Here is a 115,589-nt window from a genome sequence, read left to right as displayed (position 1 = left end):
GGCAGATGGAACTACTGTTTAGTCATAATTTGTTATAATTATGTCAGAAGTGGTCACATAATATGAACCAAGGCAACTGAGGATAATAAAAATGTGAAATATAATTTCTGTTTTTAATTTATAAAATATCACAAGTTACTTTCTCTTTTTATCTGAGATTTATTATATGGTGATAAAGTTAGCTAAAGTGGTTAGTGTTGTATACTATTTTAAATATATAATTCTGCTTTGTGTGGGCATGTCCAGACTTAGGGATTGCTGGTATTACTTAGGAAAAATAATTTTTTGTTTATTTTAGCTCAGTAGAAGGAAGGAGATAAACAGGTAGGAAAGCTAGAAACCCTAGATATATATACATATTTTTTTCCTTTTCGGGCTGTGCCTGTGGCCTATGGAAGTTCCCAGGCTAGGGGCTGAATTGGAGCTGTCTATACCACAGAGAAAGTAACACCTGATCCAAGCCACATCTATGACCTAGGCTGAGATTTAGCAGCTTACGTCATCTATGTTGAGTTCTTAACCTACTGAGCCACAAGAGGAACTGTTCTTTTATTTTGGAAGACTTTTGTCCAACAAACAGATTGCATTTATTTCAAAAAATCTTCTGCAGTTTTTTGTGGGTAAATATACTCTTCTTACTAGTCTTTTTTGTCTATCTTTATGAGATATAATTAACACATAACATTGTGTAAATTTAAGATGTAGGACTTAATGACTAGATACATGTATGTATTGTGAAATGGTTACCACAATAAATTGTAAACACATCCATCACCTCACACGGTTATAGCTGTTTATGTTTATGGTGAGAACTTGAAAGACATAGTCTCCTAGCAACTTTCAGATATACAATAAAGTACTATTGGAGTTCCAGTTGTGGCTCAGTGGTAATAACCCAACTAGTATCTATAAGGATGTGGATTTGATCCATGGCCTCGCTCTGTGGGTAAGGGATCTGGTGTTGCCGTGAGCTGTGGTGTAGGTCTCAGATGCAGCTCAGATCCTGAGTTCCCATGGCTGTGGTGTAGGCTGGCTGCTGTAGTTCTGATTCGGACCCCTAGCCTGGGAACCTCCATATGTGGTAAGTGTAGCCCTAAATAAAAAGCACCCAAAAAACCCTCTAAAAATAAAAATAGAAGCTCCTGTTTTGGCTCAGTGGAAATGAATCTGACTGGCATCCATAAGGACACAGGTTTGATCCCTGGCCTCGCTCAGTGTTTTAAAGACCTGGCATTGCCATGAGCTGAGGTGTAGGTTGCAGACACGACTTGGATCTGACATTGCTATGACTGTGGTGGAGGCCGGTGGCTACAGCTCTGATTTGACCCCTAGCCTGGGAACCTCCATATGCCATAAGGTGTGGCCCTAAAAAGACAAAAATAAAAATAAATAGAATAAAATAAAAATAAAAAAATACTGTTAATGATTACCATGTTTTAAATTACATTTCTAGAACTTATTCATCTTATAACTGGAAGTTTGTACCCTTCTATCACTTTCATCGGTTTCCCTGTTTTCCTGCCACTACCCCTAGCTACTGCCACTTTGCTTCTATGAATCTAACTATTTTAGCTTCTACTTTGTATTAGCGAAGTTATACAGTGTTTGTCTTTCTATATCTCACTTGTTTCACTTGGTATATACTTCCCTCAAGATTCATCCATATCGTTACAAATGCACAAATGTCATGGTTTCCTTTTTTTGTAGTTGAATAATATTCTGATATATGTATAAATTAATATGTATAAGTATATATATAAAGTCATATATACATAATCATTTATATATGTGATATATATATATCACATTTCTTTATGCACTCATCTATTGATGTAAATTTAGGTTGGGTTGTTTCCATGTCTTGGCTATTATAAATGATAATGCAATGAAAATGGAAATGCAAACATCTCTTAGAGATAGTAAATTCATTTCCTTCAGATACATACTTAGAATTGCTGATCATACAGTAATTCTATTTTTAATTTTTTGAGGAACCTTTTTTTTTTCATAGTAGCTGCACTAATTTATATTCCACCCAAAAGTGGAAAAGTGTTTCCTTTTTTTCATATCCTCATAAACACTTGCTACTTCTTGTCTTTTTGATAATAGCCATTCTAACAGGTTTCAAGTAATAACACACTGTGGAGTTGATTTATATTTCCCTGATATTTAGTAATGTTGAAGACTTTTTGATGGACCTGTTGGCCTTTGAACATCTTTAGAAAAGTGTCTGTTCAGGTCCCTTGCCCATTTTTTAATTAGATTGTTAAATATTTTACACTTGAGTTATATTAGTTTCTTAAATATTTTGTATATTAACCTCTTAGCAGATATAAGGTTTGCATGCATTTTCTTCCTTTTCATAGGTTTTTCATTTTGTCGATTTCTTTTTTGGCTGTACAGAAACTTTTTAGTTTGATATAGTTGTACTTATTTATTTTTGCTTTTGTTGCTTTTGCTATTGATATCATAGCCATAAAAATCACTGCCAAGATCAATGTCAAGGAGATTTATGCCTATATTTTCTTCTAGGAGTTTTATGGTTTCAGGTTTTATATTTGCCTTTAATCCATTTTGAGTTAATCGTTGTAAGTGATGTAAGATGAGGGTCCAGTTACATTCTCTTATATGTCACTGTTAGTTTTACCAGCAGCATTTATTGAGGGGACTGTCTCTTCTCCACTGAGTATTCATGGCTCCTCTGTCAAATACTATTTGATCATATATGCATGGATTTATTTTGGGGTTCTTGATGCGGTTCCATGGTGTATGTATTTGTTTTTATGCCAGTATCATGCTACTGTGATTGCTATAGCTTTGTAATATAATATGAAATCAGAAAGTATGATGTCTTCAGATTAGCTTTTCTAAAAAAACTATAAATGGCTTTGTTTTCTCCATTATTGCCTATGAAAGTCCAAGGTGAGGCACTACTGACCTAAATAATTTCCTTTTCCCCCACCTTCTAAGTATATAAATGTGCCTTTTCTTATATACTTAAAAAGTATATCTCAGTATAAAGCATGGAGAACCCACATTGGAGCAGGGTTGATGGGAAGAATTGCTGCTCTTTCATGATAGTGAGTAAAGAGGGAAAAATATATATGGGTTTTTCTACTTTAGAAATTAGAATGTATTTCCTCTCAGAAAAAAAAATTATCCTTTAACTAGGCACAGCTGGAATCTGATTATTTCTCCTATAATTCAAATGGACTAAGAGTAAACATTTTTATTATACAGCCTAGGAATTTGGCCACCAACTAAATGTTCTTATCTATTCTTCTGAAATATTTTTGGATTTTCAAAAATAAGTGGAATCACTCAGAGTGCTTATAACTTTCTATTCTTTCATGGCCATCAGTATTAAAAACAAAAACAGCTAAAAAAACCCAAAAACCCAAAGACAATATCTGGGGATGCTGTAGTTAGATATCACAATAAACACTGACATTTACATTAGAACATTTTGAGGAGTTCCCATTGTGGCTCAGTAGTTAACGAACCCAACTAGTATCGATGAGGACTCAGGTTCAATCCCTGGCCTTGCTCAGTGGGTTAAAGATCCAGTTTTGCTGTGAACTGTGCTGTAGTTCGCAGATGCAGCTCTGATCTGGTGTTGCTGTGGCTGTGGGGTGGGGTGGCAGCTTCAGCTCTGATTGGATTCCTACTCTAGGAACCTCCGTATGCTGTGGGTGCAGCTCTAAAAAGGAAAAAAAAATTTTTTTACAGTGAGTTTGCATCAATTTTGGTGAGCATGTACCAGAGACCCTCCTCTAAGTCTCACTGTGTTTGGAGATTCATATTGTGAATATATGTCACCACTTCAGAGTTTGGACTGTTACCTCTGTTATAAAGCATGAGGTAGAAAATGTCAGATTTATAATTAATGTGTGTCATATATTGAGTTTTTTTAATTAGGAGAATGATAGGACTAGCTAAAAGTTTGTTGACTTACTTTACAATATGACATACCTGTTGACTGAAAGAAAAAAAAAAAAACAAAAGATAAGAATTAAGGAGTTCCTGTCGTGGTGCAGCAGAAACAAATCCAAGTAGGAACCTTTAGGTTTCTGGTTTGATCCCTGGCCTTTCTCAGTGGGTTGAGAACCCGGAGTTGCCGTGAGCTGTGGTGTAGGTTGCAGATGCTGATCTGCATTGCTGTGGCTCTGGCGTAGGCCCCTAGTCTGGGAAACTCCATATGCTGCGGATGCGGCCCTGAAAAGACAAAAAAGATATGAATTAAGTTTTATCCAGGGAGTTTACTGAGGACCATAATCAGGGAAAAAGCTGGAGAAAATGCTCCAAAGAGGTAAGGGATGATCAGGATATATATACATATTTTTTTTTTTTGCTAGAAAAATATGTTAACTTCAAAATATTACTGTGAATTGCAAAGAAGAGACATCTCAAGTTAATGGTTTTAGTGCTTGTCTAGGTATGAGAAGATGGAAGAATCTGGGGTCGTTGAAAGTTTTCCTTAGATTTGTATCTTAACTATCCAGGGGCCTTCATTTTCAAAGCACAGAATACCTCCTGTTTTTCTCCATCCTGAATTTCCCTCAGGGTGCACTATTGGTGAGGAACTGCAGTGGCTAATAGTGGTCCTTGTAGAACTGGAATAGCAGGCAACATTTTTTTTCTTATCTTTCACGTATTTGCCGTGAGAGTAACGTGATTAAAAATTTAAATTAAGGAGTCCCTACTGTGGTGCAACTGTGTTGGTGGCACCTCTGGAGTCCTGGGACACAGGTTTGATCCCCAACCCAGAACAGTGGCATTAAGGATCTATCGTGGGAACTCCATCTGCTGTGGGGTGACCAAAAAAAATTTTTTTTAATTAGTGATCTCCAGCAGTCAGTGATGTTTTTTTCTTCACAGAGGCTTTCCCATAGTGGCTCTTCGGGTGAGGAACCTGACATACTGTCTGTGAGGATGTGGGTTTGATCCCTGGCCTTGTTCAACGGCTTAAGCAGGCTGCTGCATAGATTGTGGATGTGGTTTAGATCTGGGCGTTGCTGTGGCTGTGGCATAGGCTGGCAGCTGCAGCTCAGATTCAACCCCTAGCATGGGAACTTCCATGTATCATAGATGTGGCCATGAAAAGAAAAAGAAAAATTTTTCTTAGGTGTGTTTCGGAGGCAATTAGAAAAATAATATACTGTGAATGTTTTTAGTTTAATAACATTACCTTATTTCTGGCCATAATGGAATGGCCTGGCAGGTGAGTCAGTGATTTCAGGGCTAATTCTTTGCATCCCTCCCCCCTGGCCTGTTGCTGCCATTGTTACAAATCTTTCATGATGTAGCAGTTACCATTGTCAAGACAAACTAGAGAGATGTGAGCATAATTTTATTTTCTCTAATTTGATTCCCTTAGGGGCTGTAAAATGTGGGGATTCAAAATACTTATTTGAAGCCCAAAGTTGCCTCTCCACTTCAAATTATTATTTTTGCCACGGATAGTTAGAAGCCCACGGTTGATCTTGATAATGACTGGCTCATTGCCAGTCAGGACTAAAGGCTGGGATTGAGATGTCTGCCTAGGCTAGGAATGTCCATGTTTACCTCCTCTCAGTGCTCCAGGAGGCTCTCAGCTTCCCAACATGCACAGTGCAGCCGTTCCCCTCAGAGGCGCGGTGGAATTTACCTGGCACTGCTAGGAGACATAACAGAGGATGGGCCCCTAATTTCCTACAGCCTGGCAGCCTCTATCCCCCTTCGCATTCTAAAATAACCTGCTCCTCCTCTCCCACCTCTTTGAGCTTGCTCATCCTTTAGGATAATTCCTCAAGGAGCAGAAGCTTTCTTGAACTTAAAAGCCAAGAAAGCAGGTTATTTACTACTATGTTTGGTTCTATAATACCAACTCTCTTTCAAGGAAGTAGATACAAAGATCATGGTTACTTTCTCAGAATAAGGAGAAAGGAAAAAACTATAGAACTGACAATCTCAAAACCAGTTTCATTTTCATTCTTCCTCAATACTATGGTAAATTAGGTTTGGGGTTGGTTACTATGGAGATACCTTGGACTTTCAGAAAATCCAAGTTCTTAAGCAATTTTAATGGAATAACTCCACAGAAAAACAGACCTAGCATGAATTCTGTATACACTCCAAAACTCCCAAATAGTTGCAATCCTAAATGAGACTCCACATACTTAGGAAACTAATGGGAGGGGAGGATTTTTTTCACCACTCATAATAAGCATTTATACTACTTAATAGCTTACAATAAAAAATATATTATTCATAAAACACCATTAATGGAGCACCTGCTGTGTATTGATGAAAGTTCAATTAATAGTTAAGAAGAAAAAAGAGGATTTTATTTTAGCTAAATTGAAGATTATTATATCCTATATGTTCTAATAATATGTAATGTAATTATGTAATAATTATATTATGCATTATTATATCCTGGGAGACAGAATCTCAGAGAGCTCTGAGAACTTTTCCTCCTGTTAGAAATCAAAGGCACAGTCATATACATTTTCCAAACAAAGGATGGTACATCAAAATGGCATACTGATATTTTACATAAAGTTCACCAAAGATACACAATCCAAGTAAGCATGTACAAAGCAAGCAGCAAGTCACCAGGACCCTCTACAGAGTTGGGAAAGAACACTATTCTTTTGAGAAGTTACATTGCTAGCATCAGAAGGGGGAAAATGTGATCTTTTTGTTTGACAGGCACTCCCATCTTTGAGAAGCTGTGGTTAATGGGTCATGCAGATGCACATTGCACTGGGAGGAATGGAGGAAGCCCAAATGGACACAGAATTTTATGTCTAAATTTTCTCATCCAGCCTTAAAAGATAAATTTTATTTCATCATATATGTCAAATATTGTTCCAAATAGGATATTTGAGTGAACAAAATAGATGAAAATCCCTGCCCTCATCATGCTCATGTTCTAGTGCATGATGATTTAAAAATTACATATTTAGTGGAGTAAAATTGAAAACACATGCCTATACTTAAGTTTAATTAACAAAATACCCCAATTTGTAGACAACCAACAGACTATTAATATATAAATATATTTTTCATAGGTACTATTTATTCCAGGACCATTTATTTTTGGTCTAGCAACAGACACTTCTTGTGTCCTGTGGCATACTGTGAGCTGTGGAACTAAAGAAAATTATTGGCTTTAATGACAGCACAAAAATCTCCTACATAATGACAGAAGTAAGTAATTTTGACTCTTTTCATAATTATAGATTAAACAACTTGCTTAAAAACCAAGTAGAAAATTAAAAAAAATTGTTATTTAGTAATTGAGAAAGGGTTCCATAGGGAAGGAAATATTTAAGAAAAATTTTAAACTACATTATATTGCTTCTTACATTGTATTCAGAAAATGTATGTTTTTAACTAATTATAAATAACAGCCTTTCCTCATTTAGAAGTATCCTGTCTGTAGGAATGTTTAATTTAACTAATATGTAGTAGAACAAATGAGTTCTATACGAATGTAATCTATGTGGCAATAAAGCACAAAAGAAGAAACACAGAGTGGAGATATACTGGAACAAAAAATGAAGACTATCAGAAATGGTATATGTTTTGGTTAATAAAAAAGAAAAGCTTTATAAATATATTTTTCTCCTTTGTTCTCCTTAATTTCTATAATATAAGATTTTATAAAGCAATGATTTTAATAGTATGTTACTGGGTTTATAACAAATATGTATAAGCCCAAATGAGGGGTGGAACAGATTTATACTGACACCAGGTTTCCATGTTTTCCTGGAATTAAATTAGTGTTGATCTAAAGTGGCACTTGAGCAGAGTTCTAAATAAAGTGAAATGTAAGAGACAGGACTATTTGAGGAGAATGTTTCAGACTATTTACACAAGACACAAGGCCTTTGTATTGGGTTTACTGAGGGAACAAAGAAGGCTAAAGTGAAGTTGACAGTTGGGAAATTCATTACTCAATCACTTTAACACATTCGGATTTTTAAAGACATCATGTGGTCCTTAGTAATTATGGTATTGTATTCAAGTTCATTATTTCTTATTTATGTTGAGGGATAAAGAAAATGTAACAACAACAACAACAAAAAGGCACAGGACATGTAATAATATGTCATTGAGGAGTCCAGCTCCACCCCAAAATCCAACCTGTGATCTTTAGTCCTAAACATTTGTAATTAAAAAAGCTTTACTGGAAGGTCACATGGGACAAATCTGCCCTCTCCACACCAACCTTGGTGAGTTGCTTTCAAGAATTCAGCCCCTCCTTTGGCTACCTGTACTTTCATGCCTATCTGCATTCCTAGTCCAAACAGCTCAATTTGGAGACCTGTTTAGGAGCCTTTGGGCAAGGTCTCTTGTGTGCCTCTGCTGAGAACCTCATTATTGGAGAGACTTAAAGATCTTTTTCTTCATTGTAACTCATATTCAGTACTTTTCTCTTCCCAGCCATCTCTCCCCCAACCCCACCCCAAACTCCTGTGTCTGAAAAATGGCAGGAGCCCTTTATCTGAGGTTTCCTCAGCAATGAGAAAATCAAGTCTTATCTGATCACATGGGAAGAACAGAACATTGGGGGAACCAGTGCTTTCTCATGTTTAGCCTCTTGCTTATACAATTACTGACTAGAATCTTTACTCTTACTTTTGTTTCGGCTTATTGTCTTAATAATCATCTTAACAATTGTTTTAACCTGGCAGGTTATCTCTCTCCAGTTCAGCTCAACTCTTGAGAGTAATGTCTTTCTCTTAAATTCATGTCACCTAGTCATGGTATCTGTTTAGATTTCCTTTTTTGTACACTAAGAATTACATATGCTTACATCTTTCCCCACAGGAAAGGCACAGAGGAATCTGAAATTCTATAAGCAGTGAGATCAGCTGTGTTATGCACTGTAAACAAAAGCTGCAGTAAGGCAGAGGCAAAATGGAGGTCAGAATTTGATGGCTTATTCAAGATAGCATTATGTTAATGCTATAGTCTGAGTGTTTGTCCTTCCTAAATATGTATGTTGATATGCTAATTCCCAAGAAGATGGTATCAGGAGGAAGAGCCTTTGGAGGTGATTAGGTTATTAGGGTAGAGCCCTCACGAATGGAATTCGTGTTCTTATAGAAGAACACAGAACTCCCTAGCCCATTCTACCATATGAGGAGACAAGAGAAGTCTAAAACCAAGAAGAGGGCCCTCACCTGAACACAGTTACCATCGTGGCTCAGCTGAGTTATTCATCAGTTAATGAATCTGACTAGAATCCATGAGGATGCAGGTTCGATCCTTGGCCTCGCTCAGTAGGTTAAGGACCCAGCATTGCCATGAGCTATGTTGTAGGTTGCAGATGCGACTCAGCTCCTGCACTGCTGTGACTGTGGTGTAGGCCAGCAGCTACAGCTCCGATTCGACCCCTAGCCTGGGAACCTCCATATGCCCCAGGTACAGCCCTAAAAAGCCAAAAAAAAAAAAAAAAAAAAAAAAAAAAGAAGAGGGTCCTTACCTGCCCATGCTGGCATGCCAATATTGAAGTTCAGAACTATGAGAAATAAATTTCCATTGTTATAAGCTATCCAGTCTGTGGTATTTGTTATAACACCCCCAATAAACTACGACAATTAACAACTCACTTTAATCCAGAGATCTGAATGAAGAAAGTTAGTTGAGCGTTTGGACAGGAAAAGAGTGACAGAAACAAGACAGCAGTCTAGTAGCAGGCTTCTAAAATCTTAAAGGGTAAGAATGTCCTTGCAGTACTAGTCTCAAACAAGGATTTGGGGACAGTGGCTACTTGACTGAGGACAACTGCTAAATAAATATGTGTAGGCTATTCTATGAACTAACTGAAAACTGAGAGCAAACTGAGAGCAAACTGGGGGCAAAGGCAGGAGCGCATTTCCTATAAGTGCAATTTGACTCAAGAGAACATAGGATATACATGATCATTAAATGAAAGAGTCATAAGCTATGATCTATAAAAAGAGCAGTCCAATTAGGGATGTACTTGTCTCACAAAATGGAAGTCTTCAGCAGTGCTTTTCAACATCATGCCAGAAATACTTGGTAATAGCAAAAGACAAGAAAACAAAATAGGAGTTCTCATTGTGGCGCGGTGGAAATGAATCTGACTAGTATCCATGAGGATGCGGGTTTGATCCTGGCCTTGATCAGTGGGTTGGGGATCCAGCATTGCCATGAGCTGTTATGTATGATGCAGACTCAGCTTGGATCTCACGTTGCTGTGGCTGTGGCATAGGCCGGCAGCTGTAGCTCCAATTCTGCCCCTAGCCTGGGAACTTCCATATGCCACCGTGCAGCCCTAAAAAGGAAAAAAATAAAAAACAAAAAAATACAAAATAAAAAGTATACAGACAGGGAAAGAAGAAATGAAGCTGTCTTTGTTCACAGATAACGTAATCATCTATGTAGAAATTTCAAAAGAGTTGACCAAAAAACTCCTGAAATTAATAAGCCATTATAGCAAGGTTACAGGGTATAAGGTTAGTATACAAAAGCAGTTGCTTTGCTGTATACAAAAAACGATCAAGTATAATTTGAAATAAAAACACAATACCATTTCCACTAGCACCCCAAAATGAAATTCTTTGGTACAGAGCTAACAAAATATGTACAATGTCTGTATGAGAAAACTACAAAACCTTGATGAAGTAATAATAAAAGAACTAAATAAATGGAGAGATATTCATGTTTGTGAATTACTAGACTCAATATTGTCAAGAAATCAGTTCTCCCCAACTTGATCCTTATATTCAATGAAATTCCAGTCAAAATCCCAAGAAGATATTTTATGGATATGATAAAATAATTCTAAAGTTTGTGTGGAGAGTCAAAAGACTCGGAATAGCCAATTAAATATTGAAGAATGTTGAAAGTTGGAGGACTGATATTACCAGACTTTAAGGCTTAATATACAGCTACATTAACCAAGGCATTGTGGTATTGGTGAAAGAACAGACAAATATCAATGGAACAGAACAGGGAGCCCAGAAATACAGCTACATGTTTATAGTCAACTGATCTTTGATGTAGGAGCAAATGCAATACTATTGAGCAAAGATCATCTCTTCAACTAATGGTGCTGGAACAGCTGGACATCCACATGTTAAAAAATGAATCTAGACACAGACTTTATACTTGTCACAAAATTTAACTCAAAGTATTTCACAAACCTACATGTAAAGTGCAAAGCTACAAAACTTGTAGAACATAATATAGGAGAAAATCTAGAAAACCTAGTATGGCGATGACTCTAGATTAATCATCGAAGGCATGATCCATGAAAAATCCAGTTTATAAGCTGGATTTAATTAAAATAAAAAACTTCTGCTCTGCAAAAGACAATGAAAATACAAACCACAGACTGGAAGAAAATATTTGAAAAAGTCAAATCTGATAAATGCTGTCCCAAATTTAAGAGAACTCTTAAAACTCAATAAGAAAACAATCTGATTTAAGAATGAGACAAAAACCTTAATAGATCCTAACCAAAGAATATATACAATTGGAAAATAAGTATATGAAAAGATGTCCAACATCATATGTTCCCAAGAAAATGCAAATTATAACAACGAGATATGACTACGCTGTATTAGGATGGCCAAAAGCTGGAATTCCAACACCACCAAGTGACAACACCAAGTCCTGGAGAGAATGTGGAGCACTAATAAGAATTCTTATTCATTTCTGATGAGAATGTTGAATGGTATAGCCACTTCGGAAGACAGTTCGGCAGTTTCTTTACAGAACTACTCATATTCTAACCATGAGGTCCAGTAACCATGCTCCTTGGTATTTACCCAAATGAGTTGAAAACTTATGTTCACACAAAAACCTGCACAGAGATATTTATAGCAGATTTCTTCATAATTGCTAAAACCTGGAACCAAAAAGATATTCCTCAGTAGATGAGTAGATAAATAAACTGTGGCAAATCCAGATAATGGGATATTATTCAGTGCTAAAAAGAGATGATCCATGAAGAGACTGAAGGAAACTTAACTTATATTACTAACTGAAAGAAGCCAATCTGAAAAAGCTACACATGATCTGATTCCGACTACATGACATTTTTGGAAAAGACAAAACTGTGAAGAGAGTAAGAAGATGAATAATTGCCATGGGCTAAGGAGGAAGGGAGGATGCGCAGGCAGAGCACAGGTAATTCTTAGGACAATGACACTACTCTGTATGATATTACAGTGGTGGATACCTGTCATTATAATTTTGTCCAAACTCATAGAATGTACCATATCAAGAGCGGGAGTTCCCTTCATGGCTCAGTGGTTAACGAACCCAACTAGGATCCTTGAGGATGTGGGTTCGATCCCTGGCATCACTCAGTGGGTTAAGGATCTGGCGTTGCCTTGAGCTGTGGTGTAGGTCTCAGACACGGCTCGGATCCCATGTTGCTGTGGCTGTGGTGTAGGCTGGTGGGTACATCTCTGATTTGACTCCTAGCTTGGGAACCTCCATATGCTGTGGGTTCAGCCCTAAAAAAAGCAAAAAAAGCAAAAAAAAAAAAAAAAAAAAGAATGTACAAGAGCAAAACTTAAAGTAAATTATGGACTTGAAGTGGTAGTGATTTGTCATTGTACTTTCATCAGTTGTAACGAGGCTACCACTCTGGTGGGGGATATTGATAATGGAGGAGGCTGTGCATGTGTAGGACAAAGGACAGGGTTTATACTGGAAATTTCTGTCCATCCTCTCATTTTTGCTATAAACAAAATACAGCACTAAAAAATAAAGTCTATGATTAAAAAACTTTCATCCCATTGGACGTTTTTTCCCACATAATTACTCATTTTCCCTACTTTTCTTTCTGATATAACTCTCATAGATGCTTTTTTGCTTATTTCATGCTAGGTATAGCTAGTTATATCTCTATGTGTATGATTTTATTACTCCAAATGAGTGTTATGCTCTTTGAAGGAAGGTATTTTATGTCATTGCTCTAAATATTCTCTCTTCTGAGTACACATATGCCTTACTCCATATATGGTTGAAAATAAAAGAACATGTTTATTCTTCAGAAAATGTTCAAAATTTATTTTTATTTTTATTTTCCTTCCAGTATTCTATAGTTTTTTCATTCAGCAATGCTTATATAATTGCTTATTTTTTTTAATTTTAAGGGCTGCACCTATGGCATATGGAAGTTTCCAGACTAGGAGTAGAATTGGCACTGCAGCTGTCTACCTAGGCCACAGCCACAGCAATGCAGTATCCAAGCTATGTCTGTGACCTAGACCACAGCTCACAGCAACAATGGATCCTTAACCCACTGAGCGAGCCCATGGATCAAACCCTCAACCTCATGGATAGTAGTTGGGTTCGTAACATGCTGAACTACAATGGAAACTCCAATTGCTGTATTTTTTAATGTACTTACTACTTTTTGCTTCTAAAAACATTGGAAGCAACAAGGACATTTATTTTAAGGAGAAATAAATTATAGGACTACATAAGCAAACAGGATTTACTTGTTTCCGAAAGTAATACTGAAGTGTACAGGGAAATGCATTCCTGAATTCATTTTTCTTCCTTGTCTCTAGGGCTTAAAGGAAAACAGATTATGTTACTTTGTACCTATGAACTGAGAGAAAAGAAGTTCTGATTTTTAAATGTGAGTTTTATGTAAAACTCATTGTTCAACATAGTAATCATTATCTTTAACAGAAGGTATGACAAAGCTACACATATGTTTTTCATATCCTACTGTGATAGGAAGAATTATGGCCCCTCAAAAATGTCCATGTTCTTATCTCTGGGGCCTGTCAGTGTGTTATGGTATGTGACAAAGTAGAATTATGGTTGCAGATGGAATTAAGGTCCTAATCAGATGGCCTTAAAATAGAGGGATTATCCTGGATTATCCAAGTTAAATGTAATCATGAGAATCCTGAAATGTGGAAGAGAGAAGCAGAAATATCAGTGTCAGAATGATGCAATGTGAGGAAGATGCAACGACCCATATCTTGCTTTGAGGACAGAGGAAGGAAGGGGACCATGAACCGAGGAAGGCCTACACCTTGATTTTAATCCAGTGAGAGCCATTTTGGATTTCTGAATTTAAAAGACTATAAGGTAATACATTTCTGTTGTTTTAAGTCACTGGTTTGGGCAGTTTGTTAAAACAGCAATAGCAAGCTAGTGTATCTAACATATTAGTCCTCAGAAATTTATAATTCCACAGAGATAATATTCATCAAACATTATATTCCTTCCCCTCACTTGAAGTTGGATGTTATTTGTTCTGGCCAATGAAATGTAAGCGGAAGTGGGATAGGTCACTTTCAGATCAGATTCTTTTTTAATGCTGTGTCTGTATGGTTTAGTTGGGACAACTCCAAGATGGTAGCTTCTCAGTCAACCTGGTCCATGCAGAGCATAGACAACAGTCTCAAGTACTCTATGAACATGTGGATCTAGAAATAATTAAATTTTTATTATTACCATTATAGTCCACTGGCAAGGTCTGGAACCTCAGGCGGAATTGAACTGGCACAGGATCGAACCCGCAACCTCATGGTTCTAGTCGATTCGTTAACCACTGCGCCACGACGGGAACTCCGGTAATTTTTTTTTAACTGCTGTTTGACATAGTTTATCCTAAAAAAATACAGATCCCAAATATAACTCAGTAAAAATATTTCTGTCAGGAACTAAGTTTCTCTAACTGGTAGAGTTCTGGCTTAAAGATAGAGTTTACAGATTTAGAAGACTTCATGGCTAATATTGCCCTTAGAATGTTACATCTCTCCTACATTTTTAGCACATGACATTTCTGACTCTAAATTGTGTTCTCTGGCAAGTGACCACAATGAGGACAACATATCTTATTGAAAAGAATGGTATGGATGATGGTCAGTAGCAGAGTAAGATGCAGTTACACAAATTAGAGAGGCTGTTTTATTTTTGCTTAGAGGTAATCCCACCTTATTACCAAAGTGTTTGGGACAGATTCTACAGTAATGCCTGAAGAGGAGCCAATATTTTTCTCAAATAAATTTGAGCCTCTCATATGCCTGAGTATTTCTGTGGCAATTTAGAGTTACTTGAGAACTAAAAGTTATGGTTTCATCTTAGCCTAGAAGGCTTTAAAAGCAAATCGGTACCTTTTGACGCAGTCAGTTACAGAAGAACTTTTGTGGAATCTGTTGTATAAATGAGCCAAAGATGTCCCCTACGTTGTTTATTTCTTCACAGCACACTGGGTCCTATTAGCTCAAAAGGTCGCTGGTGCCAAACTAAAATTTTTACACATCAATTGTTTTCAACATAGCCCAAAGAAACAGACCTTTAGCCATTCTGAGCCTGCCTGCTTTGTAGATCTTGGGAAGCTCTGCCCAACATCTGCTAGCTATGGATAAAATAAGCCCTGTAGCTACCAAAGACCCAGAGTTGCTGCTGTCTTTTAGAGCTCTCTGATTCAGACTCCCTGCTGGGCTCCAGAGTGACATCTAGTAGACCTATAAGCCTCTTCTGCTGGGAGTTCCCTTGTCCCACTCCCTCCCCTTCTAGACAGTCTCCTCTTCCCTTCCCTTGTGCTTTAGGCCCCAAATTACTATCCTGCTGTGAGGGACTTAGCCACATGCAAACCTATCAAAGTGTTGCTGAAATAAGACTCATGTGTCCCGCTGCTACCTCACGGTCATATCTTTTTCCTTGATCAGCTCTGAAAGCCCTCAAGCTCACTACAGAATCACAGAATGTCTGATTTTTGTCTGTCACTGCTGGGCCCACTAAACACTAATTGCCACAATTACCTCCAAGTAGCTGAGAGCATTCACTAGTAAAATGAAGTTACTTAATATTATTAACATTTGAGGAGTTGCCGTCATGGCTCAGGGGTTAACGAATCTGACTAGGAACCAGATAATTGGGTCAGGGTTGTATGCATCAGATTTCACTTCAATGAAGTTACTATTTTTTTAAATCAACCTACCCACATCCACCACCACTTTTGACATATTCTCTTTGTTAGAGACAAGTCACTAAGTCCAGCCAGTACATACAAGAGAAAGAGGTAGGTTTCATTGAGAATCATTTCAGAAGTTGCCTATCATGCTATGAAAGGTAAGTCAAGGATATAGTGGTAGGTAAGGTAAGGATATAATAGGTAAGGAGAGGATACAATAATGCGCATAAAGGGCTTACATGTTACTATCAAAATAAATGGTGGTTATCATAATGATAATTATAATGATAACTGTTTTGTGGCTCTCTTTCAAAATGAGTCATTTGGCAAATATTTATTGAACCCTTTCATGCTAGAACTGGAAATAAAAAACTATTCTGGGGAGTTCCCGTTGTGGCTCAGTGGTTAACAAATCCGACTAGGAACCATGACGTGGCGTGTTCGATCCCTGGCCTTGCTCAGTGGGTTAAGGATCCAGTGTTGCCGTGAGCTGTGGTATAGGTTGCAGATGCGGCTTGGATCCCGTGTTGCTGTGGCTCTGGCATAGGCTGGTGGCTACAGCTCTGATTCGACTCCTAGCCTGGGAACCTCCATATGCCTCAGGAGTGGCCCAAGAAATGGCAAAAAGACAAACAAAACAAAACAAAACTATTCTGGTTTAGAGGAGAGATTATTATTATTATCTTATTATTAACAGAGGAAATATTTGTGAATTTTGATGAATAATATAAGGAAAGCAATTGGGACAAGGTGATTGTGTGTGTGCATATGTATTTGTGTGATTCTTTCAATGAGGCCAGAGAAAGCCTACTTGAGGTGAAACTTACACTGAGATTGAATGTTGAGATATCAGTTTTACAAGATTCTGAAAAATAATACTCTCTTGCAGAGAGATTAGCAAGTTCAAGGACAATGAGACAGAGAAGAGTTTGTCATGTGAACGAAATAGGAGAACCTTATGACTAAAATATACTGAGCAAGGAATAAAGTGTTATAAGATAATGTTGGTGAGGTAAACGGGGTCTAAAGTATATAGAACCATGGGAAGGATGTTATTTTATTCTTAATATGATGGAAAGCGTTGGAGTATCTTATGAAAGGTAATGATCTTATTTCTACAAATTTTAGTCTAAATTTATATTTCTACAATTATAGAAAACTTGCAAGAATAGTACAAGAAAGTTCTGTATATTTGAAGTGAAAATTATAACAATGCCTGCTTTATATGGCCAAGTCTATTCAAAACATCCAACTGTATACTGGCCTTTATTTTTCTAGGATTCAAAGAAGGCAGTATTTCTATAACTACTATACAAGGACAATGAATAAAAATAATCAAGTTATTTTCTCTTTAAATATTCAGATAACAAGTGCAAAAATGTTTGGGGGCTATTGAAGTTATTTCTAGTGTTTAAGTTCTGAACAGCTAAAAAAAAAATGGCTCCTACTGACTAGTGGGAAACTACTTTTCAGATCAGTCTAGTGTCATTGAAAGTATCTCATGGGCAAATTTATTTTACTGCCTAAATCTCACCTTAGGATTTTTGCCTTCACTCTTGATATTTTTTTTCTTTCCTTTTCTTTTTTTTGGCAAGGAAATACAGGTATATGTTTCTGAACCATGGCTATTACAAAGGAATAAGTAATCAATTCAAAAGTTTGACACCAACAATGATGCTTGAATATTATGACACACACATGACAGAACCTAAATAACATTTGTGTCTACAGTATTCCCATGCTTATACATGCTATACTTACTGATATATCACACTTCCCTTAGAAGGTGTTGCATTGCATTCATTCAGTATAACTTTTATGTTCAGGTTCATTAGTTGTGAAAGTACTTGTTGGTGTATGACTGTACGTGCTTTGCATTTTATGATTCATCCCATTCCATGAATTACTTCAAAGTTAGGTAGTATTTTACCTGGCTTCTTTATTGTGTCCTTCCCACTCACATCTTGGAGCTGAGTCTTTCCTTGCTAACAAGTATACTGTGAATGCCTTAGACATACATAGAAAACAAGAGTCATGGTAAACAGTACCCCAGAAGTAAAAACAAATGCAACAACAAAAAAATTCATTGTCTATTCAGTCAAAGAGTGCTAAGAAAGGAAAGCGGTCTCAACCAACAAACATCTTAGCTGGTGAACTTATGAATGGTTCTAGTTAGAATAGAATGCAATCTTTTTATTTGCCTGGTCAAGGCCTGGAAGTAAATATAAGGTTGCTAGCTATGGGAACAGGATCAGGGGAAAGAGTAAAAGTGATCTAGTAGAAAGACAACAAACTTTTTTTTTTTTTTTTTGGTCTTTTTAGGGTCGCACCTGTGGCACGTGGAGGTTCCCAGGCTAGGGGTCGAAGTGGAGCTGTAGCCGCTGGCCTACACCACAGGCGCAGTAACTTGGGATCCGAGCCGCATCTGCAACCTATATCACAGCTCACGGCAATGCCAAATCCTTAACCCACTGAGTGAGGCCAGGGATCGAACCCACGTCCTCATGGATTCTAGTCGGGTTTGTTAACCACTGAGCCACGATGGGAACTCCAACAAACTTCTAATTATGGCTCTGACACTGAATAGATGTTAGGTGAAACAAATTTTAATTAAGTTTATATTCTTATCAATATTTTATGAAATTACTGGACTACTGAGCTTTAGCAACCTTAAATTTCAGATCTGCAAAGAAGCTTAGTAGTTGTCTAACCCATATCTCACACAATATCCTTAATAATTGACCAGATAGCTCCTTTAGTGAAAGAGAACTTATTACCTACTGAGGCGATCTATTCCATTTTGTATAGCTCTAATTCAATGGGTCTCATGATCCATTTATACTGTTAGAATTTATTGAACTTCACAAAGGGCTTTTGCTTATATGGGGTATATTTATTGATAGCTAGCATATTAGGAATTAAAATGAGGCATTTAATATTTGAAATTATTTTATTTGTTAGCAACAATAAGCCCATTAGATATTAACATAAATGTTTTAAAATTTTAATAATTATGAGCTAGACACAGAAAGAGAACTATTGCATAATCTCACTTATATGTGGAATTTTTTTAAAAGTTGAATTCACGGTGACAGGGAGAGAATGGCACCAGGGACTGGAGGAGCTGGGGGTAAAGAGGAGATGTTGGTCCAAAAGAACACATTTTCATTTATGTGATGAATAAATTATGGAGACCTAATGTAACAGCATGGTGACTATAGTTAATAATAATGCATCGTATACTTGAAATTTCCTTAAAGAATAGATCTAAAGTGTTCTAACCGCACACACACACACACACACAGGTAACTATATAAGGTGATGGGTATGTTAGCTTGATTTTGGTAATCATTTCACAGTGTATACATATATTAAATGTATTGTACACCTTAAATATATACATTTTTATTTATCAATCCTATCTCACTAAAGTTGAAAAGTAATTGTGTTTTCAAAAATTATGAGAATGAAATGGTTTTATCTTTTTTCAAATCTCTTTAATTCTAGCTTAAAATAGGTTCTTATGTCTTCTTTTTTGTGATACGACATGTCAGGTAAGCCTCTGGAAATCTTTACTGTTCACTTGTAAGAAAATGAGACTCTAAAAGGCAAATAACATCCTAGTATTATTTTAAATATAGTGTGAACTTGCAGATCCCTTGAAAAGGTCTCAGATTGTCCTGAGATTCCTGGATCACATTTTGAGAACCATTGTTCAAATTATTTGTAAAGGACTTTCTTTATTTTGAGCTCACATTTTCCTTTTACCTCGAAGGTCCTTGCACTAATCTCAAGAATCATAAAGAATAAGTGTGATCTCTGTTTCAAATGATCCCCTCCCTCAAATATCTTATGACAGCTATCTTACTATCCCTGTATCCCAAAGTTAAGAATAAACTTTTCATAGTTCTTTCAACTCATTATCATGTGAAAAATTTCAAATTTTCTCTACATTTTAGTTACATTATCCTTGAATCCATTTCTATTAGTCAGTGGTTCACTTGGTGCATCAATTAGAGTTGCGTAACGATATTTCAGGATAGTCTGAATGGTGCGGAGAGAAAAATCTTAATTGGGATTTCATACTTCAATTAGTGTCTCAAATTCATACTCATTTGATATATATTTTAACTACCTGATGTTTAGTCAAATCTTTATCTTGTAGTTTTAAGCTGATTTATAGTTTTTTTTAAACCTATGTCATCTTGTTAGATATGATCATGACTTCAGTTTGTGGATCCCAATGCTGTTGTACAAAGTACTCATAATATTTGTGGTGGATACAATGCTGTGTGTTCACCAAATTGTTTTATTTTCTTCCTGGGCATGCAGGACAACTGCATGCTGAACTTCCCCTGGATCTATGCATAGGACTGTGTTTTGGTCAGTGGGATACAGGCAGAGGTGTCCAGATCTGTTTCACTGCTGGCCTGAAATCTGCAGAGCAAAGATTTGCACTCTTTCCACACCTGACTTGCTGCAAGGAAAGACCTCAGGGAGAACCCGAAAGTGGGAGGAACTTGGATCCCTGGGTTCATCTTTTGAAGGAAAAGATTCCAGGAGAGCTTCCTGAAGAGGAAAACTCACATTATACCTTCCATGAGCCAGAAAGAAAACGTTATTTATTTCTTTAAGCTCATGGAATTATTTGATAGCCTATCCTAATACATGCTCTCAAGTTTCTATTAAAACTCTCTATATTGACATTAGTCTGTTTTTCAGTCACTGTTTTGGGAAGTCAGTCAAAAATGACTGTAGTACATTGACAATACAGAGTACACAAACTGTACTGTCATTTACCATACATTTATCTACCATACCCACATGAATATAAGATCATTTTTGGTAGATGCTCTGCTGAAATTTAGACAAATGATGAATAATGCTGGTATCACAGAAGAAACTGAGATGTATTCCCTGATCTTTGATTTTCTGAAAGAGTTTGTGTAGAATTCGTATTTGTTCTCCTTTTAATGCTCAGTAGGAGTCACTATCAAAGTCAATGGGCCTGAGGTTTAATTTGTGGAAAGATTTTTAAATGCAAATTCAATTTCTTTAATAGACCTAGGATTGTTTAGATTATCTATCACCTCTTAAGAGTTCTTTTGTAATTCATTTCATAGGGGTTTGTTCATTTATCCAAACTGTAAATCTATCAAATTTACTGGCATAAAGTTATTTATAACTATATCCTTTTAATATCTGTAGATTCTCTAATGATATCACCTCTCTTGTTCCAATATTGGTGATTTGGGCTTTTCTTTTGGCCAGACTGGCTAGAGATTTACCAATTTTTTTAATCTTCTAAAAGAAATGTTTTGGTGTTATTAATTTCTCTATTTTCCTGTTATCTGTTTTATTAATTTCCTCTCTGGTCTTTATTATTTCTTTGATTTTTTTACTTTGAGTTTAATTTGTTCTTTATTTTTCTGTTTCTTTTGGTAGAACTTGAAGTCACTGATTTGAGACTTTTCTTCTTTTTAAGGCAAGCCTATTATAAGCCCTGCTTTAGTAGCATCCTAAAAATCCTGATGTTTTTATTTTCATTCCATTCAAAATATTTTCTCTTTTTCCTTTTGATTTTGCTTTTGACTCATGAGTTATCGAGGTGTGTTATTTGTTCTTCATGCATTTGGATAATTTCCAGGTATCTCTGTTATTGATGTCTGATTTAATTCCATTGTGATCAGAGAACATACTTTGCATAACTTGAGTCCTTTAAAAATTATGGAGATTTTTTTCATGACTCAAGATCTAATCTACCTTGATAAATGTTCCACGTGCACTTCAAAAGAATGAGTAGCCTCCTATTATTGGCAAGAAGTTCTACAAATGTCAGGTTCAGTTCGTTGATAGTGTTTTTGGACTCTGCTATACTCTTGATTTTCTATTCGTTCTATTAACTTTTTAGAGCAGATATTAAAATCTCTGAGCATAATTGTGGATTTGTCCTTTTCCTTGCAGATCTGTCAGTTTTTGTTTCATGCATTTTGATACTATTTTTAAGTGAGCAGTTGAGATTCCTAAGTGTTCTTGATGAATTTGTCCCTTTGTCACTAAGAAATAACCTTTATCTCAGATAATACTCTTTGCTTTGAACTCTATTTAAATTGTTATTAATGTATCCATTCCAGGTTTCTTTTGATTAGTATAGGCATAATATATCATTTTCAATCTTCTATTTTTAGTCTATTAGCAGGTATATATTTGTGTGTGTATATGGCCACACAAGCAGCAAAGGGAACTTCCCAGGCTAGGTATCAAATCTGAGCCACAGCTGGGGCCACAGCGGATCCTTTAACCCTCTTTTCTGGGCTGGTTATCAACCCACACCTCCGCAGCCATCTGAGTTGCTACAATCAAATTCTTAACCCACTGTGCCACAGCAGAAAATCCTATTAGCATTTATGTTTAAAACGTTTCTTGTAGGCAATATTTAATTGGTTCTTGTTTTTCATATCAGACCCAATCATCCTTTTCTTTTAGTTGTGATGTTTACCTATATTTAGTGGGATTATTAAGATAGGTAAATCATCACCTTGTTGCTTGTTTTCTTTATGTCTTATCCATTTTTATTCTATTTGATGTCCTTTTCTGCCTTCTTTTGGGTTGAGTATTTTTTTATGATTCCACTTTATTTTGCTTTCTTGACTTTTTATTTTTGTTCCTATTTTAGAGGCTGCTCTAGGATTCATGGTATAAATCATTATCATACACCACCCTTGATATGGTATCACTTCACACATAAGACATTTACAACAGCATACTTTCATTTCTGTTTACCTAATCTTTGCAATGTTGTTGGCATACATTGTGCCTTTACGCACTTCTGTATTTTGGTTTAAACAGTGAATTATCATTTAAAGAGAATGAAAAATAATTTTAAAAATCACACATATTTCTTCATGGGTCTTGAGCTCCTTCTCCTCATTTCTAATGTTCTTTATTGCTTTAAGTCATTATTTCCACTTGGTATCATTTTCCTTTAGCCTGAAGCTCTTCTACATGCACCCAGGTACTATGGGTGATGAATTATTTCAGTTTTTTAATGTCTAAGAATTTCTTTATTCACCTTCATGTTGCTTTGTCTGAATACTGGCCACGGTCTCTCTAATCCCTTTAGATGGTTCTTTCCCTGAACTACAAGGGTTTCTTCACACACATGTGCTCTCTGTACCGTGCTGAATCTAAAGGGAACCCTCTGCACATCAATTCTGTCCAGCTTTCTCCTCTCCAGTACTCTGTCCTGCACATTCTAGCTGTTTTAGACCTTCAGCTTTGTCTCAACTCAGTTTGCCAGTTTTTCTATGGATCTTACATCCTGCCCCACCCCACCCATACCATCACTTGAAAACTTTTTCAAGGCAGTAAACTGCTCATCCAGTTTGCTTCCCATCTCATAGAGATAACTGTCCTTCATTACCTGATATCCAGTGTCTTGAAAACCTTTTTTGTTTTCATATATTTTTTCTTCTTCTTTTGGGTGTTTCAAGTTGAGGTTAAATCCAGTCTCTGCTACTGGGTGGAAGTGAAAGTCCCTTTACTGATTGTTCTTTAAATGCCAGTTTTTTTTTTTTTTTAATCCATTGTCATGGTTTTTTTGTTGTTGTTCTTTTTCTTTTTTTTCTTTTCTTTTTTTTGAAAAATATATCTTTGTTTCTCCACTGCCTCAGAAGATTTTACTTCTTATAGTTCTTCAGTATTATTTTCTTTTTCTGGTCTAGGAAATGTTCATTTCTCTTGATAAGCTGGAGTATGGAGATCTTTGTACTTCCTCTTTAATCAAAGAGTAAACAGTTGATTCTGTGACTTTTCTCTGATACTCACTTAAGCAATTCTCTATTTTTATATCTCTTTTTTTAGGATATAAAAATCTTTGACCTTGTCCTATAGGCACATGCTCTGAGAGCTTTCATAAGTTGTAAAGTAGAAATGTAAAGGTTTTTTGGTTTGCCTTGTTTTTGTTTTGGTTTACCTATTGCCTTGAACTCTGTCATTAAAACTCTTACTTATAAGTAAATTATTTTGCTAATTAATAGCTTGCCAGCTGCCTCAAACTCACAACAGACTTCTCCCTACTCCCAGTAACTTATGAAAAGATTATTATGAAAGAATATATGAAAATTCCTCACTGGCTGGTATTGCTTTATCTGCTTCTGATTACACTGAGTTTTGGGGTATATTTGACATTAGTCTTGCTAGAAGAAGGCTTTTGGAACAAATGAAATCTTTGATATCTAAATAATTTATAAATCTAAGTTTCACTAACCTTAATTATCTCCTTTCCTTTGTTAAGAGCAGATAGTGGTTAAATTGTGGGCGTGATGGGACTATCAAGAGTGGCAGTATGGCTGTTGCTCTGTTTAGTGAAGATAGCATTTATTATGATTATGACACTATGATTACATATATCCTAGAGAATCATAGCATGTTGAAGACTATTTCCAGGCCTCAAAATTAGATCTTGAGTAGAAAGAAATATGTTTTAAAATAATATCCTAATTACTAATTTAAAGTAGGATAATTTCTTCTAGTTTAAAGCATTTTTTAATATATAAATCCAATTATGCTTTCTTCACTGTATCTAATATTGTGATATTTAATTGTAAGTATGCTTTTATAGAGCTCATAGTATTTCTAATAAATTATAATGACAACTAGTTAGTGAAAAGCTTAATACTATATTATAAATTTTATACTAGCACATCATTTTCTACTTCCTACTGGGTTAGATATTTTTTTGGATTATTGTATTAAATGTTTATATGTTTTCTTTTAATATTATTATTAGTCATGTTTATGGATGAATCTCAATAATTTATGATTAATATTACTAAAAGAAAAATATAGCGGCATTTCTTCTCAATATAAATATATTTTTCTGTGTAACTGCGATTCAAATCTAGTTCAGCATTAAATTTTTTCTTAGGTATACTTTATTATTTTTAATTATACATTTTGTAGAGCATATAACATGTAAAAGGTAAGTGGAATATACTAGGATGGTCCCTTAGATTGCTTCATTGCTTTTATATGTTTATTTAGTTAATATAAGATCTAGTGGTGTTAATAAATCTTTAATGCTTGGATTTTAAATTACCTCAAAAATATCTGCATTTGACCATCTTCCTATTCAGGGTCCCTCAAGATGCCTCTAATTTTAGTATCTATGAGCCTCATAGTGTTATACTATTAGAGGTTTCACATCCAGTATGAAACTGGAGGGAAACTAATAAAGCATTAGAAGCAAACAGAAAGGAATATGACAAAGTATTCAAGATGGTCATATAAGTATAATTTCGTCCTATAGGCGTATCTACATGGAAGGCAAAAACATAATCAATAGGTGGTTTTTAAGCACAGAATCAGAGCAAGGGGAGTTGGTGGGATAATCTTGAATGCTTCTGTCATTAAGCTATTTATTTTACCTTGGTTACCCCAATGTCTGATAGGGAAGACCTACTGCACAGGCCAGAAATACTACTCATAGGCAGGGATATCTGCCTCTGTGTACATTGCTGGAATTTTACTTTAAAATGTGGATACTGTTCTTTCTCCCATTCTCCACCCTTTAAAAACATAGCAAATAAAACCTGCTAAAATAATAGCAATTTATTAATTACATTCTGAAACATAAAATAGTATTTTGACTATGTTCACTAGATTTACCCAAGATTGACCAAGGAATTTTAAAATGACAATTTTCCACATAATTATTGGACCAAACCTATGAAGTTGTTTTGTTTGTGTTTGTTGCAAACCTGAACCCCCTTCCTTTTAAAATTGCAGCATAAAGGATATAAGGGAACAGGAAAGTGTTAACACTTTCAGGAAGAGCAAGAAGTACTCAAGATGAAGCAATAGCACTTGTGTGAATCTTTTAACAAAATTCTACTTTATCACTGAAAGAGTAGAGATTTCTTCTTAGTATGGATTTAAGTTCATGATGATTATGCTCTTTCGATTTTGATAGTATAGTTTGAATCTGTTCATTCACAGATGCAAAATAGTCTGAAGCCATGATTGTATTTACATCTCATTGAAGCAAACTTTGCTCCTGCTTAAATTAACTCATGTTTCCTAAATAAAGTGGTGATCATATCAATTTACACTTTTAAACACCACTTTGAGTTTATTTTTATTGAAGCTTTTTTTTTTTTTTTTTGAAAGAAGGCCTAGGAGGATTATATACCAACCCCAATTCGAATATCTGCAAAATCTGGGGAATTCAGAGTGGCATTATTCTTCTAAACCTCATCAACCTGAGATAAATATGAGTTTTAATCTCTTAGAATTTGCTATGCAATAATTCTAACCACAAAGGCAGCCTGTAGCAATTAATAGAAAATCCAAGCCCAGGGAAGATATCTGAGAGAACTAAATTCAAGTCCTTAACAAGTGGTTAGTTATTTATTAGGCATAACACTTTGGAAGTGTTACTAATCCTCTCTGGACTATAGTTTCTTTAACATGTAAAATGTAGATAATGATAAATACTGCTCTTGTAAAGATTAATAATGAAATATATAGCAGATATTTTAAAAATGCTAGGTCCCGAGCTCCTGTCCTGGCACAGTGGAAACGAATTTGACTAGTATCTGTGAGGATGCAGATTTGATCCCTGGCCTCGCTCAGTGGATCAGCAATCTGGCATTGCTGTGAGGTGTGGCCTCATAGGTTGCAGATGCTGCTCAGATACCCCGTTGCCGTGGCTATGGTGTAGGCTGGCAGCTGTAGCTCTGATTTGAATTCTATATGTCGCGAATATGGGAACTTCTATGTGCCACAGGTGTGGCCCTAAAAAACAAAAAATATATAAATGAATTAAAAAAAATAAAAAAGTTGGTTCCTACTTCTGTTCTTTCTCTAGGTTCTAAGTCATTTTAGACTTTTGACTGTGAGGGAATAAAGAACAGGATTTATGTCTGTTCAAAGTAAGGTAAATATTTTATATCTCAACCCCCTCCACTCAGTAAATTAGTCATACATAACTGAAACAAAATTTTCGCAAAAATAGTACTCATGTGTCATGTACTATTATGTATTTCCTTTCTTCTGAATTCTAATTTATTTCATTAAGAAGTAACAGTGTTTGAAAGACATTCCCCTAAGCCAATTTAAGTGAGCCTACTGTCTGTGGTTCTAATAAATAAAAAAATCTTGTTTCAGGATGAGAGGTAAACTTTCCATCACCATATTCTCTTCTCTGGGTTTAAGGCTACTCAAGGATATGACCATCATATGCTATCAAATCATTGCTATTTGAGAAGTATTAGCACCAAATTTAGAATCTTGGGCAGGCAATCAGCCTGGGGTTAAATGAGGATAGGAAGACTTGAAAACTATCTCTAGAACTTGATAGCATGATTTATTAATATTTAGTGAAGTACTCTAACTTTCAGTGAAAGAACCCTTGTAAATGAATAATACTAATGTATTGAAAATGATGTACAGCACTGTAGTATCCAGTAACATCCGAGACCTCTAGTAACTTGGCTTAGGATAGTTCAGATATATTTTTTGAGATGTTTTATAACCAACAATTCAATTTGAGGAAGTAAGTTCCTTAGCAATCTGCAGTCTCATGAAGCATAATAGCTTTGGGTATGTAGCCCTGACTATGTAGCCAAAAGAAAATATTTGTGGTTTTTATTATGTTCCTTATTGGAATAAACAATTTGTTTAGAAAAAGAGCAACATTCCAAGATTGCGATATAGAGGATATACAGTTTTAAAAATGTTTTTGTTTAAAATACATTACTCTGGGATGTATTAGTATATCTTTGGGAGAGAATGGCTCCCTTACTTACCTCCTTCAGGTCTTTGCTTAGATGTCACCTTCTCAATGAGACCTTCCCTAACCACCCTATTTAGAATTGAATCAAATTATTTCCCTTCCCCCAACACACATTTTCCAGGCTGTCCCAGCTTTACTTTTCTCCATAGCATTTGTAGAGATGTGTTACATATTTATTACTAATTGTCTGTCTCGCATTAGAATGTAAGCACCACAGGGTAGGGGTGTTGTTGGTTTTTATGGCACTCTTGTACCCCAAAACAGAACATGTTTGGCACTCAAAAACTAAATGTTTTGATGAATAAATGAATTGTAACTACAGTTAGCATAATGGTGTTCATTAAAGTGTTTTTCTTATTCACAGGTAGAAATTATTTACATGAGTATCAGCATTCCTAATCTTAAGATATGCAGTGTACAATCGAAAAAGTATTGTATACATATGGTTTTAAAGTTTCTTAATTTCTACTCCTTCACTTTTGGGGAAGTGAAAGCTAAAAGGTGGTTATGTTGTGATGCTAATGACTGTTGTGATGAAGGGTGGGTGAGGATTTCCATTTCTAGGGAAAGTGACAGGTAAAAAGTGTTACCACCATGCTCATGGAATCCAAAGTATTGTACCTGTAACCACTTGACTCTTGGAGTCCAGACCTAGCCTGGTTTGGTAAGCAGTAAGTGAGAAAACCGCTGATTATTTTCTTGAAGATCTCCTGATGCAACTGTTTACAGCTTTGCTGGCAGCTCCCAGGGGGAGCTTTAGGGCCCCAAAACAATCTCTATTTGGTCCTTGGTCCTTGGGCTCTGGGAAGGAGGGCGGTGGACTGGGGGGCCTCTCCTCCTCCTCTGGCGGCTTCAGGGCCGCACGCCCACGCCGCTCTTTCCTGTTGGCCAGGGCAGCGACAGGTGAGGCGCGGCCTAGGGCCAATCACACAGCCAGAGGGGTCAGAAGCTCGCGCTCCGCGCAGCGGGCGGCCGCGAAATCGCGGAAGAGGGTCCCAGCAGCGGCTGCGGCCCCTGAAGAGGGACGACCCACAGGCGGGAAGTCTTCCCACAAGGGGGCGCTGCCACCTGCCCGGAGGAGGAGCCAAAGAGGGACCCGGGTTTTTGCCCCTCCGACGCACAAGAGTGGGGAAGACCCATCCTGATCATGAAGGGCTCCAAAGGCATCGACAACCCGGCTTTCGTTGCTTCCAGCCCAGACACCCCGCGCCGTTTGGTTCCATCGCCGTCTCATGTCGAGGTCTCTGTCTTGACCCGGAGAGAGGATTCGCAGCCTCAGGAGCCTCAGAAGTCCCCGGACCTACCTCTGTCTTCAGTAACTACCCCCGGCTCCCAGGAGGGGTCCGGGCCAGTCTCACAGTCCGAGTTTGAGGAGGGGCCCTGCGGGTGGGGCAACTTCCAACCCCAGTGTTTCCAGCGCTGCAACACACCCCGGGGCTTTCTGTTTCACTACTGCCTCTTGGCCCTCACGCAAGGTAAGGTCCCAGGCCGGCTCCAGGAGGCACAGGGGCGAGCTGAGGGCGAGGAAGCGCGCGGAAGCCGGCAGGGAGGAGAGGGCAGGTGCGCGGCGGGTCCGAGCCCCTGTGGTCGTCAGCCCCGCGATGTGGCCCCAGACTTGGGTTTTGCAAGCGCTCGCTCGCACCGACGTTGGCCATGCAGATTCAGGCTTATACATTTTGGCTTCTGTTTTATCGCAACAGTTAAAACTTGGCATACTAGCTCTTTATCTTTAGTGTTCTACTTCAGTCTTGGAGATTCGATTTCTGAAAAGAAGATGGAAAGTACTGGATGTTTCCTGGGGGAAACGTTTGGTCAGGGCGAGCTGCGCGGGGAGAGGGGAGGTGTCCACTGTACAAAACGCATACATTTTGCTAAAGCCTTTTATTAAAGGAATGTTTTTACATTATTTCTGAAACAGAAGAATTAATAAAATTGCAGTTGAGGGTAGCGTGGTTCTCAAAGGAAAAGTTGTTGAAAGTATACAGTAGAGGAGTTCCCGTCGTGGCTCAGTGGTTAACAAATCTAAGAACCATGAGGTTGCCGGTTCGATCCCTGGCCTTGCTCAGTGGGTTAAGGATCCGGCGTTGCCGAGAGCTGTGGTGTAGGTTAAAGATGCGGCTTGGATCCCGAGTTGCTGTGGCTCTGGCTTAGGCTGGTGGCTACAGCTCTGATGAAAAGACCAAAAAAAAAAAAAAAAAAAAAAGATACAGTAGAGTAGACCTACGAATTCATGTTTTGTGAGTATAGTTTTAGTGTTTTGGAGGCACAAATAGAGCCCAGAGAGTAAATCAGAAAAGGCTTTAGGCGTTAACTGGCAAGGCGTTTTAACCTCGTTTATCTGTCTCCCCCCGCCCCCCCCCCCCGGAGCATTAGATGCCCTGGGGAGTTACTGATAAAATCCAGGTTTATACCCACAGGAGTTTGCAATCTAAGCCTGATTTGGAGGCGTGAGTAGTAGGGTAGAACGACAATGGGTTTCAGGGAAGAAGACACGCAGAGAATGAAAGAAATGGGAAGTTACAGTAAGGTGACAAGGAGGGTGGCATTAAAGTTGAGCACCTTGAAGGACATGTTGAAAATTAGTTAGAATTTGATGGTATGTATATATTTTTTGGTCATTTGAGTCATAGTTTAAAGTTGTAAAGAGGCAGTGAAGGATTGATTGAAAGAAATGTAATCCCCCCCCCAAAAAAAAAAAATTGGGGAAGAGGAGGGCTGGAAATTTTTTTTTTTTAAGATTACCAGAAGACTAAATCTAAATATATTTTTCCTGTTCCTATTCCTGCTACACTGTCTCAAAGGAACTCAGTGTCCCTGCACAGGTTAGGTGCTGAGTAAATATTTGTTGATTGCTAGTCACCTGCAGCTCTTCTAGGGACAATTTTGTGCTCAGGTGTTACTTCCTTTTCCACCTTTCTGGTCCCCACCAAAGATGCTTTCTCTCAATATCTTGATTTTAGTTGTCCAAGATCAGTGATTATGAAGCATCTTAGTGTCAAAAGAATACAAAGTTCAAAGAAATTGAACACAAGTAAAAAATTTCTTGTTTCATCTTAAAATGTGTTCTGGAATTTCAGTATTATTCCAGAATATGTAATTTTGCATATTCATAGAAAAATGTCTCAAGGTTAGCCTGGAGCTACTCTAACTAGAACTCTCCAATTTAAGAAGTATAAAATGAGATTAGAATGACCCCATAAGTTAATTCTTATTTCAGTTTAAGTTTGAATGACTGAAAACATTATTATGCTGTTTCTCAAAAATGACCCTTGGGAAGGCCATTTCCATGATATGTTAATAGGTGATTAATTGATTAAAAAAAAAGACCCAGGGTGTTCCTGTCATGGCTCAATGGTTAACAAACCTGACTAGTATCCATGAGGACACAGGTTTGATCCCTGTCCTTGCTCTGTGGGTTAAGGATCTGGTATTGCCTGAGCTGTGGTGTAGACTGCAGACATGGCTTGGATACTGTGTTGCTTGGCTGTGTCATATAGGCTGGTGGGTACAGGTCTGATGATTTGACCCCAGCCTAGGAACCTCCATATGTCGCAGGTGCAGCCCTAAAAACAAACAAACAAACAAACCCTAAAACTTGTCAAGTGTGTTTACTTAACCCAGCACTTCTCAAAGATAAACAGGATTTCCTAATGTGCTTCCCCTCTTCATGCATTTACAATAGGAAACATAGCATGCAGTGTTTCATGAAATTTTTTTTTTTTTAAGCAGACTTCTTGGAACTTATGTAGTACAAATTTGCATTGGGATCGTAGGTTTAAAGTGCTATATTTGCACAAGAGTTTGCAAATTTACATTTTCAGAAAAGTTTTACCATAAAGGCAATCAATCCTAATGACTAACTTTTAATCAGTGTGGCAAGGGTGTTAGGGAGTTGATTTTTGGGTGAGAAGTTTTCAAAATCTAAAATAGTCTTATCTCCTTATAAATATATCACTCCTAGGTACTTCAGAAATTTTGTCTTAAAATATTAAGAATTATAAATTGGCTTATAGATTTATTAAATTGGCATAAAAGTAAAAATCATGTTAGGACTTTCAAAAGTTGTATAAATTTTCATGAAATACATTTCCTTTTTTTTTTGCTTTTTAGGGCCGCAGGTGCAGCATATGAAAGTTCCCAGGGTAGGGTTCAAGTTGGAGCTACAGCTGTTGGCCACAGCCACAACAATGCAGGATCCAACTTATACCACAGCTCACGGCAATGCTGGATCCCCAGTCCAGGGATGGAACCCACATCCTTATGGATACTGGTAAGGGTCATTGTCGCTGAGCCAGGTCAGGCGCTCCTGAAATACTTTTTTTTTGTCTTTTGCCATTTGTTGGGCTGCTCCCGCAGCATATGGAGGTTCACGGCTAGGGGTCTAATCGGAGCTGTTGACACCAGCCTACACCAGAGCCACAGCAACGCGGGATCCGAGCCGCGTCTGCGACCTACACCACAGCTCACGGCAATGCGGGATCGTTAACCCACTGAGCAAGGGCAGGGATTGAACCCACAACCTCATGGTTCCTTGTCGGATTCGTTAACCACTGCGCCACGATGGGAACTCCTCCTGAAATACTTTTTTAATAGTCTTGGTAAAGCAAAATTTGAAGAGATTATGAAGATAATGGTTTGGATACATTCTGTTAATTAATGAATGAAATCAGTTCATGGTAACTTCTTAAGTAAAAGGAACAACCAGTTAAGATTTTTGAAATTTGATCAGGTGCTTTTCATATTCAGTTTATAGTGTTTAAACTTCTGTAAATTTAATCTATATCCAAACAGGACAGTTTTGTTAAACCAGTCAAAATTGGTGGTCCAGCTTTTTCCTTTTTTTTTAATTTTTTTTTTTTTCCTTCTTAGGGCCTCACTTGAGGCATGTGGAGGTTCCCAGGCTAGGCGTCAAATCAGAGCTCTAGCCACTGGCCTACACCACAACTCATAGTAACACTGGATCCTTAACCCATTGAGTGAGGCCAGGGATTGAACCTGCATCCTCACGGATTAGTCAGATTTCGTTTCCACTGAGCCATGATAGGAACTACCAGCTTTTCCTTTTTTACCTTATATTCCTTTATCATAGTTATAATGAGCAAATGAAGTATAAGTTTTTTTTCTGTTACTTTGCCTATAATTTAGAATGCCAGTGGTTGAAATAAGACTTTTAGCTTATATTTGGTTTTGCCCCAGAAAGTTTTAAATGGTAACTTTAATGTCTCTAAGAGTGTTCAAAGGAAAAATGATGTTTGAGAACTCAATTTCCCTTTTTTCAAGACAAGGATCTCATGTTATAAATGTTTAAAGATTGAGTAATTTGAGTAGTTTTAAGTATTTGACCTCCTTAGTCACCTGTACATTTTGTACTTTTGCTAGTACATGGGAATATGCTATACTTGGAAATTCTCTATTGAACCAGCTTCATGAGACTTTACCAGTCTGACTTTTTGTTTGTTATTGAAGAAAAAATGAAATTAGCTGTAATTCAGTATGTGACAAGCATCAATTTGATTTAACATCTGAAAGTTCACAAGTGCGTATACTTTAAAAGCAAAGTGGTTTGTAAGGAGATGTGTTTGGGTTGTTTAGCTTTGAAACTTTGAGACTTTTAAAATTGGAACATTTGAAAATATCAGAAGAGAAGTTTCTGTTGTGGCTCAGTAGGTTAAGAACCCAACTGGTATCCATGAGGATGTGAATTTGATCCCCGGCCCTGCTCAGTGGGTTGACAATCCAGCATTGCCGTGAGCTGTGGTGTAGGTCGCAGATGAGGCTTGGATCCTGCGATGCTGTGGCTGTGGTGTTGGTCAGTAGCTGTACCTCCAATTAGACCCCTAGCTTGGAAACTTTCATATGCTACAGGTGTGGCCCTAAAAAAAAAAGTCAGAGTTAAAAAACAAACTTTTGTATGTCGTGTTAATAATCATAATCCGTATAGTAAAGTTGTAATAATGCACATAAATTTCCTCTTTTCTCTTTTAGGTATTGTAGTAAATGGCCTAGTAAATATTAGCATTTCCACTATTGAGAAGCGCTACGAATTGAAGAGTTCCCTGACAGGCTTGATATCGTCAAGCTATGATATCTCATTTTGCTTGTTGTCTTTATTTGTATCATACATTGGTGAAAGAGGACACAAACCAAGATGGCTTGCCTTTGCATCCTTTATGTTAGGACTGGGAGCACTTGTGTTTTCATTGCCAAAATTTTTTAGTGGAAGATACCAATTGGGGTCCCTTTTTGAAGGTAAGTTCTATTGTGTTTTTGTTTCTTTTCATTTAAGATGTGGTATGAAACTAGGTCATTAGTTCTATGTTTCGACTCACTGGTATGGTAAGAAGGGTAGGGGCTTAAGTCTCCTCCATTACTCGCTGCTTTGTTATGATGTGAATTGTGTGAAGTAGGAGATTATAGAGGCAGATGGTGCATTATTCATTGCCTCAGGGGGTCTCCAAGTTTTTAATCATGTAATACTCATTCCCCATATTACACAGAAGCTTCCTCAAAAAAGACATGGCCTGTTTTACTTTACAGGTAGTGTGACTTCATTGGGGTTTTAAGATCTCTAGTTCTTCCCTTTGTGATTTCATTTGCTGTACTCATAGCTCTGTACCACTGACTTGTTGACTCCCGATTTGAGAAAGAGAGTTATAGAAGTGGAGCTCTTTCTGAGAACTGAAACTACCTTCATTTTTGACCGTCTAGTTTAGAGACATAGAACTTCATGAGTTACCTAAAGTGTTGTTCTGGTCGGTATATTATTTAAAGGCACAGGAAATAAGTTTGATTATTTATATTTCTTTCTTTTCCCTCCCCGAAGAATCCTTTTTAATGGAAAAACAATTATGGTAGAGCCAGAGGAATGTACTAATAAAGTAGACTTTAACTTTTGTCCTTCCTGAGACTTTTAATAACAAATATTGAAATAAAATCAGAGGGCTGCAAAATCAGAAGCTTTGAGATGTTAGTGAGGAAAACGCTTATAGCAAGAAAAAGGGAGAACTGGAGCCTACTGCACGATAGGCATTATTTTATTACCATTAAAAAAAAGGATTAAGATGGTTATATGTGTATTCATATTGAAAATTAATATTAAAGTGTTAACATTTTCCAAGATTATTTCCCAATCTTAGAAAAGCAACAAATAGGAAGATATTTTATTTTATTTTATTTTTGACTTTTTGTCTTTTAGGGCTGCACAAGTGGCACATGAAGGTTCCCAGGCTAGGGGCCGAATTGGAGCTGTAGCCGCTGGCCTACGTCACAGCCACAGCAACATGGGCTCTGAGCCACGTCTGTGACCTACACCACAGCTCACTGCAACACCAGATCTGTAACCCATTGAGTGAGGCCAGGGGTCGAACCCATGTCCTCATGGATGCTAGTTGGGTTCGCCAACCACTGAGCCACGACGGGAACTCCAGGAAAATATTTTTAATAGCAAAGTATATATCATGCAACATGGTTTTAGCAGTGTACTAATTAATTAAGCAGACTTGATTTTGGAAATAAAAATAGAATATGCAAGCATATGGATTAAGACAGGATGTTTTAAAAATGTGGGACAGTTTGGAATGAATGTGATAAGGTAAATGTGTTATCAGTAGAAAGAACAGTTATTTGATTCTAGTGTATTTAAAATTCCACAAGATTTTATCAGGCCAACTTCACATACTTTCTCTGGGGTAGTTTTAGGAATATACCTGTAGGCTTTAGTATACTATCTTTGAAATATTAGTGGTAATGGAAAATCTCAATTTTAGTTTGTCACATGAGAAATACAAAACTGATTCTATGACAGCAAAAATACTGTGTTTATAGTGACTAGGTGGTAATCTTTGTACTGAGTCTAATCCCTCAGTGTTCCAGTTGGTCAGATGCCCTGCTTGTTCTTAAAGTATCCAGACTTTGTTAAAAAAATCTTTGATTCTATAAACTGAAACATAAACACCTACTTCAGTGCAAAAGCCTGAACTGCCCTTAGCAGTCTTCTTAGCTTCATTTCTTGCCATACACATGTTGAGTTGCAGTGAATCTGAACAATTTATAATTCCCAAAGGGAACTGGCCATCAATTAAGCTGTGTGTGTGTGACCAGAGATGAAGCCAAGAGGATTGCTGAAGCTAGACTATAAACTTTTATTTAATTTAATTTATTTATTTATTTATTTATTTTAAGGCTGTACCTGCAGCATATGAAAGTTCCCAGGCTAGGGGTTGAGCTAGCTGCCAGCCTATATCACAGCCACGGCAACGGGGGATCTGAGCTGTGTCTGTGACCTACACCACAGCTCATGGCAAGACCAGATACCTGACCCACTGAGCGAGCCCAGGGATCGAAGCCGCATCCTTATGGATACTAGTCGGATTTGTTTTCCCTGTGCCACAATGAGAACACCCTAAACGATAAACTTTTAGTACATTATTGTATATTGTGCAGGTTTTCAGCAAATTCATATTGATATTTTTCCTTATTTTAGTTGACGTAGATTAAATAGAGGAATTGGCTGATCTGTATGTAAAACTTTTACACTACATTGGCATAATTTAAATAAAAGCTTATATGTGGCAAATAACAAGGAAAAACTTAGATTGCCTTTATGTTATTCTGCCATTCATATAGTGCATATTTATTAATGTTAACTGTGCATGGTGCTGAAATAACAGCAGTGAAATAGTTACATGCCGTCTGGGTTTTGTATACTAGTAGGAGGAAATACAAAATAAACAAACAAGATAACTGAAGAGTGAAGCCAGGATAGCTGATAACTGAAGACTGTATATGTGAATAAATCCTGTGAAGTAATAGTGTACTGGGGCAGGGGAAGGCTATTGTGATAAAAACTGGATAATGAAGAGCTAGCTTTGGAAGATGGTTTCCAGGCCAGAGAAAAAATGGTCAAAGGCCTTAGAGCAGAGAACAGTATGGTAGGTTTTAGAAATTGTCGCTTTTGGCCAGCATGAGCTAAGCAAGGAGGAATGTGGTGCGAGATGAACTTGAGAGGCAGGTAGATCTCAGTGTAAGGCATTTGGATTTTCCTTTAAATGCAATGGGAAGTCCTGAGAGTGTTTTACACAGGAAAGCACATGATCTTATTTCAGTTTTTAAATGATCCTTTGACTTTTCTTGTTCTGAGGGATAAGAGTAAATGGGAGGAAATTAACCAGGAGATTTTTTTTTTTTTTTTTTTTGTCTTTTTGCCTTTTCTAGGGCCACTTCTGTGGCATATGGAGGTTCCCAGGCTAGGGGTCTAGTTAGAGGTGTAGCCACTGGCCTATGCCAGAGCCACAGCAACTCAGGATCCGAGCCTCATCTTCGACCTACACCACAGCTCACAGCAACACTGGAACCTTAACCCACTGAGCAAGGCCGAGGATCAAACCCTCAACCTCATGGTTCCAAGTTGGATTCGTTAACCACTGTGCCACGACGGGAACTCCTGCCCAGGAGATTTTTACTGTAGTTCAGGTGAGCAGTAAAGGTGTTATTGGGTGGGTAACACTAGAGATCTAGAGGAGTGACTGATTTTCAATGTATATTAAAGGAAAAAAAGAGAAGGGACTTTCTAGTGGATTGATTAGAAAGAAGGAATGAATAATGACTCATTCATATTTGGCTTGACCAACTTGAGTCATTTATTAGAATGTGATAGGCTTAGTAGAACAGAATTAGGAGTGGAAATTAAGAATTCAGGTTTGGACTTAAGTGTGAACTGCATGGTATATATATCTACTGTACTGTTGCAGCATTATCTTTAGACATATTTGCTTATGTAAATGTGCAAGTCATTCTTTAGTCTTCATTCCTAGAAATGAAAATATTGGCTTGAAGGGCTTCCTCATTGTAATTTTTTTTTTTTTTTTTGTCTTTTTTAGCTATTTCTTGGCCATTCCTGCAGCATATGGAGGTTCCCAGGCTAGGGGTCTAATCGGAGCTGTAACCACTGGCCTACGCCAGAGCCACAGCAATGCGGGATCTGAGCCGCATCTGCAGCCTACACCACAGCTCATGGCAACGCCGGATCGTTAACCCACTGAGCAAGGGCAGGGACCAAACCCGCAACCTCATGGTTCCTAGTCCGATTGGTTCACCACTGCGCCACGACGGGAACTCCCCTCATTGTAATTTTTGAGAGATAATGTCACACTGATTTTTAGGAAGGGGTATACCATTACCCTCCCACAGTCGTTGTATGAAAATGTCTGGTTGATATTTTGAAATTTTTACACTTTTTTTCATGAACATTTTCTTTAATAGAGATTTCATTGTAGTGTGTTTGTGTTTGTGTGTGTGCAGGTGTTTATAGTATAACAGATACAAAGCTCGGGACTGAAATTACATTACGTATGTAAAGAAACCTGAACATTTGCAAACAGAAGGAATGTTAGAAATTGTAAAACTGTTGTTTTACAATGAAGAACCTTAGGACAAGAGGTGAAGTGACGACTTTTTAGTGCTCTCATAGATGGTCAATAACAGCTAAAATTAATATTAGTTTTGTTTTATTCAATATTTAAAAAATTATTACTCATAGTAGGTTAATTAGGTATATTGAAAATTTCAATATTTTTATGAATTTAAACCATTTATTCCCTAATTTCACATAGCCAATTTTAATAGTCTGTATTATCGTTAAAACACAGTAACTCGTCTGCTCAAGTGAATTAATCCACTTTTGAAAACAGGGGATCCTGTAACTGAAAATCTGTGTTATTTGTCCAGTTTTCTAAGGAGAATGCAGAAGACTGAATATTTAAGAAATCATATTATTAATTGAAATTGTACATGTAATTTAATTTGAAACTGACATTGAGAAAATTAATATATTATTTCCTTGAATTTTTTTTTTTGTCTTTTCTAGACCTGCACCCACGGCATACGGAGGTTCCTAGACTAGGGGTCTAATCGGAGCTGTAGCTGCCAGCCTATGCCACAGCCACAGCAACTCAGGATCTGAGCTGTGTCTGCGACCTACACCACAGCTCACTGCAATGTCGGATCCTTAACCCACTGAGCGAGGCCAGGGATCGAACCCGCAACCTCATGGTTCCTAGTCGAATTCTTTAACCACTGAGCCACAGTGGGAACTCAGTATGTTTTTTTTTTTTGTTGTTGTTACTGTTTATTTTGAACTTGAGGGAAACCAAAGTCGGGGCTCAGCTTGGATGAGATGATCTCTATAAAAGGAGATTAAAGTAATATAGTAAGTAGAAGATAACAAAATGTGAAATATGATAAGCATATGTAATTTCCACAGGTGTGAGAATAACAGAAAAGGAGGTTAAGAGTTAGCAAAAAGGTAGAAAAGAATATGTGGAAACAGCTTGAATTTTCTATTGTTCTTTAAATAAATTTAAGTAGGTTTGAGAAAGTATTATTTAGGGGAAGTTTTAATGGAGACATAAGGGTTAGAGGAGCTTATCTAACTTTGAATGGAGGTAATAACATCATAGGGAAGTTTTGTTTGTTTTTATTGGATACACACACAAAAGAAAGAATTAAATTTAAGGGAAATTAATGAATGCTTCAAAGGGCTAAATTTGGTATACATTAACCTGAAAATAGAATAATGTCATAAAACCTTTTCAAGTAAATCATTACTTTTGATATATTTTAACAACCATTAATATAACATATATTTTAATATAACTTCTAAGTATTTTTAAAAATGTAATAAATAAAATGTTATATAGTAAAGATTTATTTATCTTCTTCCAAGCACTTTTTAATTTCCTTTGGATGAGTGTTAGTTTAATGTTTCTAAGCAAAATACTTTTTTCTTTTCATTGAGACTTTAGGATGGAGGTGATTAGTAAATACTTAGGGCTTGTAGAGAAGTAATTATTAAATCCAGTAAAGCCCTTTTTCTTTATTGACTAATGGTTGGATCAGTTTTCCTAAGCTGTATTATTTTCTTGTTTCTCTTTTCCATTCTTTACTCTCAAAAAGAGGTAGCTCTCAACACTTGCCATTTGCTTCATCACTAAATTTCTAATGTTTTAGAAATGGTATTTCACAGAGATTTCTGCATCAAAGGACTTTGCTTACACAGAGCGACTCCCCAAAAAAGTTGAACTAGGAAAATGGTTAGAGCAGGACTCAAAGTTGGATTTAATTTTTAGTTACTGTTTTATCTTTGTCTTCTATTTGTAAGGTTTTTCATTGTTGTTGCATTTTTTTAAATCATGGAATGCTTGCCTAGATTGGAGAGTACAGAGGGCCAAGAGTCGTAGAGTCTTTCAGCTACCAATTCAAAAAGGATGCTTTAATTTTGCTTGGTCTCTGAGTGTTCTTGCTTCTTGATATTGCTTCTTCCTTATAGAAATCACACTTATTTTTCTTATATTTAAATTTTACTGTAATGAAATAAAGAGGAGAGGTGATTTCTCAGGTTAAAAGATACAATAGTGTAATAAAACAAATTATTGAAAAAATTTTAAATTAAATACACACAGTAAAAGAGCTAGAGATAACTAGTACTCCAGATGAAACTATCACAATTTTTGGAGTTCCTGCTGTGGCACAACAGGATCAGCGGCATCTCTGGAGCACCAGGACACAGGTTTGATTCCCTTGCCCAGCACAGTGGGTTAAGGATCCAGTGTTGCTGCAGCTGTGGCATAAATCACAGCTGTGGCTCAGATCTGATCTGTGGCCCAGGAATTCCACATGCTGTGGAGTGGCCAAAAAACCCCATAAAACAAAACATAAACTATCACAATTTTTAATATCAGAGGCACTTTACTGTCCCCCAAACTTTCTAAATACTATGAATTATCCTGGATGGTTGCTACCCTTATTTAATGCCTCATAGAGATACTAATTCAGTAAGTGCCGTGTCCAGCGCTGAAGGGAAATGAGGAATCCTGGAAGAGGAATGGCGAGATATAACAAAACACACAAGACTACTTTACATTTAGAAAGTGGGGGACCAGGGGACACTCTGTTTCCACAGAACCAAAGGTGCCTAGGCTTTAGCCCACATGACTTTTATTAAGGAAGGTGATGAGATTACTGCAGAAGGTGACCAGATTAGTATTGGTAGGATTAAGGAAGGTGACAAGATTTGTGGGCAAGAATAGGCCTAGGCAATGACGAGGTTATCTTCTTAGTGATATCAAGGGGGGTACCCTTAGGACCTAGTGCAGTTGTTTATAGAATAACATGAATATCCTGTCTTTGAAGGAGACCCTCTACTTTAGAACTCTGTGTCCACAGCTATTTGCCTTCTGCGGAGTTCAGCTGTTCAGTGGTCTCCAGCAAGTAAGTCTGGAGTAGGACTCAAAAGCTTATATTTTAAAAAATTTCCCAAATGATTTTAACAGTTCACTTGGGAAATATGTGTACAGTTTAAATTTTAACTTGTTTTGTCAGGTCAATTGTGGGCATAGATAGAAAGACTTCATTTTAGAGTTATTGCTTTATATTTTCCTTTAAAATAAGAGTTTCACAACCATCATGAAATACTATATACCTTAGTGTAGTCAGTTTTGTCGAAATTCAAATGACCAAACTTCTGAAATAGAGGAAACTCACAGAGAAAAACAAATAGGAAAACATGTATCAATGAGATGTTAGCAGAAACTGCAAACCACAGCTGTAGTTTGCAGATAGATACAAATCTAGAAATCCACGGCCTTGAGCAAGAAAAAGTTATGTCCCAGCCTTTCCCAAAATATGATCTGCAGAGCACAGTTTCTCAGCTATTCACGGTCTGTTAAACCTGTGTTCCTAGTTCAATTAATTTTTGAAAAGGTGAAGGTTAGAGAGGTATCTTGTTCCATCAGTGTGAAAGTGAATGCGTTGTGTGACCCTTTGGTTAGGGAATGTGAAATGTAGAGTTCTGAACTTACTGACCAAGGAATTCCATTGGTATGCTCGTTCCTTTTACCTTGCTTCCACTACTCACTTTACATTTTCCTTTACAGATAAGTGTTTCAGTGAACAGACTTTGGGGAAATCTGCTCAATGCTGTCTTACATCTAAGTATGTGATTTTTGAAGCCCTTGTTCAATTTAGAAACGTCTTTATGGCCAACACTTAGAACAACATGTGATGGACAATAGATACTTGAGAAATGTTTGTTGAGTTGTCAAATATGTAAAAGAAAGAATGAATCCCTTCAGTGGAGGCATATTAAGAGTCTGATGATTTTTCTTCCATAGAAGGCAGTAAGAGTAGGTAATGGCAGATAAAGGCAGTCTGGATTTCTCTTTTCACATTTTCCGTAAACTTGGCTTTATGGAATAAATGTACTCCATGAAGAATAATGGCATATTTTCTTTTCTTTTGCCCACTGACTTGGGCAGAATTCTGTTAAATTATCAGAGGCAAAAATTATTTGCTGTAAATGATCTATATGGGTAAAATTTGGGATCTGGAAAATTTGCAACATGAAAAAGGAAGCTAAAATGAGAAGCAAGTTCAGAAATAGCAAAATGCGCTGATATTCTATGTTTGGTTTTCATCTTAATCACTTGCTAAAACACTGATTTCACTATGTATCTTCTGCACTTTTAAGGTGGTACTAAAGTGTCAGAATTATTTTTTGATTGTTAGTAGTGATTACCCTCATTTATCTTCATATATGAAATAAAAGTAAATGCTCTGATGGAGCAGTCAAGTGGATCACAGACCACAGTTTGAGTCTAAGCAGATGTAATATATGACAGGTAATGATTAAGCAAGGTTTTTTTTTAGCTTCCTCAGAAAGGTTGGTAAAAATGTGGTTTGTAGCAAGAAAGAAATGAGGAAATTCTATTTTTTTAGTCATTATTTTAAAAATACACAAATTAGCCAGTGTCTGTTTTATGTATTTTTTTCTCTTTTATTTTAATGCTGTTAGCCCATTGCATTGAGTGAAAGTATGCAGCAGTATAGCAGGGATATTAAGGTCAGAGAAAACTGTTTACATTTTTGTTCAAGCGCTGTATGATAGGTCTGTGTGACCCTGGACCAGTTTCTTCAACTATAAATTGCGATGATGATAGTAACTGCTGCCTCATAGGGAATTATACACAGAGATAGGTAGTTCATGGTGTGGGTAAATGCTCATTAAATAATGGCAATGAGTAATAATGAAGTTCATGATAATTATGAAACAGCTATACTAACGTACAAAAACTGCCCTTCTTGGTTTATTTAGTTTTTGTCAGTGGTAGTTACAAGATAATATGAGCAGCTAAAAATCTTTCAATATGATACATATTTTTTTGTAGGTGCCACATCCCCCAAATCTGGCTAAATACTTTTAAAGTAATATATTTGAAAAGACTTTAATTAGCTATGTTTCCAGGATTGTACTCTTTTTATGAGATAAGAAGATAAATTTAATTGGATCCACACAAAAGATCATGTTAAAATATTGCCTTTTAAATAGCCAGGGCATAGTTCCCTGGTGGCCCAGCAGTTAAAGATCTGGCGTTGTCATTGCTGTGGCACGGGTTCAGTGCCTCACTGGGAAACTTATGCACACTGCAGGCATAGCCAAAAACTATATCTATTTATATTTTTATATGTATTTATAAATATATATATACACACAGAATTGTGCTCTGAGAGTAAATAGCCAAGTTTCCTCTTTTTAAATATCTTTATTTTTTTTCTTCTTTTTGTCTTTTTGTTGTTGTTGTTGTTGTTGTTGTTGTTGTTGCTATTTCTTTGGGCCGCTCCCACGGCATATGGAGGTTCCCAGGCTAGGGGTCGAATCGGAGCTGTAGCCACTGGCCTACGCCAGAGCCACAGCAACGCGGGATCCGAGCCGAGTCTGCAACCTACACCACAGCTCACGGCAACGCCGGATCGTTAACCCACTGAGCAAAGGCAGGGATCGAACCCGCAACCTCATGGTTCCTAGTCTGATTCGTTAACCACTGCGCCATGACGGGAACTCCTATTTTTTTTTCTTCTAATTTTAAACATGCTATGTCCCTTTGGAAGCTAATCAGAAGATAGAAAAATGCAAACAAAAATGTAATAAAAGGGAAAAAATGGCATCTATAGAATAAAAAGTAAGGAAATAAAAGTTTTTATGATAACACAGCCTAGGTAACACACATTCATACATATATTCACAAATAGCCACACATAATTACACTTTTATGTTACATAGTCATTAACACACACTGATGAACACTCTCATTTTCACACACTCTTACTAACCTTCATGAACATTCATACACCTTTACATCACATTTACACATACACTTTCAAGTGCACATTTTAAAGAAAAAAGATTTTGAACTTATGGATATCTAATTTTTTTTTAAATTAGAATATATATTGAGTATTGTTATACATTAAAAGAGACAAAGTTGTAGAATACTTATGCTTTTGTATTATTTCATTTTATAGCTAATCTAACCATCTTTTGTTGTGATTTTTATTAATACATATTATTTTTCTGGTAAGAAAAGTTCTTTTGGCCATTGCTGGCAATTTAGATAAACTAAGAAGTAGACAGAAAAAAATAATTCATTATTATTTTTTTCTCAAGGAGGACAACTTTGGAATTGTCTTACTATTTTATTGCGCCTGTTATAGAGTTAATGCAATATTTTGCATAGTTTGCAATTGTGAGCATTCTTTTTCTTGCATAAAACTCCGTTTTATATTTTAACCATTCTCATAGAGTTAAATATTTACATGTTAAATGTTTTCCATTATAAATCACCTCATGATAACATTTTCATGTTTAAAGGTTTTACTGTACTTTGTAATTATATGGTAATTAACATTTTGGAATTGGCTGTTTTCATTCAGAATAATTCTCTGAAGACTCATCAGGATTGAGTTTATCAACTGCTCATTCCTTTTTATTGCTAATTAGTAAATATTCCATGGTATGGATTACCATGGTTTGTTCAACCACTCACCTTTTAAAGGACATCTAGGTTGATCCCAGCTTTTTGGCTATTGCAGATAAAGTTATGAACATTTGTGTACAGATTTTTCTTTACAAATTTATTTATTTATTGTAGCTGTGTAAGCAGCATGCAGAAGTTCTTTGGCAAGGGATTGAAGCCATGCCATAGCAGTGACAATGGCAGATCCTCAACCTGCCGGGCTATCAGGGAACTCCATGTGTACAGATTTTAGCGTGAACATAGTTTTCATTTCTCTAGGATAGATGCCCAGTTATAAAACTGCTGAGTCATATGATAGTTCTATACTTAGGTTTTGTTTTTGTTTTTGTTTTTTCTATTTGTGTTGTATATATATATATTTTTTTTTTTTTGGTCTTTTTGTCTTTTTGTCCTTTTAATCCTGCACCTGTGGCATATGGAGGTTCCCAGGCTCGGGGTCTAATCGGAGCTGTTGCTGCCGGCCTATGCCAGAGCCACAGCAATGCTAGATCCAAGCCATGTCTGTGACCTACGCCACATCTCATGGCAATGCCAGATCCTTAACCCACTGAGCGAGGCCAGGGATCTAACCCGCAACCTCATGGTTCCTGGTCGGATTCGTTTCTGTTGCACCATGATGGGAAATCCCTATTTGTGTTGTTTTATTTTTAATTTTTTTAAATTTAAAAAATTTTATTAGAGTATAGTTGATTTACAGTGTTGTATCAATTTCTGCTGTACAGCATAGGGACCCATTCTTATTCTCATATTATTTTCCATCGTTCTATATCCTAAGAGACTGAATGTAGTTCCCTGTGCTATACAGCAGGGCCTCATTGTCTATACATTCTAAATGTAGCAGTTTGTATCTATTAACTCCGAAATCCCAGTCCATCCCACTCCCTCTCCCTCCCTCTTGGCAACCACAAGTCTGCTATCCAGGTCTGTGAGTCTGTTTCTGTTGTATATATATACAAGTTCATTTGGGTCATATTTTAGATTCCACATATAAGTGATATAGGGTATCTGTACTTCTCTTTCTGACTTCTTTTAGTATGAGAATCTCTAATTGCATCTGTGTAGCAGCAAATGGCATTATTTTGTCCATTTTTATGGCTGAGTAGTATTCCATTGTATATAGGTACCACATCTTAATCCATTCATCTGTGGGGTTTTTTTTTTTTTTTTTTTTTTTTTTGTCTTTTTAGGGCTGCACCCATGGCACACGGAGGTTCCCAGGCTAGGGGTCAAATCAGAGCTGTAGCCACTGGCTTACGCTTCAGCAACAGCAATGCCAGATCTGAGCCGCATCTGTGATCTACATCATAGCTCACGGCAATGCTGGATCCTTAACCCATTGAGTAAGGCCAGGGATCAAACCTGTGTGCTCATGGATGCTAGGCAGATTTGCTTCTGCTGAGCCATGGCAGGAACTCCCCATTCATCTGCTGATGGACAGTTAGGTTGTTTCCATGTCTTGGCTATTGTGAATAGTGCTGTAGTTAACATAGGGGTGCATGTATCTTTTTGAATGAAATTTTTGTCTGGATATATGCCCAGGAGTGGGATTGCTGGATCATATGGTAGTTCTGTATTTAATTTTATGAGGTACCTCCATACTGTTTTCCATGGTGGTTGTACCAATTTACATGACCACCAACCGTGAAGGAGGTTACCCTTTCCTCCACACCCTCTCTAGGATTTGTTATTTGTTAATGATGGGCATTCTGATTGGTGTGAGGTGGTACCTCATAGTAGTTTTGATTTGTATTTCTCTAATAATTAGTGATGTTGAACATTTTTTCATGTGCCTGCCAGGCATCTGTATGTCTTCTTTGGAGAAATGTCTATTTAGGTCTTCTGCCCATTTTTCAATTGTTTTTTGTTGTTGTTGTTGTTGTTGTTGAGTTGCTGCCTAACAAAAAAATAATGAATTTTTGACAAAATTCATTTTTCTTTATTTTTTCCATTGTGATTGGTTGTAGTGAAATCTTATGGTTTTAATTTGCATTTTTCTAATGGCTAGTGATGTTGAGCATCTTTGTTTGTGCATACTTGCTATCTTTATCCTTCTTGTAGTATCTTTTCATGTTTCTTACCCATTTTCTAACTGGATTGTTTATTTTCTACTGTTGAGTTTGGAAAGTTTTATATCCAAAGTACTAGATCTTTGCCAGATAGGGCTTTGAAAATAGTCATCTAGTCTGTTCCTTATCCTTTTCAATCTTGTAACAGGGTTTTTCACAGAACAGAAGATCTTAATTTGGGAAGCTCAGTTTATCACTTTTTTCCTTTTGTTGTCAGGTCTAATAATTCTCTGCCTAGTCCTAAATAAATCCCAAAGTGTTTCTGTTGGTTTTTTTTTTTTTTTAAGTTTATAGTTTTTCATTTTACATTTAAGTCTGTGATAAGTTTTGAGTTAATTTGATTCTCTTTGTATTTCCAATTAGCATTCTCTGCTACCTTTTTTTAAAAACCCAAGTGGGAGTTCCTGTTACAGCATGGGGGGGGGGGGTTAGGATATGGGGTCAGCTTTTAGCTTGATTTTGATCCCTCATCCAGGAACTTGCATATGTCATGGATGTGGCAAGACAAACAAACAAACAAAAAAACTTCCTCAAACAAACAAACAAAAGAAATGTTTGTCACGATATTCACTGGATATGAATGAATATTGGAAAGAGGAAAATACACAGGAGTCACTGGTTCAGACAAATCCTGAATTCCCACTGGGAAGATGTCATATTTGTTCCTTATAAAAGCCCTCCTTCTGCTTCTTGAGAGGGGCTTCCATTGTTCATTGTTTGCTGTTGGTCCTTTTAATATAATTATCCCTGGCTGTATTTAAAGAAGGAAAATGGAAACTATATTCTTTGGCTGCTTAGAAGTTGTATCAGCCTGCTTCTTGCCTGCAGAAATTTGGGGATTAAGGGTTGTTTTAATACGCATTGTCATAGGCTGTCTTAGAAGAGGTTGATGGTTCATTTGCTAGTGCAGATGTTTCAAATACTAGTTTTTTTTACCTGATTCAGGCATATGTGCCAGTAATCACACTCACTCATAGTTTTGCATTATCTCCTGTCTTTCTTACCCTCCCCTGTCTCTGGACTTATTTAAACTTATCAGACTAATGAGAGAGTTGTACCTTTAGGTACTTTTCCTTGCGCCATATTTTCCAAATAAAAGTGTTTGCTCGTGGCCGTCTTAATCCTTTTAGTGTCATTATTGAGGAATTGGGCTAGAGTCTTGATTTTATTCACCCCACAGTCAGTTTCACTTGACTTTTGTTGCTCCAAGGCTTTCTGAGTTCTAGAGCAAGATCAAGTTCTTGCAACAAGTGTAGGCAGTGTTTATGGCAGATAGGGAGGTTGTAGGAAGCCTCTGGCAAGTCTCCAAGTTTTCATAAGGATATCTTAGTGAGGCCCCCTGGGTTTTCTTAATAAGAACATGCTTTTCTGTGTAGGCTATTCTTCATTTGAAAAGCAACAGTTGGTTTGCTTCTAGATGCTAGTATATTAGACAGAAACATGATTATGAACACTATGTGACCTGAAACCCCCATCATGAAGTATGTGTTCTGAAGTATGTATGAAGTATGCAATGGTAGATGCAAGTAGATGTGGAAGGTATCTCAAAATACTAAGCTACGTGTTTTTATTGACTTGCACACCACTCTTTTCAAATGGAGAAAACTTATTATAATAGGCAGACGTTAGCCCAGCCTTACTACAAAAACCTTGGTGTCCTCATTATAAGGATCTCAGAGTTCCTGCGGCTGGCTAAGAGAGGAGGACCAAGTGTAGCCTGATTTACAGAGGGATCACGAGGTATGCTGGCACCTGCCAAAGGTGAACGTCTCAAGAAAAAAAAAGCCTCAGTCAGGCAGCTGCCTAAAGGCAGTGGTCAGTAGAAGTTCTCTTTTGATAGACGAGAAGGCCTGATGTAGATTTATATTGATTCATGCACAACACTAATAGATAAGTTGGCCTGTCAGAAGCTTGGAAAAAAACCCCAAAATTAATGAAAGTTATTTACAAGGTACAAGGAATTCCATTTGGGAGATGTGCAGTGTGCTTCTGGGCATGGGGCTAAAATGTAACGCTGTTTTTTGCCATTTGTTAGTACATATTTGAGGGCATCCCTTATGGAAGAGGTTCTCGATCAGGAAGAAAAGATGGTTTGTCCAATGAGTGTCAATCAGTGTTTTTCCCCAGCAACTGTGGTGCTTATGGAATTGCCTCATGCAAAAAATAGCCATATGAAGCTGAAAGGAAGCTGAAAACGTGCCCTTTCCCTCATCATGGCTGATCTGACTATCTCTTTTGCAGATTGATTCCCCAGTTTACCAACTACAGGGGCCAGGGAGAGCAATGATTTGGCAACGTTCCATAGGGCAACCAGTATACCCCAGGACAACAAAAATATAGCTGTCTTGGTTGCAATTTGTCCTCCTAAGACAAATACATATTCTAGATATGAATTTGTCTCAGTGATTGCAATACATCTACCAACACTGACTGTTGTTTAACTTACAGAATGCCCTAATTGTTGTTATAACCCACACAGCATTACTTCTGAACGAGAAAACTCATTTGCAGCAGAATTAATGGTAACAAACCTCTGCTCACAAAATTTACTTGTGTGTTTTACTATGTACTCCAACACTCAGAAGCCACTGACTTGCTAGAATAGTGTCTGTTTTGTTATAACTTGCAGAGTAAGATTTCTTTCTTTAGAGAATATGGTACATGCATTAAATAAGACAGAAACTGTTGCCCTCATACTTAGGGTAAGGAACTAGTAAGTGACAACGGATCAGTATCTCTTGCTTCTATACCTAAAAATTCACTTACAGCATATTTGCCTCTTGCCTTGGTCTTCAGACTAAATCAATAGGAAGAAAAGATGGTCACTGACCTTGCAGAAGTGAAGGATCCCTGTTACTTAAGGGGAAATTGGGTTGTTTCTAATCAGTGGCAAAGAGGAATATACTTTGGACTGAGGGAATTCATTTGAGTGTCCCCATACCCAGTAATACTTGTTAAAATGAAAACTGTGGGAGTTCCCGTCGTGGCTCAGTGGTTGGCGAATCTGACTGGGAGCCATGGGGTTGTGGGTTCAATCCCTGGCCTTGCTCAGTGGGTTAAGGATCCGGCGTTGCCATGAGCTGTGGTGTAGGTCGCAGATGTCGCTCGGATCCTGCGTTGCTGTGGCTCTGGCATAGGCCGGTGGCTGCAGCTCCGATTAGACCCCTAGCCTGGGAACCTCCGTATACCGCGAGAGTGGCCCAAGATAATGGCAAAAAGACAAAAAAAAAAAAAAAAAAAAAACTGCAGCAACTGATAGAGACAGAATAGCCGAAGACTAGTAAAGACTGTAAAATCCCTCACTGGCTGAGAGACCAGCAGGAGGTAAAAGAAACACAACCTGGATGATAGAAAAAGAGGTGATTACAAATGGAATAACTATGGAGCTTATCAGTTGTCCTACTGCTTTGTTAGAATGAGCCACATGATTAGACTGTCATGCCTCTGGCTTCTATTTGAGTTCAGCCAATAGGAGTTTGCATGTCAGGAAGAAAGAGGTTGTCATGCTTATTTCCCTAGTGTGTTCCCCACCAGACCTGGAATGGAGGTTGCCTTGTGCCTCTACCTAAAGCCACATTGTTGCAGGGGTTTGGTAGCTGCCTAATGGTGGAAGCACCTGCTGTTTGTTTTGCTACAGATTCTCCAGAAAAACCATTTCAGCTAGGTACATTTTAGAGGTACACTTTTGATTCCCATTTCACTTTAGTCATTCAAATTTTATGTCATATATAGTCAATATTTTAAAGAGATTTTCAGATTTCTTGGTATACAATTATACATAAAACTTTCTAATGTTTTAAAAATCATTTATGTATTTGTGGTCATTCCTGTTATATTCATGACATTGGATTCTGGTTTTCATGTTTTTTTTTTTTTTTTTAACAGTTAAATGCCCTTTTAGTTTAGGAGTTTTTGTTTTAGAGACTATAAGGAGATTGACTCAGATTTTAGAGCAAAAGTTTTTGTGTCTTTATTTTACCTTGATAGTCAGAAGTGCTTATAGAAATGTTTCAAATTCACATCCCATATTATTTAAGTAACCAATCCATTTTACTTTATGTCATCTTTAACCATGAGATGAATATGCTAAATACATAGGCTCTTAAATCTTAGAGATTTTGAAGTTAATCTAATCCTGACTTTACACCTGTAAATGAGGAAGTAATAGTATTTCTCTCACAGGATTTTTCTGGGGATTAGATAACTTATGCCAGTGAAAGACCTTGCATCAGATAAGCACTAACTAAGTATTACAATTATTAGTATTGTTTTTAACTAAATGAGGATAAGATAAAAGTAAGGTGTTGTAATCAAGAACCCAGTGAGTCATATAGGCTTATTGTCACTGAATAAGGAAAGATATTAAATGAAAAGTTTCCTTTGGGCAACTCAGGAGAGAATTTTTAATAGGAGGTGGAATTTTAGCAGGGTTTGAATAATGGATGTGGTATCTTATGGTCATTATAGGCAAGGACTTTGTTATTGAATGTTTTTTGTGTTTTAAATTTGATAACTAGAAAATGGATGTTATGAACAAATGTGGGTAAATCAGGTAGAGAAGTTGGTTTTGTGATGAAGATGGTAAATTTTGGTTTTAGAGTTTGGAGGTTGACACTTGGCCTTAGAAATATAACTTATAGCATGAGACATGAGAAGTTACAAATCGAGATTTGAAGTCATCCTCACAATTTCTACATCTGTGACAGTCAAATGTTCATTACAGAAGAAGAGGGGTAGAAGAAAAAGTGGTAAGCAAAATCCTGAATCTTGGCACTAGGAATCCTTGTGATCACTGACACCAATAATCCTTTAAGATTTGTCTGTCTTAATTACTTAAGGTTGTTTTATTTTATCTGATGTACTTCAAACCAGTATTTTTCAAAAGTGTGTTTTATGGAGCACTTATCCTGTGAGATGTTAGACATCAATGGAGAAAAATAGTAATGAATATATGATAGATAATGTATAAAACATTCTTTATCATATTAAATATAACTGCATGCTTATTAATCTAAGAGGAGAGGTGCTATTATAGCAAACAGTGTTTCCCAAACTAATTTGACCGGAAATTCTCAGAAGCCGAGGGTTCTATAAATTATACTTGGGGAAATCTTGCTTTATCCCTCTTTAATATTTTTATTGCTTTACACCTCTTTAGATGATGGCTCAGCTCATTAAATTATAGCTCAAAGATCATGGAGAAAAGATTGGAGGATCAGAAGAATAGTCATCAGATTATTGGGTTCTGTTGCAAAATCTGGCTCTGCCTAGCATGTGACTTTGGGCTTCGATTTCCTCATTTGTAAAATGATTGCAGAAAGTTGTAAAGATTAGACTAGGAGGAGTTCTCCTGAGGTGCAGCAGGTTAAGGATCCTGCATTGTCACTGGGAGCTTCCCCATCCCTTGGGTGCAGCCAAAAAAATAAAATAAATAAAATAAAAAAGATTAGGCTAGAAAAATGTACGTGAAAGCTTGGAGTATGGAGAAATACCATAAAGCCTAAGTGTATTTGTGTAGTTTTTTTCCTCCAGAACAATACAGTGTGAATAAATAAGGATAGATTTCACCGTAGTTGAAGATTAGTGTGTTATTTGGCACAGGGTGTTCTTCATATTTGTAACTTAAGTGTTTCTCTCTCTCTCTCTTTTTTTTTTTTTTTGGTCTTTTTTTGTCTTTTCTAGGGCTGCACCCACAGCATATGGAGGTTCCCAGGCTAGGGGTCCAGTCGGAGCAGTAGCTGCCAGCCTGTCCTACAGCCACAGCAGTGCGGGATCTGAGCCTCGTGTTTGACCTACACCATGGCTCATGGCAATGCGGGATCCTTAACTCACTGAGCGAGGCCAGGGATAGAACCGGCAACCTCGTGGTTCCTATTCGGATTCATTAACCACTGAGCCACGATGGGAACTCTGGGTGTTTCTCTTTTTTTATGTTCACAATTTGATCATTGCCTTTTTGAATGTCTTATCCATTCTTATATTATTTAAGTGCTCAATGGCCCTTGTCTACCTGTGTATTCTGTAATCATTTAGAAGTGTTTGTGACACTGGATATATACAGTACACTGCTCGTATTTTCTGCAAAGAATATTCTTAGGCGTCCATGTGTCGATTTAATTTGGAATCTCTTCAAAGTCCAGCTGAAGCTGTGTCTTGGTGATGACCACTGATGTCATGTTTTCCTGCCACCCAGTGATACAGATTCAGGGATACAGATTTACATGCATAGTGTCACATTTTAGGAACATTTTCATTCTTTTTCTTCTATTTTGGCAGCACTTGCAGCATGCAGAGGTTCTTGGGCCAGGGATCGAACCTGTGCCGCAGTAACAACCTGAGCTGCTTCAGTGACAACGCAGGATCCTTAACCCACTGAGCCAAAAGAGTACTCCAACATTTTTTTAAACTACACGTTTGAGTATTAGGTTCCATGATAATAGTTTTTTTTTTTTTTTTCCCTCAGATTCAATTGTGTGTGTGTGTGTGTGTGTGTGTGTGTTTGTGTGTATGATCTCCCTGGCCACCTTACATCCTTAGCATTTTTTCTTTGTCATTTATTTTACCCACCACTAATTTCCGTGTTATATGCCCATTACTATATTTTCTCAAGCTGTTCACCCTTGTGTCCCTTTCAATTGTATCTTCCTTTCTATGAGGGTTTAGTTTTTCCCTTTTACTTTACCCCCTGAGTTCTACCAGCACAAGCTTCCTCTCCTCTTTCTTTTATCACTTCTTTTCTAAGTTATTTCATGTCTGCTTTGCCATAATGATGAGTTCACATTTTTCGTTCTCTCCTTGAAAGTGTTTATGGTCAGTGTCCTAATGTTAATTTTAATAAAAATTATGTTGCTTTTTTTTCTTACAACATCTTTGTATGAATGCTGTGATAGCTTTTTTCTTTTTTTTTTTTTTTCCTGAAAATCACTTTATTGGCTCAGTTAGGTTCCCATGGGAAGTGAGTGATCAGGTCAGCATCCCAGGTCAGTTATTTGCACAGGCAAAGGCTCTCGTCTTTTCAGTTCCCACAGATGTAGAGTCCTGAATTGTCTGTGAAGTTCCTTGTGCTTTCTCTTCCCACTCACTCTATTTTTATGAATCAAAGCAGCCCAAGAATTCCCTGCTGCCACCTCGCTTGTCTCCTATTCCTACATCAGTTGTTTCAGGCAGGGGAAGTCTGGATGTCAAAGTGTTGCTTCTCACCTTTAGGAAGAGTATTTTCTTTTTCCCACTTTTTCGAATCTGCCACTAGCTATCTGCCCTTAGGCATGGCCAAGAAGAATCCTGATCTGAGCCTTGTGCTTAGAGGAACCTATATCACAGACACTAAAACTCAATGGTAATTGTCTTTTTTTTTCTTTAAAGTTTTGTGAGAAAGATTTTTGAAATATTGGTAACAGGATAAGTGAAGAGCAGTTATAGGAAAGGGATATAGGGACGAGCCAGTATCTCCAGGCCAGAAGATGCTGTGTAGACTTGGCGGTAGTCTTGACTATCCCCAAGTTTAAACAATAGCAGCAGTTCTTTCTCCTTCCTCAGGGAAGTGGCTAGGAGATGGAAAGTGGAGCTGGGAAAGAAAATTACAGTCACTTCTTAGGAAGAAAAAAGAAGAGGTTGCTGTTCATTAAAATTAGCCACTCAAAATACCTGACACAGGTAATTAGGCAGATGGGGTTCCCCAGAAAACTATGCTTCTCAGGAGGCATGGATACCTCCTGTAAATACTGTCAGAAAAGTGTGACTGGGCGAGTTGAATCCCATCTCAGACTGCAACATCCTTCCCTACCCTTTGGCAGCAGGACGGACCAGAGGAAAAGGAGGTCCCTTTAAGACTTACAGGTGTTGAAGATAAATGCCTGGCAGGGAGCAAGCTGTGGACCTCTGAGTGACCAAGGTGTGGGTTAAACTGAGCTTGATATTTAGCTTCTAAGTATTCTGGTATGTGGATTTTCTTTTTCCCTTTTGCCTTTAGTTCTGCACACATTAGTGGGCAGGACTGGACACTAGTTTGTTCATTAAGTGAAATTCTAAGCCCTAATTTTATTTGGCAGCACTCTTCTATGTTCATTAACAACATCGAAGCTCCCTCTTGTGGTATAATGTCAAATTAGCCTTATAAAAGTGCTTTGTGGGAAATTTTTTGATCTCCTATTAGAAGTTGAAATTTGAGGTTCAGAGAGTTTACTCACCTACTATTACCACAGAATTCACATAATAAGCACATCTATCTATCTTGTAAAACTGTGTTATAACAGATACAGTTTAATAAATTGTTTCCTATTTCTTAAGGTGTCTTCTTTAGGTCCCCATGGTGCATCTCTGAAAGAAGTTATTTTGTGGTTGGCTGAAGTGTACCTTGTAATAGTTTTTTTTTTTTTTTTTTTTAAGTAAAGTTTAATTCCATGAGATTCGAAATATGTTAAAAATTTCTTTTTGTCTTTAGATTTGAATAACTGTTTGGCTGAGCTTCTGAGTCACAATATCTTTCACTGATTAATTTTTTTGTCCTTCCTTACTGCCTTTATAGGATTAATGTTGCTTTAGTTAAGTCCAGTGCCAGCTAAGTGTGCTTAAAAAATTTTTTTTTTATTTCTCTATGCCTAATTAACTATCTTTTTTCCTGGCTGTTCAAAGAAGTCTTTATTTTATCTTTAAAATCCAGTAGCTTTACAAGGGAATATCTTGTTAAAAGGCTTGCATCAAAATTTCCAGGGATTCTCTGTCTTTTTAAATTATAGTCAAGTCTTCATTTATTTCAGCAAACTCTCCTAAGTTTTGTCTTTGATTATATTTTTCTATTCTGATTGATTACACATATGCTTGATTTTCTTAGTCTGGATATCATCTGTATGATTTGTCTCTCTACTCTTTGTCTTAGTTTTTGTTCATTTAATTTTGTTCATATTTCTCAAGCCTATTCTGTCTGTCCCTGTAATTCTTTCAGTCTCTAATCTTTCTTTTGTCCATTGCAGCATGACTTCTATTTCTGTGGTAGTTTTCATTTTTATTTCATGTCTTTATAGAGTTCTTTCAGCCTATTTTCTTTCTTTTTTTAATCCTCATGTTGCCATCTTTATGAGCTTTTGATTTTAAGAAGCATTTGTTCTCATCACTTTTTTTTTTTTTAAAGTATGGCAATATGGTAATTGGTTTTGCCTTTTGGTTATTATTTACCTTTGAATGAGGTGAATTATTCCTCAGCCAGCTTTCTGTTAGTTGTTTATATTAACTTTTTATTACCTTAAAATGTACTATGCGAACTTTAAAACTTGAAAAAGCACAAATACATTACCTTACCATCTACATAGATTAAGAGTCTGGCACCGTTCTGGGTTCTCTGCCCAGAATCTCAAACTCAGGGTGTTAGCTGGCTGTGTTCTCAGTTGAGGCTGTAGAGAAGAATTCTTTTCCAAGCTTATTAAACTGTTGTAAAGTATCAATTTCTTGGAATTGAGGAACTGAGATCCCCATTTCCTTGAGGACTGTTAGTGGGGGCTGCTCTCAGCTTCTAGAGGCCCCCTCATTCCTTGGCATATACTCTGTGTTCAAAGCCAGCAAGGGTTCATAGGCTCCTTTTGCTTTAAATTTCTCCTATTGCTTCTGCCAGCCAGAGAAAATCTTCTGCTTTTAAAGGGCTCATGTGATTAGATTATTGAGCACAACCAGATAATCTCCTTTCTGACTAATTCAAAATCAACTGATTAGTAACTTCAGTTAGTTGATTAGTAAGATGAACTTACTCTGTGGAATCCCTTTTGATACTGTAATGTAATCAATATGTGATGTTGTCATATACAGAGTCCCAGGAATTAGGAGGGGGAATTTGGGGACCGTCTTAGTCTTAGAGTCGTTCATAAAGTAATATGCATGCAGGAGAGGGACTGGAATCCTGTTCTGGACTAGTGGGGATTGTCTCTGGTTGAGACGGATGTTCCTCGTGAATAAAGTTATTTAGCTTTCACTTCTCACTCACATGTTGAGATTGCTGTTCAGATTTTGAATCTTCCTCCGGGACCTCACCTCTGTGACTCTGTTCCTTGTTCTGCCCTCCCTTGCTTGCTTCTTAGTGATGCAAGGTAGACAAGTATTCTTCATAGAGAAGGTTCACATTTATTTCGAAGTGTATTTAGTTTATTTTTCTTATTATACATTGATTTTTCTTCCATCCTGTCATAGAACTTACGTATATGAAACATTTTTTGTATATTCTTTTTATGTTTCTTTAAATTAATTTTACATTTTACTACTTTACTGAATTCCCTTCTTGTTTTTAGTAGCTTTTCCATTTGGTTCTGGAGCCAATTCAGTGTTACAAAAAGACAATTATAATCTCTGTAAATAGAAATTGTTTTATGTATAATTTCCAAATCATAGGCCTCTACTTCCTTTCTCTTTCCCTCTAATATGGTATGAAAAGTTACACAGAGAGTGAACATCTTTATCTTACACATGATTTTAGCAGTCTGTATGTGTGCATATGCATACGCATATATGTATACAAACTTATATACTCATATATTTGATCATGTTAAAGACATATCTGTTCCTATTTATATTGATAATATTTGGTTGACATTTGTCATTTGTCTACTTGAAGTCTGTGAAAGTTGTCTTTTAATTTTTCTAATGAGATCTGATATGTTAAATTTTAATAAACTTCCTAATGTGCTTCTTTAAAAAATGATGTATTTTTTAATATGTTATTGGATTTTGTTGCAAATATTTGGTTTGTGATTTTATATGGGATTGTCTTTAGGGTTCTTTGGTGTTGTTAATCTTTTTCACATGTTACTGTCAGTTTTTACTCAATTAATAAAAATATTTTGGTAATTTTTAGCTCTGTTTCTATGTTCAGGAATAGTTTAAGTAGCATTAGGCTTATCAATATTATTGTCATTATTAATATTTAATATATAAAGTTTTTGGTAAAATCCATCCCTGAAACTTTCTGAGCTTGGAAATTAGCCATATTAGATTTTCATTTTTGCTAGAAATTTGCTCTAAGTAATCTCATATGATTTTTTTTTTAAAGTTTCTTCTCTTTATAGTTCATTTTGTTTTTTTTTTGTGTAGTATTTGTATGTATGTAATTTTTCCTTTTTCATTTTGTAAGCTAGTGGTTTATTTTACTGATTATTTCAAAGGACATTTTGGTGAATTTAATTGTTTTAATTTTATTAGTCACATTTATATTCATTTTTAAATTACTTATTGTTTTTATTAGAGATGATGCCTCTTAATTGTCTGCTTTTTTCAGTATTTCCTTTTCCTAAATATTCTTTTGCATGTTATTTTCTCCATTGATTTTCTATGATAAACTCACCTAGTGCCAGTGGTGTTAGTACTGGGGGCAACTTATTAATGTGTGATTTATTTTTATATGTCTTTTATTTTGACTTCCTTTTGAAGGGGTTCTTTTTTTTTATTTGAATGATATTCTTTTCCTATAAGTATTACTTTAATTATAGCATATAGATTTTGGTGTGAATTATTTCTAGTATCATCATTTCTGAGAACTTTTGTAATTACAATTTTTTGATCTAACAATGGTTTAAGAGAGTTTTTAATTTTTTGGCATTCTAGATAGAAGGGCCTTTTCATTTTCTGTTGTCTTATAAATTTCTAGCTTTTGTTTCATTTTGCTTGTGGAATATTTTTGTTTACTCTTTGGAGTGTTTATGGATATTTTTGGAACATAATATTTGGTCAGTTTTTTTTTTTTAAGATTTGTCCATGGTACCTAAAAATGGAAGGCATGATTTTGTCAGAGACTAGAATTCGACATGTTGTTCTAAATTCAGTGGTACTAATTATATTGTTTAGGCCTTTTCTTTCTTTTCTTTTTTTTTTTTTTTTTGTCTTTTTTTGCTATTTCTTGGGCCACTCCCGCGGCATATGGAGGTTCCCAGGCTAGGGGTCGAATCGGAGCTGTAGCCTCCGGCCTACGCCAGAGCAACCTACACCACAGCTCACGGCAATGCCGGATCCTTAACCCACTGAGCAAGGGCAGGGACCGAACCCGCAGCCTCATGGTTCCTAGTCGGATTCGTTAACCACTGCGCCACGGCGGGAACTCCTTGTTTAGGCCTTTTCTATCCTTGCTTTTCTTAACAGCTTGTTGTCTTTGACTGAGAAAGATGAAAAGTAGTCTGCTATTTTATCTTTTTCTGTCTATCCTTGCATTTCTGGTAGTATCTGCTTAATTAAAATTGCTGCTCTATATTTTTATTTATTTTTAAGTTTTATGAAAGTTTAAGCCTTTATTTGTAATTGGTTGTTTTATTCTGTAATTTAAAAAACTAAATAAACCTACTTTTTTAGGACAGTTTTAGATTTACAGAAAATTTGTGAAAATAGTATAATTTCCATATGCACCACAACCATTTTCCCTTCTTAGTAACATCTTACTTTGTATGCTACATTTCTTATGATTAATGAACTAGTATTGGTATATCATTTATTAATATTTCTACTTGTTAACTGAAGTCCAAACTTTAGATTTCCTTACTTTTACCTAGTGTCCTTTTCCTCTTCTAGGATCTGATCCAGTCTACCTTAAGACATTTAGTTGTCATGTTCCTTTGGCTCCTCTTGACTGTGACGGTTTCTCAGATTTTTCTTTTTCTTTTGATAACCTTGGCAATTTTGAGGTCAGATATTTTGTAAAATTTCTCTCAGCTGGGATTTTTCTGATATTTTTCCTGTGATTAGACTGAGTTTATGGGCCTTCAGGGGAACTACCACACAGGCAAAATGCCACTTTCATCCCATCCTGTCAAGGGTTGTACTGTCAATGTCACTTATAACTCTTTATGATAACCCTGATCACCTGGCTCAGATAGTATTTTACAGGTTAATCCACTGTGAAATCACTCTTTTCCTTCTTTCTATACTATACTATTTGGAAGAAAGTCACTGTGTGCCCCTGATGCTTCGGAAATGGGGTGTTATGTGCTACCTCTTTGAAGGAATAAATTACTTGGGATTTTCTGTAGTAGAGGTTTGTCTCTTCTCCCACTTTTATTTCAGTCTTTTTCTTTCAGTGTGGATGCATGAATATGTGTTTTATAATTTAGATTATAATACAAATGCTGGTTTATTTTGTTGCTCAAATTTTTCCCACCTAGTTTACTTGGAGTTTTGTCATTTAGCTCCTGTGTACCTTTGATATACCTCCATCATTACAAATATTTTTGTTTGTTTTGAGTACTTCCTTATTTTCTTATACTCTGAGATGCTGAAGGCTTACCCTATTTATTTCCTGCCCCGGCCCTAGAGTTAACCTTTTCTCCAGTGGATCCTGGCTTCTCTAATTACAGAGTGGGAAATAACTTTTATCATCTAGAGTACAGTGATCATACGTAGTTCCTTTTGCTTTTAGTCTTGCAGACTCCACTCATTTCCAAGTCACTTAGGTTAGCACCCTTACCCCCACCCCCTTTAGTGAAGTCATTACATACATTTGTATTACAGTTAGATCATTTGGTCATGTTCTGCATTTCATCCTGGAATCCTCTGGCCTCTTAAATGATTTTTAAAAGTTTGTGTATGTTGAAGTTCAATCTTTGTACTGTAAAAGTTCAGTGCATTTTGACAAATACATTGTGTCATGTACCCATAATCAAACTATCATATAGAACAGTTTCACTACCCCCCAAAAATGTTGTGGTATAGGTCCCATGGGGCTCAGTAAGTTAAGGCTCCACTGCTGTCACTGTAGTGGCTCAGGTCACTGCTGTGGTTGGTACAGGTTCCATCCCTGATCCAGGAACCTCCACATGCCATGGGCATGGCCAAAAAAAAAAAAAAAAAAAAAAAATCCTGTGGTGCTTTATCTATTCAACTTTCCCTCCCCCTGCCCCTGGCAACTATTGCTATGGTTTTGCTTTTTCATATTGTCATATTTTTTGGAATTATAAGGTATCCTTTGCGGACTGGATTCTTTCACTTAGCAGTATGTATTTAAGATTCATTTATGCCTTTCTGTGGTTTCTCATGTTATTATCAATTTTTAACAATTCTAAGAAAAGTAATAGAAGGAATTTATTCAGAAGTAATGTGGAGAGAGTAATAAATACAGTATTTTTTTAAGTAGATCTTAGGCCTTGTTTGTTTGGAAAAAATGATAAAATAAGATCTGTTAACTCTTACAGAGACTTTCATGAAGTACTTTAAAATGGACTTTACTCAGGCTGAGCTATTGATAACCACTAACCTTAAATAGATGAAGTACCTAAAATAAATCTGTGGAGAGGGACTGCAAAGATTGGTGACACACACTGATTATCCAGAAATAAACTCATACATTGGAAATTTAATAAAAGATGTGCTCTTTGGTTAATCCAACAGAATGCTGCATCCCTGTCTTTTCTCATTAAAATTTATTACATATAAATTAAAAAATAAGTTAATAAAATTGCTAGGATAAAACCTAGCATAAATATATTTACGTGTAGTCATGGAGAAGACTTTTTTTTTTGTCTTTTTGCCCTTTCTAGGGTCGCTCCCATGGCATATGGAAGTTCCCAGGCTAGGGGTCTAATCTGAGCTGCAGCTGCTGGCCTACACCAGCCAGCAGAGCCATAGCAACACAGGATCCGACCTGCGTCTGCAACCTACACCACAGCTCACGGCAATGCCGGATCCTTAACCCACTGAGCAAGGCCAGGGATTGAACCCGCAACCTCATGGTTCCTAGTCGGATTCGTTAACCACTGAGCCACGATGGGAACTCCATAGAGAAGACTTTTATAAGTCAGATATCAAACTCAGAACCTCTGAAGTAAATTCTAAAAATTAGTTCAAAGAAAAATATACAGGTAGTCAGTAAACATATGGAAAAATGGTGAATTTCATTGATGGTTTTGTAAAATGAAGTTTAAAAATCATACATATGTGTCTGTGTATGTATATATATATGTATATATGTTTTTTTTTAATCAATGAGATTTGTAGTGATTTAGGTTTTTTATGTAAGGTGTGGCTGCATTGCTAATGGGACTGCATGTTTTTATAACTTATGGACAAAGCAGTTTGGTGGATCAAATGTAAATGTTTATACACTTTGATCCAGCAGTTCCACTTTTTGGAATCTCTCCTACAGATAGGCTTTCACAAATATGCCAAGATAAAATTTTGAAATATTCATCACAACATTATTTTGAGCTAAATATATATAATATTAATATATGTTATATTATTAATCAGTAAATAAAAGCTGTGGGCTAGGTAACTAAACCTCATGACATTTATGCTATGGAGTATTATAACAGTGCCAACAAAGAAATTTAAATAGAACTTTAAGTTTCAGTATTAAGGCTGTCTAGTACATAATAAGTGAAAACTGGAAGTCAATGAATATGAGGACAGTGTGTTTAGTATGACCATACATGTGTACAAAATGTAAATGTATATAAAACATGTGAATGTGTGAGAAAATATCTGAAAAATGGTAAAGGGAAATGTTAACAGGGGTTATTGCCTCTATCTAAGTGACATGAGAAAGCATAAAGTGGAGGCAGGAGGAGGTAAGAGAGAACTTGGATTTTTTTTCTTGATATTCTTCTATTCTATTTAAAATTTATTTAAACAATGTATTGAATACCTGAATTACTTCCTCTAGGAAAAACAAACAAATAACCAAATCCCACAGAATACTCATATAATCAAACTATCTACCAGATTACTACAAAAAGATATTTTCCTATTATAAAAAAGAAATAGGAGAAAATAGTAAACCAAGAATGCATGTAAGTATGTTCTGTTTTGCAGTATCTAATCTACTGCCTTCAGGAAAGTGAATATTGAAACCAAGAATTACAATTCAAGTGTCTGATATGACCAGGGAAGTATCACAAATAATGCAGACTTAATCCATTTATAAATACAAATTATCTTCCAAAATAACCATCAACCTCTATAACATGAATATATACAATATTATGAAGTATATTTTAAATATGAAATTTAAAAAATACACTTTATGCATAGAATTTGCCTCTGAAAATTTGATGTCCAGTTAAAGAATATTCAGGATTGGTGCTTTAGGGGCTTTATGTCTCATCCATGAGAAAATCATAAGTCTTGATCTTTGTTCAAGGAAATGAAAAAATAATTAGCTGAGATCATTGTTAAAATGCAAGTTCCTAGATACTACACGAGATTCAGAGGGAGAGGTTTGGGAACATATTTTTAACAAGTCCTTAGTTCATTTAATTTTATATGATGAGTTTAGGAGATATGGATTTACTCTAATACCCAGACTTTGAATGTGACTTTTAAAAAGATATTTATCAAATTATAAAGATAGCCATTTTTCAGGTATTCAGTTTTAAAGACAGGCAAAATTGTCATAATATGCAGATAACATGATATTGTATATAGACAATCCTAAAGACTGCACATAAAAACCACTAGAATTGATAAATGAATTCAGTAAGGTAGCAGGATACAAGATTAATAAAGAGAAATCTGCTATATTTCTTGACACTAACAATGAAATATCAGAAAGGGAAAGTAAAAAAAAATCCCTTTTAAAATTACATTAAAAAAATTATTAGGAATAAACCTGGCCATGGAGGAGAAAGACTTATATGCTGATAACTATAAAACATTGATAAAGGGAATTGCATGTGATTTAAAGAAGTGGAAATATATCCCATGCTCTTGGAGTAGAAGAATTAATATAGTTAAAATGACTACAGTACCCAAAGCAATCTGCAGGTTTAGTGCAATCCTATCAAATCTCCCATGACAATCTCTCATGGCATCGTTCACAGAACTAAAACAAATAATCCTAAAATTTGTATGGAACCATAAGAGACCCAGAATTGCCAAAATAATCCTGAGGAAAAAGAACAAAGCATGAGGCATATGCTCCCCAGACTTCAGACAATACTGCAAAACAACAGTAATCAAACAGCATGGTATTGGCACAAAACAGACATATGGATCAGTGGAACAGAGTAGAGAGCTCAGAAATGAACTCACCCACCTACAGTCAGTTAATCTTCTGCAAATGAGGCAAGAATATACACTAGAGAAAAGACAGTCTCTTCAATTGTGTTGGGAAAGCTAGACAGCCACAAGTAAGTCCATGAAGTTAGAACTGTCCCTCACAGCATGCACAAAGTAAACTCAAAATGGCTGAAAGATTTAAATAGAAGACATGATGCTATGGAACTCCTAGAACATAAGAAAAACTTTCTCTGACATAAATTATACCAATGTTTTCTTAAGTCAGTGTCCCAAGGCAATAGAAATAAAATAAAAAATAAACAAATGGGACCTAATCAAACTTACAAGCTTCTGTACAGCGAAAGAAACCATAAACAAAATGAAAAGACAACCCACAGACTAGAAGAAAGTATTTACAAAGAATGCAACTGACAAGGGCTTAATTCCCAAAATATGCAAATAGCTCATTAAGTTCAACAATGACAAAATGCAAACAACCCAATTGAAAATAGAAGAAGACCTAAATAGACATTTCTCCAAAGAAGACATACAGATGGCAATAGGCACATGCAAAGATGCTCAGAATTGCTAATGATTAGAGAAAAGCAAATCAAAACTACAATTAGATATTACTTCATAGCAGTCAGAATGGCCGTCATTAAAAAGTGGACAAATGAATGCTAGAGAGAGTATGGAGAAAAGGGAACCTTCCTATACTCTTGGTGGGAATGTAAATTAGTGCAGTTACTATGGAAACAGTATGGAGGTTCCTTAAAAACTAAAAATAGAGTTACCATGTGATCCAATAGTCCCACTCTGGGCACATACCCAGACAAAACTATAATTTGAAAAGATTCATGCACCCTGATGTTCACAGCAGCATATTTTACAGTAGCCAAGACATGGAAGCAACCTAAATGTCCATCAACAGATAGCTGAATGGATAAAGAAGTTGTGGTACATATATACAATGGAATGCTACTTGGTCATAAAGAAGAATGAAATAATGCTCTTTGCAGTAACATGGATGGACCTAAAGATTATCATACTAAGTCAAGTTAAGCCATAAAGAAAAAGACAAATATCATCTATCTCTTATATGTGGAATCTAAATATGAAACAAGTGGGCTTATTTACAAAACAGAAATAGATTCATAGACAGAAAACAAAGTAATGGTTACACAAGGGGAAAGAAGAGGAGGGATAAATTAGGAGTTTGGGGACACAGGATTAAGATGGCAGAATAGAAGGACTGGAGCTCAACTTCTCTCCTAAAAACAACAAAATTTACAACTAAAGAGTGAGCAGTCTCCACCCAAATGGACCAGAAACCTTAAAAAAGATACCCTACTCCAGAAGAAAAAGAGGAGGCCACAACAAGAGGTAGGAGGGGCGATTTCGTATATAAACAACCCCATACCTCCTGGGTGGGAAGCTCCACAGACTGAAAACTAACTGGTTCACAGAGACTCACCTACAGGAGTGAGAGTTCTGAGCCCCACATCAAATCCTCATGTGCAAGAATCTGGCACTGGGAGAAAGAGCCCCTAGAGCATCTGGCATTGAAGGCCAGTGAGGCTTGTGCACAGGAGCTCCACAGGACTGGGGGAAACAGAGACCCCATTCTTAAAAGGCACTCACGGACTTTCACCTGCACTGGGTCCCAGGGCAGAGCGAGGTCTCTATAGGAATCTGGGTCAAACCTGACTGCAGTTCTTGGAGGACATCCTGGGAAAACAGGGGTGAATGTGGCTTGTTGTGGCAGAAGGGCATTGGAGGCAAAGCTCTCAGGAATATTCAGCAGCTGCCTTTTTCTGGAGGTTGCCATTTTGGGAAAATCTGGTCCCACCCATCTGTCAGCTGAGAAGCCGTGGGGGCAAACAACAATCCAGGTGGGATCACAGCCCTGCCCCTCAGTAACAGGCTACCTAAAGACCCCTCAGGCACACAACTGCCTTTAATCTCATCCAGAGACTAAGCTCTACCCACCAGAGGGATTAGAATCAGCTCCACCTACCAGTGGGCAGGCATCAGCCCCTCCCATCAGGAAGCCTACAGCAAGCCCCCATACTGACTTCAGCCACACGGGGGACAGACACCAGAAGTAAGAGAGGCTACAACTCTATTATCTGTAGAAAGGTCACCACACCAAAAACCTATAAAAATGAAAAGACAAAGAACTATAACTCAAATGAGGGAGAAAGGAAAAACCCCAGAAAATCAGCTAAGTGATGAGATGATCAGCCTCCAGGAAAAAGACTTTAGATTGTTGACGCTGAAAATGATGCAAGACATTGGGAATAAACTGGAGGCAAAGATGGATACTTTATAGGAAACATGGAGCAAAGAGATACAAGATATAAAACTTAAATAAGAAGAGATGCAAAATACAATAACTGAAATAAAAAATTCACTAGAAGCAGCTAACAGCAGAATACAGGAGGCAGAAGAACGAATAAGTGAGGTGGAGAACAGATTAGTGGACATTACGGATGCAGAACAGAAAAGAGAAAAAAGATTGAAAACAAATGAAGAGAGTCTCAGAGAACTCTGAGACAACGTTAAACACATCAACATCCCTATTATAGGGGTGCCAGAAGGAGAAGAGAGAGAGAAGGGGACAGAAAAACTATTCCAAGAGATAATAGCCGAAAACTTCCCTCACATGGGAAAGGAACCACTCACTCAAATCCAGGAATCACAACAAGTACCATATAAAATAAACCCATGGAAGAATACACTGAGACACATATTAATCAAACTAACCAAAATTAAAGACAAAGAGAAAATCTTGAAAGCAGCTAGGGAAAAGAAACATGTAACATACAAGGGAACCGCAAAAAAGTTATCAGCAGATTTTTCAGCAGAAACTCTGCAGGTCAGAAGGGAGTGGCATGATATACTTAACGTGATGAAAGGAGAAAACCTCCAACCAAGATTACTTTACCCAACAAGGCTCTCATTCAGATTTGAAGGAGAAATCAAAACCTTCACAGATAAGCAAAAGTTGAGAGAGAATTAAGCAACACTGAACCAGCCTTACAACAAATACTAAAGGAACTTCTCTAGGCAGAAAAGACAAGACAGCAACAGGAAACAAAAATTACGCAAATGACAAGGCTCACCAGTAAAGGTATATATGCAGTAAAGATACTAAATCATCCACGCACAATTATACCACCAAAATCAGAAATCTTGAGAAGAGGTGGGTACATGTGCAGGACAATGGAGATGAACTTGCAATTAAGAGACCAGCAACTTAAAACAATCTTATATACTTATAGACTCATATCAAAACTTCAGAATAACTGCAGGCCAAAAATCTACAATTGATACACAAACAAGGAATCTCTGGAGAAGAAATATATCTCATAGCAAATAAGTGCATAATCCACCATGAAGGGGGTCATTTGACATCATTCTTGAAATGTTGAAGTCTTCTTAGAACTGATTCTGATTTCCTCTCCATCAAAGAATTTATGATAATTATAATTAAATAATGCCACTGTACAATTAAATAATACAGTTCTAAAATTGTATTATTAATAACCATTTCTCTCCATGGTACAATGTAAGGTCTATAATGTCTTGTTTATCACATCACCTAGAATGAATATGACTATATTGAAGAAACAATAAGTGTAACAAATTGTGAGGACATATTTATATAGTTACACTATTTTTTTTTTATTTTCCCACTGTACAGCAAGGGGATCAAGTTATCCTTACATGTATACATTACATTACATTTTTTCCCCGACCCTTTCTTCTGTTGCAACATGAGTATCTAACAAAGTTCTCAATGCTATTCAGCAGGATCTCCTTGTAAATCTATTCTAAGTTGTGTCTGATAAGCCCAAGCTCCCGATCCCTCCCACTCCCTCCCCCTCCCATCAGGCAGCCACAAGTCTCTTCTCCAAGTCCATGATTTTCTTTTCTGAGGAGATGTTCATTTCTGCTGGATATTAGATTCAGTTATAAGTGATATCATATGGTATTTGTCTTTGTCTTTCTGACTCATTTCACTCAGGATGAGATTCTCTAGTTCCATCCATGTTGCCGCAAATGGCATTATGTCATTCTTTTTTATGGCTGAGTAGGATTCCATTGTGTATATATTCCACATCTCCCGAATCCAATCATCTGTGGATGGACATTTGGGTTGTTTCCATGTCCTGGCTATTGTGAATAGTGCTGCAATGAACATGCGGGTGCATGTCCTCTTTTAAGTAGAGTTTTGTCCGGATAGATGCCCAAGAGTGGGATTGCGGGTCATATGGAAGTTCTATGTATAGATTTCTAAGGTATCTCCAAACTGTTCTCCATAGTGGCTGTACCAGTTTACATTCCCACCAACAGTGCGGAGGGTTCCCTTTTCTCCACAGCCCCTCCAGCACTTGTTATTTGTGGATTCTTAATGATGGCCATTCTGACTGGTGTGAGGTGGTATCTCATGGTAGTTTTGATTTGCATTTCTCTTATAATCAGCGATGTTGAGCATTTTTTCATGTGTTTGTTGGCCATCTGTATATCTTCTTTGGAGAAATGTCTGTTGAGGTCTTTTGCCCATTTTTCCATTGATTGATTGGTTTTTTTGCTGTTGGGTTGTTAAAGTTGCTTATATATTCTAGAGATTAAGCCCTTGTCCATTGCATCATTTGAAACTATTTTCTCCCATTCTGTAAGTTGTCTTTTTGTTTTCTTTTGGGTTTCCTTTGCTGTGCAAAAGCTTTTCAGTTTGATGAGGTCCCATGGGTTTATTTTTGCTCTAGTTTCTATTGCTTTGGGAGACTGACTGAGAAAATATTCATGATGTTGATGTCAGAGAGTTTTGCCTATGTTTTCTTCTAGGAGTTTGATGGTGTCCTGTCGTATATTTAAGTCTTTCAGCCATTTGGAGTTTATTTTTGTGCGTGGTGTGAGGGTGTGTTCTAGCCTCATTGCTTTGCATGCAGCTGTCCAGGTTTCCCAGCAATGCTTGCTGAATAGACTTTCTTTTTCCCATTTTATTTCTTGCCTCCCTTGTCAAAGATTAATTGACCATAGGTGTCAGGGTTTATTTCCGGGTTCTCTATTCTGTTCCATTGGTCTGTCTGTCTGTTTTGATACCAGTACCACACTGTTTTGATGACTGTGGCTTTGTAGTATTTCTTGAAGTCTGGGAGAGTTATGCCCCCTGCTTGGTTTTTGTTTCTCAGGATTGCTTTGGCGATTCTGGGTCTTTTGTAGTTCCATATAAATGTTTGGATTGTTTGTTCTAGTTCTGGGAAAAATGTCCTGGGTAATTTGATAGGGATTGCATTGAATCTGTAGATTGCTTTGGGTAGTATGGCCATTTTTACAATATTGATTTTCCCAATCCAGGAACATGGAATATCTTTCCATTTCTTTACATCTTCTTTGATTTCTTTGATTAAAGTTGTATAGTTTTCGGCATATAGGTCCTTTACCTCTTGGTCAGGTGTATTCCAGGTATTTGATTTTGTGAGGTGCAATTTTAAAAGGTATCGTATTTTTGTATTCCTTTTCTAATTTTCATTGCTGGTATACAGAAATGCAACTGACTTCTGAATGTTAATCTTATATCCTGCACTTTGCTGAATTTATTAATCAGTTCAAGGAGTTTTGGGGTTGAGTCCTTAGGGTTTTCTATGTATAGTATCATGTCATCTGCATACAGTGACAGTTTGATCTCTTCTCTTCCTATATGGATGCCTTTTATTTCTTTTGTTTGTCTAATGCTGTGGCTAGGACTTCCAAAACTATGTTGAAGAGCAGTGGTGAGAGTGGGCATCCCTGTCTTGTTCCAGATTTGAGTGAGAAGGCTTTCAGTTTTTCCCCATTGAGGATTATATTTGCTGTGGGTTTCTCATAAATGGCTTTGATTATATTCAGGAATGTTCCCTCTATATCCACTTTGGCGAGGGTCTTGATCATGAATGGATGTTGGACTTTGTCAAATGCTTTTTCTGCATCTATTGAGATGATCATATGATTTTTGACTTTTTTTTTGTTAATGTGGTGTATGATGCTGATTGATTTGCGTATGTTGAACCATCCTTGTGAACCTGGGATGAACCCAACCTGGTCATGGTGTATATTTTTTTGATATGTTGTTGGATTTGGTTGGCTAAGATTTTGTTGAGAATTTTTGCATCTATATTCATCAATGATATTGGGCGATAGTTTTCTTTTTTGGTGGTATCTCTGTCTGATTTTGGAATGAGGGTGATGGTGGTATCATAGAATGTCTTTGGGAGTATTCCTTCTTCTTCAACCTTTTGAAAGAGTTTAAGAGGATGGGCACCAGATCCTCTTTATATGTTTGATAGAATTCACCTGTGAAGCCATCTGGTCCTGGATTTTTATTTGTAGAGAGTGATTTTATGACCTCTTCAATTTCATTTCTAGTGATCGGTCTGTTCAGTTGGTCTGTTTCTTCTTGATTCAGTTTTGGCAGGCTGTAAGATTCTAGAAAATTGTCCATTTTTTCCAGATTGTCAAACTTGTTGCCGTATAGTTGTTCATAGTATTCTCTTATGGTTTTTTGTATTTCTGCTGTATCCGTTGTGATTTCTCCTTTTTCATTTATAATTTTGGTTATTTGAGTTACACTATTTTTTTAACCAATTTATGAATTTTATATTTTACTTATTTTCAGAGGGTATATTACTTTTGCTATTCTTACCAGTTAAGTTATTCTTTTTATTATGGTATATAAAATATTTAATGGTATATAAGGCTTTCTTCTTTATAAATTTTAGTTGCATAATATAACAATTTTAATATAATGCTAATTTTTAAAGAAAAATTGAAATGTAATAGATAATACTAAATAGTAAAGATGAAAGCCATACGAAACGGGATAAAGTATAGAATGAATTTCATATTTGTCTCAGCATATTTTCCATTCCACTTCTCCAGAGGGAGTCACTTAATCTGTTTCTTGAGATCCATAATCTGTGTGAATGTAATTGTGTTTAAATATATGTATTTTATTCTGTTAAAAAAATAAAATAAATTAAGTATGAAAAAAATTAGGAGTTTGGAATTTAATATATACACACTACTATATATAAAATAAATAAACAAGATCTTACTGTTTAGCCCAGAGAACTACACTCAATATCCTTTAATAAACCGTAGTGAAAAAGAATTTATATAGCTGAATCACTTCGCTGTGTGCTGGAAACTAACATTACAAATCAACTGTACTTCAATTTTAAAAAAGATTTTTTTTCCTTTGAAGATATCCAAAAGAATATCCTATGGATCAAGCGATTCCTTCAAAAATTAATAAAAGTTTGTTTTGTAAAAAAGAAGTAGATGAAACTTCCAAGTATTGATACTCTGTAGTGAATATTGAGAATTACTGTTTTGGTGAAAGTATCCTGTAATCTAAATATACTTGTTAAATGTGCTTAAGATATTGGGTGATAAAACTGATATGGTGGTCATATTCTATTTATGTCTTGGAAAAAAATCAAGTCTAGTGTTTTTTTTTCCCCTGAAAAATGTTCTTCTGTGGTACCATTTGATTCAGTTGTGTTTACATTAATTTATCTGAAAGTACGTTAATTTGGTTCTTAAATTAATGTTTCTCAATTTTGTTCTGTGTTTTCTAAGTTTTGATATATTTTATAAATTGTCTTTAATAATATGCATATTTTTAAATATTTTAAATATAATCAAAGTGAAGTGATTTGCAAAAAATAAGCAGTTATACTAATTTATAAATTATTTAAATTATTAGCTAAATTTTGATAAATTCACGATTTTATTTTTTTCCCTAAAGATGCTTGCTTAGCAGAAAAGAATAAAGCCATTTGTACGGCTTCAAGTTCTTCACTTTTCAAATTCCTGTATGTCTTTATTTTGGGACAACTGTTGCTGGGAACAGGAGGAACTCCACTTTATACCCTAGGAACAGCCTTTATTGATGATTCTGTTCCCACACACAAATCTTCTCTCTATATAGGTAAGTTTACTTTCTATAAGTGTAAATGTCTCGTATCATTTCATTTTGTTGCTTGTTTAATTTATAAGTAAAGCGTAACATATCCTTATTAGAAAGTTAGCTGTGATTCATAGGAATTTATGTTAGATAAATGCAATATTACTTTTTTGTTTAATAGTATACTGATGTATCAGGTGTTTCAGTTGAATGTGGTGATGATTTTCATTGACACCCTGCCTATTTCCTGTGTTGGACATTCCAGCCTTCCTAGAAGTGCCATGCAAACAGTAGCCTGTCTAGATTGCTGGAATAAATCCCAGGCTAATTTACAGAGGTATGGAGATAACGCTTTGCTGTTCTACATGACTTGCTTCACCTTACATGGCCTTGGCTGGAATCAATGAAAGAAACCACACAGTGATACTCAGAAACCCCTGTGGAGTTTTTCATTTCAGATTAACACTTTTTATATATGACTCGATTTTTTTTTTTCCTTTGCCATCTGTTTCTTAGCAGTACAAGTTTCTCTTAAATTCCATCCGTGAAGTTTCTGGACGGTAGAGCTAACAAGACTATGTATGATCCTACATCCAGTTAATCCATAATTTATTTGCGCATGAGTTTTCACTTTATCAGTCTATTATTCTAATGTAGGGGACTTAGTCCATTTGGACTGCTTTAACAGAATATTGTAGACTAGTTAACTTACAAGCAAGAGGAATTTCTTTTTTGTCTTTTTGCCATTTCTTGGCCCCTCCCATGGCATATGGAGGTTCCCAGGCTATGCCAGCGCCACAGCAACGTGGGATCCAAGCCATGTCTGCAACCTATACCACAGCTCACGGCAATGCTGGATCCTTAACCCACTGAGCAAGGTCAGGGATCGAACCTGCAACTTCATGCTTCCTAGTTGGATTCGTAACCACTGAGCCACGACAGGAACTCCAAGAGGAATTTATATCTTAACTTACAAGCAAAAGGAATTTATTTCTTAAATCCTGGAGGCTGTGAAGTCAAGATCAGGGTACCCACAGATTCATATCAGATGAGGGACCACATCCTGATTCATACATAGATAGCTGGCTTTTTGTTGTGGCAGAAGGGCCAAGGGAGATATCTGGGGCTTCTTTGAAGGGCACTAATCCATTTTGAGGGCTTCATACCTAGGACCTAATCGCTTCTCAAAATCCCCACCTCCAAGTATAATCATACTGGAAAGAAGTTTCAACATATGAGGGGCAACACGAACATTGTCTGTAACAAAGCCCCGTTGCCATAGTCCCTGGAGGTCAAGGGTATTCAAGGTAGCCCTGATAGAAAGTACTGACTCTACCTAGGCTCCTCTCTAATGTGGAAACCACCACACTTCTACTTGTCTGCTCTACTTGCTTTGCTTTGGTCTCCCTACAAGATCTGATGCTTTTAGCAATGATTTTCACTTTTCCAGTTCACAGATTCTTTCTAAGGTTCTCTTCTGATCAGTATTTATCATTAACCAGTTTCAATCTTTCTATTTTAGGAATGCACAAAAATAGGAAGTTTTTCAAAAATTATTTAAGCATGGGTGGGTGGGGTGGAGTTCCACGAGACCATTTCAGGTTTGATACTCTCTAAAGTTTTCGGGTCTCTATTTATTATAGCAGACGGACACAAAGCAAAATCAGCAAAGGAAAAAGATGCTTGAAATAAAGTACAGACAAACCCCGGTACAAGCTTCCAAGAGTCCACTCCCTCCTAATGGAGCCATATGGGTTAAAATTAATACCTCCAGCCAGGAGTTGTGACAGCATATGTGAAATGTTTTCTGCCAGCTAAGTTCATTAGAGATTCAGTGCCCAGGGATTTTATTGGGAGTTGACCATAATTATAACAACCCTCTGACTTGCACATAGTTTAGCCTCTCAGAAGGAATACAGATGTTTGGCAAAACCATATTGTTTATACAAACAGTTTTAGCACAATGAGCCACCTGTATTAGTTAGGTAATGGTAGCATCCCTCTGGGTATTTATGATCTTATCCCAGATACCAGCTGAGAGCTAACCCTGCAAACAGGTTTTTTTTTGAAGATAGCAGCCGCGGGCCTGCTTTGTTAATTTTTTGCTATACTGTAGGAATTCATCAGATGGTAAGTTTTGAGAGTAAAGGAAAAGAATAAAAGAAACAAAACTGGGAAACTCTCTTTTAATTTTTTTCAATTTCAGATAACTGATACTTTTCATTGGATAATTATATTTTGTTGATTAAAATCCTTCTTTTCATGGCTTGTCATATTTATACATTTCCCCATTTTCAAAATCTTCCTTCCTTCTTTCTTTCCTTTAAGATAACATCTATTACTGGTAGCATGCCTTTCTCTCTGTGAAACAGTTTTATGTAGCAAGGCAAAAATGGGCAAAATGAAAACAAAATTTGCTACCTATTCAAATGAAGGAAAAAAAGTGGTTATGCAGAATCTCTAGCCGCACAACCTTTGCCATGCCATTCACTCTTTATGTCTGTCTTTAATGCTCTTCTTGGGTTTACGGTTTTTATCCTTTAATTAAGCTTTTAAATTCATTTAATATAATTTTGTGTTTAAATCTTTCATCTTAATATGTACTTCCTATTTGCTCTACGTTCCTATTTCTTGCCTTTTTTTCCTTTTTGAAAATTTAATATGTATTATTTCATTTCCCCCCTATTAACTTCCTGGACATATCCTCTTTTACAGTTCCTCTACTAATTCCTTATATAAAAACTTGATTTTATGAAATTCTAATGTTAATTGATACTTTTACCAAATTCCCAATCATTACAAAAGTCTTAGAACATTTTAACTTTCTTTATTCCTTTCCCAGTGTTCAGTTATTTCTGTGTACTGGAATCCCTTATATATTTAAATTTTTGAAGTATTATTAATGTTTTATTTAAAAGTATGGACCATTTTTATCAACATGTTTTCCTTTTATGTAGCTCACTAAGTTTCAGTCTGGGATCATTTTCCTTTAACTCGTTGGAAGAACAGTTTTGAGTTAATTTATTAGAAGAGTCTGCTTGTGGTGAATTCTCTGTTTTTCATCTAAAAATTATTATTTTTTTTACCGTTTTCCATGATGAATATCTTCAGTGGGAGTAGATGACTAGTTGGGCATTAATTTTTGTTCCAGTACTTGAAAGGTACTGTTCTAAATTCTTCACGTCCATTGTTGTGCACGTTTACCATTTTTAAATTCTTTTCTTGTATTTGATTTTCATTTGTTTTATTCATTATGAGCATATAGGTGTAAAATTCCTTTTACTTAAACTGTTTTGAATTTATATGACTTTATATTATGTTGTTTGATATTTTTAATTGGTTTGGGGATATTTCCTATAATTATTAATACAGCTTTTGTTCTATTATCTCCTGGGACTCCACCTTCTCAAATTACATATATGCTAGCCACCCCCATTTTAAAAAAATATATTCTTTGTCTTTTACTCTCTCTTCTATATTTTCTATCCTTTGTGTTTTTTTTTCTATGCTTATTGATAAATATTTACTGATTTGATAATATATGTTCTAGTTTAGTAATACTCGGTTCAGTTCAGAGTAATCTGCTCTGGATCCATTTCATTTTTATTTTGACAAATGCATTTTATAATTCTAGAATCTTTTTCAAAATCACTCTGTGTGTCTTTTAATAACTTTCCAGTCTCTGTCCTATGTGGGAGCACTGTGATCTGGGATACCCTTTATCTAATTTCTGGAATTGAGTTTATTTGAAGCTGGGCTGCACTTACTCTGTGAGCCAGTCTACTACTAACTCATCCTTGCTTTTAGAGGATCACCTCCTACGTGCCAAATTAAAATGTAGGGAAGGGAAAATTTACAAGTTATACTCCCTGAACTGCATATTTTGTTTCCCTACTTCCTAGAGAATAGCAAAGGGTGATTTTCCCTCCTAGTATTTCTTAAAGAATCAGCCAGTGTACCCAGGAAGAAAATCAGTCCCAGTTTTTGTTAAATAGTTCTCTTCTTCAGAATCTTAGCACAGTGATCCTTCACTATTTTTATCTCTTTGTTTCCAAGGAGATGCTTAAAAATAATTTTTACAGTTTTTTAAGTTTTTTTTGAGTGGGCTTTTTGGTTGGAAATATTAGTCTACCACAATCCATCAACCAATACCAGAATTTTTAATTTTTGAGTTATATCAAATTCAACTTTCATCAGTTGAACATTTAAATTTTTTGCTTTTTTGAGGTATTTCTTTTATGAACATATTTGTGAACTACAAAAAGCATTTTTTTTCCTAACCAAGGAATAATGGCTGCAGACTGAGAAAACAGGTAATCTAGACAGTGCTACTAAATGTGTATTCCACAGATCCATGGTGATATGAACAAAGCCTAAAGTGAAAACAAACCTTTAGAAACTTTTATAGCAGTTTTATACTTCCACAAAACTTACAAGGTATCCTCACAAATGTGTCAGTCTAATAAACCCAATTGGAAGCAATTTTTAAAAATAAAAAGCTCTATCACCAAAGATAATTTGGGTATCACTGATTTCCAGCGTTTTTAATCATACAATTTTATCCACAAAAATTTTTGAGTATGAATCATATATATGTATGCACTTCATTATTTATGAATTGTATATTTAAAATTATCTATTACTACAGTTTTTACATTTTAAAATATAGATGTAATATAAATAAGGGTAGTTGATAGATAAATAGAAGTTCTTATGTGTTTTCAGGTCATCTTGCATGACCTCTGCTTTGGAGACTTGATCTAGTGCGTAAGTCATTTTTTCCATTGATGTCTGCTTCATTTTGTGTATGGTGCAGCCCTTTTTTTTCATGTAAAAGAATAAGAATCTCAGTGGTTAATAAAAAAATTTCAGAAGATGGTAATATATGAGGGTACTGGTATATGCATACTTTGTTTTATAAAAATGAAAAAGTTATATATGGCAAAAATTTAAATATCTGAGAGAAATAATGTCATTTTAATTCTACTTCAAGTAAAAATAGGGTATTTACTAGGAGCTGGAGTTTAAATCAATGGTTGACTTGTCTTTATTATTTATTTATTTATTTATTATCTTTTTAGGGCTGCACCCACAGCATATGGAAGTTCCCAGGCTAGTGGTCAAATCTGAGCTGTAGCCACCGGTCTACACCATAGCCATAGCAACACCAGATCTGAGCCATGTTTGTGACCTACTCCATAGCTCATGGAGTGACGCCAGGGTCCAGTCTGTGTCTTCATGGATACTAGTCAGATTCGTTTCCACTGAGCCACGACAGGACTCCTTTTTTTTTTTTTTTAATGGCTTCATCTTTGGCAACTTGTGGATGTTCCCTGGCTAGAGGTTGACTCAGAGGCTATACCACAGCCACAGCAACATCAGATCCTTAACCCACTGAGCCAGTCCAGAGATTGAACCCTCATCCTCATGGAAACTGTGTCGGGTTCTTAACCCACTGAACTACAACGGGAACTCCAAATTAATGGTTTACTTTTAAGAAACAGACTGTTGACAAGGTTCAGGTTTTAAATCAATTGCCATAGTCCAAAATAAAGATGCTTTTGGAACATAGACAGAATGGAAAATGTGTCTCATTTCATTGTTTTTCTCCAGAAGAATTGTAGGTAATGATTACTATCACTACTCAAAACAGGTAATAGTAGATGAACTACCCCTGCTGCCAGTTAACTTTACATAGATTTGTTAGATTTACTGCAATAATTGTTATAGTCTAACAGTGTACATTGAATTATGTATGTTAATCTCCTTGACTTGACAGGTGATACCACTCGAATGGTATGTTTTAATAAAACTATGTGTAATTTTTCTCTGATTCTAATCGTTTTGTTTTTCTATGGTAAAATACTTGTCTTTTTTCACTTATAAGGCATTGAAAGCAAAGTTGCACAGCTGACCATCTTCAGTTTCCTTGTTCTTCTAGGAATTGGCTTTGCCATGTCAGTATTAGGCCCTGCTTTTGGCTATGTGTTGGGAGGACAATTGCTAACCGTGTACATTGACGTTGATTCGGGACAAAGGCAAGGCGATATCTATTTTTCTTTTATTTATATTATTTTAATTATGTTAGCATCATAGACAGAACATATTTATAGTATTTCCCCAATGAGGGATTTTTCAGTAAACAAAATTGAATAGATAAAAATTTTTATGTGGTGTTCTGGCTGCATTGCTTCATGAATTAATGCCATACCATCTATTGATAGAAGTGCATTTATTCATAAATAAGAATGTTTAGTAGTCACCTGGTGAAGTTTTCCAAAAGATGCAATCAAGACCCATGCATTGTTCAAAAATAATAATTTAATATGCTTTAAGTAGTTTTAGCTGTGATAGATTGCCTGAAGAGACACAAGAGTCTGATTCTCAGACTAAGTTCTATAGTAGCTTGGATAATGTCATAGAGGTTAAAACAACTGAGACAATGGAGGATACTAATAGGTAATGTTTATTTATCCCATGCTGTGTTTTAGACAACATTGGTTTTGTGTGGAACCTTATTTTTCATGTCATTTTATTTAATCCTTTTAATAATCTTATAAGATAGTTTAGATGCAGAACTTGGTAGGTGACCAAGGCATGAATTGAAATAGACCTTTTTGACTCCACAACCCCCTTTTTCCCCACTGGGTTACCTTCTCCTTTTCCTGAATTGAGAAGTTAGTGACCTTTGGTGATGCCATATTTTCACTTTTTACTGTAATTACAAAGTCCTTTGCATGACTCTGAGCAGAGAGTATAGGTTAATCAAAAAAATTCAGAAGGTAGTACTATATAAAGATACTGATATATGTAGTTCTAGATTAATTTTTAGTGACTATATAAAAAGATAGGCAGAGGAAGCCCTTAAGCAGAGAGCTGGGTTTTTAAGACAGAACATTTTAATTTCAGTGGAGTGAAATAAGTTGTAGGCATGTTAGGAAGAGCCTGTTGATATAAAAATATGGGAACCATTATAAGAAACTGCTAATAGGTATCACTGTTTAAGAAGAGTTTTATGTTGAGTTCCTGCTGTGGTGCAATGGGATTGGTGGCATCTCTGCAGCACCAGTATGCAGGTTCGATCCCTGGCCCTGCACAGTGGATTAAAGGATCCAGCATTGTGCAGCTGTGACATAGATTGCAATTGCAGCTTAGATCTTTTTGCTGGCAGGGGAACACCCATATGCTGCAGGGCGGCTGAAAAGGAAAAAAAAAAGAGTTTTACATTCAAACGAATGCTACAATGGAAGCATGAAGCATGGTGGGAGTTCCCTGGTGGCCTAGTAATTACAGATCCTATGTTGTCACTCTGTGGCTTAGGTCACTGCTGTGGCATGGGTTTGATCCCTGGCCTGGGAGCTTCCACATGCCATGGACATAGCCAAAAAAAAAAAAATCAGTGATTTGCTGTGAGATATATTTAGCATTTTATATATATAATATTAAAAAATATACATATACACACATTTTTTATATATGTTCATATATACATATATCGTATATATACATATATACATATGTACTGTAATATTTAGAGGTAAAATTTAGCTAAAATTGGATAATGTTCAGAAATTCTATGTATGCTTTCAAATAGTCAATATACTTATATTTACTATTAAATATTTAAAACTTTTATGCTGTATTTGCCATGTGACATACTTTGTAAACCATTGTTCTTAGAACTCTATGTGTGCTATCTGTTGTAATTCTTTAAAATGGCTCTACCTAAAATTTTAACTGATACAATAATATTCTATATTTACATTTGAATTAAAAATTATATAATCATCATGACTGAGTTTTAATTAACACGATAGAATTGACTTCCCTGTCTTGTTTTTTTTCTGTCACATAGCATTGATGTCACTGAGGATGATCCACGATGGCTGGGGGCATGGTGGATTGGATTTCTTCTGTCCTGGCTCTTGGCTTGGTCTTTGATAATACCTTTTTCTTGCTTTCCAAAACATTTACCAGGTAAAAATGTTTTCTGTAAAATTAGGGAGTTTTACTGCAATTCCTAGGCCAAGTGTTGCTTTCTGTATGATTAATAAGAATCCAAAAAATACACTGGGAGTTGCTGTCGTGGCTCAGCCATTAATGAACCTGACTAGCATCCATGAGGACTCGGGTTTGATCCCTGGCCTCGCTCAGTAGGTTAAGGATTCAACATTGCCGTGAGCTGTGGTGAAGGTCGCAAATGAGGCACGGATCCTGCATTGCTGTGGCTGTGGCGTGTGCCTTCAGCTACAGGTCTGATTGGACCCCTAGCTGGGAACCTCCATATGCCTTGGGTGTGGCCCTAAAAAACAAACAAACAAAATACACTGTTGTTCTTTTTTTTTTTTTTTAATAGAATCTCAGTTGTAGCAATCTTAATAGTCATGGTTTTTCTTTATTTTCAGTTAACACACAAAGCAGTACCTGTTCACCTCTATTAAATACATGCTAAATTTGCATCTTATTGTGTTTTCTGGAAATCTTGCTTTATGTTTATGCAAGATACATTATCTTTTAAACTGTTAGTTTATATTCAGTTAGTAACTTCAAAAGCCAATCTGCTTTAGCTTATTGATGTTAAGTACTTTTTTTCCAGTTGTCACCAGTCATGCTGTAGTATCCTCATCAAATTTCTTTTTTTAAAAAAGTTTTATTGAAGTATAGTGGATATACAATGTTTGGATTATTTCTGCTATACAACAGAGTGATTTATTCAGTTGCGCATATTTCCATTCTCTTTCAGATTCTTTTCTCTCAAGATTATCACAGAATATTGGCTAGAGTTCTCGGTGCTTTCCCGCAGAGTGCCCTTGGCTAGTCATTTCGTATACCTCAGTGGATATATACCAGTCCCAAACCCCCAGTCCATCCCTACCTCCTGCAGCCTGTTCACCAAATTTCAGTACTAACAATCTGTCCAAAAAGAGAAGATCAATAGAAGGAGTTCCTTCATGGCACAGTGGATTAAGGATCTGGTGTTGTCACTGGAGTATCTAGGGTTTCTACTGTGGTGTAGGTTCAGTCGCTGGCCTGGTTACTTCCACATGCCATGGGCCCGGCCACAAAAGAAAAAAGAAAAACTAATGGAAAAGAATATGCATGCCTTCGTCTGTGAGATTTTACTTATAATCATGTGGTTCAAATACATGACTATAGAAATATTTTTGTCTGGGGTGAAGGCATTTAGTTCTTTCTATTATTATATGTTACAGAATAGTTGATTAGCTTTTGGAAATGAGCAAAAGAAAAGTAGGTAGAATAGAAGTAAGTGGACTCATATATTTCTTTCTACCCTGGGCCATCCAACTTATGATTTCACATATTGACTGTTTTTTTCACATTTATTCACAGTACTATTATTAAAAATCAAGTGTGTGATAATAGTGAATATTATTTCATATAAAAAGCATGTTATAAAGTAAAATAAAAAAGCTTTAAACATGCTTTGTTTAAAGCATAAAGGATGAGAAAGAATCATTTGAAAGCAAGAAAAAATTTTAAGAGAGATTTTAAATAAAGAGAACACTTAGGTAATTAGCACAAAATTGTCTTATCTTAATTTTTAGACTGGTTAGAACTTCCTTAGCTAATGGTAATAATACTAGTTCTTAGGATAGCCAGATTATAGTCATAGATATTCATATAGATTTGTTGACATGTGTTTTGGAATTTGTGTACCTGTAGAAGTGTGTGTCAAAGTAAACATCTTTTTTTTTTTTTTTTTTTTTTTTTTTGCTTTTTAGGGCCACTCCTGTGGCATATGGAGGTTCCTGGGCTAGGGATTGAGTTGGAACTGCAGCTGCTGGCTTACACCACAGTCACAGCAACGCAGGATCTGAGCTGTGTCTGTGACCTACACCACAGCTTACAGCAATGCTGGATCCTTAACCCACTGAGCAAGGCCAGGAATCAAACCTGCATCCTTATGGATACTAGTTGGGTTCTTTACCCCTGAGTCACAAGAGGAACTCATAAAGTAAATGTTTTTAAAAATGAAGAATGAAGTGGTAGAGTGAACTGATTAATTTTTTAGGTACAGAAGAAATTCAAGATGGAAAAATTTCCCAGGCTCATCAGAGTGGTTCCGTACAGCATACAGATAGGAATTTTGGACAAAGTTTTAAAGATTTTCCAGCTGCTGTAAAGGTAAAAAATAACACTACACACACACACACAACCCATACATGCATATATATTGAGATATTTGTATATGCTACAAACATATGTAGATAAACAAATTATCTGTACACGTAAGTATTAATAATGCATTCTTGCTTGCTTATTTACTGTAGTTCAAGATCTTAGAAAAACTTCAGATTTAATTTTATTGTGCTTTGAATAAATGAAAACTATTTCAGAGTAGAATAATTAGAAGAAATTGAGTTAATCATATCAGAAGTATTAATATTGAGTGGTTTCTCATTAGCCCATCATCTCATGCCATTTCCCTGATGTAATGGATGGATCCCTGAACTATAAATATATTTTTGAGAATGTCAAATCAGTATTTTTCCCTTGGGAAGGAGTGGTAGTTAGGGTTACTTGTTTTGAATTTGAGGTTAAAGATACAAAAGAGTTATGGTCTATTTTACTGAACTAAGCAGAAAAAGTATTCTTTCTATTTAGTATCATAAAAGTTTTATACAGAAGGGAGTTTATAATTTTGCCTTTTCAAGATTTGAGCTTATTTACTTTTCATTATTTTTTTCCCTCCTCAAATGAAAGCTTTAAGGTGTTTTTACTCTGTTCATCCCCCCTTTAACTCTCCTTCCTCCTTGCTCGTATAGGTATTCTTGTGTTTTGCTGAAATTGCTCATAATTTTTAATCCCAACTACTGTTATTTTCTTTTATGGTAGTTCTGTTCTATTTAATATATTTCTACTTAACTTATTTTATAAATTCTTATATATACTACCACCAAGTGCCGTTACTTACCACTGCCTTTTTTGTCCTTATGTTATGCTTTGAGATCTCAATTTTGGTTCAGATCTCTATGCATACAGCATTTTATTGATGATTTTTCTCAGATAGGATGCCATCTAGGTATCTTTGACTATCAAAATGATATTTCTTTTTTTTTTTTTTTTTTTTGTCTTTTTGCTATTTCTTTGGGCCACTCCCGTGGCATATGGAGGTTCCCAGGCTAGGGGTCGGATCGGAGCTATAGCCACCAGCCTATGCCAGAGCCACAGCAACACAGGATCTGAGCCGCGTCTGCAACCTACATCACAGCTCACTGCAACGCTGGATCGTTAACCCACTGAGCAAGGGCAGGGACCGAACCCGCAACCTCATGGTTCCTAGTCTGATTTGTTAACCACTGCGCCACGACGGGAACTCCCAAAATGATATTTCTGACTGGATGAATACGTTTAGGTCATAATTTTTTACCTCCAGTAGCCTGTAGATGTGGTTTTGCTCTTTTCTCTTTAAATATGTTGCAACTGAGAAATTCCATGTTAATGTGATTCTTCTTATTCTATTTTCAAAGTTGTAAATTTCTTCATTTTTTTCTCTGATTTTAGGATATTTATTAGGTTATTCCTAAGTATGTATCTTTTTTCATTAATCCTTTCTAGGAGCCCATTATCTGTTTCAATCTGAAAGCAAATATTTTCTACTCTTAGTATTTTTTAAAATTAATACATGTCTTCATTCAGGTAATTTTTCCCCTTGGTCACTATTGTTTTTCTTGGGTTAGACCATTTGTCTCTGACTTCCAAATCTCTTATCTTGCCTTTTTGTGACTCATGTGTATGTGTGTTCCTTGGTCTTATGAAATTTTTTTGCATTGACCATTCTAGAGCTATACTTTATGGTTTTCACTTCATGGTTAAATGTGGTGAAATAACTGAATTTCTATACTTCCCTCTGATAGATTAATAAGATTCTGAGAAATTCAGCAATATAGACCTTTCTTTAAAATTTCTTAACATATTTAAAGTTTTAACTACTGAGGCCTTCACTCATGGAGCAATATGACAAGTCTGATAATTAGGGGCCGCTCTCATCTTTGCTCACAGTCAGTTCTTCATTTACTGGACATAGGAATTCAGAACACAATAAAAAAAATCAAATATGGTTAGATTTATTGTGTGGAGATTTATAATAAGACTTGGGAAAGGAACGTTCCAACCTAGCTTTTATCTCCTTTCCCTAGTTCCTTGCAAATTATTGAGGCACATTCACCCTACTGATCAATCATCTGTCAATTTTCTAGGTGTTCCATATTACATTCTATATATAAAGCTATTAATAATATTTATAATTTTGTGCTAGAGGAAATGCTGAAATTTTACAGATAATTGTATTGTGTTCATTTAAAATTTGCTATTTCATTGTACTGTCTACCTTTCTAATGCTGCATTTTGCAGTATGATCAGTTATTCATTTGGTGAACTGTATTTTTCCTTTAGAATTTGATGAGGAATACTGTCTTTATGTGTTTAGTTCTATCAACTTGTTCAGAAGCCTTAGTTGCTACTGGATTTGCCACATTTTTACCTAAATTTGTAGAAAATCAATTTGGATTCTCTTCCAGCTCTGCAGCTACCCTTGCAGGTAAAACATTTTCTTTGTTCTAATGTAATCCAATAATTTTACTTTACCACATTAGATATTTGTTAAAGTAGCATATAATTTTGGATAGCCCACTCCTTAAAGTTTAAACTTTATACTGATTTTGATAAGTTTCCAATTTTCTGACATTAGGCAATCTATTGTATGACTGTGAGAGATCCAGAGGCCATAAACAGAGTTTAAGAGAATATATACTAATCTTAATATTTAAAGCACTAATCTTATTACTCTCTTAATATAATGGTAAACTCATTTATGCATATTTTTTCCAAATCACATGAATGCTTTCGTATATTAAAACCATAGTAGTGCTTGTTTTTGATGTTTTCCAGTTTTTGGTAGAACTCACTGAGTATACTTGTATGTTTTCTCACTGTCTGTGTCTTCTTTTTCATTAGGGTCTGTTTTAGTTCCTGGAGCTGCTCTTGGTCAGATTTTAGGTGGTATGCTTGTTTCAAAATTCAAAATGACGTGTAAAAACATAATGAAGTTCACTTTGCTCACGACTGTAATTGCACTTATACTAAGCTTAGTGTTTCTTTATACCACCTGTGAAAATGCTCCATTTGCGGGTGTGTCTGAATCATATAATGGGTAAATATTTCACTGCTTTTCGAAATTAATATCAGAGTGAGAAACTGTGTGTGTATTTCTTTCTTTCTTTTTTTTTGTCCTTTTTGCTATTTCTTGGGCCGCTCCCGCGGCATATGGAGATTCTCAGGCTAGGCGTCCAATCGGAGCCATAGCCACCAGCCTACGCCAGAGCCACAGCAACGCCAGAGCCACAGCAACGTGGATCCGAGCCGCGTCTGCAACCTACACCAGCTCACGGCAACGCCGGATCATTAACCCACTGAGCAAGGCCAGGGACCGAACCTGCAACCTCATGGTTCCTAGTCAGATTTGTTAACCACTACGCCACGACGGGAACTCCACTGTGTGTGTATTTCTAAGTATATACCTTCTTAAAATGAGAGATTGACATTTTTTTAAATTCGGAGACTGCAAAACATGTAGTTTGTATTTTTAGCATCAGTAGTTCATATCATTTTGTGTCCATCTGTACTCCTAGACTGTGAAATCTTTGCAGTGATTATCTTACTCAGCTTTGTATTCCTGATAGGGCCTAGCACTTGTTCAATATATATTGGTTGAATTAATACATAAATAGGGGATTGTATAAGTATCTTTGCCTAGGGTAACCCTTTATATTTTAAAACATGTTGCCTCCAATTAAGAGGCGGCATGGAATAACACTGAACCTGTGAACCAGGAGTATTATATTTGGCAAAGAAAGAAAAGTCATCTCTCTGGGCCTCAGTTTTCCCACTGATAGAGTATACTGAACATCTTAAATTTACTTGTCCTTCCAGGTTTAAATTGTACCCCACCCCCCTCCCCTGGGAAATTTGGCATGTCTGGACACATTTTGGTTATGGCAACTAAGGGGATACTGCTGACAGCCAGTGGGTAGAGGCCAGGGATGCTGCTCAACATCCTACAATCCACAGAGCCAGCACCCCCCCCCCAAAAAAAAATTATCCAATACCAGATGAGAAATTGCTTTCTTTGCTTACTCTGCCTAATTTTTTTTGACTCACTGACAGCCATTCTGTTATATAACTATTGTTTCTGCTGTTAAGCTGTCTCTTCCACTGAAGTTAATCTCTGTGTGAAAAGGCAATATTCTGTTTGTTTTATTTGTTCAGTAATGAAACGAGTTGAGTGAGTGAACAAATGACTGAATGGCAGGATATAACCATACTTCTGAATTGTTCATTAAAGGTTATAACATAGGTGATTTACCCGTCTTTCATTTCTATTTGACAGGACAGGACAACTGGGAAAACTGACTGCTCCCTGTAATGCCAATTGTAACTGCCTGCGATCATATTATTATCCTCTCTGTGGAGGAGATGGAGTGCAATATTTTTCTCCCTGCTATGCAGGTTGTACAAATTCCATTTCCAAAAAACATCCAAAGGTAATTTGTTGCTACTCCTTTACCTTAATGATGCAATATTTTTATGTACTTCTGGATGGCCTTCCTTATCCCTCTGGTGGAGTTCTGCTGTGCCTGCTCTTTCCTTCCTGGCCCATCTCCTCCATTCAAAAGCCAGGCACAGTTTCAGGCTGAAAATGAAATGAACATTTTGCTGAAGATCTATACATTGCACCTACAATTGAAAGTAATGCATTGTACACTTAAAATTTGTTGTGTTCTTACCTTAATTTTTAAAAAAAGGGCTCCTGACCACTCCAACTAAAAAAGATTCTTCTTCCTTTATACTTCAGATTCAATTCTGTAGAAAAATTAATTTGTCAGTTCCTTACATCTTTATAACATTACTTTTGTTATAGTAGTGAAATAATACTCACCTTTTTACATTGTTTTATTTTCCCTCAACTATACTTTATGTCCCTCAAAGTCAGGGAGCTTCTCTTATTCTCACTAAGTACAGTGTATATCATAAACATAATAAGTATTTGTTGCTTTGATAAACCATGGACACATTTAAAAATATGCAAATCATTAGTTTGTTCTCAAATACAAATAAATATGGTTAGTTCTGGATTAGAATGCCTATCAGTTTACATAAATATGATTTCTTTTTACTACCATTAAGTAGTTTAAGAGAATCCAATAAAATTTTATTGTATTACATCTACAATCTAAAGATTTTATCTGAGCTAAATTTAGATCCTTGGGAAGAAATGATATTCACATTACTAGTAGTACAAAATAGGTTATGTTTTGCATTAATTGATAATATGATAACTTTATTTTTTGTTTTTTATTTTAATTTTTTTTTTACTCAAATGAATTTATCACATCTGAAGTTGTATAATGATCACCACAATCCAGTTTTACAGGATTTCCATCCCACAACCCAAGCACATCCCCCCACCCCCCAAACTCTCTCCTCTGGAGACCGTAACTTTTTCAATGTCTGTGAGTCAGCACCTGTTCTGGAAAGAAGTTCAGTCTGTCCTTTTTTCGGATTCCACATGTCAGTGAAAGCATTTGATGTTGGTGTCTCATTGTATGGCTGACTTCACTTAACGTGATAATTTCTAGGTCCATCCATGTTGCTAAAAATGCTGGTATTTCGTTCCTTTTAATGGCTGACTAATATTCCATCGTGTATATGTACCACATCGTCTTGATCCACTCTTCTGTTGAAGGACATTTAGGTTGTTTACATGACTTGGCTATTGCAAATAGTGCTGCAGTGAACATCAGAGTACATGTGTCTTTGCAAGTCGTGGTTTCTCTGGATAGATGCCCAGGGGTGGGATTGCTGGATCAAATGGTAGTTCTATGTTTAGTTTTCTGAGGAATCTCCATACTGTTTTCCACAGTGGTTGCACCAATTTACAATCCCACCAACAGTGTACTAGGGTTTCTTTTTCTCCACACCCTCTCCAGCACTTATTGTATGTAGACTTTTTGATGATGGCCATTCTGGCTGGTATAAGGTGGTACCTCAAAGTGGTTTTGATTTGCATTTCTCTAATAATGAGTGATGTTGAACATCTTTTCATGTGTTTCTTGGCCATCCATATGTCTTCTTTGGAGAACTGTCTGTTTAGATCTTCTGCCCATTTTTTGATGGGGTTGTTTGTTTTTTTGGCATTGAGTTTCAGGAAGTGTTTATAAATTTTGGAGATTAATCCCTGTCAGTCGCTTCATTTGCAAAGATTTTCCCCCATTCTGTGGGTTGTCTTTTCATTTTGTTTAGGGTTTCCTTTGCTATGCAGAAACTTTTAAGTTTAATTAAGTCCCATTTGTTTATTGTTGTTTTTACTGTCATTACTCTAAGAGGTGAATCTGAGAAGGTGTTGCTGTGGTTTATGTCAGAGGGTGTTTGGCCTGTGTTTTCCTCTAAGAGTTTTATGGTATCTGGTCTTATATCTAGGTCTTTACTCCATTTTGAGTTTATTTTTGTGTATGGTGTTAGGGAGTGTTTTAATTTCATTCTTTTCCATGTGGCTGTCCAGTTTTCCCAGCACCACTTATTGAACAAGCTGTCTTTTCTCCATTGTATATTCTTGCCTCCTTTGTCATAGATGAGTTGGCTGTAGGTGCGTGGGTTTAATTCTGGGCTTTCTCTCCTGTTCCACTGATCTATATTTCTGTCTTTGTGCCAGTACCATATAGTTTTGATGATTCTTGCTTTGTAGTATAGTCTGAAGTCCGGGAGCCTGATTCCTCCAGCTCCATGTTTCTTTTTCAGGATGTCTTTGGCTATTCTGGGTCTTTTGTGCTTGCAAACAAACTTTAAAATATTTTGTTCAAGTTTTGTGAAAAATGTCCTTGGTAATTTGATAGGGATTGCATTGAACCTATAGATTGCGTTGGGTATAGTATAGTCATTTCAGTAATACTGACTCTTCCAGTCCAAGAGCATGGCATGTTGTTCCATCTATTTGTGTCATCTTTGATTTCTTTCATCAGCATCTTATAGTTTTCAGAGTAGAGGTCTTTTGTCTCTTTAGGTAGGTTTACTCCTAGGTATTTTATTCTTTTGGATGCAATGGTAAACGGGATTGCTTCCCTAATTTCTATTTCTGCTCTTTCACTGTTAGTGTATAGAAATGCCATCGATTTCTGTGTATTAATTTTGTATCCTGCGACTTTGCCAAATTCGCGGGTGAGCTCTAACAGTTTTCTGGCAGAGTCATTAGGATTCTCTAGGCATAATATCATGTCATCTGCAAATAGTGATAGTTTTACTTCTTCCTTTCCAATTTGGATTCCTTTTATCTCTTTTACTTCTCTGATTGCTGTGGCTAGGACTTACAGAACTATGTTAAAGAGTAGTGGCGAGAGGGTCATCCTTGTCTTGCTCCTGACCTCAGTGGGAATTCTTTCAGCTTGAGAATGATGTTAGCTCTGGGTTTGTCATATATGGCCTTTATTATGCTGAGGTAGGTTCCCGTTATGCCCACTTTCTGAAGGGTTTTTATCAGAAATGGGTGTTGGATTTTGTCAAAGGCTTTTTCTGCATCTGTTGAGAGGATCATATGGTTTTTATTCTTCCGTTTGTTAATGTGGTGTATCATACTGATGGATTTGCAGATATTGAAGAACCATTGCATCCCTGGGATAAATCCAACTTGATCATAATGTCCAATCCTTTTAACGTATTGTTGGATGCTGTTTGTTAGTATTTTGTTGAGGATTTTTGCATGATGTTCATCAGTGAAATTGGCCTGTAATTTTCTTTTTTTTGTGGTATTTTTGTCTGGTTTTGGTATAACGGTGATAGTGCCTTCATAAAATGAGTTTGGGAGTATCCCTTCCTCTGCAATTTTTTGAAATAGTTTCGGAAGGATAGGTGTTAGCTCTTCTCTGAATGTTTGATAAAATTCACCTGTGAAGCCATCTGGTCCTGGACTTTTGTTTGTTGGGAGTTTTTAAATCACAGTTTCAATTTCAGTACTTATGATTGGTCCATTCATCTTTTCTATTTCATCTTGGATTACTCTTGGAAGATTTTACTTTTCTAAGACTTTGTCCATTTATTCTCGGTTTTCCATTTTGTTGGCGTATAATTGCATATGATCCTTTGTATTTCTGTGATGTCTGTTGTTACTTCTCCTTTTAGGAAGGTTTTTTAAAAATTTTTATTTTATATTGGTGTATGTTTGATTTATAATGTTTTGTTAGTTTTATGTATACAGCAAAGTGATTTAGTAATACATACACATATATCCATTCTTTTTCAGATTCTTTTCCCATATAGGTTATTACAGAATATTAAATAGAGTTCCCAGGGAAGATTTTTAAGATCCAAAAGCTTAGGGTTATCATAACTTCAATCCAGTGGACATCTGGGGTTGCTTTAGTTTCAAAACAGGTTGGGTGTTTCTGTTAGTTTTTTTTTTGCCTTTTAGGGCCACACCCATTGCATTTGGAGGTTCCGAGGCTAGGGGTTGAATCAGAGCTGTAGCTGCTGGCCTTATCACAGCCACAGCAACACCAGATCTGAGTTGCATCTGCATCCTATACCATAGCTCATGGCAACATCAGATCCTTAACCCACTGAGTGAAGCCAGGGATTGAACTTGCATTCTCATGGATGCTAGTCACATTCATTTCCACTGAGCCATGATGGGCACTCCTGTGTCAGTTATAAGAAATCAAATTCCACAAGTGAGTATGATACATATAAAATCAGAACTACCTGAAAGGTAAACTATTTCTTTGAGAGGGAGATAAAAAGTTAGCATTTTCCTGTATATGAAATATGATCAAGGAGTTCCCTTTGGAACTTAGTGGATTAAAGACACAGCACTATCTCTGTGAGAATGCAGGTTTGGTCTCTGGCCTTGCTCAGTAGGTTAATGATCCAGTGTTGCTGCAAGCTGCATGGTAGGTTGCAGATGTGGCTTAGATCCCACATTGCTGTGACTATGGCTTAGGTCAGCAGTTGCAGCTCTGATTTGACCCCTGGACTGAGAACTTCCATATGCCACAGGTGCAGCCCTAAAAAAGAAAAAAAAAAAAAAAAAAGGGATCAGTAAGTGCTATTGACTAACTTTAATTAGAAGATTATGACAAGGAATTAAATTAGTGGAAGAGTTTTACCCACATAACAATATATATAGATACAAATAACCATCCTGAACAAGGAAATGAAAATTTAAAAATACATAAACAATTAAAAAATAACCTAATACCCAGAGCACCCTTGAAATAGTACTGGTTATTATGATATGGTTAATTCGATATTTATATTTGTTACCAAATACTATCATTGCCATTTTATAAAATAAATTGTCTTTTAGGGATTGTTTCAGAAAAGCAAGTTATTTTGGCTTTCAAATTTTATATTTGTTCTGGCTTTTTATGTCTAACTAGTCCATGTAACAACTCATTTTTTCAAAGGATTAATTTTTCTTACAAAATATTTCAGATAGGCAAAATGTATTGACATAATGTAATAAACACCAATGCACATTTGTTCACAGAAATAGAATATATTTCATACAAAAACAGATGTTGACTGACAGCTAACTATATTGTAGGCAAATGTATGCTTTTCTATTTAAGAGAGTTGTGAAGTTTCATTAAGGTAGAAAAAAATATTTTGTTTTCTTTCTTAAAATTTTTAAAGGCTACATTACTTCTATCTGACTGTTGAGTATGTAATAGTTTGTTTTAGGGGGTCACATGCATATTTAAGTTTCCTGAATCAGTACCAGTGGTCTCTGATCTTTGGGACAATGAAAGCACTAGTTCACTCTGATTTCTCTAGCTGTGCTCTAACTTTATTGAGTCCTTAAACATATAAAACAATTTGTAAGAATGGACTGGAGATATAAAAAGCCTTTAAAAATGATTATGACTAACTTTCAAATGCCTGAATTCTTTTCCTACAAAAGTAATACTTGTGATTTTTTAAACGTTATTTTCAAACATTTCATATTACTAATTTATATGTATATAAATATATTAAATAGTTAATATATACAAAATAACCTTCAGGGTAATTAATAACTTATGCTTTTATTATAATAAATATGTCAACTTAAGAAGGATACATCAGATTTCCTGTCATGGCTCAGTGGTTAAGGAATCTGACTGGGAACTATGATGTTGTGGGTTCAGTCCCTGGCCTTGATCAGTGGGTTAAGGATCTGGTGTTGCTGTGAGCTGTGGTGTAGGTCGCACATGTGGCTTGAATCCTGTGTTGCTGTGGCAGTAGTGTAGGCAGGCAGCTGCAGCTCTGATTCGACTCCTGGGAACCTCCATATGCTACGGGTGTAGCCATAGAAAAGACAAAAAAAAAAAAGAAGGATATGTCTTTTGGTAAAGCAATTCAAAAAATTTCAGAAAATTGTAGTAAAAAGGTTTAGCTGAAAGTAGTATTTTTTCCCCAAATCTCATGATGAATTAGTTAATTTTACTGTGACACTTGTGAAAATTACAGTGTTTGTTCTTTCAAACTAGCATAAATAGTGAGATTGTCACTATGCCTGCTTTTTTTGCGTCCTAATAATGGAAAAGAAGAAAATTAGCAGGAAAACTATTTAAACAATTACGGTCTCTCTAAAGCAATCGAAAATGTGGAAGATATCTAATTGTTATGCCATTATCCATTTGTTTTATAAAACATGAGTCAATAACAGATTATAAATTAAAGTAATGGACATAAAAGTTAAATACAGATTATTCCATTTTGTAAATCTGGCCCATTGTTTTCACTTTATTAATTTATTTTATTTTTATTTTTATTTATTTATTTTTTTTAGTCTTTTTGTGTTTTTAGGGCCGCACGTGGCATATGGAGGCTCCCAGGCTAGGAGTCCAATCGGAGCTGCAGCTGCAGGCCTACACCACAGCCACAGGAATGCAGGATCTAAGCAGCATCTGCGACCTACACCACAGTTCCTGGGAATGCTGGATCCTCAACCCACTGAGAAAGACCAGGGATTGAACCCACATCCTCATGGACACCAGTCGGGTTTGCTAACTGTTGAGCCATGACGGGAACTCCTTTTTTTTTTTTTTTTTTTTTTCTTCCCTTATTTTTTATTGTTATTTCCCCCAACACATTTTTTTTTCCCCCACTGTACAGCATGGGGACCCAGTTAGACATACATGTATACATAATTTTTTCTCCCATTTTCGTGCTCCATTGTAAGTATCTAGACATAGTTCTCAATGCTACACAGCAGAATCTCATTGTTAATCCATCCCAAAAGCAATAGTTTGAATCTGTTAACCACAAGCTCCCAATCCTTCCTCCTCCCTCCCCCTCCCCCTAGGCAACCGCAAGTCTATTATCCAGGTCCATGATTTTCTTTTCTGTGGAAAGGTTCATTTGTGCAGTGTATTAGATACCAGATATGAGTGATATCATGTGGTATTTGTCTTTCTCTTTTTGACTTACTTCACTCAGTATGAGAGTCTCTAGTTCCATCCATGTTGCTTTTTTATTTATTTATTTTTGAACTTCCTTAATTTCTCAAGGATAATTGCTATTTGTCATCGTTATTTGTTGTGTATGAATTAAGACGGTGTAAGAGTGTTTGCCATGTCTAGAACTCACATAATTTACAATGATAAAACATTTCCAAGATAAGCACTTTCAGTATATTTATGTCTAATATTTCTAGGTATATCAAAACTGTTCATGTATTAAAAGGAAAATAGAAATAACACCTACTCCATCAAGTCCTGATTTTGAGGCTAAAGCTGGAAAATGTTCAGTTCAATGTAAAAACTTGCCCATATTCCTTGGCATATTCTTTGCTGCAATTGTTTTTACCTTTATGGCTGGTACTCCTATAACTGTGTCCATCCTAAGGTATGTGTTATATTGTAAAATTTGCCATCCTTAGGGTTACATTGTTGAGTGATAAGAAAATGGACTTAGGGATTCATTTGGTGTTTATATTGACTGTTGTTTTCCAGTACCCATTCAGCCCTTACAAGGTCTTTAGTTCTATGGCATTGAAAAAGCTACCTCATTGAACCTGAGATGTGTGAGGCTTAAATGAGTCATGTATGTGAAAGTGTCTTAACATGTCTTCTTGGGGTGTACTTGATGCTGGTCTCTCTATTTCTTTCATGAGGCTTCATTAAGCTGGAGTTATGTTCAGTTGCATTTGAGTATGAGGGAAATCACAATACATTCCACATGTCAGAATCAGAATGATATGCATTCTGCCTTATACAGTAGGTGCTGTGATATTAAACCTTCCTACAAACAGTAAAACATCCTGGTTGTTACCTGGCTCTTCACAGTGTTTTGTGCTTTCACTTGCTCTTCTTTCTACACCACTTTATGAAAATATTTCCTATTTTCTCTCCCATAAGCTCATCAGCCTTTCTATATTTCTCCTAAGGAACTATCTTTTTCCCTCCTCAATTTTTGTTCCTTGATACTCACTCACTACCTTTTCATTTAATTTTTAACAAATGGAAACTTTAGAGATTTTGTCTAAAAACTTCAGTAGTCTATAACCATCTGTCACCTTTTACCTACATATTTGTTTCTAAAGACTACTCAATCTCTTTTACCTGCTGTCTAACTCTCTTGTGTGCCAACATCATATCTTATTCATCTTTGAGAGATATTATTTAAAGGATTATTGTTGAATCAAATTGAATGCCAGCAACTCTTTTACACTGCGTCAAATTAGTACTATTAGCTCAGAGCTATGATTTCTGTCTCAAAGTTAATAGGAGAGTAAAAATTATTTGCTTGCAACTTAAGTAATGTAAATTGTAACTTAAGAGATAGTCAAAAAGAAGTCTTGTTAGTGGCTGTCTTTTCTCCTTTACATTTGCTAAAATTTATAACTATTCAGGACATTTGTTAAAATTCATTTGACTTCTTTTGGTATTATTTGTAGTATATTAGTTTAGGTAACATTTTTCTTTTTTCACAATTCCAGAAAGGTTGAACTGTATATAAGCTATTACAAATGATTTTTTAATTTCATGTGTATAACAGTTACTTTATAAATGCTAAGCCGGTATAAAATGAGTTAGCTCAAAGAGCAAATATACTATAAAGCCATTTTTGGTCTGATATGTATTTAATATCTCCAGGTGTGTTAATCAAAATCAACGGTCTCTAGCTTTGGGAATACAGTGTATGTTGCTTCGAATATTAGGTATGCCATTTTTCTTAATGCATTTCTTTTTTTTTTTGCTATTTTGCATTTCTAACTTGTTTATTTTTATTCACTACTGTTATTGATTTTTTTTTCATTTACGGTATATGCCAAGAAAATAACCGATTTAACTGCAGTAGAAAACTATATAATTGTCATTGAAGAAAGCTGCTTTCCATTATTCAAGATGTAGTATCTTCACTTATCTGATTGGTTAACTATTATTTCCAATTCTGTTGCAAATATAATCTTAAAGAGTTTATCATATTTATTTGAAGTATATGGTCAGCAACACATTTAAAATAGAACCTAGTAAAGAACATGAATTTTTTTTCTATTGATATAAAACCTATTACCAATATAAATTATGGAAAAACATTATTTACAACTACTGTAATTCCTTTTTCTTCCTGCATTTAACTCCATTTGCAACACAGTTATGTTGCATTAGCAGTGAAAAACAATGGGTTTAAGTGTTTCCTTAAAAACTATGCTCTAGATATTGTGTCCAATTAAGAATTGGTATAAGAAATAATTTATGTCAGAAAATTTATAAGTAGATAAATTCATATCTACTTCCAGATGTAGGGAAGAATAATAAAACAGAAACATTATGTTATACACATAATTATATGTGTGTATAATTTTCCATATAATATTAAGATTATTTATAAAAACAAAAAGCAGGAACATTAGATCCCCGAGACCAACTTTCCCATTTTCCAGATAAGTAAATTCAAGATCTGAGAGATTCAGGAATTTGCCTGTAGTTGCACAATTAATGGTGAAAATGAGACTTGGAAAACTCTTCTTGCTCTCAAGCCAGTGTTCTTTTAACTCTTTCTTGCTGCATATCAGGAAAGAACAGACTGGATGTAGCTAAAGTCTAAGACTTACCATTTCAAATTCTGTATTTGATGTGTAACAACTGGAAGGTCTTAACTATGTGGAAATTTAGTGCCTTATGACCCCATTTTGGAGAGGATATGTGTGTGTTTGACATAGTAGTACTCCTAGGCATGTTAGTAAGAATGTGTTTTGGGGCGTGTACACATGTACACTCCCATGTACATGCATCTCAGGGTGTGTATGTATATGTGTACACACATGCCCACATTAGTTTACATGCACATGCACACACGTACATACACATGATACATATACTGTAGTTCAGCAGACTTATTCCATGCATCAGTAATTTATTTTGATTTTTTTAAAGTATAATAGCTAATTTCAAAGACACACATTTAATTAGAAAAACAGTGAATTAAAATGTTTACCTAACTAAATGTTAACCCAATATATGCCAGAGATTTTGTTAAAATAATGTTTGAATTGATTATAAGTATGTTAAAATTATATATAATTAATTTAGAATGTTTTACCTGTGTTTCTTTATATTCCTTTTACTTGTACATGAACTGATTGATTTGCATGTCGACAGATTAATACCTATTCTCAATAATCTTTTCCCGTGTGTATTTTACATATAATTCTTCTAGGCACAATACCTGGACCCATTATATTTGGCATCGCAATAGACAGCACATGCGTTCTCTGGGATATTAACAAATGCGGAATTAAAGGAGCTTGCTGGGTTTATAATAACATCCAGATGGCCTATATGTTCATGGCCATAAGTAAGTGGTGTCTTCTTCATAACTTTAGAGTAAATTAATGATGTCAAGAGAAGAATAAGATCTTATTGTTACTTAGGTTTTGAAATGTTCAGTCCATGCCGTTGGACTACCTATACTCCTGAAACAGAGATCGGTCATCATAGCATGTTATGAAGGTCTTAGCTGGCCTCTGAAAGGCTAAGAGTAAAATAGAAGGGAGTAACATTTTGGCTTTCATCACATCACACATCATATACTTTTCTTTTAACAATTTCTCTCAAATTTTTTTGGAAAATATAAGAAAAAGCTCAAAGAGAATTCTGAGAAATTCCAAAATGATTGTCTCCTAGGCACCTGGGCTTTGAAAAGCACTTGGAGCTGAGGTAGGGAAGTAGTCTTTGGCTCTAAGGCAGGTTGCAAGAAACCTTGTTATGTTTTGCAAGATTAGTCAGCATATTTAACCCTTTTTGCCTTTGGTAGTCTGTTTTGTGTAATCTTGGTTAAGCAATCAATGAAAAATAAGATTAAGGAAGTAGTTTGTAAGAGTATGATAAAATTTAAAGATAAGAAGTTAGAATATTTAAAAACAGAAATTCTAGGTATAAATACACACACAGTTGACCCTCAAAAAACAGAACATGGGTTTAAACTGCACGGGTGCACTTATATGCAAAGATTTTTTTCAATAAATACATACTATGGTACTACACAGTCTTCAGGTTGGCTGAATCTGCAGATCTGGAACTGCAGATACAGAGGGCAGACTCTAAAGTTACATGAGTATTTTCAGCTGGATGGGGAGCTGGCACCTCAACCCATGAGCTGTTCAAATATCACCTGGATGTGTGTGTGTGTTTAGCATAATGTGTGATTTTCATTGTGAATGTGGTTGTGATTATTTTGGCACTGGTATCAGGATAGCTTATTTCTGCTGCATGTGTTTAAACCCAAGGCATGCTGTCTGAATTTATAATGAATTTAATTATTTAATGAATTTAATTTAGAATATTTAAGTTATCCACTGAAGAAATACAATAATCCATAAAAACAGAGTTAATACTGACGAGAATAGGCAAAATTAATCTTCCCACCACTTTTACCTGTCAAAAAACATTTTTTTATTGAGTGTGTTTTTATGTTTAAAATGTTGATTGGTTATGTTTGCACTTTTTGACCAAAAATATAGATAATGAATTATCCCTTTACCTACTCTGATGAATATGAGAATTATTTTTCCTAAAAACATACACCTTTAAATGGTCCCTAAACACTGTAACAATGGTACCTATGTAATTGATTTTCTTAAAAATCTAGAAATGCTTATTAGCTCAGTGAGTATTCCTGTTTTTCAAATACATGTTTGGAGTAAAATATTAATGATTAACACAAACAAATTAGCTACTGCAAAAACTACATTGTGAGGTCGTTTATTTTATTTGACTGGCACTTAGATGCTTGTACTATGGCCAAAGCTAGTTTCTCTTCACATAACTGAGCTCAAAAATCAGAGTTCCTTGAAAACAAATAAAAGCTTGTTAAGTGAGTTTTAATGTTTCACATTTTTAGTTGATGCTTAAAGGTAAATTTCATGTTCAAGGATGCTGTAAGCTATTTTCCTTGGTCATGTACAATCATGGGAGTTCCTGCTGTGGCACAGCAGATTAAGGATCCAGTGTAGTCTTTGTGGTGGTACAATGGGTTAAGGATCCAGCATTGTAGCGGTTTTGTTGTAGGTTGCAGCTGTGGCCAGGATCCAATCCCTGGTCTGAGAACTTCCATATGCCATGACTGTGGCCAAAGGAAAAAAAAAAAAAAAGAAAAGAACATAAAATCCTAACCGAGAATAGAATAATTATTGTACATTTTCCTTGTTTTAAAAAGAAAATAGACTAGTTTATTGAATTGTAGACAAGTGTTCTTGAAGAATATCACCTTTCTCACTAAACTTTTAAAAACTTAAAACAGAGCTATAATTGCCTGTATACTCCTTCTCTTTAGTAAGTTTCTATTCATGAATAGTTTTTCAATGAGAATTAATTTTTGTAATAATTAAAGATCCATATACATGATTAATTTTTGTTTTTATATTTAGGTATTATTTGTAAAATTTTCACTGTTTTCTTCAATGGATGTGCAGTCTTTTTGTATAAACCACCACCATCAGCCACAGATGTGCCATTTCAAGATCAGGATGCAGTTGTGACTACAGTTTCATTAGAGTGTGATCTCAATGAAGCAGGAAATAAAGGGTGAATCAGAAAAAGAGAAGACTTTTACAGTTCGATTAAAAATTGGCCTCCATTTGTAAGAATGTATATTGTTGCTGGAACAGTAACTACCCAATATGGACAATCATTTTAAAAATTGATATTTTATAATTAAATGTTTTTTCCGTCTAGTATGGACCCTTATTTGTTTGTGTTTTAATGTAAGAAACAGACCTGTGCCTTCAATGCCTGTCAGAAGCCTCAGCACATACACATACACACAGGTATGAAATTTCAAACTAATAAACTCTACTTGAAAGAAAAAGCCAATGATTAGTTAAAAGTTTACTTTTTTTTTTTGCTTTTTTAGGGCCTCACCCATGGCATATGGAGGTTCTCAGGCTAAGGGTCCAATTGGAGCTACAGCTGCCAGCCTACACCACAACTAGAGCAAGGTGGGATCTGAGCTTTGTCTTCAACCTACACCACAGCTTATGGCAACGCCAAATCCTCAACCCACTAAGTGAGGCCAGGAATGGAACCCTCAACCTCATGGTTCCAAGTTGGATTCGTTTCTGCTGCACCATGATGGGAACTCCAAAAAGTTTACATTTTAAAAACAAAACAACGTTTCTGGCCTCGCTCAGTGGGTCCTAGATTCGGTGTTGCCATGAACTGTGGTGTAGGTCACAGATGTGGCTCAGATCCCAGGTTGCTATAGCTATGGTGTAGGCAGGCAGCTGTAGCTCCGATTTGACCCCTAGCCTGGGAACTTCCATACGCTGCAAGCTCAGCCCTAAAAAACAGGCAAAAAATAAAAGTAAAAAAATAAGAACAAAGTGATGTTTCTATCCCTCTTACAGCTTGTTTTATAATTATCATTGCCAGTAGTTTGGGCTTGTTTAGAAAACTTATGGTGTAAAAATTTAAATTCATCAAGTTTATGTTTTTAAGTTTCAAGAGCTCTTATTGAAAGACCATGAATTGAAAACCATCTAAATAATATTGTTTGTTTTTAAATTTACAAATACTAGTCTATCCTTGATTTTTCACTGCAGGTTATGAAACTATTGGAATATGGGTTAATTACCTTGTGTCCCTGTACATAGTGAATTCAGAAATAGTAGCATGGTATACATATATTTCCACTTTAACTCAAGAATTTCAGGAGGTAATTTTTTGATATTGCAGGTTTCTAACACTTTCATTATTCTGTGATAGTATTATTCACTTACATGTCTTCCAGAGGAAAGTACCAGTTTCGGTCAAGAAAAGTGCCAATCAGACACAAAAAGATTTCCTTATTTTTTTTAGGCTTTCTATATCCTATACATGGAAGCAGGGAATTGAAACATTTTCCAGCTATACAGTAATGGCAAGTCCTCAGAAACTTATTGATAGAGTGTGAAACAACACAATAACTGTAAAACATATTAGTCTAAGGCCACTTAATTTAGAGAAAGAAAGCAATCACTCTAGTCATAGAAATAGTTTGATAAGTCACTAAGTAATTGACATTCACAATGATTTTTAGTCATCAAGGATTTCGTACTCAGCACACTAGATTTTATAAGATGATATATTTTTACAATTTGAAGTAAATTTTTTTTATTTTTTTGTATCTACTATTTTTTTTAAACTTTGCATTATTGATTTACAATGTTCTGTCAATCTTGTTGTATAGCAAAGTGGCCCAGTCATTCATATATATATATATATATGTATTATGCACACACACACATTCTTTTTCTCATATTATCCTCCATCATGTTCCATCACAAATGGTTTGATATACAAAGTTTTTTAATGAAAATGATTAAAGAAAATAATTTTGGCACTTAAAAAAGTGAGACTATAACATACATACTTACAAAGAATACCTCCTTTTATGATAGAGCATTATAGACACTACTGTAATTTATAAACATTGTTTATATTTTTGGATACACCTAGATTATATAAGTTGGTATTATGCTACTTAAAATTTTTTGTTTTTAACTTTATTTTATTTTTGGCCATGCCTGCAGCATGTGGAAGTTTCTGGGCCAGGGATCGAACTTGAGCCACAGCTGTAACCAGAGCCACAACAGTGACCATACCTGCTGAGCCACAAGGGAGCACCCTATGCTACTTTTAGAACATAATTTTTCATAATGTGTATTTTTCACGATTTGTAATGATTTTTAAGTGAGCTTGAATTTGTAAGTTGACTATGGTGATTTTTGTGCATAATTGAATATATGTCTTTAATATTTGGATTTTCTAACCTCTAGGAAATACAAATGTAAAACTCTGATACTTGGAAAGAACTGTATAAATTGTTTACCTGTGTTATTTGGAGGAAAACACAAAACTTTAGCTCTATTTTTTTCAAGATTTTCTTATAAATAATCATGTAAAATGCATGTTTTTTTAAAATTAAAATGTACTAGATTGTTTTAAGTGTTTAACCATATTGGTACAGATTTTGAACTATGATTTATCTCTGTTTATGTATATACATGCATATTTGATGATTGGGAGAGGGAAAATCAGTATATTTTTGAACTTGGTGAATGTAATTTATTCAGTGATTCTGCTATTTTGGTGGATATATTTAATTCAATATAAGCCATTCATTATGAAATATACAATAAAATTCTTTCACACACAATTTCCATGTGAGAGATGAATATATAGAGGTCCCCTAGTGGTGGTGGGCAATGTCCACCTCTGGAGTCAGAACTAATTGCAGTGGTTTGTCTTGCCACATGTAGACCACGCAAGAAGCACCCCATCCCTCTTAGCCCACGCAGGAGGTGCTGAACACGCTGCTCCTAGTCAGGGTCCTGGGAAGTTACAGTAATCAGGCATGTGTGTGCACTGCCTTGAGCATTTGGAAGTGGCAGCAGCAGGTTGGGTGTGTTCCCAGGGGAGTCAGAGCAACAAATGGTGATGCTAGGTCCCAGTGCCCTCTTTTTCTGCCAAACTCTGAGGTTATTGGGGCTGCAGGTGGAGCTTATTCACAGACCCCTAGTGGTGGCAGGCCACAACCCCCTCTGGTTTCTGAGATGACTGCCGTGGTTTTTCCCTGCTGCTTGTAGCTCACGCAAGAGGCACCCGGTTGCACTTAGCCCCCCACTGCCTGTAGCCCACACAAGAAGCACCCAGTCTCCTGTAACTTGAGCAAGTGTCCTCTCGCCACCCGGTAGCCTGCACGAGAGGCGCTCCACTCCCCAGAGCACACGCAGGCGCAGGGAAAGAGATTCTTATGGCGTTCTGCCCGTCCTCCTCCTTCCCTCCCCAACTTCGCTCCCCTTGCTTCTCCTGCAGGTCCATAGCTCCTCAAGGGTTTTCGTGGCTGTGGTGTTCCGCTCCCCAGCCCCTCAGGCTGTCTCCACACATCCAATCCTAGTCCTCTTCCTGGAACTGACCTCCAGAGCCTGAATCTCGGGCATCAAGCCCCTGCCGGAGGGTTTCAGGCTGTGGTGTTCCGGGAGGTGGTGCAGATAAGCCGTGTGGCTCTCACTTTGCTTTGCCCTCCTCAGTTCAGCTGCTGTGCTTTTCTCGGCAACGTTGAGGTCCCTCCATCTTGGCTGATCTCCCTTTTGGTTAGGTGGTTTCTCAGGGTAGGGGTTCCTTTCCTCTTCAATAGCTCCTTTTCAGTAGTGCTAGTCCCATCTTGATTCCCTTTCTCTATCTCTCTCTCTGTTTTCCAGTTATGTGGAGGATTATTTTCCTTTTTGGGAGGTTTATTTTCTCCTGCCAGCGTTCTGTAGATCGTTTTACATGTGGTTCTGTTTTTTTGGATTTGTTTGTGGGAGAATGTGAGCCTGACATTTTACTCTGCCATCTTGATCCTTCTCTTTAAAGTATTGAATATTTCCTGTAATTTCTTGAATTCAGTAAAGTGAAACAGCAGTTGTCGGGGGTACAAAATGGTTGCACGTGCGTCATTTGTTTACCTGGTGACCACGTGACTGACTCCTGGGAGCTGTGGCTGCTGCTCACGTCTTAGGGGAGTATCTTCCACATATGGCTAGTGCTGGAAAAGATCAAAATTCAAAATTCCAAGTACAATTTCTACAGAATGCCTATCGCTTTCACGCCATCCTAGTGTTAGAAAAAATGGTAAGTTGAACCATTGTAAGTTGGGGGCCATCTGTAGTGAGGAATTGAGCCCCCTCTAAGTAGGACTTTTCCCCATGATTCAGTTCTAATTTGGGGGCTGAGAAAATGGAAACGTTCTGATACCTAAGAATGGCCACATTATCTATGGAATCCATCCAAAAATGTTTTCAAGTGGGTGGAGCTAGCAGATCCAGCAGAGTATTTGAAGGTAACAATGGGATAAAAACATTATTTTTCCTCAGTTTTGCCTTTTTAAATTACTATTTTTGTATCCTTTCACTTATTCAGAGGAAATAAACATTGTGATTTCAGTGTATTTCTTTCTAACCTGTGAAAATACCTATTAACATTTTGAAATTCATTAACTAGTTTTGGGCTTGAGCTGTTGGCAGAGATGAATAAAATTGAAGTCACCTGTGGAACTTTAGAACTTAATGTTCAAGCCCCATCTGGTACCAGTTAAACTCGTTAAAAATTTCCTAGGTGATTGGTAAAGTGAAATCAAGGCTGGAAACTTGTGCATATAAAGTAAGACTCTGAAGAAGACGTGGAAGGGCACGAATCACATTTTGTCTCCAGTGATTTAATTATATATTCTTAGTTCTAATTTTGATCTCTAAGAGAATGCAAGTTCGGATTGAAAGCACAGGAGACAAGAAACAATTGAGTAATACTGAGAGTTGAGATACTGCTGGGGCTTTCTTCTGGAAACACAGAAAAAATGTGCTCTCTGGGATGCTGTTAAGTTGGGAAAGGAAGGTCGCTAGAAAGTTGGCGAGAAATGACCTGTTTTAAACTTTTTTCAAGGCCCTTTCAGAAATGAAAAATTGGAATATGGGATTTTATAAGTTCCTGATTTTCTTGCGTTAGTGAGGTTTTTCACTAATAATGTGAGCGTCACTTATTACAGCCTATTTCATGGAGAGCTCCAAAAGTGGGGCTTGAGTGCGTGGCAATTATGTGTCAATGGCAACTGAGAAATTCTGGTAAGTAAAACAGCAGATTTGACCTAACCAAGTGGGGATGTGAAAGACACTGAGAGACATAAATCAAAGACACCCTTGCACATGCCAGCGATATTCCTGAGATCTTTCTAAGAATATGGAAACAGCTGACCCAGCTGGCTCCTCGATGGCAGGATAACTCTGGTTTCTGCTAGTTGTCATCAAACAGAAGCTTGCCTAAGGAAAGGAAAAAATGAGTCATTGATTCAAATGTATCTGATTTTTTTTCTTCTCCTCTTTCTCTTGTCTTATATACATCCTGCTTTTGCCTTGGTTAGATTATATCAGTCTATTGTTTGTGTCCTTCTTCTGTAAGTTAGTGGTGTAATGATAATTACTATAGGTCTTTGACAGGGAATTTGAAGGTCTGTAATTATAAGCAGCAAAACCTGGTGAGTAACACTACTCGTGAAAACGCTTCTGAAAAATATAGTGAAGTTCAGGTAAATTCTAGTGAAAATGCGGCTGCTGTTGCTTATTGAAAGTATCACTTATTGCTTATCCCTTGGATATGAGGAAATGAGTTAGACATATATTTTACATTCACTACAGTTCTATCAGTTATTTCACTTTTAAAGGGATTATTAAAGCCCACGGAAATTGTTTTCAAGGCCAAAAGCTAATAAGTGTTTGAGCTAAAACTTGAATCAAAGTCTTTTTTTTTTTTTTTTTAAATTCCAAAGCTCCAGCTTTTTCTTTTTCATTGGAACATGCTGAGGTTAACTAATAATGAATTTTTAAAACCCCAACACATGTTTAATTGTGGGAATTACCCAATATATCTTTCAATACTAAAAAAAATTTTATGAGGTTATAGTCAGTAAGCAAATTTAAAGCACCTAGACATAAAAATGTACTGGTTTCGAGAAAAATTGTTAAATTTAAATCTTTTTATAGCCTTTCCAGGCTTGCAGTTTGTATTTTTACCAGCAGGTGGTGGTGTTGGATTGGCTACCACAGTAAAGACGCTTTGCATCTTGAACCTTTTCTTTTTCTCCAGGGAAGAGCATTTCTGGCTTTTTGGTAAAAATTGCATTTTGCATTTAAAAATATCCTATCCCTTTAATAATTTTGCCAGAATTCTTTCCTCATTGCAATTAATTGTAAACATTTCCAGTTAGAATAGAGAGTATTTAGTAACTAGTAAGAATTATTTGGTGCCTGCAGCAAGTTTTCATTAGGTTGATATCTTCACTCATTTAGAAATAGAATGGCACATGTTTCTGATTTCATGAGTTTTCTCTCCAGATACTGAGAGAATTTTTTGTTTATTCTATGTTTTATTTTTAAATAGCAAATAGCTGTTTATATTATCTTTCATAAAAAGAATTTGATCCTGGAGTTCCCGTCGTGGCGCAGTGGTTAACGAATCCGACTAGGAACCACGAGGTTGCTGGTTCGGTCCCTGCCCTTGCTTAGTGAGTGGGCTGTGAGCTGTAGTGTAGGTTACAGATGCGGCTCGGATCCCACGTTGCTGTGGCTCTGCTGTAGGCCGGTGGCTACAGCTCCAATTAGACCCCTAGCCTGGGAACCTCCATATGCCAGGGGAGCGGCCCAAAGAAATAGCAAAAAGACAAAAAAAAAAAAAAAAAATAGAATTTGATCCTTAAAAAGCATAGAAAAAAAACAAAAAAAAAAATTTCAAATTTTTTTCAGGTTGTCTTTCCACTGGTAAGCATGAATTCTGTACATACCAAAATTATTAACATTTTAAAACTGTTGGGCATTTCATCCCATCAGTATCTGTAAGCCCTTCTCAAAATCAAATTAAAAAGAATGAATTTGAGATGAGAACATTAATATGCTCTCATACTGACTTTATACTTGCTATTAAAAGGAGATTTCAGTCCTTATAATTCTCAAATCCTTTTTGGCTAGCCAAGAATGCATAATGTTGCATGTTTTCTTATAAAACTGCATCTCCGAAAGTTTTTCTTCAAGACATTTGGGGCTTTAATATGCATTTTTGTGACTAAAGTTACCTCCCTCAAAAAGTTGGAATCTAATTGGCAAAATATAAAAAGTATGTGAAGAGTTAAGTAAAGTGACTAGAAATTTAAAGAAATTGTCAAAACATTCAGCTTCCAGAAACATTTATTGACCCTTTACTGAATGCCAGAACTCCAAAAATTGGGGGATGGGGTGGGCACTGGAAAGAGAAATAGAAAAAGATTGAAAGGGAAATACTTTGTCTATTCTTTTGGGGCTTGTGGACTTTTACAAATAGAAGTGTATTTAATCTCTTCTATTAAAATACAGTTCATTTGTATCACGAGGAATTTTTTGTTGAAGAGTTTGGTGTCACTCACAGCACTGATAATACAGAAATACAGCCCCTCCTCACTCACCCCACTTCCAAGCCAGTGCTTACAGTCAATAAATCTATGGAAGTATATTATAATGGTCAAGTTGTTACCAGAACACATAGGGAAGTGACAGCTGTGTTGGTGATTTAGAAAGTGATGTATTGATGTAACGTTACAAAGCAATGCGAGATCACAAATGATTTGCACAGCTCTATGCCCAAACTGGTTCCATTAGAGCAGTCTCCATAATGGAACAGACCTTTACAAGCCCTGATTATGCATCCTGATCTCATTTTCCACAGGTGATAGTGCTTTTTACTTTTCAGAGAAGACAGGGCCCATTAAATAGGACTGTTCTCAGTTTCTCTTTACATCTTTTTACACTCTGTTTACAAATTAACATTTATCTGTCTTGCATTCCATCTCAGTGGAAAAGAGGTCTTTTCAAACTGTAATCTACCAACCTAGTCCCATCATTTCATTCTGAATCCCCCTGATCTTTCTGAGGTCTTCACTCAATTTCCCTCTGTTCTGTAGAATGTATTATTCTCTCTCTGTTCCATCTCTTTCACATCTAAAGAGTCTAATGTATTCTATTCCATAGACAATCCTGTTGTCTCCCCCATGTCTTCGAAATGCCCAAGTCCAGCCCTGATCAGCCTTTAAATATTTAGGGTTATAGTGGACATGTCCCTTGGGCTAAATCACAGCCATCATAAACTGAATTTATCAGCAGCTGAACTCACCATCTGCCCTGCCCCTCCTTCCTTTCTTACCTCTTGTTTTCTCTATTTTGATTAATGACTGCATCTGACTGACTCCCAGACTCCATCATTTGCATTCTAAACCCATAAACAAGTCCTATCTTAACAATTGATTATAAGCTAGTCACAAATATTGCATATAGTGATTAATTTCATGGAAAGAATAACATATAAACACAGTTTTAAATTTCTTCAATAAATATGTATTGGATTGTCTTATGTGAAAGAGAATTCACACAATGCCATGTCTAGATCAAGAATAAGTTTTTTGTTTCCTCACTATCTATATGTATTGTCAAGACAATTGAATTTTAGAAAATCAAGAAGGATAAAACATTAAATCTCTTGGCTTAATTTTTATTTTCAGACATTATTTCTTTTATGAACATTTAATAATTTAATAATCTGAATGAGGAATTACTTGCTGATATAAACTGTCAGTGAAAATGCTTATTCTCTTAAATTCTTATTTTCCAGCTACACAATGCCCAGCTGATTGGCCAGTGCCAGTCCTGAGAAAAAGCTATAAAACAATATCTATGGTTTTGAATATTTAAAGATGATTTTATCAGGTATTAGGATATTAAAGCACAAATTGCACTAGCAAAGTGAAACAAGAAAGGAAGGCTTATTTAAGGTTGTTGCAATAGTGGAGAGAGACCTATCTCAGTGTGTACTCTTGAGAGAGAAAAGGTGGTATGGTTTTGAAGAGGTGGGGTAAGGTGGAGATCATAGGCCTTCCGTCTGTGTTTACAAACTGGCTTTAACCAAAAGAAAAGGAACCTTTCTTTTATCTTCCTGGGTGAGGTAGTTTTACAACCCAGAGCATGGAGCCCACTGAAGTTAGGTTCCTGTCCCTCCACAGAAATGGGAGAGGGCAGATCAGTGCATTTAAAGGGAAGGCTCCCAAGTCCCTAAGAAAGACATTCCTAGGTTGTAAATAGGCAAGAAGCTTTTTAAAAATTTTACATTCTGGAGCTTGGGTTAGTAGATGTAAACTATTGCATTTGGAATGGATAAGTAATGAAATCCTGCTGTACAGCACAGGGAACTATATCCAATCACTTGCGATGCAACATGATGGAGGATAACGTGAGAAAAAAATGTCCATGCATGTAAGACTGGGTCACTTTGCTGTACAGCAGAAATTGACAGAACATTGTAAATCAACTATAATAGAAAAATAAAAATCTTAAAAAAATTTACATCTCAGAGACAGAGAAGGCATTTACGTTGACCAGTTTTCTGAAAGAAAATGTGCTGTGAAAAGAAGGTTAGGGTCTAGAATCAGAAAGAAGCATTTTTAAAGTCAGGCTGAGGGAAACGTTGAGGCTGTCTTGCTCAAAAGGATGTGAATTCTTGGACTCAATTTCAATCTTAAATACTCTCTGAATACATTCTGTTCAGTGTATTTTTGCTGTTGCTTGGATTTGATTTTGGATTTGATTTGTATTTACTCTTTAATATCGCAGCCCTTCATAAAGTTTGGTCTCACTTACCTTTAATTTTTTAATTAAACTATACATCTGTCAGTAGATTTGTGTTTTTACTTGAAGAGTATAACAGAGCAGTTTGCTGCCAGAAACTGAAAAAAAAATAAGCTATAGTGTCTTCAACAGACATAGATCCTATTTTGACTCTTTTAAATTCTGATATAAGAAGAATACACATGAAAGACTGCTGTGCACAGAGCAGTCTGAGATAACACAAGCTCAGACACCCTGAAACTAATTACCTACAGTTACTGGTTTGAATGTGGGCCAATAAGAGATTGGGGAGTAAGCATATTAAAGCCACTATAATAGAAGACATGAAATGAGACAAAAGAAATGAGGGATGTAAATGTAATGCATGGAAGGAAAGTCATACAGGAGATTAAGAAAATTACATTGCTCTTGTGTTTCATTCCAGGCGAAGTGCATGACCTTCCTTGGCAATGGTTCATGAATCCAGTATTTATAGGAGAACACAGACACATACCATGGCTTACAGGTTAGTTCCTTTCTGTTTTTCTTTTTTCCTTATCCTTTTTTCTTTAATGCTTAGATAATTAATTGCATTGCAAATATACAGTCATGCAGATATACACATGGAAACTTAAAGATTAGCACTGTAATAGGCTATGTTATCTCACTAAAAACAAGACTTTTCCAATGTCATATCCTCTTCATTAATTAAAAAAAAAACCGGCAGGATTTACACATTAATAACTTGAATTGATGAAGGGATGGGTTGGCAGAGCTTTTTTCTCAATTTGCAGTGAATGTTAGGCCCAGGAAGTCTGGCCTTCTGTTGGGAAGATGTCTCCATTTTGGTGGAAAGTAATTTCTTCATCAATTCATTCTCACACAGATATAAATATGAATAATATGCTTTTTTATTCCCATGGCAAGATAGCACTGGACCCTCTGGTTAGGGAGGGGAAGTAAAACCTTGGTGCCATTTCATCTGCCCATTACTATTTGATGAATATGTGCCTAATTCTCAGAGAATGGAAGGGAGAAAATATCTTCCTTTCTATCATGTAAGTTATGAGGGAAAAAAGCACAGACTGAGGTGACTTTACTGTACAGGAGTATAGTAGTTGAGAGATAAGGTACTGATCCAAGTGAAGCAGGAGGTAGATGCATCCCAGGCTGAGCAGCTGTAACCTGTTCCCTGTGGACAGATAGCTTCAAAGTAAGAGCTTCATCCTGCTTGGATAAAAGACAGAGACCATCCATTTCTCATTCTTGAAGTCAGGGAGACCTCCAGAACTACACAATTGAAGAAAGGTCTCTTAAGGGTCAGAGAAAGGGCCACCAGACCACAGTACATCCTGTCAACTTCTCAGAGACCCTTGTGCTAAAATCCGTCCTGAGGGCAGGACCCTGAGGCAGGCCAAAGCCAGAAGAAGCAAGATGATTGGCCAGAGGAAATCTGGAAGGACTGGCCCTATACAGGTGATTTAAAGGACCTCCAAACCAAGTGTTGCTCTCTTCCTTGATTGCCCTTTCTCTCTGCCTGTCTCTGTCTTGTCTCTCTCACTGCACCTCAGCCTGCCTGTGCCTGTGCTTTCTCTGCACCTATCTTCTCTCTTTAAATAAACACTTAATTGCCTCACTACCCTCAGTCTCTTTGCTGAATTCTTTCTCCAAAGGGACAAAATTCTGGGGACCTATGTCAAGTGGTTAGTTTTCAGCATTCTCACCTGATATACACCCAAGACCACAAGGACTCCCAAACTTTCTTAGTTTACAACAGACTTAGCGTCTCAGTAATTTTTTCATGGTGTGTCTAGACCCAAATAAACAATTGACAATTATATTATTAACTAGATAGATATGTAGGTCCAAAATTTAATAAATGCTTATTTCCTAAAACTTAAGTTATTTGAAAAAAATAAAATTTATATTTTTATTTGTTAATCACAATTACTAATAGGTGCACCTGTTGGACCCTGCACACCTTCTCCAATCTTGGAATTGGACTGAACCATCATCCTTGTTTCCTTTCCTACACCAAGTTTCACAGGTACTTGCTTTCATTATCATAGTGATGGCTGAAAAGCCATTTTTGCAAAGATTTGACATCATCTAAAGGAATATAGTGCAGTTAAGTATTAAGACTTTGAATTTCTCAAGCTAGCTGTTTGTATAGAGTACAACAGATATCGAGTATTTCTGTGTTTTGTTTTTTTTGTCTTTTTGCCTTTTCTAGGGCCGCATCCTTGGCATATGGAGGTTCCCAGGCTAGGGGTCTAATGGGAGCTATAGCTGCCAGCCTACGCCAGAGTCACAGCAATGCAGGATCCGAGCTGCATCTGCGACCTACACCACAGCTCATAGCAACATTGGATCCTTAACCCACTGAGTGAGGCCAGGGATTGAACCCGCAACCTCATGGTTCCTAGTCGGATTCATTAACCACTGAGCCACGATGGGAACTCCTTTTTTTTTTTTTTTTTTTTCCAACTTTAAATATCCTACAGGCCTTTGTGAGTTTGCTATGGCATACTGGCTTGTTTAAGGGCGAATACAAATTAAAAATTAGATGCTTAATTCTCCCTGCGGAAAATAAGATTTCTTTTCCGTTATTTTTCTAAGAGTATTTACTTGAGAAGACTTGTAATTGTAGCTTCTTCCTCTCTATTCTTTGTTTTTAATTATATTTTTCTAAGCTTTGGGGCTGAGTTTCCAAATATGATCCTAGACACAGACTTTGCATTCTTCCTTGTTTTGACTTGATTTAAATGTTACAAACAAATTATGATTATATATTGAAGAAATGAGTTATGTGCCATAAAATCCCATAAAATCTAGAGTTAGAAGGCAGCTGTCATACTCCTTTTTAAAAACTGACTGTAGAGACAAAAGGTGATAGAATATGGATTTTGTAGGTTGCCAAAGAATGACAAGGTTAACACCTAGAATAGATGTAATTATTTTAACAAACTCAAAGTGTGTGGTTTGCCAGAGTTAAATTCCGCACCTAAATTTCAATATCACATCACAGTTTTCATGGTTGATGAAAGAAGGATTTTTTTTTTAAATGGCTAACAAAGAAGAAATATGTTGAAATTATAAAGAAAAAAATTTTCCTGTTTGTTAGAATTTGTGAGACCTTAGAAAGTGTGTTCAAGGAGTTGAACAAGGCCTGCCAGTTAAGGGTTCGGTGTTTGTCACTGCTGTGGCTTGGGTTTGATCTCTGGCCTAGGAACTTCTAAATGCTGTGGGCATGGCCAAAACAAACCCCAAAAAACAAAAAAACAAAACAAATTGTGTTCAATTGATGTTCTGGAATTTTCCTTTCAGGAGATTAAATTTCATTGATATTTTTCTGTATTAATTTATAACATTTTTATATGACAGTTGACACGAATCAAATAATCTTCCCATTACTTCCACCATTCCTCTCTCATTTGTTCCACTCCCATAATTAACTAGTGTAATAGTGCATGGGCTTTCTAATTTTTTCCTCTATGCAGACACATACAAAACACACAAATATACACACACATTTACACAGAATTTTCTTATCCTTTCAGTTATTCATTTGTTTATTGGATTTTACAAGACTGGGAAAACACAATAGTGTGACAAAGAATTTTACACCAGCTTTTCCTCCTTTCATTTACTGTACTAAGGGCATAGTCAATGCCTCTCTAGACAGATCTTGCCTAGTTTTTAAACAACCTCATAAATTTCTAATGTATGACTCTCATGATTAATTTACTCTTTCTTTCCATAAATAATTTGAGATGCCAGTATCTTTAAATGGTTTTGTATGTTTTTGATGAGTCTGTCAGTTACCATGAGATTAAACAACCTTACATGGTGATACCTAATACAGCCTATCTGGTGGGTTCAATATCATGTCATCCAACTTCATAGACTTGGGATTGAGATCTTAGAAAAATCTTTAGGGAATAACAAATTTTGAGAAGAATATTAAGAGGACAAGATTACACTGGAATAAAGACTGAATAGTGACATGGAAAATCATCTAGTAGTAATCATAGATGAACATAATAATTTTTTAAAAAGAATGAAAAATACTCTCTTGCAGGACAGCATTTGCTAAATATTGATGACAGCATTTAAAAAACATAATATAGATGGAATGCTAAAAATGACACATGCGATTAAGGTAGTCAGTGAAAAGAAATACATCTCAGATAAAATTTTGAAAGAAATTAGACAACTTTCAATCACATGATTTTATAAAATCGAAAATCAAAATTGTTTGAAATTTTAAATTACATCATAATATTACCTACAAAGTTCTGATTTCTTAAAAAAAGCAAATGTGATTTTCATGTCTCTAAAAATTATATGGGAAAAAAGTATTTGGCTGTTTAAAGTTTGTAATGTATAGGAATTCATTTGCAAGTTAGATTCTGCAATCAGGCAATATTATTTTATTAAATTTTCTTTATTAAGTAAATAGTATAACAAATCCTTTTATCAAATGAATATATTTTGTTTTTATTAAAATATAATATGAAACTTCATTTATGAGCAGGTATTGTGTAGAATCCAGAAGAACACAAAAGCCAGGTTTTATAATATTGTGTTACTCTTGAATTAGGTTACTCAAAATTTCTTTATCTCAGATGTCTTACATTCCAATTAATTTTAGAAAAAAAATTAAATTTTTATTGAGGCATAGTTGATTGACCATGTGTTAATTTCTTCTACATAGCAAAGTGATTCAGATATATATGCATATATGTATATATTATGAATACTGAATACTGAAAAGAATTCTGAATACACTTTTTTTTAAAGTATTCCTTTCCCAATATGATTTATTATAGAGCACTGAATACAATGGCCAGACTACCCAAAGCAATCTACAGATTCAATGCAATCCCTATCAAATTACCCATGACATTTTTCACAGAACTAGAACAAACAATCCAAAAATTTATACAGAACCACAAAAGACCCAGAATTGCCAAAGCAATTCTGAAGAACAAAACCAATCAGGAGATATCTCTCTTCCAGTCTTCAGGCAATATTACAAAGCCACAGTAATCAAGATAGTATGGTACTGGTACCAAAACAGACATACGGACCAATGGAACAGAATAGAAAATCCAGTAATAAACCCAGACACCTTTGGTCAATTAATCTTTAACAAAGGAGGCAAGAACATAAAATGGGAAAAAGACAGTCTTTTCAGTAAGTGTTGCTAGGAAACCTGGACAGCTGCATACAAATCAGTGAAACTAGAACACACCCTCATACCGTGCACCAAAATAAACTCAAAATGGCTTAAAGACTTAAATATAAGACAAGACACCATCAAACTCCTGGAAGAGAATATAGGAAAACATTCTCTGACATCAGCCTTACAAATGTTTTCTCAGGTTAGTCTCCCAAAACAACAAAAATGAAAGCAAAAATAAAACAGTGGGACCTAATCAAATGGACAAGCTTTTACAAAGCAAAGGAAACCAAAAAGAAAACAAAAAGACAACTTACAGAATGGGAGAAAATAGTTTCTAATGAGGCAACTGACAAGGGCCTAATCTCTAAAGTATACAAACAATTTGTACAACTCAACAGCAAAAAAGCCAACAACCCAGTGGAAAAATGGGCAAAGGACCTGAAGAGACATTTCTCCAAGAAAGATATACCGATGGCCAACAAACACTTGAATATAGTTTTCTGTGTTACACAGTTAGGACCTTGTTGTTTGTTCCGCCCCCCAGCTCCGTAAAATAGCTAAATAGCTTACATCTACTAACCCCAACCTCCCCCTCCATCCCTCCCAGCTCCCTCCCCCTTGGCAATCACAGTCTGTTCTCCTTGTCCGTGAGTCTGTTTATTTCATAGATGGGCTCATTTGTGTCGTATTTTAGATTCCACGTATCTCATGGTATTTGTCTTTCTCTTCCTGACTTCACTAAGTATGATAATTTCTAGGTTTCTCCATGTTGCTGGAACGGCATTATTTCATTCTTTTTTATGGCTGAGTAGTATCCTATTACACACACACACACACACATATATAAATATAAATATATATAAAATACTATATATTATTGAAGATTATATATAATCAGTATATTATTAATGATTATATATATGTAATCTTTATCCATTCCTTGCTGATGGACGCTTAGGTTGTTTCCATGTCTTGGCAATTGTGAATAGTGCTTCTATGAACACATCAGTGCATGCATCTTTTTGAATTATAGTTCTGTCTGGGTATATGCCCAGTAGTGGGATTGCTGGATCATATGGTAACTCCATCCTTGGTTTTCTGAGGAAATTTCATGCTATTTTCCATAGTGGCTCTACCAACTTACATTCTCACCAACAGTATAGGAGAGTTCCCTTTTCTCCATACCCTCCTCAGAATTCGCTATTTGTGAACTTTTTTATGATGGCCATTTTGACTGGTGTGAAGTGGTACCTCATTATAGTTGTGATTTGCATTTCTCTGATAATTAGCAATGTTGAACATTTTTTTCTTCATGTGCCTGTTGGCCATTTGCATTTCTTCTTTGGAGAAATGTCTCTTTAGGTCTTACCCATATTTTAATTGGACTCTTTGTTTTTCTGTTGTTGAGCTGCATGAGTTGTTTGTATATTTTGGAAATTAAGGCCTCATTGTTTGCATCATCTGCAAATATTTCCCCCCATTCCATAGTTGTCTTTTCATTTTGTTTATGGTTTCCTTTGCTGTACCAAAGCTTGTAAGTTTGGTTAGGTACATTTGAAACAAATAATTGTGAATTGCTTATCATCATTTGGCAGTATCATAGTTTGTTTTATGTTTTCCTTTGCAGGTTATTATTTAAATTTTGAAAAATTTAAATGAAATTCTGCTTTGCATTTAGAACCTTTTCTTTCAAGCATATTTCCATGGGAAATAGTTTTGTGTGACATGAAATTTAAAATTTTTTATAATTGTACTGAAAAATAGTGAAATACGATAAGAGTGTGACTGAGTTTCTCATTCATGAAGTGTGTCAACCTGAGGTTTAATAAGTTGAGGCTGTGCCTAAATGCATTGTTTGAGTATCCATATCCATAGTAAGGCATCAAGAGAAAGTTTCTGTTAAGGCATATTGTTTCTGTTAAGGCATATTGTTTCTTTCTTTTTTAAAATTAAAAAAAAATAAGAAAGAGAAAGACAAATACCATATGATATCACTTATAAGTGGAATTAATATACAGCACAAATGAAACTTTCCACAGAAAAGAAAAGCATAGACTTGGAGAACAGACTTATGGTTGCCTTAGGAGAGAGGGAGGGGGTGGGAGGGATAGGGAGCTTGGGGTTAACAGATACAAACTATTGCTCTTGGAATGGAT

At 36.1% G+C, this 115,589-nt stretch overlaps 2 protein-coding genes across 2 annotated transcripts; both read left to right on the top strand.

Moving 5' to 3' along the window:
• On the top strand, window positions 28,244–29,892 carry LOC110255325. Its single transcript, XM_021084550.1, has one exon. The coding sequence runs from the start codon at window positions 28,427–28,429 to the stop codon at window positions 28,856–28,858; it is 432 nt and encodes a 143-aa protein (XP_020940209.1). The 5' UTR covers window positions 28,244–28,426; the 3' UTR covers window positions 28,859–29,892.
• SLCO4C1 (solute carrier organic anion transporter family member 4C1) lies at window positions 28,689–101,030 on the top strand. The gene is made up of 13 exons (XM_003480882.4): window positions 28,689–29,188; window positions 33,699–33,962; window positions 71,396–71,578; window positions 77,496–77,592; window positions 79,410–79,531; window positions 81,588–81,700; window positions 83,972–84,116; window positions 84,533–84,728; window positions 85,965–86,118; window positions 93,264–93,454; window positions 94,705–94,769; window positions 96,272–96,409; window positions 98,481–101,030. Exons 1-13 carry the CDS (start codon window positions 28,861–28,863, stop codon window positions 98,639–98,641), a joined length of 2,157 nt encoding a protein of 718 aa, XP_003480930.1. The 5' UTR covers window positions 28,689–28,860; the 3' UTR covers window positions 98,642–101,030.

The sequence above is a fragment of the Sus scrofa genome, chromosome 2 (genome assembly GCF_000003025.6).
Source record: "Sus scrofa isolate TJ Tabasco breed Duroc chromosome 2, Sscrofa11.1, whole genome shotgun sequence".
Classification (NCBI taxonomy): Eukaryota; Metazoa; Chordata; class Mammalia; order Artiodactyla; family Suidae; genus Sus; species Sus scrofa.
The sequence above is the reverse complement of the archived record's forward strand: the minus strand, read 5'-3'. Positions and strand labels throughout refer to the sequence as shown.

What these genes read in the sequence shown, in the direction of transcription:
- LOC110255325 (XM_021084550.1), top strand. Translation starts at nt 28,427, where the DNA reads ATGCAACTGTTTACAGCTTTGCTGGCAGCTCCCAGGGGGAGCTTTAGG.
- SLCO4C1 (XM_003480882.4), top strand. Translation starts at nt 28,861, where the DNA reads ATGAAGGGCTCCAAAGGCATCGACAACCCGGCTTTCGTTGCTTCCAGC. An exon ending in GACGTTGATTCGGGACAAAG is followed by an intron (nt 77,593 to 79,409) that starts GCAAGGCGATAT and finishes TCTGTCACATAG; the next exon opens with CATTGATGTCACTGAGGATG. An exon ending in CTATATGTTCATGGCCATAA is followed by an intron (nt 96,410 to 98,480) that starts GTAAGTGGTGTC and finishes TTTTATATTTAG; the next exon opens with GTATTATTTGTAAAATTTTC.